This window comes from Syngnathus acus, chromosome 13, assembly GCF_901709675.1.
Source record: "Syngnathus acus chromosome 13, fSynAcu1.2, whole genome shotgun sequence".
Classification (NCBI taxonomy): domain Eukaryota; kingdom Metazoa; phylum Chordata; class Actinopteri; order Syngnathiformes; family Syngnathidae; genus Syngnathus; species Syngnathus acus.
In genome coordinates, this window is record NC_051098.1 from 15,458,014 (window position 1) to 15,581,821 (window position 123,808).

The 123,808-nt window shown below is 44.9% G+C and overlaps 10 protein-coding genes and 1 long non-coding RNA gene across 19 annotated transcripts; 5 read left to right on the forward strand and 6 right to left on the reverse strand.

The window, feature by feature from the left end:
* The first annotated feature begins 230 nt into the window (after nt 1–230).
* Nucleotides 231–1,839, forward strand: sptssb (serine palmitoyltransferase, small subunit B). Its single transcript, XM_037268336.1, has 2 exons — nt 231–403; nt 943–1,839. Exon 2 carries the CDS (start codon nt 944–946, stop codon nt 1,184–1,186), a length of 243 nt encoding a protein of 80 aa, XP_037124231.1. The 5' UTR covers nt 231–403; nt 943; the 3' UTR covers nt 1,187–1,839.
* A 2,549-nt stretch (nt 1,840–4,388) lies between these two features.
* On the forward strand, nt 4,389–6,896 carry otol1b (otolin 1b). The gene is made up of 5 exons (XM_037268306.1): nt 4,389–4,714; nt 4,853–5,193; nt 5,266–5,355; nt 5,778–5,849; nt 5,919–6,896. The coding sequence occupies exons 2-5, from the start codon at nt 4,866–4,868 to the stop codon at nt 6,803–6,805; spliced, it is 1,377 nt and encodes a 458-aa protein (XP_037124201.1). The 5' UTR covers nt 4,389–4,714; nt 4,853–4,865; the 3' UTR covers nt 6,806–6,896.
* Nucleotides 6,897–6,997: 101 nt separating this feature from the next.
* On the reverse strand, nt 6,998–9,339 carry LOC119132818 (high affinity immunoglobulin gamma Fc receptor I-like). The gene is made up of 5 exons (XM_037268309.1): nt 9,172–9,339; nt 8,344–8,379; nt 7,979–8,257; nt 7,618–7,890; nt 6,998–7,533 (listed from the first exon to the last, which is right to left on the reverse strand). The coding sequence occupies exons 1-5, from the start codon at nt 9,194–9,196 to the stop codon at nt 7,262–7,264; spliced, it is 885 nt and encodes a 294-aa protein (XP_037124204.1). The 5' UTR covers nt 9,197–9,339; the 3' UTR covers nt 6,998–7,261.
* A 355-nt stretch (nt 9,340–9,694) lies between these two features.
* rabgef1l (RAB guanine nucleotide exchange factor (GEF) 1, like) lies at nt 9,695–14,430 on the reverse strand. Of its 2 annotated transcripts, XM_037268304.1 has the most exons (9): nt 14,284–14,430; nt 13,745–13,937; nt 13,131–13,303; nt 12,495–12,676; nt 12,328–12,409; nt 12,119–12,251; nt 11,839–11,930; nt 11,515–11,771; nt 9,695–10,863 (listed from the first exon to the last, which is right to left on the reverse strand). In XM_037268304.1, exons 2-9 carry the CDS (start codon nt 13,924–13,926, stop codon nt 10,453–10,455), a joined length of 1,512 nt encoding a protein of 503 aa, XP_037124199.1. In that variant the 5' UTR covers nt 13,927–13,937; nt 14,284–14,430; the 3' UTR covers nt 9,695–10,452. The 2 variants fall into 2 exon arrangements, with proteins under 2 accessions (XP_037124199.1, XP_037124200.1); XM_037268305.1 differs by lacking the exons at nt 13,745–13,937; nt 14,284–14,430 and adding an exon at nt 12,896–13,027 and having other exon boundaries at nt 13,131–13,264.
* Nucleotides 14,431–14,841: 411 nt separating this feature from the next.
* On the forward strand, nt 14,842–17,926 carry LOC119132815 (caspase-1-A-like). Its single transcript, XM_037268307.1, has 8 exons — nt 14,842–15,000; nt 15,654–15,926; nt 16,040–16,125; nt 16,411–16,587; nt 16,661–16,907; nt 16,984–17,103; nt 17,294–17,403; nt 17,521–17,926. Exons 1-8 carry the CDS (start codon nt 14,994–14,996, stop codon nt 17,623–17,625), a joined length of 1,125 nt encoding a protein of 374 aa, XP_037124202.1. The 5' UTR covers nt 14,842–14,993; the 3' UTR covers nt 17,626–17,926.
* A 314-nt stretch (nt 17,927–18,240) lies between these two features.
* Nucleotides 18,241–46,944, reverse strand: stx1a (syntaxin 1A (brain)). Of its 4 annotated transcripts, XM_037268314.1 has the most exons (11): nt 46,380–46,944; nt 41,251–41,328; nt 33,159–33,258; nt 25,111–25,185; nt 24,930–25,003; nt 24,386–24,494; nt 21,833–21,906; nt 21,614–21,748; nt 20,933–21,043; nt 20,711–20,821; nt 18,241–19,505 (listed from the first exon to the last, which is right to left on the reverse strand). In XM_037268314.1, exons 1-11 carry the CDS (start codon nt 46,407–46,409, stop codon nt 19,428–19,430), a joined length of 975 nt encoding a protein of 324 aa, XP_037124209.1. In that variant the 5' UTR covers nt 46,410–46,944; the 3' UTR covers nt 18,241–19,427. The 4 variants fall into 4 exon arrangements, with proteins under 4 accessions (XP_037124209.1, XP_037124205.1, XP_037124207.1 ...); XM_037268310.1 differs by lacking the exon at nt 20,933–21,043; XM_037268312.1 differs by lacking the exon at nt 20,711–20,821 and having other exon boundaries at nt 18,241–20,219.
* On the forward strand, nt 46,757–47,488 carry LOC119132821. The gene is made up of 2 exons (XR_005099944.1): nt 46,757–46,817; nt 46,938–47,488. It is a non-coding gene; the product is annotated as an uncharacterized LOC119132821 (long non-coding RNA).
* bud23 (BUD23 rRNA methyltransferase and ribosome maturation factor) lies at nt 47,273–50,304 on the reverse strand. Its single transcript, XM_037268315.1, has 12 exons — nt 50,130–50,304; nt 49,965–50,002; nt 49,591–49,686; nt 49,439–49,521; nt 49,185–49,281; nt 48,991–49,087; nt 48,852–48,902; nt 48,677–48,762; nt 48,558–48,603; nt 48,377–48,438; nt 47,681–47,770; nt 47,273–47,601 (listed from the first exon to the last, which is right to left on the reverse strand). Exons 1-12 carry the CDS (start codon nt 50,172–50,174, stop codon nt 47,547–47,549), a joined length of 846 nt encoding a protein of 281 aa, XP_037124210.1. The 5' UTR covers nt 50,175–50,304; the 3' UTR covers nt 47,273–47,546.
* Nucleotides 50,305–50,592: 288 nt separating this feature from the next.
* Nucleotides 50,593–53,094, forward strand: dnajc30b (DnaJ (Hsp40) homolog, subfamily C, member 30b). Its single transcript, XM_037268308.1, has one exon. It carries the CDS (start codon nt 50,618–50,620, stop codon nt 51,647–51,649), a length of 1,032 nt encoding a protein of 343 aa, XP_037124203.1. The 5' UTR covers nt 50,593–50,617; the 3' UTR covers nt 51,650–53,094.
* A 975-nt stretch (nt 53,095–54,069) lies between these two features.
* On the reverse strand, nt 54,070–64,953 carry LOC119132812 (SH2B adapter protein 2). The gene is made up of 9 exons (XM_037268303.1): nt 64,737–64,953; nt 59,446–60,403; nt 57,491–57,592; nt 57,321–57,412; nt 56,957–57,060; nt 56,703–56,882; nt 55,745–55,956; nt 55,483–55,657; nt 54,070–54,942 (listed from the first exon to the last, which is right to left on the reverse strand). Exons 2-9 carry the CDS (start codon nt 60,370–60,372, stop codon nt 54,617–54,619), a joined length of 2,118 nt encoding a protein of 705 aa, XP_037124198.1. The 5' UTR covers nt 60,373–60,403; nt 64,737–64,953; the 3' UTR covers nt 54,070–54,616.
* Nucleotides 64,954–68,278: 3,325 nt separating this feature from the next.
* cux1b (cut-like homeobox 1b) lies at nt 68,279–123,311 on the reverse strand. Of its 5 annotated transcripts, none has more exons than XM_037266809.1 (23): nt 123,187–123,311; nt 105,077–105,187; nt 101,144–101,191; nt 96,368–96,446; nt 93,845–93,982; nt 91,926–92,049; nt 90,356–90,432; nt 90,213–90,279; nt 86,243–86,291; nt 84,933–85,040; nt 84,242–84,430; nt 84,103–84,161; nt 83,936–83,978; nt 83,680–83,776; nt 81,835–82,629; nt 81,062–81,145; nt 80,621–80,722; nt 79,997–80,529; nt 79,769–79,910; nt 78,883–79,170; nt 78,494–78,682; nt 77,115–77,382; nt 76,160–76,850 (listed from the first exon to the last, which is right to left on the reverse strand). In XM_037266809.1, the coding sequence occupies exons 1-23, from the start codon at nt 123,247–123,249 to the stop codon at nt 76,358–76,360; spliced, it is 4,146 nt and encodes a 1,381-aa protein (XP_037122704.1). In that variant the 5' UTR covers nt 123,250–123,311; the 3' UTR covers nt 76,160–76,357. The 5 variants fall into 5 exon arrangements, with proteins under 5 accessions (XP_037122706.1, XP_037122704.1, XP_037122703.1 ...); XM_037266808.1 differs by having other exon boundaries at nt 78,494–78,703; XM_037266811.1 differs by lacking the exons at nt 76,160–76,850; nt 77,115–77,382; nt 78,494–78,682; ... (4 more) ...; nt 81,062–81,145; nt 81,835–82,629 and adding exons at nt 68,279–68,966; nt 69,275–69,339; nt 69,419–69,499; ... (3 more) ...; nt 70,047–70,159; nt 70,413–70,607.
* Nucleotides 123,312–123,808: the final 497 nt, after the last annotated feature.

The window sequence follows — 123,808 nt, forward strand, 5'->3', positions numbered from 1 at the left end:
AAGTATTTCTACTTAGTTACTTCGCAGGACCGAGTTTTTAACAAGGAGAGGTTACAATAAACTGCAGAGTTCACCGCGTGCATCTTCATCCTCAGCACCGCTCATGGCGGAGGATGCGGTGCGTTCAAATACCTCTGTAAAACACACGACTGTAATTCTAAACTCTTTGTTTTTGCTTGTGATTCTGCTCACCTGTCAGCCAGGTGAGCAGCTGCCGCGGTAAAGTCACAGCCAGTGGGTGTGGTGTAACTTACTCCAAATAGGCCCGACACAAAGTGGTGAGGCAGCTTTTCCCCCCCCTTTCTGCCGCACCGCGCAAACGCAGCAAGCGGAGCAACAAACGGGCCGCGGATTAGCGCTTATAAATAAGACGTCATTACCCAGACACGTCACCGTTTTCAAGGTGAGTGCAGGTAGATTTGATCATTTGCGGCTTTTAGAGAGGTTGGCGCTTCCTATGATACATCATTATCGCATTTAATTGCGGGGATTTGTAATTTGGTACAATCCAAATTTGTGGTTTAAACTTATTTCAAAAAGTCAAATGTATTAAAACGGACATTTATTTGGCTACACAGTTAAGATTTTTGAAATAGGTTTCCCGAGTTGGTGGTAAATTCTAGAATACGCGCACCTGATGGCCACACCCCCTCGCAATTCATGAGCTGTCGACTCTATTCATGTTGCATGACAATAAAACTATGCGGCAATAAAATTGCAAAGTATTTTTCTGACGTGTGTAATTTATATTTGATTGTAGATCTGTATTGTACATAAAAGCTCAAGCTCACCCTGCAACCATAGCATAAGCAGTATGAATGTATCGATACAAAAAAAATAGTTCTAAGTGGTAAGTGATGATTTCCTTGCTTTTATTCGCTTGAGGATAATTCCATCAGCGTTTACACACACTCACATCCACAAACACACACCACCCTGCAGGATGAACTTCAAGAACCTGAGGGAGTACCTGGCCTGGCTCTACTACCAGTACCTTCTAATCACCGGCATCTACGTGCTGGAGCCTTGGGAGAAGTCCATTTTCAACTCGGTCCTGTTCTCGGCCGTCGCCATGGTGATCTACACCTCCTACGTTTTTGTGCCTATCCACGTGCGCCTGGCGCTGGAATTCTTCTCCGGCATCTGCGGTGGCCAGCCGGAGAGCGCCATGACCCTCATGAACTAAGATGGGCCGCATGATTAAGAATGGACTCGATTATGTGCAAACGATTAATCGACTGCTTGATTCACTTTAGTTTGTGTGTAAAGAGCGACATGACATCGGCAATGGGAAGCTGAACTAACGCGGGGAGCCCTCAGAACAAACTATTCATCGGATTTATCGAGCAAAGGTAATCAAAAACCCACCTCTACCTTAACCCAAATCAGTTCTCCGAGCCAATCAAGATGAATATCACAAGGTTTCATTTTAAACCCCCTCGTGTGGTATTTGATTCTCAACGGATGTTTTCACATTCTTGCTGCAAGTCTTCCTCCATCCCTCCGATGTTTTAACTGCCGGTATGCTAGGAAGGTGTGCTCGTCACTGAGCACCAGCAAATATTGATTTAGCGCGCCCTCGGACTGTACGCGTGGGGTTTGGTTTTTGCTTTGATCAGGCTTTGCATGATCTGCGGCTTACTCGGCCCAAAAGAAATGTTTTGTTGGAACATGCTGCAGATTTTAAAGGGCCTGCATGAAAAGCAAATTTCACGTCACGCTATAGTAAGTCTACCAGTGGTTCTCAATTTTTTTGGGTTCCACGGACCCCCTTATGAGCCGAATGCAAATGACTACCATGCCAGGTGCATCTCTAAATGAATTAAAACTCTTTTTGAGAAAAAAAAATCTATTTCATTAAAGCTATTTCATATTAAAGAAAATAATTAAGATGTGTTTTGTCAGGATAAAAAGTCAGGAATGAAAATCTATTTAAAATAACCACATAGCTTTGCCTTAAAATGTCAGCTTAGCTTAATGCTAACAAACAATACAAAACGCCATAGACGAGCTAATAAATAGCAGTATTGTAACCCTTCAAGCGACGGATATTTAAACATAAACGGTGGCGAAACACATGTAGATGAATTATGTAACAATAATTAACCTGACTTCATACAAGGAAGTGGTTCAGAAAATTAATAATTGAATGTCATATTTATGTGATTACACATAAATGACATCATATTTGAATTGGCCCAAAGCTAAGGTAGGTTCAGCGTAATTGGGTTTTGTATCACTTTTGTTGTTGTTTAGGGGGATGGAGGAAGGAGGCGAGGGGCACCGATCCATCACAAAATATTTTGTTGACCCCAATTTGCGAATCTCTGCTGTAGCCAGCTGACATAGCAGTCATGGCATTTTTCTGCTTTTTCATATGCGCTTGTTGATTACATGTTATTTATATAAAGTTCTATATTTATATTCTTATACCACTCTGGTAAATGCTTGGCTGGTTACAATGTCAATTACCACAATGTTTTATTTTTAAATATTTATTATGTTCTCCTGTGGCCATAAAACAACACCGTACAGTTTGCTACAACTTCACGTGCTTTTTTTTTTTTCACCCCAATCACCAAATCAAAAATAAAAACAATCAAAACTGCTATTGTATGTCTCACGCGTAGTTACTAGGCAGCTTTCACTATCGGTCTTCTTTCTTTGCTTTTTTTTTTTAACATGTGATTGCTGGCACAACAGTGTTGATTCACAAAATAACAGAGGAAGTCACTAAACCGGTTTTGGCTGCTGTTGGTGAATTTAAAGCCTCAAGGGATTCACTTTCTACTCCACTACGTGATGATGTCTGAATGATTTCAATTCTACCGACAAAGCTGTAATGGAAGACATAAATATCAGAAGCAATATAGATGGATGTAAATCCATGAGGTCTTCAAATCTTGGAGAAGGTACTTTTGTCTAAAAGTAACAGTTTGAATTAATTTATCTGGCCTCCCCTTAACGATTAAACGATGGGGGCAATTAATAGCTTCATTTTAAGATGATATGGAAGTATAAATAGCAGGAACCAACGTATTGTGTTCGCTTGTTGCCCGTGACCTTTGGTAACAACTGTGAGAATGGGTTGAACTCTTGGCAACTACACAGACATTGTGGACATGTGACAAGTCTCACTTTAACAGGAAAGCCCGGAAAGGCTATCAATATTAATATATTGTCACACCTTGGACACACATACACTCAGGGGTGCACAACAGTGTGTGTGTGTGTGTTGTGAGGCATAGTGTTTCGGTTTGAGGCATTTGAGCAAATACAGTTTTATCAAGGATCAAAAAGCTTTTGTTGGATTAATAATTTCCTCCCAGTAATGTAAACATGCATTTGTTCCTATGTGTTGTACATGTTGACCTTTGAGACGTGGAGGATTATGATTAACATGTCTGCCTCACTGTTAAGAGGTTCTCACTCTTCAGAACAATTTTTACCAATGTATTGGGTTTTGGTGAATGTGTGCACATCGATGGCCATTAAAAAAAAAACATACCTCAATCCAGCACTGATGAGTTTCTCCCGATGTGATGACGCTGGTATTCGGCTTTTCTTCAGTCTTCAGCAACCCCAAACGGTTTGCCCTCCACACACCTGGAATTTCCAATCGAATTTTCGCGAACAATAATCCAAAATGAATCCAAATGAAGCCGTTTTTGACCGATTGAATTGACTAAACCCTATACAGTCAATTCCTGGGGCTGATAAGGGAGTGTTAAAATGTGCGCCTTTGCACTTGAAATGACGAAAATAGGGAGACGGCGAGTTTAAAAACACTGGTAGTTTTGAGGCAATTAACATGATTCCGCCATGTTCAAGTTTACCGCGGGTTTTATATCCTTCCTACAACAATGCATGACAGTGCATGAGTCCCTCTAGTGGCGCGGAGGTAAATTACAACAATGCCAAAATAATGCAAAAAGGACAAAAATGCCCATACACAGGGTAGCAAGGAAGTTGTATTTGTTCGTCACACCCATGCTGGGTCTTGGAATGAGAGGAGCGCTATTAAAAAAAAAAAAAAAGTAAACCATCATCTCCTTTTTACACGCACTGTTGCCATCAGTCTTCTCTGTTTCCCCAAATTTCCATTTCCTTCCTTCCCATCTGTCATGGATCCCTCTGAGCTTGTGGGGTCTTTGCCAAGCCGAGCGTATCCGCAGTTCAAACATTCGCTGGCAACGAGTGGACCGTTCAGATCGGGCTGCTGGCAGAAAATGACTTGTCAACCATAACAACATGTTGTAATATATATACATTTTATAAATGATCACACACAACACAACATTGTGAGCTTTAGTGGCCTGGCCTCTGTCCCACAACCATCTTTGCTGTGCTTTGTCCCACCTTAAGAGCATGTTTGCTGCTCGGCGGTTGGAAGAATGCCCTTCCGTATCAGGTGACCCATCGACCGAGGCCCTTTGCTCCTCTCCGAGCTCGCGACGAGGGGAGTGCTCCTGGCGGCTGCTCGTATCCCGTGTCACAAAAGCACCTTTCTGCGCAAAGAATGAGGCCACAGCACAGTGGTTCAGCTCGGGTCCGATCCGGCCTCTACCCTCGTTGGATTTCAGACCTCCCCCTTTTTCTTCAAGCAGACAGCTTCATTGGTGGGCTTGTTCTCTTCTTGCTGAGATCAGATGGACCCGGAGCAGCAAGACACCGTCCAGAGAATAAATGACCATACCACTATAAGCATAACTTGGTGAGTCTTTCTTCTATTGCACTTATTTGTTGGTATCCTGGTTGATTTTCATTCTTATCGTTTTGGATGCTGGTTAAAAAAAAATAGTGATGGTTAATTGAATTGAGAGACCCTTCAATACTTCTAATCCATTCTCAGATCCAACTCAACCATGAAGCTCATCTCCAGTCAGTGGACTCTTCTCACCATCGTCATGGTGACACTCACTGCGATGTTCTACTGCGAAGCCAAGATCACACCCAAGCCCAAACAGCAGTATACCAAGAAGCCCCTCTCTCAGTTGCTCCCTGCCGAGCCCCAACCACTGCCCACCTACCCCAGTCAGGATTTTCCTCAGGACCACACGATGAACATGGAGCACCCCAGTGTAGGCCCTGATAACTACACCCTGGATTACAATGAGTGTTACTTCAACTTCTGTGAGTGCTGCCCTCCTGAGAGAGGACCCCAAGGGCCAAAGGGAGACAATGGCCTGACAGGTAATGAAATGTTTCTCTTACCTTTTATAGTTTTCTAGTTTCCTCTGCCTTTTAAACTTGAGTTCTATCTAGGGCCACCGGGGGAAAGAGGCTTTACCGGATCATCAGGCTCACCTGGGCCACCGGGAACGAGTGGTCTCAAGGGGTTTAAAGGAGAGAAAGGTATTTCATTCCAATTTCTAAAATCTTTTTAGCGTTTCATGCTGTGTCTAAAATTGTTTTTATTGTTTCTTTATATTCCCTAACAGCTTACTTTACTTGTTACTAGGCAGAGTTAATAGTGCTCAATGATAATTGCCCCACAGACCAATTAAAATTTTGAATGACAAAATTGGGTTAGTTGGTTAGAAAATTGAATAAGACAAAGTCCCGAAACAGTCCTGAAATGGTTCAGGTCCTATTCGGAAGAATGGACTTATGGAAGTTTTGAATCTGATTAATAGACTAATGACAAATGGAGTCCCTCAAGGGTCAATTCTTGGAACCTTATGTTCAGCATATATTTTCTCAGATTCGTCAGAAACGGCTATGAATACATTAGTACATTTTGCAATGTTTCTTCTTTCACAAATTCTGTTTACTAGGGGACAAAGGTGAAAGGGGAAACATTGGCCCAAGTGGATACCCAGGAGTTTCGGGAAAACCAGGGCAGAAAGGTACCAAAGTGTGACCGTCCCAAACAAGTGTCTGCTGCATACTTCTGAGCTGGATTTTTTACTCTGCAGGTGACGTTGGCCTAAAAGGAGTGAAAGGTGAGATAGGCATGCAAGGCATTAAAGGCTATGACGGGCAAAAAGGTGAACCTGGACAGAATGGGATTGCTGGTGAGAAAGGAGAACCGGGCAAAGAAGGGCCACCTGGAGCCCCTGGATTGATTCTTGGTCCAAAAGGAGATAAGGGTGATAAAGGGGAGTGTGGCACATTTGGAGAGAGGGGGCCAAAAGGTGATCGTGGAGACACCGGCTCGCCGGGAATTCCGGGTGCGATGGGAATTCCGGGGATCAACGGCAAGCACGGTGCTCCGGGTCCCGTCGGCGTAGGCGGGGATCCTGGACCTCCTGGAGCACAAGGAGAACCTGGGGTGAGAGGGGCACAGGGTCCGCAAGGTGTTCGAGGGGTGCAGGGGCCAAAAGGGGATAGAGGTTACCACGGAATGCGAGGGGAGCGGGGGATGCGGGGCTTCAAAGGGGCAAAGGGTTCAGGCGTTCCTCAGAAACGCTCGGCCTTTAGCGTCGGCATCTCCCCGAGAAGATCCTTCCCGCCATCCGGCTTCCCCATCCGCTTTGACAAAATCTTCTACAACGAAGAGAACCACTTCAACGTCACCAGTAATAGCTTCGTGTGCGTCCACGCCGGCGTGTACGTCTTCTCCTTCCACATCACCGTACGCAATCAACCCCTGCGCGCCACGCTGGTGGTGAACGGCTCGCGGCGGGTCAGGACGAGAGACTCGCTGTACGGACAGGACATCGACCAGGCGTCTACGCTGGTTGTGCTACGTTTGGCGGTGGGGGATCAGGTGTGGATGGAGACCCTCAGAGACTGGAACGGGGTGTACGCCAGCAGTGAGGACGACAGCATCTTCTCTGGATTCCTACTTTACTCGACATAATGATGAACTAGCGGCAAATTGTATATTCATGAGCGCTCTTCAAATGTGCCGTAGTGTTACAATTCATGGAGAATTGCCATTCTTATCTATGTACTATTTTGTATTGCTTTTCAATAAATTCCTTTTTTTTTTTATAAACTAAATATTGTGTAATTCCTGTTGCTGTTTAAATAATTTTAAGCCATACACAAATGTGTACATAGAGTGATTTATTTCATTGATTCATTTGTGATAAGTGATTCATTTGATTCACAAATATGGACGTTATTTATTTCATTGATTCATTTGTGATAAGTGATTCATTTGATTCACAAATGTGGACATGTTATTTCATTGATTCATTTGTGATAAGTGATTCATTTAATTCCCAAATGTGTACATGTGATTTAATTCATTGATTCATTTGTGATTCATTTGATTCATCTCAAAGCAACAGAACTCGTTTTTATGTCCTTATCACTCTTCAAACGCTTCGGCTTCACTCCACTTAGACAGGCCAAGCTGGCGTACCTTGACCTTGCATCTGTACAGACCCGGTTTCCGTTTGACCAAATCAAAGTTCTCGGACATAGCCGTCCCCAAACGGCTGTCATCCAGGTAGAAGAAGTAGTGAATGGGAGGCGCCGGAGGGCGGGCGTTGTACTGGACATGGCAAATGAGCTTCATCCTATCCGCCGAGAGCGGGACGTTTTCTGTGACCACTTCGAGCACAGGCTGTGTCAGAACCTCTGAGAGAGAGCAGAACATTGATGTATAATAAATACTGTGTCCGTTAAGACCCATGACTTAACAGAAGCAGCACATGAACTCACCTGAGACATTAACTTGAACATCATTTGAAATCACTGAATGAGTTCGTCTGTTGTCATCCCAAGACGCCCTGCAGGTATACAGTCCTTGATCCTCCGTGCTGAGAAGGGGCAAACTCAATTTTGGATTGAAGCCACTCTCCCTCAGGACTTCCACGCCATCTTTATACAAAACCACCTCTTGATCTCGGGGGTGGCCGCGGACGCGACAGGTTATATTTAAGGTCTCTCCGACCAAGGCCGGATGTTGCGGGACCTGGAGGATGGCCCAACCTCCTGAAAAGAAGAGCACAGAAAAAGATGGAGACAATTGAGACAACAAAGAATCACATTAAATGAAAATATACCTTCAGGTTAGTCTTACCGTCCACATTTATTTCCACAGGTGGGCTTTTTTGGGTATAAATGTTTCCCACAGCCGAGTCCCTGACTCCTTGGCACTGAAACGCGCCGCTGTCGCTACGGAAGCCTTGCAGAGTCAATATTTCCGCGTGGCGCTCAAGCTGCTCAGATCCCTTGAACCACAAATAATTCCATATCGACTTGCTGCCGTCAGGAATGCTGCATCTAAGCTGGACATGTTCACCAAAGAACACCCGAGAATGTCCTGACACCAACTCTGCTAGGGCTCCGTAGGATGTCTCTACACAGGAAGGAAGAAAAGAAAAAGAAAAAGTGAAACATTTGCGATGACCACGATTATGTTCAACGACAATTCAAGTGTCTTACCCACGGTGACTACAAATTGTGGTAGTGTGGAAAGAACTGAAATAGAAAATACATTTGAGCATGAGATCAAAAAAATACATATTAAAAAATGACCACGTATACTAAGGCTTTTTTTTTTTATTAAAAACTGGCCATGTATAGTTCGGCTTTTTTTGTAGAAAAAAAAAAAAAAAAAAAAGAGATGAATAGTGGAAAACAGACCAGTCATTTTTTTTTAAATCAAATATACATGGTCATTTTGTTTTATCAAAAAAAGCCTTAGTAAACACACACACACACACACACACACACACACACACACACACACACACACACACACACACACACACACACACACACACACACACACACACACACACACACACACACACACACACACACACACACACACACACACACACACACACACACACACACACACACACACACACACACACACACACACACACACACACACACACACACACACACACACACACACACACACACACACACACACACACACACACACACACACACACACACACACACACACACACACACACACACACACACACACACACACACACACACACACACACACACACACACACACACACACACACACACACACACACACACACACACACACACACACACACACACACACACACACACACACACACACACACACACACACACACACACACACACACACACACACACACACACACACACACACACACACACACACACACACACACACACACACACACACACACACACACACACACACACACACACACACACACACACACACACACACACACACACACGGTTGACACTTACCAAGGAAAGATATTGCTGCTATCATCGTGACTATTTTTTCAGTTCTTCATGGGCGCCAACCTTTATTCCCAAAAATAAGGAAGTGAAAATATTTTTCTTGTTTAAAAAAAAAAAAAAACTTAACATGTAACCCAGGAATCCTCCTATAATTTCACTTTCATTCTACAAGAACTGCGATTTAGGGAAGTGATTACTCCCCAAATACATTGGAAATTTGTGCCTGTACTTTACATAAATGGTATGTGTTGCGGTAAATAGAAAGTGTGTTGCGACCGGGACTCATTTGGAGCTTACATCATCAAAAAAACAAAACTGCAATAAACTAAAACACCTGAATTGAGAAATCACAATTCCAAAGTCCTAATAATAGCGTGAGATTTGAAACTAATGTTTCACAACATTTACCAATGACTTGCTTTAGATTTCCCAATACAATAGATAAATGTAGAAATAGTTTGTCCCCCTCTTCTATCTGACGTTGCACAATTGCAGCGACTCGTGTGAAAGTACAGCGTAAGCAGAGTTGACAGGCGTTCTGCTCTCAGCTTTTATTAGTCATCATCGCTTAACACACACACACACACACATGCTCACACACAATTTTTCCCAATAAGTTATTCTTAAATAAGGACAGTATTGACTCCTAACGGTAACAAACCTATGAGGATGTTTTAAACTTCTCCGTACACTCACTTGGCCACCCCATTAAATATAATTCACATTTACAAAAATATAATACTCCACTAAACGTAATACACAATAATGACTAAGATGATCAAAAGTGAGCATGATCATATTTGTAAAGGCCATCTTTAGATTCAGTTCTGATAATGAACCTCAAAAGATTGTGCGAGTGTGTGTACTTAATGTTGTGGCCAGTGTGTGAAAGCCTCTTCCAGCTTCTACAGTGCTTTAACCTACTCCAAGAAATTAAATTGTAAAGCCTCATGTCAAAACAAAACAAAAAAAACACCAGATCATACATGGCTAGAAAAGAGCTATAAGAAATTGATTAAAATCTAAATATTATACACGCAATGTCCAAACGGATGCCGCTGCTACAGGGCACACCTGACAACAGTGTCTGCACTATCCTTAATGAAATAATGTTTAAAATCATTAAAGTGCTTGGAAAAGAGCAACTCTTTTCTCAGAACGAATAATAGGTGTGACCTAATCATGATGGATTACTCATACCGTCCATTCGAAGGGGTTTCAGGCCTTTCAATTTGAATGAATGGAAGGAAGGATGGATGGATGAGTGGCGTAGTTCCTCGTGCATCAGCCGGCAAACACTTGCGGCGTCAGCGGCGGTGGCAGGTGCTCATTCTCAACGTTATCAGAGTCGATAGCCGAAGCGGCCGCCGGCGCGCCCGTCGCCGCGCTGCCGCCGGCGGCGGCGGGAGGGCTCCGCGCCTCAAAAGTCTCCAGGACGCTCTGCACGTTCTGCTCCACTTCGTCCGTCCAGTCGATGAGGTCGCTCTCCAGCTGCCGCGCCCGCTCCATGACGAGCTCCTGCCGCTCGCCGAGGCCAGTCAGTAGGTCCAGGCGCTTGTGCACCTGGATGAACGCGGCGGCGCCGCCCGCCTGGGGCCGGTTGGGGGACCCCCCAGACATGTAACGGTCAAACTCCTCAGCGGTCAGGTTGAGTGACTTGCCATCCAGTTTCTCAATGAAGGTCAAGGCGCAACACTGAGAAGAGAATGGGCACAAACTTGCTTAGAGAGCTTATTCGATTCCAAATTGTCCAAACCCTCCAAATTTCAAAGCTCGTTTTTCAAGATTTCTTGACTCTGCCAAACTGCTGCTTGTTGTGAAATGAGTTGACTTAATTGCCCTAATACAACGCTCGTGTCTTACATGTTGTTTGCAAGTCAAAGCAGAAAAAAAATCTCGTCACTGTTATGTATCAATCCGAATTAACAAGGTCTACACTGCCTCCAAGTGGACATGTTGCAGTAATGCAACATTTTGTGTATGATTGCGCTAATCACCAATGTTTTTTTTCCCCATCCTTAATTTTCCTTGTTGTTGCACTGTGGCGGGTAATTTGTAAGGATAGTGAAGCCTTCCATTTTGGAAAAATCATGAATTCTGACAAAAGCATGTCACGGACATAATATGAAAACAAGTGAGAACTGTTTTAAATTGTGACTGAAAATGCTGAATATCTCCTTTAGATACAACCGGTAAATTTGAGTCAGGGAAAAGAAAAAAAAAAGTTAACTTCCTCTATGGGGCAATTAGGAAATCCACTCAAAAGTCCACTCGTGTCAAAAAGTGTTATCATTTTTAAATGCAGTCGCTTTATGTTTGCGTGAATAAACAAATGGCGTTCCTCACCAGATTAGTGAAGTAGTAGCCATCCTCTCCGGTCATGAGCCTGCTGGGGTTGCAGAAGCGAGTGATGTACTGAATGTTGGACTGAAGGCGCGGTGGGTTGGCCTTCAGCACGATATAGATGAGCGTGGGCAGGAAGTCGTCCGCCGACGCCGCCTCCTTCTTGCTGATGCGGATGGCGTTGAAGATGTGCTTGCTGCAGCGCGTGATGCACGCCAGCTTGTCCTTGGGCACTCGCTTGGAATCGATTTCGACCACGTCTGGCGAGAGGCGGAGTCTTACATCAGTGCCGTCTGAAAGCCAAGATGCTGTATCGGTGAGGCTCACCCGTGATGGCTTTAACCACGCTGTCGGAAGCCTCGGGGATCTCCTCATCGACGGGAACACCCAGCATCTCAATGGTGACCCAGTGCAAGGCTCTGTGAATAACAAGTGGAAAACATGAGGATGGTGGCCCCAAGTGGACAAAAAGAATATCAGCGCCAAACATGCACAATTGTAAAAATGGGTCTTGTTAATTGAATACTTGACTCGCCAATGGGATAATCAGGAAAATACGTAATTTATCGAGGATGCCATTTTGGAATTACGACCGCGTCCTACAAACCTGATCCTATTCTGTACTGCCAGGTCTTTCTTCTCATCGTCGGACGTTTCCGGACAAAACACTTCCTTGTACAAACGCGTCGTGATATATCTCTCCACTTGGTCCATGATGCCCTCGATGTACTCGGACGAGCCTGAGAGCAAAAAAAAAAAAAAAAAGAAGAGCAACATGAGAAGAGCACAAAAAAGCAACACAAGCATTTTTCCTACCTTTGAATTGAGTATGAAGGCGCTCCGAGAGAGACTGGTAGAAGTCCTGAACGCATTCGGACATGTCCTCCGCACCCATGTCCTAATACAAGGGAGGACCAATATGGCAAATGACTCTTAGGATGTTCCGCCAAGCCTCGCAAACTTTACTGTTACAGGGGGCTCACCCGCTTGTAGGCCATGCTCTCCGTGAAGGCTCGACACTGTTTAAAGATCTGCTGGCCGTATTTCAGAGGCTTGAGGAAATCGATGAACTCCCTGGTCGCGCGGTCGGTGTCCGCGGAGGAGGGTCGGCTCGATGTGGGGAAGGAGCTCGGGCTGGACTGAGCATCCAAAGAGGTGGTGGCATCTAGCGGGGGAAGTGTTTTATGGATTTATCTCACCTTTGAGCTTCTTGTGTGAAAAAGCTAATATTTCCTTCCAGTCCATATTTTTTTTAATATCGTGCCAAATTGAAACTAAAGCTGTGGCAAAGCACTTTACTTAGGGAGCAGGTTTAGAACGGCTCTTCTCACACACATCAAGAGATCGACTGAATCTAGACTTGAGCGTATCGTTTACTGCTCACCACTCCCCTCTCTGCTCAGATGACAAGAAGCGGGGAAAAAAAGCCGCTGGCCTTCCATCATTAACTGCAAAGTGCTGGCCTATCACAGACTCTGAAAGCAGCCACTCATATTGTGCCCTGCTTGGCCGTCCCCTTAAAAAAGAAGTGTGTTACCAGTGACGGGCAGTTTGAGCGGTTAGTGACATCTTTGACTTTTCATAGCAGCGGTACGGGCTGATCCGTCAAAAGGCCTTACCTTTTTTGGGTGGTATTTTGATGGAGGGCGCGAAAAACTTGGCGACAGTGTTGACCTTGCTCGACTTTTCCTTGGTCTTCCGTTCCTCAAACTTGTTGAAAGGTGTGACAGCAGGCTGCGGCTGGGCCTTCTGAGATCTGCTCGCATAGGCTTCCTCTTCCTCTCTCTGCAACCTGCGGTGGATGAGACAAGACTAAAGCGCCCGGGGGATGTGGATGAGCAGGAACGACAACGAAAGAGTCTGTATTTCTGGGGGGGTCTCCACGGTAACAAATACAGCCCTATCAAAGTGACTTAATAGTTTATAAACTAACAACAAAGCCACTCTGGGCCTTTAGGTGCCTCTATTGCCATTAAAGGACTGAATGTTCTAGTAATAACAACGGTGATTCGACTCGAGAAGAATGTTATTGGCTTGCCGAAGCCTCTCTTTCGATTCAATGTAAGGACTGCCGCTATTCCATCTGTCCATTTAAGCCTACTCCAAGAAACATCTTCCGAAACAACCAAAACAGATCGGCTACAATCGATTACATTTCCTGAGAATGAACTAGCAGGTAGGATGAGAATATTACTAGCACCAATATTGTCTCAATAAGACATTGCCGACAAACCTCTCAGCGAGAGCCCAGTCTTCCTGGATCTGTTTTTGCTTATCCCGCTGGTTTTCCTCTCGCCAGCACTTGGAGCACAAGCCCTGCCAAGCTGCGTTGCCATAAAAATCACATCCTTTGGTACAAAGCAGCTGTGATTGGTCGAGATGGATCCGACGACGTTCAGGCCTCTGAGCCATCATCCTTCAAAGAAGACTGCCCGAGGAACAAAAAACGAAGAACACAATGTTAATTCAAACATAAACCGCGTAACTGAAATCACTTTCGAATCATCTCGCTGATGACTAACATCCGCGCTATGTCACGTTAAGATTGAAACCGACAAACCCTCATCGTGTACACCCGGCTAAGTATTCGGAGTCATTCGTTATTGTTGTGGAAATGTGTTTATCCAGACTTTAAAATGTTTGCTTCACCCGGAGGACGATCATGTAACTGACTAATGCCAGGCTAGCTACGGAAGCTAATTACGAAGCTAGCCCTTGACAACGAGCAACAATGTCATCATGAAGATGACGTGTGTTTTCTGTCGACGTACATTATCATTCGCAGGACGGGCAAAGCTGTCACGCTACGTCGCTCCTGCTCCGGGATGTTGTAATGTGGAGTGTCTGCATTACGAATAGCTCCGTCATACGGAAAGAGTCGGCCATTTTGTCTTCAGGACGATGCAATTCTTCTTCGCTCTTCTCATTACTCGTAATGATTAAATAAAATAGTGTAGCGTCACCTGGTGGACTGACAGTGCAACCGTTTTAGAACGCTTCGGCTGACTTCAGCATACTGTAATTCCTTATCAGAACATCTTTTGAGCTTCAAGTCATGTTAAAGTGGTGTTTTCCTCTACTAAACTCGTCTTGGAGCATTCCTGCGCAATCCTCTCTAAGCACCAACCGGAAAAGTGCTTATATAGTGAAAGACCATTTACCATTCACTGCTATTCCTTTTATACTATACTCCAAAAGGTCCTAACCTTAACTATTCCTGTCTAAATGTGTACGTATTTTTGAGTGTCCTCTGTATTGCTGTGTATACAATAAAAAAAAAAAAAAACTTTAGAATGTTTTGTAGTTTTCACCCCTCCCACACCGCCAACCCACGCAGTCTCTTATAAGAGTGTAATAACACTTTCACGCACATTGGAAGGTAAAGACTCGTTCAGCACAGCAGGGGCAAAGAACACAGAACAAACTCTTGCTAACTCTCACCTTTTCTTTCAAGCACTACTTCGCCTCGAGAGACACTACAGATGGCTGGTGAGCTTTTAATTTTTTTTTCATCTTTTCGTAATTCTTTCCAGAAGAACTATTTTTTTTAACTTTCACTTTTGAAAAACTTCCGTTCGGGCGTCGGGAAGACGGAAAAATAGAATAAACAAGAAAGTAGAGTAGCTCATCGATTTTGTCGAGGACAGTGAAGTCGATTAATTTTGATTCAACTTTAATTTGAGTAAAAGCAGAGCGCGCTTAACTTGTTGGCGTGGGCTTCCGGGATGAGGTTATTAATTATAAATCATTAATAAATGGCATTGAGGGTGCGAACTGTTGTTTATGATTAGTTAATATCGTTTTGCAACTATGCTGTCACTGAACATTTTTGTTCTAAAACCAACTTGACGTACTTGAAATATAGTTTGCATTTGATTTTTGCCACACTAACTTTTATGAGGCAGATTGGGGTCAAAGGTTTTGTCCTTGAAAAAACAAAACTCGTACTTGAAAAAATAAAACTTCAATCTAAAAATTAAAGGTGCTGATCACTTGTAAAATAAAACAATCTATTCAAAATAAAAGTATTTGAAAGTTTGTTTTCTGTAGCCTTGTAGCCACAAGTGGTTTCAATTTGATTTGTTCTTTCGTGCAAATAAAACTACATTGCCCTCTGTGATACTGTTTTGTGCTTCTTACAGAAGAACTAAAGCGCGTGAGAACGCTGTTTATTGAAAAAGTGACCTTGACAATAATCAATCAACTTCTGGACGACCTTTTGGAAGCTAAAGCCTTGAATGACGGAGAGCAGGAGAATATCTTGGATGTGAATGTCGGCAGAGCAGACAAAGCTCGTGCCCTCATCGACTCAGTGAGGAAAAAAGGTGATAAGGCAAGCTGGTTTATCATAACTTCCCTTAAAAAGAGGAACCCAATGCTCTTCGAAGAATTGGAACTCCCCGAGCCTCCCCATGGTGAGATGACAAGTTTCACAGCATGTCCTCAATAGAAAAAGACAAGTTGCATTTGACTTTTAATTTTTTTGCATCTTTTTTTTATCAAACGTTGCGTGTTTTGTTGTCTCCAGCTACCCCCGAGGCGGATCGTCAGTGGTCAACCAAACTCATCCCTTGCAAAAGGCCCTTTTGGAATTCCAAAAAGAATGACCCAGAGGTATTTTCTCACACTAATGTGATGTATACTTTCATAGAGAAATGTTGTCATTAAGAGTCTTGCTTTTTGAACTAAGAATTTAAGGATGGACGGTTTCCTTGGCAACATCATTTACTAGGATATTTTACAGATTTTTTTTAACATCCCACATAGCAAACCAGAATCTTTATCAGCGTTTTTGGAGGAAATTTCATTTTGTAAAATAAAAAAGAATGTTTTTGTTATGCAGACCATTTGTGGTATGCTTCCACATGCTAACTTGTTCAAATTTGCATATTATTTTAGATCTATCCTGTGACTGAAGAGTCCGTACGGAGCCGCGTGGCTCTGCTTATCACCAATATCAAATTTAAGGACCCGAGTCGTGACAGACAGGGAGCTGAGGTAGATGAGCGGAACATGCAAAGGCTGTTGGAGGCTTTAGGATACGAGGTGGTTAAACACACCAACCTCACAGGACAGGTAACAAACACTTTTTTTTGAAAGTTTCCAAAAAAATTCAGAGTTTCTTACCGACCAGCGTTGGTTCTGGCAGGAAATGGACAAGGCCGTCCTCGACTTCTCCAAACATTCCAAACTCAAAGACACAGACAGTGTGTTTGTGGTCATCATGTCTCACGGGAAATTGGGATCGATCCTCGGCGTCAACTGGAACAAGACCCAAAAGCCGGATGAAGCGGATGCGTTTGCCATCGATAACATTTACAAACATCTGAACTCAACCAACTGCAGGGCGCTGATCAACAAACCCAAGATCATCATCATCCAAGCCTGTCGAGGAGGTGAGTGAACGCAACGGCGCTCAGATTGAAGACACATTTTGTAATGTCGTCACCCGGACCATGTTGTCTGTTTCAGAGAAGACCGGGGCGGTGGCCTTGAGCGATGATGCGGGTCCGCTCTGGTCTGATGCTGCCGGTGGCTGTCAATTTGTCCACATAGAGAAAGATTTCGGCGCGCTTCTCTCTTGCACACCTGGTCAGTGCATCTCCACCTACCTTTTTTGTCCATGCGACTTGATTGAGGAAGGCCATTAAGTCACAAGGATAAAACATTTTGAATCGGAGCTGAACTGTATTGGAGGAAACGAGATTGTGACTTTTTGGCCCGCCTTTGCTCGAATCATTTGCTAGTCAACAAACGTTTTGGTTTTTTTCCACCTCCTCAGATACCAAGTCATACCGAGACCCAGTGACAGGCTCTTTGCTAATTCAGTATTTTGTTGAAGTTGTAAACACCTGCGCTTGTGAGAAAGACCTTGAGGAACTTATCAGGATGGTAAGTTTTACACAACGCTCGTCTAAATGTTTAGGATATGGAGTGGTGACGGATGTCTTTTTTTTTCTTTTTTGGGCTGTACCTTTAATCTCATGATGTTGTGTTTCAACCCCTTAGATCATGCGACGTTTTGAAAGATTGCCGTATGTGACAAAAAAACAGATGCCAACTAAAGAAAGATGGACGATGACAAAGCTCTTCTACCTCTTTCCTGGCATTTGACACCACATTTCAGAGGAACATATCACTGTCAGATTTCGGCAGTAATATTAACCATTTTATATGTAGCTAGGAAGTAAAGGGAAATGTGCTTTCGGCAGTTTGCAAACATATTTTATTAAAGGCTACGTTAGACTTATATATAATCACATCAATATAATCTTCAGTAGTGGCTGTATTATGCAAGCACATGATGAACCGGAAAGAAAGGAAATGTGCAAAGCAGCTGCACAAAGTGGTTTTCTCCGAAGTGTTGTGCAAACAGGAAATTGTAATAAAAAAGACTGACGAAGTCGAAAAATGATTTTTTTTGTCTGTGTGAAAGTTTCTGCGCATTGGGCTATAATTAGCTACATTAATAATAACTTACAGATAATGAGTTAGAATGTGAAAATGTGAGGTTTGGCTGGCGACGCTTGTGTGCCAACACCAATCTGCCTATGGAGTATCGCAAATGATGGGCAGACAAAAACACAAGCAGTCTGTTTCCTTTTCCAGACAAGCTTTACTTGAAAAACAAGAATTGGAAAAACAAAACCATGTCATCACGACACAACACAAAGGCAGCAGGTCGAGGAGGCAACATGGTAACACGGTTGATGACTTTTTTTTTTTTTTACTTCATGCTGACATCTTCGAGTGCGAACCTACATAATGGACGTTTAAAGCTTGAGGGTTATCAAAAGACACACTCACAAGAAATTGGGTCATCAAACAGCTTGACCAGGGCGGACATGTTTTTTTGTTTTTTGAACATACTGGCAGTGTTAAGACGCTTCCACAGCACAAAACAAGGTGGCAAGCAATCCTTTCATCCCTTGCATTCAACATGTCTTGACAAAACAACACGGTGCTATTTCCACATGCGCTCAGGTACTCACCACTTGAGCAAACAGTCTAAGATCGTCAAAACAAGGGGAAGTTGAAAATAAAGCGCAGGAGCATTTTTGCCTCTCAGATCTTTTTGCAAGACAGTTTGACACCAAACTTAACCATGCAGGATTTTTGCCGTCGTTGTTTTGCAAGGGAGGGAGAGGAAGTACAAAGGAGCGTTCGGGCCACCCAGAAAAGTAAAAAAAGAAAAACTTGAAGGTTAAAATTATGACCGTCAATTATGACCACATGAGAATAAAGTAATGTATCTATGAGAAAGTCAGACATTATCATAGAGTATTAATGTGAAGAGAATAAAGTTGTAGTTTGGAAAACAAAAAGATTCAAATACTTAGTGTCAAGTTATATTGTAGAGATTAAAGTTGTATATTTTCGATCTTTAAAGATTTTTTTCTAGACTAATATATTGGTGGGGAACTGATTAGCACGTCCGCTTCACAGTGTGCAGGGTTCGATCCGAAATTAGTGCCAATTTTTTTTTAAATCAAAATGGCGTTGTTTACATTTGGCACAGTGCATTGTGGGAAGCGTGACGTCACCGCTCGAAACGCTATACTCCTTTGGAGACATTGGATAAAAAGTAAAAGAAAAACTGTCAATAAATGTGGCTGGGGGGGGGGGGAAGTATTTTAGAAGACTGTCGCATTTGCCCACACACAAAACAGACAAGTTAGTATTATTGTCAAACTTGGAATGTATAGAGTGGTACATTTTGTAACTTTTTCCACAGCAAGAATTCGCTATCGTTGACAACACTCAAAACATTTGGAGCACCACATATTTTGAAATTTTACAAAATACAAAACTCATGCCAAAATATGTCGCCGTCGTGTGTCAACATTGCGTAATACGTTTGCATTCATGGCAAATGAGAACGTGTGTGTTTTTGCCGTGCGTGTGTTTGTAGATGTTTAGGCCAGCGTGCCTCCCACGGCAGACGCAATGATGATTCCCAGAATCACACAGCATATAATAATCATTATTTTCTTCTATTTGACCAAGAAAAGAAGACAAAAGGAGAGCATCAGTCATCCGGGGCAGCGAGTAGGGAGCAAATGACAACATGTTAGAAAATTTAATAAGCAAACACAAGTGCTAGTCTACTGCGCAGATGCAAAAGTATTGGGACTTCGATTCACTTCATATGTTGTCCATGACTATTATCCCACCAGCCTGTGTGTCTTAGGCTGCCACCTGGTGGCCAAGTGTGGAAAGGTTTTGCACAGATGTTGATCTTGATGAAGCAGCGTCCCGATACTTTTGCTCATACCATAAATTAAAAGTACAATAAGACAAAAAAAAATCTGCGATTATTTGCATGTATTGCTGGAGTGTTTACAGTATAAAATCCATGCAATGAATTTTCCACATAAAAAATGTGTTCTCTAGAAAGTTTGGTCATGCAACATGCAAAAGCTCTGCAGGAGTCATGCGTGTTACAGGTTTGTTGTAGGCGTGCGAATCACGCAGTGGGAATTGTGTTATCTTTTAAACGTTGTTTAACATCTAAGGGTAATTCATTGTGCCAGCAGCACAAAGTCCATTTAAAGCTTGGGTACAATAAAAAGGGCCCTCGTTACGTTGGTCACGTGGGCTGGAATGTTGCGCAAGTGTCTTCTCGTGTCCTAACTGAGGCCAACCGCCAGAGAAATTATGAGGACGCTCAAGCAAACAGCGATACAGCCTCCTATTAGGAGGATCTTCTGTGTTGGGGAAGAATGGGGCGGGGCAGACAGGGGGAAACGGCGTGTCAGCAATGTTTCAGAGCAAATATAGAAGGATAGCGTGACAGGTGAGGTCAAATGGTGGGCCACCTTGCAAATTAGCAGCTGGATAATTGTTTTTGGTTTTTTTGACCCAAGATGAGGGCAAATATCATTAAAAGTAAATTGCACCTGTAAAAGGGGGGAGTTTTTTGTTTTTTAAGAAACCACAGCACCCGAGGGAAAACAACCAATCAGAGCATTCTCAGGCACCTTCCTGTGTTGAGTTTGCATGTCCTCCCCCGCGTTTGTAATTCAGACAAGTCCACGTGGGTCCCTAATGACGTGTCCGTCGGGTGTAAAGCTGCCATAGCTCGACACACATGCTCAACATGCAGAGCGTGAACTACGGCGCATGCACACGTCACATCACACGACAACAACCACGCACGCCACATAATCCTCACGTCGGCCGGGCGCTCGCCACTCACCCTCCGGGCTTTACTCTGGTATTTAACCGCCTTCTTTGTGTCGGAAACGGCCCTTTCCACATAGTCTACCGAGTGCTCCACATTGTATTCAATGCGGTCTATCATCTCTCCCTGGCAGAGGGTCGGCGGGGGAGGAAAGAGGGGAGCGGATGTGTGCAGAATGGGGAAGGAGAGAGGGAAGAAAAGGGAAAGTTAGTTTCTGGATGTGGGGATTTCTCTCACCCGCCTGCTGGTCTTTTTAAACTTCTTGCATTTGGGGATGGTGTCTTTTGCTTGCTCCACGTAGTTGTGTGCCTCCCACACACTGCGCTCAATGTTGTTCACCAGCTCGCCCTGCGTGACAAAAACAGCCGTAAAAATGACTTAGAGACACTGTGAAGAAGAAAAAAAAAATTCCATTCTGAGAGCTTCCCTTATATTTTGTGTATCGAATGTGTATCGTGAACCATCACATAACGTTGTAACAAATATGCGTCATCAATACGTTCACAAAAACAAAGGGACAATACTGCATTTATATTTGAGTCACTATTCAATTATTCCAAGCAACAGGTTGAATGAACAAGTGTTTGCATTGACAGCGACAATGATTCCGCCCAGTGTAGAGAAGAAAAAGTAGTCAATTACCTTTGTGCGTTAGCTGGCTGCAGCGTTCTCTAGCGCTTTGTGCCAATGATGTGGAGACAAAGTGAAAGAAAAAAAAAAAGGGATAGAAACAGACAATGTTTACAGTAAAGGGAGGGAGAGAACTATTGTGAAGCATTTCATGACAGGAGGGTTAGTTCATAAGTTCAATAATTAAATTGAAAGCATCCATGCAAATTGGAGAAAACTAAAACTTTAGCGCCCCCGCACGTATTCGTGAGTTTGACACTGAGACGAGAACATGCGACACGTTCGCACCTGGCTCTCCACCAACATGGCCATGTCCATGAACATGTCGTGCAGTTCTCGGATGCTGTTTTCTAGTTTGATGATCTCGTTGTGCCGTGTCTCGATCTCGTTCATGGCCTGCTGGGTGATGTTGTCCATGATGATCTTAAAAAAAAAAAAAAAAACAATTTGGCCTTTGTTGAGGTCAGGACTCACTTGACCGCCTTTAATTTGGGTTGCATGACTTACCCCCGACGTGAAGATAGCAGGATTGTCACTTTCCAGCATGCTTTCCAGCTCCTCATTGGTCGTATTTCTTCCAGCTAGGAAACACAAAAAACACACAGTGAAAGAGGCGAACAAACCTGGAAAGTTATTTGTGCTCAAACTCCATTTGAATTTCACTTCTCTGTCTGAATAATGATGATTAATTCCTGCACATCATTCAATTCAATTAACAGGAAATGTGTGAGTCTCTCCATTTGCTCTCTAGCCATCTGTCTGGACTACTTTTTAATAGCCAATCCTGTGACTTAAAAATAATTGGTGTCGGAATTCAGGGCAGACATATCCGCAGGAGCCGCGCAAAAGAACAACTTGAAGCATGATAGCGACGCTTCTGTGTCAGCGTCCGGTCGTCACTGTGAAAGTGGAGTGGAATCTCTCAAGCCCTCTAAAGTCTTCCAATTTGGCCAAGGTCCTTGGGAAAATTGCTCAACTCAAATGGAAACACAGTGTGCATTGCAAGACCGCAGGGCAGTAAGATTTCAAGGACCAACAAAGTGTGTGCTTTGCTTTTATTTGAAACTTTAACAAGGAATTTGAAGAGAATATAGAGAAGTCTCAAAATTAAGGAAAAGTGAACTCATCTTTTCAAATGCCATCAATCTAATTCTCTTAAATTCCTTTGGGTGTGCACGTATTGGCCACTAGAGGGCAGTATAACGCAGATATTTACAGCACCGGACATTCGGAGCCAATCACAACTGCTTTGTAAACTGTAGTAATATTTGTCCGTTTTTTTTTTTTTTTTTCCAAATAAAGAATATACTGCTTTGTAAACTGTAGTAATATTTGTCCGGATCTTTTTCCAAATAAAGAATATATTCCTGTGAGTAATATTGATCCAAATAAGTAACATTAATTTCTCAACTACTCAAACATCAATGCTAGTTTTGTTAGCCAGTCTAGATTTGTTTACATTGAGTCTTAACATTAAGCTAGGGGAGATTTCATGTTTCATTTTACAGTAAACTCCAACTTGTAGTGTCAAGAAACAAATTGAAGCACTTTTTTTATTCTAACCTCACTTTAAAAAGTTGCTATACAAATGAAGTTATTTGTATTCTTGTTCATTCTACTCAACTGGTCAAGCTTGGAAGACATTTGACAATTACAGCGTGTCTTCAAACGCATCATCAGTGAGGTCGCTGCACCTCAAACACCTTGACGGCCCTCAGCAGACGTGTCCTCCTTTCTAAGTCAGGATAGCGCTTAGCTCAGCTCAGCTACATTTAGGTGTTCTCCTGGGCTCTATTGTGAGAAAGCAATTCGCAGCATCATCACCAGTGGCATTCTATTCTTAATAATAATTCTTTTTTGAGGCGGCAATAAATCTTGCATGTCATTGCCATTTCCACATCAGGCGAGTCACAGCTTGAGTTGAAGGACGGCGCAAGTGAGTCATGACCAATAGCAACAATGACAACACACACACACACACTTGCACACAACCTTTATAATGTGATCCCTCATCTCGTATCCATAACCTTCCGCCCGCTTCCTCACCTTTAATCTTTGTCACGTCACTCAGCGGGGTTAACCAAAAATAAAATTGCTCCCAACACACAAATGCACGCACACACACACACACTCACTCCCACCAGGCCATGTCCACTCTCCATTACTCTTATATCCCCGCAAAGGCTCTGAGGGAGGCGGTTATTTGTTACCATGGCGACTCAAAGCCTCTCCAGCCAAATGTCGAGCCTCGCAGGACTGGCTCCATCAGTTATCGTCAATATATTATTCATGCATTTCATACCTGTATTATCTACACGTGTCGATGCACTGCTTCTTTTCAAATATATGTTGGTAAAGCCTTGTGAAACTCTTACAAAGTACACGGATGCTATTTTGTAGCCAGTCTATGGCGATTTTCATTTTCATTTCGCATCAAGCTTATTCAACTTGCTCTGCTGAAACGACTATTACTGGAGTTTACAGGAGTTGGGGACCTTCTCTGCCTCTTTTTTTTTTTGCTTTTAATCACGCTGCATCATTCAGTCGACCTCATTGCCGAAAATCCGTGCTTCGAAATTTGTACTATAGCGGAGCGTGGTGGGTTTACCATCTTACCCTTTTATTCTGGAAAAATAAATGAGGTAATTCTTAAATCTCCCCTGACGTTTCTATTCTGCGTCCATGTCTAATCCCTTCCCTTGCGACAGGTGAGCTCAACCGAGATCCCTCGTGGCTCCACAAGCTGACAAATCAAATCAAAAGGATCCGTCGGTGCTTAAGGGGAGGAAAGGAGAATCGGATCAGCCTGCGTCTTACTCCACCGTTTAATCATTCCGTCTGCCTTGTTTGACAACGTGCCGTCTTTGCGAGATAACAGGTGGCGCTCACACATTTGAACCTGGCTGCTCCACATTGGCAGATGGCACGAGAGAAATGTTTACCTCTCTGTTAGGTGTGAGGGGTGGGCTTTTCAGCATGAACTATATATATCATAGAAAACCTTCATCACGGTGGAGCGAGGTGACAAATATTTGTCGGCCGCGGTCGGTCTCTACTCACTGATCTCCAGCTGCCTCTGAATGCGACCCTTGCAGCGCTCCCTGTAGTCCGACTGGGTGGCGTTGTACTCGGACATCACCTCCACAAACTTGCGTGACAATGTTGAGTGCTAGGACCACACAGAGGGACATATTATTGATGTTTTTTTAAAAATATTATAACAGACCATAACTATAAATTGTAAAGAAATGATCATCTAAATACTATTTTGGTTTGTTCTCTTGGAAATGAGGTTTTTAATATCAGTGACATTATTGTGAAAATTATGGTGATTATAGTTTGTCTTCTTTCAAAATGTCACACACACACGCACATGGACACACTTGCTCCATTTTTGCTCCCCTTATTTATTGTTATTATATGTTTGTGCCTTCTTGTTTTTATTTTTTGTGTTGTTTACTTGTATGTATATTGTGTACTATGTCTTGTCACCGTGGGATAGTGGGAACGTAATTTCGATTTCTTTGTGTGTCTTGGCATGTGAAGAAATTGACAATAAAGCAGACTTTGACTTTGACACACACACACAATATGTATATCTTACCTGTGTCTTGCGTATCCTCAAATCGGCCGACGACCTGTTCTGACTTTCTTCCTGCTCGATAGTGTGCAAAATGCCTGGAACACATAAAAACACCCATGAGAAACGTCTTAAGTCTTAAATTTCTTCAATTCAATTTCTTAAGGATCCTGAGAAAATGGATTGATTGCAGGATTGAACTCACTCTTTAATTTGGAGCGCACTTTGTTGGCCAGTTTCTTGATGTCCGCCATTAGATCTTCCAAGTCGGCCTTTGTTTCTGAGGAGAAATGGACAAACGTGACTCAGAGACAGTCGAAACACTTCCACAGAGATGAAAGCTATCCAAGTGTATCAACTTAACAAAGACAAACAACTGCTGTCTTCTTGCCGTCCATGCAATGCACACACTGCACAGATTTTGTCGTTTGCCGATCATCTTCAACGGATTTGGCGCCTTATTTTCAACAAGGCTGCTATACCTACTATCAAGTCCACTCGCGTTACATCACGGCACAATTTCCCAAATGCAAATGGCGTCTGTTTACTCGTGAAAGCCAAAATAAGTAACAGAAGCGCACAGATGACCACATCAATTTGAATCAATCCTTGTCGCTGACAGCTAATAAAACTCAACTCGCCATCTCCAGATATTGGATTACAAAAGACATCAAAGTTACTTTTAATTGGATAGAAAATGACTTTGCTTTGAATCTGAATAAATAACAATATTTAAATCGAAAACTGAAATGCACTGACTGCTCTAAGATATTTGAATTATTTGCAAAACTAATGCTGATGCTTACTTTCCAACTTGAACACTCGGCTTCCCTTTTAAAGTACTAATGGGATTTTCATTTAATAGCTCATAACTGCGATGGAGAAGAAAACAAAAAAAGGAACTCAGGCTCCGATGTGATGACTGATTTTGTCTCATCTTGGAATGGCTCACAAACAAACCTACCATCTCGTTTCCCCAGAGGATCGCTCCATCTCATTTACGACTTCTCTGTATTGTGCAAATTTAAACTCGCAAAAACATATTCCACCTGACTTCTGCTTTTAGGAGCGTGGCGTCCAGTTTAACTGAAGGCGGAGGAGTAATGGCAACCGACGCGGAGAAAAGTGGCCACAATTCCGAGGCCACTCGAGGGCAAAAATACTCGGCCACATTGGCGGAAATGGCTCCGCTGTAAATACGCTAAATGCTTGCATTGCGTCCTCATTTTGGAAAAGAGCTGCGTAAATGTTAACCATAAAAAGTTCTCAAATTATATACAAAGATAACTCATTTGGTTTTACAGGAAGGTGGGGGAAAAAAAATAATGGCTTTGACGCACTCAACAAACGACCCTGGGGCATTAATTGCCATTTGTAAGAAGGTAATTTATCATCTTGATGACAAAAAAAGCCACATCTCCATATGATAATGAGTCACAGGAGACTGGTAAACATGAAAAACGACCTTTACAAGTTTCTCAAGTGTCAATTTGCCGACACACTACTCTCACAGTCATTTGCATCTTCCAATTAATTGAAAGTTTACGTTTTACAAGCAGAGGCTGAATATACGCGACGGACGATGAGTCCTGACCTCTCGTCAAAATGTCTACCATGATTGGTTGGAGTTCACGCGAGATCCTAATGAGGAGAAGTGGGACAGTAGATGGATGGAATTGTCTGGCACCTTTCAAACGGTCCCCAAGACACTTGACAACACACGAAACAACATAAAGGATGATAGTCAAAAGGTTTAGAGGAAAAAAAAAAAAAATCAATCAAAAAGCTAAATGAAACCAAATATTGGAATTGCCAATACACTTGGCAATATTGGAGAACAATTATGGTGGACAAAATGAATGAGGAAAAAAAAAAATGCTGTGAAGAAAAGCGGTTCAGAAGATGAATAAATAAAAATAAAATAATAAATAAATTAAAACAAAAAAAAAATTATAATTCTATAATAACTTTACAAACACTCAAATATATTCACCAATTAAGGGAGTTGGGCTTGTGGCGACCAGCAGAGTATTTGTTGAAGAAGTTTTTCAACTTTTCAACAAACTCAGGGGTGTAAGGTTATGGATGAGTGTAACCATAGAAACCCTTCATGAGGTCAGCGGAGTCACAGTTAGAGTCGGAATAGAAAGCAGGCACGTTTGTGTTAGCGAGTCAGATTAGACCCTCTCCCGGTTGCCAAACAGGGGAGGCCAACCTGCTCCATCAAGTGTCCATCGAGCCTTGTAATTGGCCGTGGCAAAGAAAAGAAGAGCGCACTCGCTGATGAATCAGTTCAAGTGCGAGGAAGGCAAATTAGAGGGCAAAATTGAGGAATCAATTGAGCTGTGGCTTCACACTTCGTCCCTCTCCCTGACGCCCTCGAAGGGAATCTTCAGGTCACGCTTGTTGCCGCCATTAATACTGCGTTGCCATGGCGACGCGCACAGCCGGGCCTCTCACCAGCTTCAGATTGTTTCCAAAGTGGCAGAAGAGGAAGGAAGGGGAGGCGTGCGGCGTGAGCACGAGAGACAAATTGAAGTGAACTGGGGAAAAGTTTCCCGCTGGGCTATAAAATGATGGAGACAACACACAGCAGCGCGCAAGAAGGCTCACCAAACATTCGATTTATATATCCCGGATAAGCTAGCGCCCTAACAAGCAAGGCAGGCTTAGATGAATTTGGTGTGGAAGAACCGAAGGTTTAATATTAAGCAATGTGATTCATCTGCTTTATAAATTAAAAAAAAAATAGCTTGGGATGACTAGTTGTGTTTTGGCGCTCTGTAAACAACTAAACTGAAGACGGAGAGATGCAGTATTTACGTCATTAGTCTCCCCTTTCGGTCCCACTTGTGCAATTTACTAACATGACCTCCAGATGGCATAACAGTCAGGCACCACTTGTGAAAACACTTAGCAGGAACAATTGCACTGGTGCTCCACAATTCAGCAACTTGCTGGAATTCCACACTCATCTTTTTTCCACTGTGACTTCATGGTAAATGAGAGTCAAATAGATAAAGCAGATAAACATCAGCTCAATATCCTTCCTTCCGAGAAGAAACAGTCCATCAGCTCTCCTTCTTTGTGATTGTCAACCTTGAGTCAGAGCACCGTGACCTACATAGATTCCTTCGCTGTAACGCCGCTTAATTTGCTCCTTTTCCGATGCGGTGTTATCTCGGTCCTCCGTCTCTTCTCTGTCAATCTATGACTAGTCCTTTGTGTGTTTGCCCTGCTTATTGACTGCTGGAGACTCCAGGCGGGGCTTTTTTGAAGGCTGACCTCATCAGTTGGTGTTTGCTGTTTTTTTTGCTTTGCGACGGGGATCGGATCGGAGCAGAGAAATCGATTGGATGGGAAAACCAGTTTGATGACCCAAAGGGAAATGATTACTGAACACTCAAACGCCATTAGAGACAATTTTACTGGTGTAAAATATCAAACATAATGAGCACAGTTCATGTGAGTGAACTTCTCGGCGCTTTCCGCCAAATAGGCTCTCAGCCTGCCTGAAGGAATCTCGATTTTTAGCAGCCATTACCTTGACTGGGACTGAGGTTATAAATAGCATACATCAACTCAAGCTGCAAAGGAATAATAATATCTTGCCAGTGAAAAATGTTCATTTTTCAAATGATCACTTTGACGACTTTCCTAGTAAACATAATGAGCTATTTTTAGAATACTACATGTTGTACTTCATATTTATCACTTAATTTTTAGTTATCTTAGGCAGCATTTCAAAAGGTATTGATCAATTCAAAGTTGTTTTCGGGTCTTTATTTCCTCATACACAAACTTTCCCGTCTTCTACAATGGCCAAATGAAATCCAGTCTCACCTGGTTGGCAGCATATCAACTTTAATATTAAAAATTCAATCTAATACATTCCGATGCTTTTTAATCTCTGTCGGATCTCGCCAGACCGAGCAGAATTTTGTCGTGTTTGTGTCGGATCTAATTATATTCAGTTCCCTCGCATGCAGGTGGATCTGCGTGAAACCTGACCTTCCGCTAGCTATTAAGACGCTAGCTCGCTGCTTTCACAGACAAAATGTTCAGGCTTTGACCGAGAGTGCTCTGTTTACTCTATTAAAATCTTAATAGAAGGCGCAGGCTGCTATCACTTTGCCATTTCAGCACTTATAATCTCTCCTGCAGCAATTTATACACCCACAACTCACTTCAAAATAGCCATCACATTATTATTATTATTAGCTGTATTGACAAAATGCTAATTGGTGCGCCTGGCGAAAAGAAAAGAAAACTGTTGAAAGCTTCTCACGGTAGAAGCCAACTGGAAAAAGTAACACTGTGCCTGTACAGTTAAAAAATCCTTTACGGCGGCAACAGGATCAATTATTCAGCGCCGCTTCTTAATTCAGCGCAAGTCGTGCGCTCCATTTGCTTTATTTCCGCTCACTACACAATCAAGAAACATTTCATAAACCAACAGTACAAGGTCAACATTTCCAAGAGTCAATTATTTTTTAAACCACTAGTTTTGAGTCCTCAGGGGAAATTGATGCTACAAAAGGCGGCTACATAATTTAGCATGACGTGTCACTGTTAATTTAAAATCCTCCTGCTGTGCGTCACTTAACAAGTTGCCTGATGGAAGGCCGTTTTTAAGCGGCAGCAGAAACGATTGAGGGCCGCAAAAGTGTTAATGACTCAGCGTGTTCTCACTTCCATTTACAAGTCAGTGAGTTTGCGTGTCCTCCGCATGACCGCTTGAGGGGTAGTACTGCTTGTTGAACGTTTAGTTGTTGATTAGTTTCTTGAGCAAAAAACTTTCGTAAGACACAGATTGAGGATTTACTTTTTTTTTTTTGCCGGCTCTACTATTTTTATGCAATATAGGAAAATATTTCGACCAAAACGGGAAGGAGGAGGATGCTACACGTCATCAATGAAAGGACATTTATTGCAGTTTGTGTGTTTAGTTAGCTTAGTTAGCTTCTTAAGCAGAAATGATTTTTTTATAGAGTGAGGCTTAATCATTTTTTAAAATCGCTTACATCAGGGATGGGCAACTGGTATGCGGCAATAACACCCTAAGAGGTTAATTTGTAATATTCCTTCAATAAAGGTTGGTGAATATTAAATATACTTTCTTCACAAATCCACCACACAATCGCCACTTTGTTTCTGTGGAAGGTGTTGGGAGTGTTGGCATGCGGCCTTCAGGGGGTGGCAGTTGCTTTCAGCACCCCCAGCAAAAGACTGCAATTAAAATCGTGTATCTCCCGAGCTGTTGACTTGATGACTCAGGAGTGTTTAGAAAGTGGGGGCAGTTAAATAATCGTCATTGGGAAAACACACTGAAATGTTGCAGTGGTGGACCTAATTGTTATTTATTCGTACTTTATTTTGCTTACTTTACTTCATATATATATAAATGAACTACCACACTGCATACACTTAAGCATGAAAATAAAGGAAACAATAGAAGTCTAATTGTCCTCTTACATCACCCTGTGTGAAATCCCAAAGTGTGTGTTTATTTGTGGACTCATTTTCTGGAAGGCAGCACAAGAGACAATATAAAATAATGCAAGAGACTAAAAGTCCACATTTTCACATTTGAATGCAACACAAAAATGATTTGCATCGTAATTGCAATGGATTTTGAACAGCTGGAATCACAGACGGAGCTGTGGGGGGGCCGCAGGGGCACTGCCCCCTTCTGAAATATGCTTGGAAAAGGTGGCGGGCTAGATCATTGACTTTTGGGTATTTTAAAATTTTGGGGGTATTTTTTTCATATAAAGACTGTTTCACGGCATTTTTACTGTAGAATTTTGGGGTAGTCTCTATTTTTTGGGGGTTTATCCTTACTCCCCCCCAGCTTCATCAATGCCTGAAAGTAATTGACTTTTAATGTCAGTTAAGGCTAACTGCTAACACACAGCATGTTTTCCTTTTAACTTGATAAAAATTCAAAGCCTCCTCAGGCTTTTTCCTACACAGGCACGTCTGTCTTTTATTAAACTTCTCAACTCTCCCGGGGGAGTGAGAAGGCCTCTGACCCTTCTCTGGCAAACCCAATCATCAATAACTTCTGACCTTTCGTGAGAGAATCCATCGCCTGTCACATCATCAGTCATGGTAATGAGAAAGAAAGGTGGACAAGGCCAATAATCCCCAATATCAAAACAGTATATGATGCAATTAAGTGGCTGGAAATGAGACTTGGGTCATGTAGCTAAAAATATAACAAGTTAGCTTCTGCCAAGAAATGACACAAGTCCTTGTGTGTGTGTGTGCACACGCATTTATTCAGTATATGCAAATGCATTGTAATTAGCATTTTAGTCATAGAACACTGTGGGGGGGGCAGTGACGGAGAGTGAAGGATGAGGTCCTGAGGTCATGACGCTGGACTCGCAGTCCTGGGGGGGCGGGGCAGGTAATTACCCATAAGAGAAACCGAAACGTTCAACACCCTATCATGCCAATTATTATATAGTCACTTGACATATGCAAATGAGATTCTTATGAGATTCGATTCAAGATCCGTTTAAAAATGTACGTCGAGGTAAAAATGTCATGATTATAAATCAGCACAATGTAACCCATTGATCATCCTCTGGAATTTCCGACAAATAGCGACTTGCATAAAACAACATCAACATTCACTCTTATGGACAATTTCCAGCAGCGGTGTCCAAAATACGAAACGGCATGCCGGTGGTATCGACGTTTAGTATCGGTGCACTTATTACGAATAGTGGAACTCCATACAAGAAGGTCAGAGCAAAGATTCAATTTGGTTTGAATCTTCTTATATACATTGACTCAATGGATCTATAAAAAGGTGATTTACCGCTCGAGTGAAAGCCTCCATGTCACGATCCCTCTTTCATGCCGTGGCATGTCTTCTAATAATGAAAAGGACTCTCTCTCTCCTGACTGCTAAGACACCTGGCATTTAGAGCTGGATACATGTCATACTTGCTCCTTTTCTGCCTCGCTGGCCTTCTGACAGGCTGATGAGTGGGAAATATTACACGTCAGGAAGTTATTGGTGAAACACAATGGTAAGTTACATTAGAGGCGGTAAAATGGCCAAAGCGATTCAGGGCCGGGCGGACTATTAAGTGGACAGTAACGAACGATCCTGACATCAGCTACTGATTGATGTGCATATAGCACACGTATGTACGCACACAACATTGATCGGTATCTTCGATGAGACACGGTGCAGCTCTGTATGTCGAGGCGCACACGGACTCGTTAAAGAGGTCTCGTCTGACTCACACCTGTACCTAGGAAGCGAATCGATGTTTCCTCAGGCAGGTAGGCGGTGAGGGATCAAGAAGAAGGAAGGTCAATGAGGTTTTTGGGGAGCAGCTCTTTTTTTTTTTTTTTCAATGGAGAGTCTGAATCTATAGCTTGGTGAGAATGAGAAAGTGTGAGAAAAGACGAATGAGGTCGCAAGAAGGGTGATTACGACTGATAATGAACATGTGGGTAGGAACAGGACGAGCTGTTCTCCTTGGAGGCTCAACAGGAGCATTTTTTGGACAAATTGTTTCCCATTTACAAAAACGTCCACAGACTTTTGTAAATGGTGGCCGCAAACCGCTTGGATAGCGCCCAACTTTCTAGAGACATTCTAAAGCCGGCATATCTTTGTTCATTTTGCCAGCGAGGATGCGTGACAGCACAGTTGAATGCTCTTCTGCAAAATGGCCATGAAAATATTGAACTAAATGAGAGTAGATTTCACACCGAATATATCAATTCTGATGATTATAATTATTACACTGCATATTTTTTATGGTGTTGTGTTTTGTCAAATAAATGATGTCTTGACAAAAAGAAGAACTTAAGGCGTGGGAAATGTAATCAGCTCAATGCAACATGGATAAGGCTTAAAATGATACGGCATTAGGTTAGGAGCTCCAGTCTCGGGAGAGTGAATCCCTCGCAGGGAAATTCAGTGGCAAGGAGGCGATGTCAGACAGATGATATGGGATGACAGCTGATGTCAAGCTAATGCTAGCGGCGGTCAAACGCAGGCTGGTGTTCGCCATCACTTTCTAGCCGCCATATCGTAAATAATCTCAATAATGGTCACAAGAAAATCAAATATACCCCAATCAATTAAATAATAATAATAATAATAATAATAATAAGCAAATTAGCTAGAAATATGGACAACCACGCCCTAATTAAAAAAAATACAAAAACAAAAATAACACACTGCTGTGGTAGACAAGTTCATGAAAAAATTCGTCTTACTCTCATCAGGGTTTGGTGACGCAAGGATGGCACTGTGTTTCCTCTTCACCTCCTCGACTTTCTCCGCCAGTGTCTCGATGAAACCTCGGATTTCCTCCACCTGTTGGAAAAGAGCGAACTGAAATTATACTCGATACACATCGAAGCATGAGGAGCTGTTAATTACGAAACTCAAGTTTGTCTGTATCATATTAGGCTTAGATGAAAATGTGTTGATGGAAAAAAAAAAGTGTGCCAGGAATTAATGGAACCTTCGTTTGTGTGCAAACTGCATTTGCATTTCAATCCACAGTTAATTTGTTGAAAGCCCAATTAGAGCATGCAAAAAAAAAAAAAAAAAATCAAATTGACAAATTCCAATTAAAAAAAACACTCACATAGTCTGGTTTATTTTGTTTTAATTGGGGAAAAATAAAAACGAAATATATCCTACTGATGAATTGTATGAGCGCCAATAAAAATGCAGCAGTTGAAATAAACTGGAAAAATATGCCTTGTCAAAATCGAATATGAAAAGGAAACATTTTGAGATCCCAACACAAAATTAGCGATGACAGAGTTAACTAAAATGCCATGTTGACTGCGGCACGCCGAACGCGCTGCCTTCCCTTTTTGACTCATCTCACAAAGAGCATCAGATGAACATTATCAGCGGGGTCAGTGGATTCATCCGCAGCTCGGGAAATTCACTCTGCATTTTTTATTCCATCACACAGCTGCTTGCATAAATCACCAGTGCAATTTGAGATTTGCTTCATTCGACCTGTCTACCCTGTTCTTTGCCAAATCACTTCCGTTGTGCATTCTTTTCTCATTTCTGCTTCTTGTGCTTGGGCAAATCCACGCCACTAGAAGTGAGCAGCACTTTTTGTCATTCAGTAGATGAGAGAATAAACCTGCTTGCACTACAGGGATTTTGTGCATGACTGCGAATTTTTCATTCTATTCTTCTTTGAATTGCCAATTTTCACTGACCACTTTTCCATTAACAACCAATTTGGAACCTGCCATTTTCTTAGAATACAGCTTATTCTCCTTGCAGCTAGTAGTGTCGGTGAAAGTACAAATTGGACTTGCAGCGGCGAACTCAGTGACCCGGTGGCAGACAGACTGCGTAACGTTGCCGCTGAGACGAGACCCAGTCTGACCCAACTAAAACCGGTTTCAATTCAGGAATGCCTGCCACGTCATGCATTAAGGTCAAATCATGACACGATTGGCTCGTTTAGGTCACGCGTATTTCAATTTTTGAAAGGGTCTCCTGTCTATGAGTCAAACGAGATGTGGTGAACTTTAGATCGTATCAAGCTAACGTTAGCTGTTTACCAAAAGGCTAAGGATGTTATCAGGCAGAATTGGTCTTCAAATGACAAAACCTGAGGTTGTAGTCTTGCTGTACTTTTTATAGCGGAAAGTCTGCACCCCTCGTGAGCTTGTCGAATTGGCTTCCAAATGATTGACAGGCTAATCCTCCAATCGTGACAGTGCTATTTGCGGATTGACAGGTGACTCACCAATCATGACAGCGCCATTCCCGGCGTGCGCTAGCTAACCGTAACTAAATAATGTAGCATTTTATTTTTGAAGTCAAAATATGAAACTGACAACAATCAAGTGTGTTGAGTCATTGTGTCTCAAGTTCAAGTCAAGTTAAGTCAAGAGTCTAAGACAAAATGACTCGTGTCACTGAGGCAGGCTCGATTTCCTAATGACAGCCAATTAGCAAAAGAAGTGACGCTAGTCCTGCTGCCCATCACAAAATGGAGGAGCAACTGGCCCAGGTACCAAATGCACGGCCCGACACCGCCGAATATGTCGTTATCCCTTGAATTAGATGCTGATTAGATTTTTTTCCCTCCCTCAAATAACATAATTGGCTAGGAAAGGCCACCGGGGAGAAAGCGGGCTGTACGCTCGCCTCGTTGACGCAAGCGTTTAATACGCAGCAAAGGGCGAGCGTTTGACGGGATGGTGATGTGAGCAAGCCAGGATAAAAGCACTCCAAGCTGTCTCACTTTCCCGACCACGTGTCGGTGAGTCACGGCGCGGCTCTCATAAGACAACAAGAGCGAATTTCATTAGTGTGGGTGCAAAACAACATCAGACGTGGACGCAAAGTGCACACACGCAGAAATGCAACAAACACAGCGATTCACTTTAGAGTTTTCCGTCTCTGCGTGCGTTTGCGCTTTTGAGACCCGCCGCCGCCGCCTCGTTTCCCGCGCCGTCGTCCAACCCCAGCTAATAAAGTCACAGGAGCTAGCAATCATTATTTTTTTTTGTTTTAGTACGCTTAGTAATGAGTGATTGGACGGCTCGGGGCGGCAGCGAGTCTTGCATCTGTTCTCTTCACACTTGCATCATCAGTTAAGCGCGCCGCTTGTAGCGAGAACAGAAGCCAAATCGATACTAGACGACGGCGCTTAAGTGCTAATCACAATATGACGAGAATATGCAAATGAGGCTTGGTAAATTCCGCTGTGCAACTCAGAGTCTTACATTTACTGTCTTGGCTTAAATTGATAATAATTTGTCAGTGAGAGAAATAAAATCAAGCACGAATAAAGGCCGTTAGCATGAGGTGTTACATGTTAGCATGTTAGCACTGTTGATGTGAACAGTGGATTGAGATCACCCCAAAAAAAAAAAAAAAAGAAATAGAAATGTTTCAAAGAGGCTTCGTAGGCGCACTGTAGGATATTGCCGCCTTCAGATGACGCCAGCGGCACGGTCAAAATCGTGGCGTCAACACCCCACATGCTTTCATCGCGGCCCGTGTCGGATGCCTCGTCTGCTACTGAATGATAGCGGGGAGCGGAAAGAATTAATTACAGCCAACATCTGCGGCCCCTGTCAGCTTTGCTACAAGTCACGGCGCCCAGGTCCAACTTGCCTTCCTCAAAGTGGCGAGGGGGAGGAGCAGCTTAATACAGTCAAAGCAAAATGCTAACAGTGTTGTACGTGGATGCTAACATGTAACACGAACCCCAATTAGGTGGATGTTGTGAAAAGGGTGTATCCAAGAAAAATGACATTGTTTATTAACACAAATAGCTGTCAAATGAAAAGATGGCTTAACGGAAAAAAAACATTCCGTATTACCGTAGCTGGGTCAGCGGTAATAAAGCTAGCACATGTAAAATGGATGCTAATGCTCGCGCGGAGGACGTTGTTCCAGGTGTGAGGTGAAGGACAGAGGGCTGCGGTAATCTGCTTTGGCCCTTCACTTAAAAAGCTTAATTAACACACACAGTCAGGGTGAGAAGCTTGATGACGCTCTCTCCGCCACCGTGACCTTCATCCCGTCTCCATCACTGCCTGCCGTTATTTCCTCTACCAAACGTTTCGCAGCGGCGCGCCAGGCCCTCGTTTTTCTACATCACCGTCATTATTAGAAAAAAAGTCTCCCGCTTGGAGGCAACCTGCCGTCTCACGTGAAGGCGGCTTTACATCGAAAGTGAAATTCCGGACAAATAGCGAGACGAATGTTTCATTTTCCGGCAGAAAAATGTGCAAAGGAAATGTGAGGGGACTAAATAATGGCACCAATCTCATTTTGATTGCAGCCTTCATCGCAGTTATTCCAAAGGGGGTTGGAAAAGGAAAGGCAGAATTTTGTTTCATTTTTAAACTCAAGTCGTGCTGTTGAGAGAGCGATGAATTGCCGATGTCTTCATGCACTCATCTTTGTTTGCGGCATTATTCATGTACTTCACTTTGTTATTTATACAGTGGTAGCTTGAGATACAATTGCAGAATTTCTTCTTTCACGATGCGTATTCAAATCATCTTTCTCCATTGAAAATAATACATATGCCATTAATCCGTTCCAGCCTTTCAAAACTAAATTAAAAAGCGATTTTTAAATGAGAAAATAGCATCAGGAGTGACACCCTTAAATAGAATTACATACTTGAGACTCAGCTCCTCTCTTGGCTTCTCAGTACGGCCGTAATATTAGTCATTCGTCGCAGAGGATAAAGAATATACACCTTCTGCCAAAGAGCTTGGAAAATTGTCTTTGTCAATAAGTGCTCAATACAGATGATAGAGCTGCTTTTGAGATGTGTGTTCTGGTGTGTTGTCTCTCTTGCTTGGCATGCATCACCCCTCCCACATACTGAATGCATGAGTTGGAAAAATAGCAATTTGGCGTTAAATGCTTCCACAGGCGGGCAGATTGCTTGCCTTGTTGTCCCCCCGTTCGTACGCTCACATGCTGTGTTTTGAGTCACACGCTGCAATGAAACACGTTTCAAGTCTGCTGCGTGCAACGCCGACATTGAAAATATGTTTTGTCCAAAGGCGATGTTCCTTTAGCGACGTGAAAGGGGACTGAATATTAGAAACACCTCTCACACAACAAACCACAACCCCAATGATAGATTTTCTGAAATGTCCAGCAAGGTGTGCTCGCATGTGAGCACTTGAAGCACAAAGGTCAGACCATGCCTCTGGTGACTCTGTTCACGTGACACACACACACACACGCGCACAGACACACATGTTTTTTTTTAATGGAGGCACCTGCAGATGATGGTGTATCTTTGAAAATAAGTATTAATGGTCTCATACGCTTTCATGCTTCCCAGCCAGGCACGGACCTTTGTAGCTGCCTTTGCAATGCTGATTTTATAACTTCAAAGTTAAACAACCATTATAGACACAATGCTCTTAAAGCAGAAGGTCGGTCCCCAACCAGTGGTCTGCGGCCTGGTACTGGTTCGTGGGCTGTTTTGTGGGCCGCACAGAGAAATAGAATTTTCCATTTTATTTATTTATTTATTTATTTATTTACTTTCGTAACGTAAATAATGTAGCGTCGCTAGCTTACTGCGCAACCAACACGGTGCATTCAGGGTACTTTCACACTGTTGGGAACTCGGCACTACATTTGTTTTTCTTCAATGATTGCATTTTACTAAGATTGTGAAAAGCAAATTCTCGACTAAATTTTAATCAAGTGCCTTCTTGAACGCATTTTTTTGGGTCCGTTGTACGGCAATATATGAAAAATAGTTACAATTATGATTGTTTAATTTCTTACTGGATGCGTGTGCGGGACTTCCAGAGGCCCAACTTATTCTTTATAAGCAATTCAATTCGATTTCAGTTCCCCTCATAGGCTACAGAAAGATGACAGAGTGTACCGTTTTTTTCCGTGTATAATGCGCCCCCATGTATAATACGCACCCTAAAAATGGCATGTTGATGCTGGAAAAAAGCCTGTACCCATGTATAATACGCACCCAATTTTTTTTTTTTTTTTTTTTTGAAGTCCCAATGATCGTCACACACGCAGGGAGGCAATGGGTCCCATTTTTATAGTCTTTGGTATGGTCTTAACTAGGCTGGATGTATTTTTTTTTGTTGGCGTTGATTTCTCCGACTGCCCATAAAGGCACCACCGCGATCAGATGAAAAGAGAGGAAAGTGACGTGCGGACATGTGAAAAAGGCGGCTCTGTATGGGAGAGACGTTGAAGAGGAATAAAAACACCCTTGGAAACCAAAACTTGCCCCTCGTCGTGACTCGGAGCCGCAACAAATGTTTCGGATTTGTGTAGGGTACATTGTGACAGCAAACGAGCAGGTGATCGAGCAAGCGTCTGATACGAGAGCATTGCGTTCGTATGGAGCGTGTTTGAAGTGAACAGCAGAGACGAAAGGAACAAGGCAAAGTGTTGTCAAATAAAATATTACCTGTAATACGCATTTTGTTATTTGCTGATTGTATTAAACTATCACATTCATTGTCAGTCAAGAAGAGAAGAGGACTATTATCCCTTCTTTGACGAAATGACCAGAGCACAGTACAAACACACTATTGTTCTTGTAACGCGTTTTGTATTTAAGTCCTGTCTGCCCCTCGCTCACCGTCGGATCATTGCATGTGTTACTGTCATGATGTCTGTTTGGTTTCTGTTCCTGTCTTTGGTAATGTCACCCTGTCTTTTTGTTCCACGTCTTTGTCGGTCAGTCCTGTTGTTGGTTTTGTTGTACCATGATTTCCTTAAAAAAACAAAACAATTTTTTAAATTTGTACCCATGTATAATGCGCACCCCAGATTTTAGGACAATAAATTAGTTAAATTTTGCGTATTATACACGGAAAAAAACGGTACTAATAACGCAGTAAAAGCTTCTCAAGCTGTCTTGTTTGGGTTGAATTTGCGCCGCAAGATGGCGCGCAATGAAATCATCCAGCATGCCACTGATGAGTCGCGGCAGGTCTTCATGCCTCTCCGGGGAGGCGACGCGAGCTCGGAACCGGAATGAGCCGCTTCCCTAACCGGCATTACGACGTTCGATTCATGTTCATGACACACATGCAGGAGGTGTACAAGAAAAAACACTCGCAGATGCCAACGTACTTTACATGCAGTTGGGCCTGATTGCCAATCAATAATCATTTAGAACTCAAATCCAAAAAGCCACCGCCAACAAGGGAAATAACAATAAATCATAACAAGTGTCGTTGTGAAAGGAAAAGAAAAAAGGCACAAGAATGATGAGGGGCGTGCAGGCTATTTGCAGAGACGTTGCTACCGTGAAAGCGCCAAAGTCAAATATTCCTCACAGCATGGAAGAGTCTGGTTGACACAATAAGCAAAACAATTTGCCACTGTAATTTATTTCACTTGATTTGTATTATTTATTGTACTGCCTGTAAAAAGGTGCGATGTGTATTTTGTAAAAATGTGAAGCCATTCTCTGTGAAACGTGCTAGACTCTGTTCGACCACTAGGGGGCACTATGTAAAATAAATACTGAATCGCTTCTAGTGGAGATACACAATTGGCAAAGTTAAATATTTATATGACTTTAAAAAATAAAGTGAGTCAAAAATAACTACAAGACTTGAGAATAACAAGTTCTAAAATGAAGTGTGACAGGACAACTGATACACGTGATATGTTTGGCGCCACAGGGCTCGAAACAGCGTGCTTGCCAGATGGCTCCAGGGGGAAGGGGGGGGGTAATTTGCATAGTTCGCAGGTGGATAAAAATGTTATATTACCTTAAAGCAGTGGTTCCCAAAGTGGGCGGTACCGCCCCCCTGGGGGCGGTGGAAAGATCTGGGGGGGCGGTGAGGAAGAAAGGGGCGGTAGGGGGGCGGTAGGGGGGCGGCAGTCGATTTGTACACAACACGCCGCTCTGGCCCAGTCAGATCCGACAGCATAGACTACAAAAGCAAAAGCTCAGGTTTGTAATTTCAAGCTTGTAATGTTCAGAATTTTATCTTATAATAAAAACCGCATTCTGGCGGTCAACATCATCTTGAGTTCAAGTCAACATGAAATTGGGGACTCGCCAGAACGCGCCGTGTTGTGTTGTGTTGAGCTGGTTAGGGCAGTGGTCCCCAACCACCGGGCCGCGGACCGGTACCGGTCCGTGGGTCACTTGGTACCGGGCCGCCAAGTCGCACAGAATTTTTTTTTTTTATCGACGATCAATTAATTCAGGTCAAGACACTCGTCCCGGTCACGTGACATGTTTCCCCAGTCGAGCCCGCAAAGCTAATATGTGGCGACAGGCTAACTAACCAGGCAGTGAAGCATTCAAAACTGCTTCAACACATGGAGACCAAGCATCCTGCAATAAAAGACAAACCTTAAATCACTTCGGGTGTCATTGTCTCCGATTACGTCTAGATGGGACCGGCTCGTTTCTGAGAAACAAACTCAGTGCTCCCACTAATTCAACGTAATGGTAATGATATTATAAATGTATTATTTATTTATTTATATAAATGTATTATTTATTTATATAAATGCCGGTCCTTGGGGGGGGGGGGGGGCGCTAGGAATTCACTGGGGAGCCAAAGGGGGCGCCAGCCTGCAAAAGTTTGGGAACCACTGCCTTAAAGTATCACCACACAGCTGCTATGGAAGGCTGGTGAAGTAGTATCGGTGTGTAGTATCGGAATCATCAGTGCAATACACAGAAAACATTCAGAAAATATTGTCGTGATTGCAAAAGATGCCCAAATCCAAGTTTACTATTGGAGGATCAACATAGTTTATGAAAGTTACGATTAAAATGAAAGAACACAAAAGACAAAACTGTATCAAGGGGAAATCAAAATTCACCTGCTCAAAGAATTCATCCATAAATCCTTTGTCCATCCCCACGGCCACTTCATCCTCCTCTTCCGTCGTCTCCTTCCCCTGAAAACCACAACAAATTGAAATTTATTTAACTTGAATTAAATTGCAATTTACAAGTAAAGCAACTAATCCATTCATTGATTTTTCTCATTAATCCTAGACAGGAGTAGTGAGCATTCAGATTCCGAGCGCATCTGGAGCCCATCCATCCATTTTTATTAGCGTTAATTGAGTCTTCATTAAACTCAACATGCGTCTTTTTGAAATATGGGACGAGTCAATTCATATAACAAAATTCAAGTGGAAAATATTATGTAATCATAGGAAACTGTCACATCAGTTGAAAACATATTTGGCCCTTTAAAAAAAAAAAAAAAAAAACTAGCTCCAATAAATATTTATGAACCATGCATGTCATTTCTTTCAGTATGTCCATTAAGTACTTCATTTAAATGCAAGCAAGAATTAGAGTCATAGCATTCGCCGCTCTCCCCAGTAAATGAAAACAAAAGTCTAATACATTTGATGCACCGCAAATTTGCTTCCAAATTTGATCAATAAATAAATAATCTATACATGTTGAGACTAGCATGCTGCATTTAAAAGAAGTAAAAGGAACCACTTTAATTGGCCATGACTAACGTCTGCTGTGATCACTCCCACGTCGGCGCAGCCCACCCACTGGCACACAAACAGAACCCTGGAAAAATGTTGATTTTCAAAAAACGTCCATATGTCTTATTTTGGAACCGAGACAACTTGCTTTAGAAGCAGAAGAGAAAATGCAAGGTGGGACTGAACAGACGTTCCCACGAGGAAGGCACCAGCAGTTGTGTGTTCTTCCTCCACACCGAGAGAAAAGACACCTTTGCTCTGCCTCTGCTTTGAGTGGTGAGGAGGAGGAGGAGGAGAAGAGCAAGCAGGGACCCCCCGAAAAACCCTCACCAACAACCCCCCCGAGCCTCCTCATCAACTCCAGCGCTCCTGCTGAGCCTCAAAGAAGCTGGAGGAGGACATCAGCTCTGCACTCTTGACTCCGCCTCGGGGATTTGGCTTTAGTGACCACACGCTTGCTACATGCTCCGAGCTAAACTTGCGCAAGGTCACCGACACACGGCGCGACATGTTCACGGGCGGTCGATGAGGCCTGCGTGATCGCAATAACTTTTTCCCGAGGCAGGTGAATGGATGGGCAGATGTTTTTGTATGCGCAGGGCCAAACAGATATTTTCTCATCCTCCTTTTGCACGTTCAAGTTCGAGCCAGAGCGAAACGACGTCTCCTGCATTAGACATGACTCAAATCTATGTCAGCCGCGCTGAGAGCGCAGGCAGATTTACGATCATAAGGCAAAAGCAACATTCATTATGTATGTTTGCTCATGAAAGTCTCATAATGAATTGTTTCCCGAGGAAGGCAAAATAAAAGAATACATTATTAGTAAAGCATGCTCGCAGTGGAAGCACTGATACTTGTGCAAGTTGCAATTCCACAACGACTCGTCTTTTGAAAACCATTGTTTCTCAAGAAAGAAGAGAGCAAATCTGACAAGTCAAATAAGATGCGAGACAAGGCCTGCCTGCAGCGAGGAGGCAACAAGCAAGATGAGGAAGAATCATGTGGGTGGCACAAGAGATGAAGCACAGCAACACCAAGCCAGTGTGTGTGTGCGTGTATGTCTCCTCTCCCTGACAATCGCCCTCAACGTCCTCCCGTCCTAATCATCTTTTCGCTCCAGATTTGTTCTCCTCTGAAGAAGCATTATAGCAGCAGTCCCACACAGCCACCTTCTCCTTTTTTTTTTTTGCTGCTCCTCACCACCATCTAAAAAATCCCTCACTCCTTAGAAATGTTATAACGTTCCTCATCAGCGGTTGGAGCACAATTGTAAAGTATATGCCAACATCCCACGAAGACGTCTCAAGGTTGTGGCGAGTCCCTGTGAAGATCCAATTTCATTGTCCTTGCCCCTCTCACATCTCATCCTGACCTTCAACGGCCTCATCAGCAAAGTAGCAGAGAATAAAAAGGAGCATGAATACAATCTGCAGCCGATGTAAGGTTAGATTATGACTTAGAAAACGACTGGCGGTCTCAAAGAAAATCAATTCGGGGCGCAGACTCAAAATATCAACATCAGCTGCCAATTCTCGCTCAGATAACTCCATCCTCCCACCGCGGAGAGCTAGCCTGTCATCGGAGCGCACGGTTATTCTCATTTCGGCTCGTTAAAGCGCAATTAGCCGACGGGTATGGATATTAAAACAATTAGGGTGGTGTTCGTCTGAGGCGAAGGAGGCCGCTGCTGATAAATTCTTAGTTTGCAAGTCACGCTTTGGATCTTATTCGTGTCATTTTAGGAAATCTCTTCATCAGCAGTAAAAAGTCGTCAACCCGAGTCAAGTGCGAGCTATAATCGCAAAGAAACAGACGCGACACAGCCACTTGAAGAAAACACGTTCACGAGCGCGCCTTTTTTCACACCTCGGCTAAGTCAGGTGTGTCGTGCCCGAGGCTCAGCGGACCGTGCGCTCGCTGAGCAGTCAGTAAATACGAGCTATCTGTGCAAATGTCATTTGCAAATGCAGACCTTTGGGTGGGCTGCCGCGTCGCTCTCATTTCACGTTATTTCATGGCTCATTGATGTAATTATATGCAACCTATCGCGGTTGATGAATAATGGATTGAAGGTTTAAGGAGATAATATAAGATAGGGATCCCCCCCCCCATTGTTGAGGCTTTCTAGTTAACTACTTGCTGGTGTTGCTCAATGGCCTGGTCTTACCATGGCAACCCAATTGGGGTTACAGGAGGTCAGATATTTTCGTCATTTAAGTTTAAATGGCAACACTCGCGATGTAACTCCACAGGTAGCTTAGCGATAGTTGCTACAACACAATGTGGATGGGTTTAAAATGGGACCAAAAGCGAAAAAAAAAACATTCTGGGGTCTAACATTGGTCTTGGGATCCTTATGGCTAACGTAATTAAAAAAGAAAAACTTTCTGCGGGTCGTCATGTCAGTGTACGCATCGATGGAAATTTTCAGGTAGCTAGTTTAAGACTCCTATTGAAAATATAGATCTAGTTTCCAAAAATACACGTTTGTTTGGGTAAGGCCAAAGCCACACACAGACAGGTTCAAGAGTATGCGCGTCACGTCCACGCTATTAGTTAATGTGTCACTCCGACTCCAAACAAGCTGTGACAGTGAGTATACAAGACGAGCTGCCTGAGCTAACAGTGACAACAAGGCCGCACACAGCAGGCAGGAAACAAAAAGTCCACTCGACAGCCTTCCGATAAATCACCTACTGCTAGAAAAAAAACGCGCAATAACGGAGGAAGTCTTCAAGCCTTGAGGAAAATGTGCAGGAGAAATGATTTGTGGCGTAAATATAAACGGGAAAATAATTCGATATTTTTAAAAGTGATAACCGCATGACTGAGGGCATCTGTCACTGAACCACCGACGGGCCAAGCGGGAACGAATCCAGCATCGTGGACTCGGTGAACGAGACTGGCAGGTGTGTCGTAAAGTCCAGAAGGACGACGGTGGCAAAGAGGCCGCGTCCTCCGGCAAAAAAGCTAATTGTCCTGCCATAGTGGTATACCCGCATGGATTAGCAAATGAGGAAAACACCACCAAGCTGTCAGTAAGTTGTCTACTATAGGTGTAAAAAAAAAAAAAAATTCAACTTCAGCTTTGGACTCCAGCTGTGACAGTACAGTGTACAGTAGATCAGCAAAACCAAGGCTTGGGCTATTTTTGTCTCTCTCTGTGGTACTGTTAGTGCATCTTTTCAACAATGTGAAGAGGCAGCAATACACGCCTCTTTAAAGCAGACGCACGCACACACACAAGCAGGGTTGGCAGAGCAGCGTTGTCTCCCTGGAGGCCAATTCATAGCAAAGATCCTCTGAAAACTGCACAGCCGTAAATTGGTTCCCTCTCCCTTGCCAGCGTAACTGCCAATTACGCAGATCTGACAATGGCCACTTTACCACACACATGAGCGCAAACATACGCGCACACGACTTCTATCAAACACAAAGATTCCAGTGAGTGGATGCTGGGAGTTATTATTTGTTATTATTATGATTATTATGTTTAGGCTAGAGCAAGCATGGTCATAGCGCAGCCGGTTTTTTAGAAGTTGAACACAGTCTATAGCGTCTTTCTAGGTTAAATTTTTTTTTTTTCGTCAATTTGATACAACTTCACAGGGACTTTTCAGGGGGTTTTCAATATATACAAATCAGACGTTTGGCCAATTCTTTTTCTTTTTAATCTTGAGTTGTGACGAAACGCATATGAAAATGGTCTCAACCCTGCAAAATACAAGCAATAAAACTGTAGCTTTTGAGGGAAACGACACATTTACAGTTCTGGCACGTTCATTCAGTCATAAAAATAACAAGAAAATCTTTTGCATCGCCATCTCGAACTGAGAAATCGTTCAACTTTGAAATGAACCGTATCGCCGGCCCACTGCCCCGCCCCTCCCTGTTTATCTCGACACTAATCGAATCGTCTTTTCTTGGAGAGATGCTCACTCTTGCTAATTACACCTTATTTGAATGGAAATTGGCTACATCGTGACGTTTTACTAAGGTAACGACTTCCTGTGTGCCTTTAAACGCCCTAAATTTCAATAGTATTGAATTTAAAAAAAACAAAAAAGAAAAACTCTTGGTCATACAGTATGTTGTAATTGCCTTCGAGAGGGCGCTAGTGAGGCTTAGCGAGGGCATTTAACAGGTGAAATGGGCGGCGTGGGACCAATTCTCCGGCGTAATTGCGCGGATCGATGAGACCGCGAACTAGCGCGCAGACGGAGTGATTAAATCATAGGTGGTACACTTTCACCGAGGGTGGAGCGAGAAACGGAAGTGCCATTTCAACTCTCGAGCGATGGCCCAAATGGTATCAAGCAAAGATAACCAAACAAGTGGAAATGTTGACAGTTGTGCGCCTGCTGCTCGTGTGGGGAATAAAAAGAGCGCAACTGTTGCACCGCAAGCGCACCTTCGTTGAGCTCTCGTTACTTTTTACGCGCGGTCAAACCCTTCTCAAACAAAAACGTTTCAAAACAACAGGAAAAACTTACATGTCGAAGTTCTTGCATGCGGTCCTTCATTGTGGATTTTTGGGACTGGTGGTGATGATGGAGCCGATGTGGACACGCCAACAAAAAGCTGGCTGATGGTGCGCGTCAAGCGGCTTCACGAGGAAGCGATGCTCTCCCCTTTTCCTCACAAACCCTCCCTTTCTTTTTTTTTGCCTCCACTCTCGCGGTTCCGATGACGGGCTGATTGGATCGACGCCGTTAACCCATTCCACGCTCGCCAACTTCCTCCTCAATGGCGTCTAAGCGACTGGGATTTGGGGAGAACCTGTTGCCTTGAAGTGGGAAAAATTCACGACGGAGAGGATAGGGAGGAAGAGACACAGAAGAGAGAGCGGGTGGGAGTGGGGGACTCTGGTGGGGTCTTGGAATTGGGTTCAGATTGAATATCGATCGAAGGCTCTATGAGATAACCCCCAGGTGGGTTTGTTTTGCATTGTTTGCCGGTGCACAGCGCCCCCTGTGAGGCCACTGCAGGCATAGCAACTCTTCATCCAATCATTTCTTCATCCATTTCGTAATTTGTACACCGGGTTGCAGGCGAGTTGGAGTCTTTCCTAGCTGGGCGAGACAAGTGGGGAGGACACCCTGGACGGGTTGCCAGCCAGTCACAGAGCACAAAGACGCAACGAAGCACAGGTGTCAATGACGTGCTGATCGCGGGCGGGTCTGCCCTAAAAATAGCTCACCGGTGACGTATGTGATTGAAAAAAACGCTCCACTTAACAAGTAAACTTGATCAAACCTACTTTCTTATTGTTGCTCCTTATCTTTTTAAATCACAATTGAATTAGTGTAAATTTGATCAATAATGCTCAAAGGTCAGCGTTGTTGCACCAATCGTAGGATGACAAAAATAAAGGTTGAGTTTCATCATCAGTATGTCTTTTCTTTATTCTTAACATATACTTTGAGTCACAAAATTAGGAACACCTCTGCAATCTGTGCTTTCAGCTTGATAGTCTGATGGATTTCTTGTTTAAATAGCAGAATTGCTCATGCATAGCTTACTGTTTGTTCTGTCTCTTGTTTGCCTTTCCTAGGCCACATATTAAAAATGAATGACCAAAAGTATTGCGTCCAATATAAAAGACTGTAGATGTGACTGCATGTGTGTGTGTTAGTGAAGGCCCAGTTGTACAATCGCAGCTAGAAATGAGGTCTCCTCTGACGTCCTGTGTATTTGGTGTCAGCCCGCACCTCCCTGTAGGACGACATCACACGCGTGAGCCGAGCGACACCGATTGTAAAATAACGAATACACACGGGACGAGAAGCCGTACCGTCCTTGTCTGCGTCTCCTCTCCTTTTTTTCCAGAATCCAATCTCGGCTCTTCTTTGCCGATTTCCCCTTCATGTTTTTGAAACGGCATCTTTGCATGGAGAGAGTGACGTGATTACTTGATTGTTTTGTGTGATTTACTATCCTGTGTAAGAGGCAGGAAAACCCGCCTGACGGTTTCGCGTCAGCCAGGACGACAACCTTTTTATTTTTTCTAGGCCCCGCTGGCGTCACAAGTTCAGGTACGATTGAACCTGACCCGCATCCAAGGCCCACACCCGATGCTCCACCTTTGTGGTGACCTTTTATAGATCAACATGAAGTCATATGTGCTTTAAGTGTTTTCCATGTTATTGTACTCTATTCATCTCGCCAGTCCAGCGACGGACTCGCCGGACTGGATGTTAAAGCAAACCATCAGACAGGCTCATATTTCAACACGCACACATACGCACACCATGAGCTCATTATCCGCTCAATTGCATTTACACAGGATTGCGCTATGAAAGGAAAAAAAAAAAGAGAGACAAATTAAACAATCTTCCAGCGGTGCACATTTGGCCTGAGGCGACTTCTTAACATCATAAAAAGCGATAAGACGATTGGAGCCTTTCAGAGTTTCATCAAACAGACACACTAACATGATTATCATAAGCAGGTTATTGCAGACATGTAAACAACACTTGCATCTTTTTACCTTTGTCCTGAATACTGGATCTGGTTGGGGATGTTCTTGTCGGAGGTTTCGGAGCCCAAACCCTGAAATTTATAAAGTAGTCCTGTTATACACATCATGTTTTATTATAGGGCTGGGCGATAAGGACCTAAATACATGTCAGATTTTTTTTTTTAAGTGACTTCATTGTTAAGCAACTTACCTTGGGCAGGACACCCGTCACGCCGGCAAACAGACACAAGAAGAACCTGGAGAGAAGCACATTGAGCAAATATGGCAAATACTATGAGGGGGGTCACTAGTAGGAAGTCATTCACTGACTTCTTGGCCTTGGTGCTGTTGGGGTAGTCCACCACCATGCCACCGCTGAAGCCCGCCCTCATGGCCTGCGACGTGATCAGTTCCAACTGCCGGGAGGGCAAAAAAGAAAAAAGAAGTGAGGAGGATGAGTGGCAGGAATAAACTTCCCAAATGGACATTTTGCACTCCTGTTTACCTGCTCTGAGTTCTCAGGATAGATTTGAAAAACGGCACGGGCGCCTCTTGACTGAAAGGTGGAGAACAAGTCAGGTCCTGATAACATCTTATTACGTAATTGAAGTAATATCCATTTTTTTAACAAATATAAAACTTACCAAAGACGAATAGAGAGTACTAAAGAAAGAGTAGAGTCTCTTGGGAGGACTGTGTGTACGCTTGTCTGCGTTGCAGAGCCACTGAAGAGCTGAAATACTGACAGAGGGCAAAAACAACAACAAGGTTTAATAGTTAAGTCAAATATTCCTTTTTCATCCGAAGAAAATGACAGGACGTTTGCTACATTTGGTACCTAACGCAGCCGTCAAAGGTCCCCGCCCGGAAAGGCATCCCTTGGCCCATGTCTCCCAGTAGAAGATCTCCTTCCACCTCTCTGTCCAGTGCCACATCTAACACATTTGCATTCATGAGCAGATGCTCACAACTTCTCAGTAAGTGACTTTTTTTTTCTAGGTGGGGGATAAAGAATCTAATCCCATAAATATTATTATATTGTCTGCATGCCACAATCACCCCATGGAGCAGACAAATAATGCTTAAACTAACCCAGCATTGCTGTGCTGATGTCAACTCCCACCCAGTAGTGTCCTTCCTCTGTCAGATAGTCACCACTGAGTCCTGAACCACACCTAATGCAAAAAATAGAGAAAAGCCTTGAATGATCTGCAGCTCAAACACAAACAGTTTCATTGGCTCACCCCACATCCAGCAGGAAGCTTGGCTGGTCCTCTGGAAGGTTCAACAGTTCCACGGCTCTCTCCGACATCTGAGTCTGAATCTCGATCATACGAGAGCTGACAAACAGCAAAATACCAGATATCTTGTTGAACACCCTCTCACCAGACTTTTGACAAATAGAAAGCCTTTCTTAGAGAAACCAATGAAATATTTAGATATTTAAATTTAAAAACATAACGCTACTTGTTAATAAGCATTCATGTTGTACGTACAGTACATATTGCCATAAATCAAGAACAAATATTTCAAATGAGTATACATTCAAATTTCGTCAGCAAAAAAACAACAATAATAACATTAACTAGATGTGATGTTATGAAGGATTTAGACTTACTTCTGAGAGTATTTCCTGGCCTCCTCCGCATTGTAAAACTGTCGTGAAAAATACACAGTGATAAAAGTTCAAACAACTAACTTGAAAACAAGCTAGCATAGCGTATAGTTTACATTTAGACCAGCTACGAAAGATGCTGTAAAAACATTTCAAACAAGCACTGACCACATCTGGAGGAGCCCTGTGCTCCGGTCGTCGACAGGAGCTCATGTTATTCCTTAGTATCTGAAGACAACACAGTTGAATACAGTTTACTCCTCAAAAACAACGTAAATGTACGACACATGTGGAAACCTGGTAGAATAGACAGCGGAGGTCTTTTTCGGCATTAAACAAGGTGAGATAATAGGGACAGAATTACTATGTCGCCGTCTAGTGGCTACCTTCTTCAAACACTCCGGAAAGCGCTTCACTGACAAAACGTTTAGGTGTAAAAACAATTTAAAAATGAAGCTATTCAACAGTTAAATTGTCTTTGATACGTTTTTGTTTTCCTTTTTAACGTCTTTTCACGTTATTAAAATCGTTAAAAGGGTGTAGCTGTTTCTGTTGTGTGATTGGTCAGAAATTATAATGACTTCCTGTTCTTATCGATTCCTATTGGTCTCCTGTGGTGTGACGTAACGGAACTTGACTTTGTCTTTCCTGGGGAAATGGCGGAGGTCGCCCACAAGCTGAGCAATGGAGTTTACCGGTTGTCCAGCTTCAGGTATGGACAAAGTCGACCGGTTTGCTATGGCGAACCTTCCAAAACCCGGCGAGAAATGTACACTTTTACCGCAAGTCGGAATAAAGAGGTTTTAACGGGGAATGAAGACAACGTTCGTTTAAAAAGCACAGTGACAGAACCCAAAATAGAAGTCAGGGGAATGGAAAGAAGGCATCAGATGACTGAAATCTGTTTGAACCTGCACTCACTTGGCTTTGCTGGATTTGTTCACAGTAGAGAGGATTTCAACAATTATTTAGTTGCACCCAGGAGGTATTCTGGGAGTCGAGGACCTGCTTTCTGTCACCTGAACCCCATCTTCACGTCAACTCAGCAGCTACGAGCTTTCTGCATCTTCATCCATAAACCAGAGAGACGACATTGTTTCTCCAGAAGCTACAGTTGGACAAAAGACTCAAAAGACGACCCTTTGTACAGAAACAGGACAGCCTATTATGACATCCTCAAAGTGTCCCCCAATGCCACGCAGTCCCAAATCAAGACTGCCTACTACAAGCAGTCGTTCATCTTTCATCCAGACAAAAACCCAGAGAACGCAGAGTCCGCTTTGCGCTTCTCTGAGATCAGCGAGGCCTACACAGTGCTGGGCAACAAAAGTCTGAGGAGGAAGTACGACCGGGGCATCCTGACCATAACAGATGTCCACGGTGTGGAAAGACCCCCCTCCAAAGAGCCCCCAAGCAGATCCTCAGGATCGGCACAGCAGCAGCAGCAAACCACCTCAAGACGCTTCTCCCAAACAGGCGGGAGGCCCATATATGACTTTGACGCCTTCTTCCAGGCCCACTATGGCGAGCAGCTGCAAAGGGAGCGAGAAATGCGAGCCAGAAGGCAGCGCGACGCAGAGGCCCGCCAGAAGATGAAGCACAGGTGGATCCAGACTAAGAAGATTGAGGCCACGGTGGCCTTGTTGCTGCTGACCGCGAGCATCATTTTGATGAGCGTCAAGTCCTGAAAGACGAATGGCATCGGGCGGGATCACCTGCCTCATTGGGTGGCAATGGCATGTTCGGACACGACAAGAACGTTTTTTCCTCAATGCTGATACTTGATCATGTCTTTGTCTCGCAATTATATTGAAGATGTCAAATATAAATGCAAGAATTTTAACTAGAGTTAATTCTAAATTATTGATCAAATATATTAACATCAAATCTGAATTACATTTTGAGGAATGTGTTTTTCTTTCATTGCATTGCTTTGACATTTTAGGCTAATTTAAGGATTATTGTATTGTTAAAATGTGAATTAATCCCAAAAATTATTGTAGTGTCACGTTTGGCCTGGAGAGGGCAGCAGACCACATAGAATGACGTCACCTGTTCAGAAGGAGGACGGTACTCCACTTTACCAGTCCAACGTTTTATTCACAGAAATATAAAGTAGTATGTCAAGTACATCACTTTGTACAAAATAGCACAGACTCTTCAAAACTCAGTCAGATAACAGAAACAAACCACCTTTGAATTTTTACCAAGTGTTACTCAAAGAAAGGGGGGCAAAGACTACACAGACGCTTGAAAACTCAACCAGAAAACATTCAAACAAAACCTAAAAAACCCCAAATCTGCTTGTTTTGTCAAATAAATGGAGCGTTTAGGGCATGAGGAGTCTGTGATATGTGTGACGGGGCCCTTGCACAAACATAAGACTCAATCGGGGAGGAAAAGCCATTTATACAACAGCTTAGGAATAATAAATAAGTTCCCAAAATAGGACTCAAATTGGCACATTAATTTCCTCGGCTGTTCTGGAAAACGTTGCGTGATGGCCACGCTTGACACGTGTAGCCTATTGATATGTTTCTTTCCCTATATTGCAAAACCGTGTCTACTTTGGCGTATGTTAAGAATTTGGCTTAAATGCTTCTCTCTTATCTCGTCAGTGATAATGCTTGTTTAGATACATGTTTTGATGCTTGATTATTTAGCTAAAGCAAAGCAGTGAAGCAGTCAAGCGTGGCCATCCTTTCCCACAAGTCTGTGTTCCCTCCTCCTCTCCACTTACCACTGGATTTCCAACTCGTGAAATGTTGAAGGCATGACTTTGAATGTGACATACACTGAACAAAAATATAAACGCTTTCTCTCCCACTTTACATGAGCTGAACTCAAAATATCTTAAGACCTTTTCTATGGACAGTGGTGTCAAAATGAATACCATTACTAGTCGAGGTGTTAACCCTTAACGCATCGGCCATTTGAACACAAATGGTGCAGCAAAAGATGTAGACAGACAATATAACAATTATCCCGGGCATATCCATCTTTGAGTTCAGGTCATAAAAACTGGTAGCAAGTCCAAAAGTGTTGCATTTATGCTTTTGTTCAGTAGATCAAAACAGCATATCTAATCTACATCTTACCCATATAACGAGCTTGCATAAAAAAAACAAAACAACAACCCTGTTTTAGAAACACTACTTAAGCACGGCGATCATCCAAAAATACTCTAATACATCACCACACACACACTCATAGAAATAAGCCTGTGACAGCAAATCGAAGCCACCTTGTACATCTGTTTTGTGAGCATTTCCGTTTTATGCTTTTGCATGTATTTTTAAAAACCAGGAAGTTGGACATTTTGCCCCCTCTGACTAAGTCAAACGAAACTTCATTTGACGTCAAGTTTCTCTTTGATTTCACCAAAATTCACGTGCACGGAGAGACACTCGGACAAATAAACCATTCCTCTTTTTTCGCCTTGAGCAGATAAAAAATACTTGATGTCGTTGAGAAGCTGTAATTACCTTTATTCATGAATTGGCGCGCGAATTCAAAGAGATGTTTTCTGCAAAAAAAAAAAATGAACGAGAACAACCGGTTCGCCTTACAATACAATATAGAAGAATATATATTATAATATAGATATTACATTATGTTTCTTATAATACAAATATTTTTAAAATATATGTATTAAATATCTATTTAAGGGGGAATGTAAAAAATATATCTCCATATAATCTATATAATTATAAAAACACTTTTATACAAATAACGGCCTCCTGTCTGATAGTTACTAACGCTCCTCTTCAAAACAGCAAGGAAATCACATGACGGCATGCAAAGTCCCCTCTGGCCCGCTCACATGACAGTTTTCAAAGTGACTCATTTTGATAGAAACAGCGGCGTGCAAATTTCTACGTTGACCTCAGATTGCAAAAAAGAACTACGTCATGGTTCGGTCTAATCAATGATGCTTGTTTATAAGATCAAGTTCAAAATGTCCAATTTCCCAGTTTTCTTATGCTCTAAAAAATAGTTGGGTCAAAAACAACCCAATTATGGGTCAAATAGGGACCAACTGCAATCCAATATTTCCCCCCCCCCCACACACAAAATAACCGCAAAAACGATTCTGTACAAAACAAAATGTTGGGGTTCTTTTTGACCCAACGGTTTTCAAAGAGTAAATGCAGCATAAAACCTCCATGACATCGCTTTTGTGTTGGAACGCAACTAAATGTGCGCGGCAGACTTCAAGCCCGAGACTCCTCGGGGGTAACATGGAGGATACCCCCGATGGACTCCAAGCAGCTTTCCAAACATAAAGCAGAGCCTCGCATTTCAAACTCGGCTGTCAACGAGGAAGTGGTCAGATGAGCTGAATCAAAGCCATATGAGTCTCGCGGGATGACTTCCTGTTGCTCTTTCTGCCTACACACATCCTCGCCGCTTTGATTTCCTTCATCCAGGCCCCTCTGTGAGTGTCGTCTACGCGTAGCCCTTTGTCACGCCTCATTACGCTCTGACGGTGCGAAGCGCAGCTGCAGGGCCCGGCGGAGTCGCCACCCCTTCTCGAATCAAGAGAAACAGGAAATTGCCGTTGAAACACAAACAAACAAGGCGACGGGTTTGAAGCCTTTTCGTGGTCGTTGCCCTCGGGGGGGAGAGACAGAGAGGGGGCGGGGGGGGGTCACTCAGTAGAAAGAGTACTGGTTCTCCACAGCCCGGGCCCGTCGGGTCCCGTCGGCGTCCTGATAGTCCTCGGACGTGCCGCTCGAGGCCTCCAGCAGGCGCTCTGAGCTGTTGCTACGACTCTGTAAGCCGCCGCCGGTGCCCGGGTCGCTGCGGGAGAGGGAGGGCAGGGCGGTGGGTGAGGAGGAGCTACTCGAGGAAAGCGGGGCGTCGGCCGGGGGGCCGGAAGAGGGTGAGATCCCGGGAGGGTGAGGAGTCGGCTGGGCGGAGTCCGGGCGGCAGCTGGCGTCTGTTCTGGGCGGCGTGACCAGCGAAGGCACACTCACGTCTGTGGGTCGGGAGAGTAGACATTAAAAAATTGGAACGTATCCCTAAATGGATTCCAAAAATGTCTGATATCAATGACTTGCACTCTACAGGGCTTCTCTTCAACGCTGGCAATGTGGGCCTTCCTTTTATTCTCTTTTCTCAGTGATTCCAGCAACACGCCCGAGCGAGCAGTGTATCAATAACGCCTTTTTACGGCAGAATCAAACGCTCGCTCTATGCACGACGACACAGAGGCCCCCTTTATGACCCACCCAAAGTAGGGCTGGGACGGCGAGTCTGGGCAAAGCTGCTGAGGTAGAATCGCCCCGCCCCTCACTCTCCGGTACAGGAGGGTATTCATGCCATGCCAGTATGGTGCAGGTTCACTGAGTTTCAGCTGAGCTTGCTTCTTTAAGTAGAATACATTCAATACTAGAGGCAAACCTCAATGATGCTACACTGAAGAATTTGTATTTTTACTCAACTAAACCAAATGCCAGAACTTGATACCTTCAGCTCTCCCAACTGAGCTAGCAAAGTCAAAAAGGTTAGCATGTACCTGCGTTAGCGCTCCTCTGCACTTGAACGTAAGAGCGTAGCGTGATGTCCGCCGAGCCGCCGGACTCCAGCGGGATGGGGTGAGCGTGGAAGTGTCTCAGCATGTCCGACACGGTGTGGAACCATAAATGGTGGACGTGGCACTGCCCGTTTTCGTTGACTGACAGACGCAGATGCTGGGCGGGGGAAGAGCAAACACAATAAGACTCGATAAAAGAAGAAATAATAATGATGATATGAGGTTTCGGTCGTCATTTGCTCACCTTGGCTTTGCCCTGGAAGTTGAAGGTGAGGACGTACTCGCCGGGCCGCGTCTCACTTTGGCGGATCACAAAGAGGCCGTGGCTCCTGGCCCCGCCCGCTAGTACCAACTGAGCCGCACGGACCCGCGACAGCGTGCCGTGGAACCACGGGTAACCGGCGAGGCTGGCGTCACCCTCAGAGTCCTTGGATCCCTCGCCTCCACCTGCGCACCCTACAAACAAGGAGATTTTTGATATTCAATATCCTGCTTTGATTTTGACTCGTGAGATGGAAGATGAAGCTAACAATTGTGTGAATCATCATTCTTTTCATTTTCAGCTGGCAATCGGAAAAAAAAAAAAAGAAACTATTAAAGCCTTCATTTGTTGTTTGTTATTTTTTAAATATACATTTCCACCAGACTAGACAGACTTTCTGCCAGTAATTTAATCAATGAATCGACAATGAATCGTTAAATTAATCAAGAATTTTTTTTAATAATCGTTTGTGTATCATTTTTTTTACCTTTTGTAAAATAAAAAAATTAAATAAAAAAAGTTTTCAGCTCATCCGATCGCTGTCATCCTCTATGAAAGTTGACTTTTTAAATCTTTATGGTGAATCAAAATAAAACATTTGGGAAAAAACATTTTTGCCTTCTTCCAACATGTTATGGATCAAATTATGAACTAAATCATAGTTAGTGTGTTTTTGGAAATAATGCCTTATTTTGAATAAAGCCAATGAAATTAAAATTATTTTCCAAGATTCATCGATTAATCGCTAAAACAATCGACATGATTCGATGACAATGTATTAGTTGCAGCCTTAAACCAAAAGTGATTTGTCCGAAGACTACTAGTCTACATATGGTGTAGCCTTATTTTGGATTTCTTTTTCCAAAACCTCTGACTTTTGGAGTACCAGTTGAAAATGTAAATAATAAACGATGCGCGGAAAAAGTGCAGAAGTGCTTGCCTGCTGCTGCGGGGTTGGAGCCCTGGGCCTCTGGGGACTGGAGGAAGCGCTCTAAAGGCATGTGGGATGGATGCTGGGTGAAGGGGGGTTCCCTGCAACGCACTGAGGGGGCACTGTAATGCTCCGCCGCCGCCGCCACCACCGCCGCTGCGCATAACCTCTCCGGAGCTGGGTACGCACCTAAACAAGTCAGTTTGCGTCCGTTACCGGATATGTATTTGCGCGGGTGTAAAGCCGCCGCGGGCGGGGCTCACCCTCAGAGAGCAGCTCGCAGCTGCAGGAGGCCACCATGGAGCAGTCTTTGGATGAGGCTTGACCGTGAGGACAGGACGCCAGCTCGATGTCATCGCCGCTGTCCCTGCGCGCGAGTTGAGCGCCAGAGTATGTAAACAAACAGCGGCGTGTCCAAACACACATCCTACAAATGAAGTCCTTGTTGATGTCCGGACCAACAAGGAGGAATGTCAGTCATTGCTGTGCGTGTGTGAGTTTGTCCATGTTTGTGTAAAGGAAGCCTGTCAAAACCGCCGCTAATTGGATGATTAATGGCTGTGTGTGTGTTTCTGCCCTCCTTCTACCTCCCCCTTCACGGCAAATATTTACGTGATGGAGCTTTACCCGGGGTCTATGCAGTCCTGGATGTCAGCGACCCAAGAGTTTTTCTGCAGTGAGTCGATGGTTTCCAGGATGTATTCGCCCCCGTTCTCCACCTACAGAGTCACCACACCAAAAAAATAAAAATGCTGAATATTTTTTTTTTCCCCCCCAATAAAGTGGTCAGTTCTTACCTTTAAGACAAACGTATTGTCTTTGTCAGGCATCTCCAGGGGCATGGTGGTCCGTACCTCCACAATGGCCGTCAAAGGGATGCTCACCTTGGCTTTCGAAGACTGAACGTGAAAAAGAGAGAAGACTTTAAATGATGAGGTTCAAAATGGAGTCGTTTCAGTGTTACACAAAAACACTTTCTAATTAGCTGTTTAATTTTGTCTCACCGTACGAATACCCAAAAAAAGACAACTCTTCATGCAATTACCAAGGGTCCAAGGCTAAAATAACTCTTTTACAAAAAGAACACCATACTTAACGTTAAAATAGTTTTTCAAACATAACTATTAGATAACCTGTGTCTGGCTAGCAAGTCTCAAAATGGTTGCTCCTCCATGATAATTAAGGGCCCAAATGAGTCATGCAGCATCTCGCCACAAGCCCCGCCCCCAGTCTGCCAAGCGCTCAAACGCAGCACGGAGAAGGCCAATTTTTCACGCCATCGGCCGACTGTAACTGACGCAAAACAGGAAGCGTTTACGCCATGTGATCAAAAGCAAAGCCCCTGGCCTCCATTCGCCCTCTGCCAAAGATGATCGGAACACATCCAAAGGGTGTGTGAGGAGACCCATGGTCTGGTTGAGGCTTATCAGCTGATCTGTCTGGAGTAACCACATTCTCATCTTGATCCTGGCCGCCGTCCACGCCCATAATTCCGGTCAAAGGATCACATGTCAAAAGAACACTTCCAGTAAGCTAGCTAGCCACACAAGCTTAGTGAAAAACAAAGACAAGGGGGGAAAAAAATCATTTCTCCACCACTGATCCTGTTCAGGAAGCCGGAACTGATCCCAACTGAGTTGAATAAAAAAAAAACAACAACGCTGGAGTGGTCTCAGTCAATCAAAGGCGAATAAGCAGTCAAGAGAGAGACTACAATTCACACTCTCATTCACGCCGTCACTGAGTGGGAGCTGACGGCACCATGAATGACTGCAGCCTAGCTAACAAAACACAAACAGCATTTATGAGCTTCGGCGAACATCCGCACGCTACTGAATGATATTCTTCGCCAGCATTACTAAACTTAGCAATAAATGAACTGGGTTCATTTCCACATGAATTATTTCTCCATTTATTTGGGTCAATATTTCAAAGTTATCCTCTCCTCTGAAGGGTGTGTGCGGTCAAAGGGCCTCTGCTGCGTCATCATGCAGCAGCAGCAGCCAGGAAGGAGACGGCGCTGATCACTTGAATCATCCGACACCGCTGAGTGCGCACTCCCATGATGCCAACGAGGCCGCCATGATGAAGCGTCCCCTCTTTTGTCAAAGTGCTTCTTTTACATGTCGACGTTAATAGAACGCAGCATGTGAGAGTGCTGAGGAACAACAAGCATGTTTCCTCTACGAGTGACTCATGCGAGTATTTTGGTCCCCTCCGTGTTGTCACCGCGTGCCCAAGATGAGGAAGCGATTCTGCAACAGCAGTTGGAAACTTTGCAATGTGCTAAGAGAGGTCAATGTGACGGCTTTGCTCTTTCCACACATCAGCTCCTCTTTCCCACGGCCTTCTTCCAACCAACCACCTGTGCCACCTGAACCCCAGCCGTGGAGGATTTACACACACTCAGCTGCACCGCCGCACGACCTGACCTTCCTAAGGTCACGGGCAACGATGTGGAAATCCCACATGGACAAATGTGAAGAGCATTTTTTTTTCAGTGCTAATCTTACATGGAGGGGGAAAAAAACAAGGCATCCAATTACCTTTTCTATTCTTTCCTCACCCTGCTGGGAGAACTATGTTTGGTATTATAAATTAAGGGCATACGCTGTAAAAAAATGCAACACTGGATCAACTTAAAAAAAATATGAGTAATCTGTCCTACTTCATATTTCAGCTTTGTACCATGTAAATAATGAAATAGTTATAAATAGTAGATGGACAATGATGGCAGCGTGTGACGGCATACCTTGGGCGGGACGTAGAACTCCAGCAGGAACCTCTCGGCCCCTTCGTCCCTCTTGCTCTTCCTCAAAAGCAGGCGGCACTTCTGCCACTGCGCGGCGCCCATGCAGTTGGTGTCGTCGGCCACCATGTACCTGAGCGCCCCCTCCCTCTGGATCTCCAACATCTCCGCCTTGTGGCCCTGGCAGCTTCTCGGCAGTCGCAGTTTTTGAGACCACTTCTCTCCCCCCGCCGTGGTGGTTTCGGCCCCGGCGGTTCCGGCCCCTCCGGTCCCGTTGGACTTCCTGGGAGGCCCGTCGGGCTCGGGGGAAGCGCGGCGATGCCACATCTCCTTGACCCCGTCCACCACGCACAGGCTCATGTTCCTCAGCGAGAAGCCCTTCTTGAAGCGAGCTTTGGGGTGGCTCACCGACACGTCCTCGGAACTGCGGGACTGACCCAGGGCGGACACCTTGTGCGTGGGTTGAGGTCCGCGGGTACCGGGCGCGGCGCCGCCTCCTCCTCTGCCTTCTATCCCGCCCCCTCCGCTGTCCATGCTGTCCAAGGATTCGCTGGAAGCCCCGGCGTCCTTGCGTCTGTGGTAGAGCTCGTGGCTGTAGGACAAGGGACAACCCTGGATCCCCAGAAAAGGAACGATGCTGTACTTCGGTGCGATGCTGAAGCCGTCCTCCCCCGGCGAGGACGCCCGGTTCTGCCGGGCCTGGCTCAGAGCCGCAGAGAAACACTCCAAGAAGTGTTGGGCAAAGTGTTGAGAGAAGCTGGCGTCGGCGCCCGGCGAATCGTAGCACGGGTTCTCCGACAGGAAGCGCTGGAACTTGTCGGCGAAGTCCGCGGCCGAGGCTCGGGCGTGGAGTTCGCAGAACTCTCGCCAGTCAGGCAGCGGGCATGAGGAGGAGAGCTCCGGGCTACCGGGCGCTGCCGCTCCGTTCATCACTGGGCCATGCCAACCCACTGAGGAGAGGCTGGAGAGGACGAGAGAACGATAGCGTTAGCTTCTACTCTGTGTAAACACAACATACAGCATGTGGCTAACTCACATTAGCATTAAAATGAACCATAGCGCCTCGTTCAGTATTTGTATCTCTTCCACTATCTTGAATCTCCAAGCAAAGTTCAATTTCATACTGGCTCTAATTCAAAACAGTGCTGCTTTGAATCCTTTGCTGCATGTCATCCCATCCTCCCTTCGTTTCCTGTTATTGTTCTGTTATTGCCGTTTAATGAGATCAAACGGGGCGACGGAAACACGAGGAAACGGCGTGATCAAAAGGGGAAATCTCCCGTGCCTGGTGCGACGGCGCCCTTGAGCTTGCCCAGCTCGATTTTGGTGACGAGCCATCGGATTATGGCCACGATCTGCGTCTCTCTCGGTGGCCCATCTGGCTCACTCACTGTTTGGTTAACTAATGAGGGTGTTGGCAAAAGCGGGTCACCGCATTCTGGCTCGACATCAGAAGATATTTTTGACACCCTCCGGTTGGCGCATTTGGGGATCGTGATAAACGATAGTTCACGGTCACCAAAATAACGCGGGCTCCGAAATTGCCGCGTAAATCGGGAACAGACTCGGCAGTGTAGTTTCAAAGGACGCATGCTGTGTCCCAACACACGACTGATAAGGACACATCTGCAGAGAAGCGTTGCGCTCCAACACACGTTGCTCCCATTATTTATTTCTGTGAAGCAGGAACATAAAAGGACGTCAAGACGGAAGTGGGTAGGCCTGGCGACACACACACATACAAAGAGATAGCAAACATTCCAAAAGGCTTTTCATGCAACATACGACACACACGTGCGGAATTTCCTGGGAAAGCAGCTTGTTTGTTAATCTGTTTTTTTTGGTCAACAATTAGCATGAACTAATTGCCTCTGCTGGAATTCAAACATCTTTACAATGTGTGAAGGCAAAAAAACAAGTCATCTAAAAAAAATGACATACAAATAGGAATAAAATAAATAAAATGAGTTGTAGTGATTTAATATTGAGGATTCTGTGGAACTGATCGTTGAAAGCGGCGCAATACTTGGCTGCAACCAGCAGAGGCGCTCTCAACTCAGTCCCAAGTTTGTTATCGAAAAAGGACAATACATTTTGTCACAAAAATAGAACGAGTACTTGAAACAAAGTGCTGGCAATCAAAACTCTAAACAAACAAAATTACAAAAGAAAATAAACACCTGCCTGGCTCAGGACGAAGACATTGCCCAACTTGGCAGCGGTTCTGATTGCGAATTCATTTAGCCATTAGTTACATATCAGGGAAGACTTTGCATGAAAGTGGTGATAAACAAATCAATCCACTTTAAGGTACTACGTCGTCCATTCAGTGTGTGTGTGTGAGCGAGTCAATAGCTATTTAAAACCCTGGACAGGGCCAACTTTCCACTCGTTCAGCAAAACAACAACAACAACAACTTGAGGTACATTTGTCAAAGCGCACACCCGGATGTGGACGTCATCCCGGATTGACTGCACACACTCCCGGAGTCAGCATGAAACTCAAGCCGTGGGACAGGAGGAAGTGGACAGTTCTGTCTCGGCACACTTGGAAATGATTGACGGGCGAGTGGAATGATCTATGAATGAACGAAGGAGCCGGAGAAGGAGGGCTACATGTTTTGGCCGCAGCTGCTAAAACAATCGAGTGAGCGGGATATGCGTGTGGAGGTGGGCTCCAACGCCGAGGAGCCAGGGGAACCGAGGGGAACCGAGGGGAACCGAGGGGAACCGAGGCATCCCCCCCTTCAGCTTTCAACCTCAGGGCCACTGGAGCCTTTCCGCCTTCCGCTATCTCCTCCCTATCTGTTGTTAAGATCTACCACTACTGTGCCGCCTCCGCCTCCCCCCTCCCCTCCTCCCCCTGGGGGTGAGGAGGGCCTGATATCTCCATCAGATGCTGGGAATACTGTGTGTAACGGTCAACTGAGCAAGGAGGAAAGTAAAATGCGGCCTGGAAAATCCTTCTCCTTCGTGTATCTGAGGCGGGCCTCCGGGAGCTACATATGCGTCACGACCACTGTGGTGTCAGACAAAAAAAAAAAAAAACATAATTCTTCAGTTCAGTGAGTAACTGGAGCGCCTTTCCACTTTAGTGCCCTCACTCACTCAACTTGTTTTTCTCTTCCAAGTCACTCAAATTCAGGAACACAGAATATCAAATCAAGAGCCAGCTAATTCTACACTCTCATTCGCTGACACCCACGTCACTCACCAGACCAGGCTCCGCCTCTTCAAGCCATTCACACTCAAAGTCAAAGTAACTACAGCTTTGAGAAAAACGTGAGACATCATCTCACATGCTCAATATTACGTTGAATCATTTTATCCGATTAATCGATGGGACAAACTCGATTCTAAAAATATTTAAGGAAATTTCCCCAAATTCCAAATTTGAACAGATCAGTTTCATAATTTTCACCAATATTTTCAGTCTGATCATTTTCACAAATATTTTTTTCTAAAGTTCAGTTTCACATGTTTTTCATTAAAAAAACACAATCACAAACACACACACACACACGCATCTCCCCTGCAAGCTGCTTCATGCCAGCAGCACGCCCGCCGTGATCGGCTAATGAGCATGATTGGTCATGTCGTGCGCTCACCCCTGGGGGGTTTGGGTCCGGCCATGTTTTCTAAGATTAGCCTACACCGCGCATACACACACACAACCACACACAAAGCTCGCAGCACACACAGTACAGTACACGGCGGCACGCACCCTCATTCTGAATTCATTAAGGATGTTTTCTTATATAAGATGTAAATAGGACTGAGGACGTTTGAGGACAAAAAAGGCCGACATGTCACACACACACACGCACGCTCCAACAGTCGCACACAAACAGCGAAACAATGAATTGATCGTAACATGACGACTAGTATTGATTAGATTAGTAAGGATTGTTGTAGTATGCAAGCATGCAGCTTGGATACTGCCAGGAGACAAAAACCATGACTGATGGGAATGTCGAAGATGTCGAATAGAAAATTCAGCCCCACAAGGTGCACAGATTCCAAATGAGCTCGCTCGTTATCGCATCACGTAAATAGCAAACGTGCCGAAGCATTCAAATGGCAGCCGGCGTTAAGAGCAGAAAGAACACAAAGTGTGGGAGACGCACATTCCACCGCTGACTTCCATTTCCTCTCACTCACCCACCAGGTCTAACTAATTTCACAGATGACCGCAGACCTCCAAATACAGGACAAGCGTGACACCACCACTCCATTCATTTGAGTTGCGCAGGTGAAGCCTACCAAACATGACGTGAGGCCATCGTGCCTAAAAAATGTTCGGATGTAATCGAAACTATCAGACAGGTATCCATTTATTTTCTTGTACCATTATTCCGTTTCAAACATTCAAGAAACTCCCACAATTTGGTTTTAACCATTTTTAATAACACAAACTCTACAGACTTGTACCTGATAAAACATCACTATTGTTAATGTTCTTTAATTGTGTCTTTTAAATGAAAAACTACCATAAGGTGTTTTAGTTGGCGAATGTAAGGGGCAGTTCTGGTTGAGCCCTATGAACTCTGCCTAGTAACAAGTGGTCAGAACAAAAATCATGGCCTTTCAGCTTACTGAACAAAATGTTATTTTAGTCTCATGGTGAATTATGATTTTACGTAGTTTGTCTGTCACTTGAAAGAAATATACAAGAAAATGAGCTGAAACTGGAGCAATTTTGGTTGATTTACGGGCAGCTATGCTCGAGCCCCATGGACAGACCTCACAATCAGAATTATGATAATAAACGACCTATTAAAAGACACCTAATAGGAATTCAATAGCAAGCCCAGCAGCAGCAGCAGCAGCAGCAGCAGCAGCAGCCGCCGCAGAGGCCCGGCTGGTGCAGGCCTGCTCCGGTGCCAACAGTGGACTTCATGAATGGAGCCTGCTGCGGCTGCTTGAATGGCTCACACATGCAAGCAGCAGATGAATGGCAGTCTTAGGAGACAACGCCGCCGTGCGAGCTAGACGGACGCCCAATCGGAGACCACCGCCACCACTTGTGCAGACTTTCAGCCCCTATTTAAATACTGATAAACGGATTCTTGGAAGACCCCCCACCCCAAACACACACCCACTCCCTCGATGCTTCATTTACCCCTACTGGCCCCCCATGTGGTTCATCATCACCCCTAAAAGTGATATAGAGATGTGGTTCACACCAAAACAAACCACTCTCCTCCTCCTCCTCCTCAACATGGAAGCCTTTTTCTGCCGCACATCACACATGACACCACGAAAGGATGCTGACACATTTAAGCGGAGCTCACCTCAGTGCGGGACTGGTGTCATGACGACGACGGCTGGCAGACACAATTCGGTTTCAAGAGGTCCTCTTACTCGAACGTCTCGTCTACAATTGCTCGCCCGACGTCCTTGCACTTCGCCTGGATAAGGTTTCTTCACGGCCCCACTCGCTGATCCTCCATCCCTGCGAGCGTCGCACTGTGAGGCAGCCTGGCTGTGAGTGGCTGATCCTGAATGTGGTTGCCTGCCTGACAAGCTTGCGGAAAGAAGATAAAGCGTTTCCGGTTTGTTTCTTCCAGCGTAAAACGTGTACACGTAACTTCGGTCGAATCGTTTCGAAAGTATTGTGATCAAAAGATGCTACTTTAGAAAGAACATTCAATACGTCAGTTTTGGGTTGGTTAATATATTATTTCGTTTTTCAAATCCTTCGCATGTTCAACTCGCGAGTTTCGATGTTCTTTTATTTTGAAGGTTAGAGCATGATCAGTGTTTTAGCTAACTTACCTTTCAATTTTCTTTCACGAGCAAGCGTGCATGTGTCTCAGTCGTTTAACAACCAATGAGTGCCCTAAAAAGGGAGCCACGCCTTTCCAATGTGTCATTAATATATTGACATATTTATTATACATACAGAGAGAGAGCGAGAGAAAGAGGAGAGAAGAGGGAAAGAGACACTAGCTCTACTGTTGAGTGGAGATATTAGGTTCTTATGTTCTCAGCAATTATCTTGAAGAAATGTGTGTTTAGTAATAAAACTCTGACTGCCCACATGACTTGATGTTTACCTCTGAGAAGTTGGCCCGGAGCTTCCAGCATACGTGCTTCTTTATGGCTAATCCCCTCTGAGAGGATTGACTGCAGGGCTTTTACCACAGGGGACCCTGGGCCACACCACAATGGACAGGTGGTGCTGCTGGAGAACCAGCTACTCACTAATCCCAGGGCCCTATTTTGCGCACATGCGCTCAGTGTAAAAACACATCTTCACTTTTATGTCCCTGGTGCACCGGAAAATTCAGTGACCGAAAGTAAACTAGACTTTAGAATAAGTGAAACCAGGTCTAAGTTGCGGCGCAGGTGGTGTAACGCGAGTCAAGTCGGTACCTCCGGCTTGATTAAAAAACTTCAGAGTCAAAAACGAGAATCTGAAGCGTGAGTGAAGCGGGGCTCAAACTGGATTCCCGAATGACTGCCAGCCAATCAGCAACAAAATACTGCATATACATAAAAATATACAGTAGACTGCTGAACAGAGATGATTAGAGTGTGGTGGCAAACGCTGCTTATTGAAAAACACAAAGAGATAAGTGGGCAGGGCAGTGGGACTCGCTCTGTGCCTCTCTCTCCCGAGACCCTGGCCTCTTATTGATCCTCACGCACTTCCTGCCAGTGAGGATAAAACAATGCGAGTCAACCGCTAGCTCAGAGACTCTCCCAGAATAACGGGCTAAGTACAGTTCAATTGTATTTAACTTTGAAGTTCAAAATATTTCAATTGAATCTTTCAAAATAGTTGCGCTCGCATTTATTTCGCATTATTTGTTATTAAATGTTTTTCATATATTTGAATGGAATAATGGTTAATTAATTAAAAAATTATTATTAGTCCCAAAATGAGGACATTTGCTGTCTCATACATGACAGAATATATTGCACGCTCACTCTCTGATGATGCCCAATGCATGCAGTGATGTCACATGAACTTGACTGAGCTCGGCCCAAAATAGCAAGCAACATCGGTAACATTGTACACAACAAGGGAGGAGGGACAGCGCAAGACAAATATTACACGTGAAGAACGTGCGGTGAATTGGAAGCGAATAATAATTCAAAGTGAAACTTCATGAGAATGAATGAAGGATGATTTTTGCCCTCCAGGAGACTAATATGATGTCTGGCATGGACATAAATCTCCATCGGGCTCGGACGTTGACAATATGTCAAGAGTGAGGATTTGGCAATAAAAAGGCATTTCTGAAAGGGGGGGGGGGTGTCTGGGACTGCGTAACCCGCTCTGTATTCCCAATCCGGGTTGGGGTGGGGGCTGGGGGCGGTGGCTGATCCCAGAAGCACGTGACCGAGTGATTCAGCGAGACGCCATGTCAGAGCAAATCACAGAGCAACAACACAGAGCCACCTGACAGAGGAGCTCTGTTTCCATGGCAACACCCATGGAGGGGAGGGGGCGGGCGTAGGAGGGGGTGTTTGCTGTGGGAGGAAAGAAAGAGAAAGAAGAAAGAAGAGGAGGAATAGTTTGGAAGCTGAAATGCTACTGAGGGAACTGGCTGGAATCAAATGAATGAACACGCACGCATGCACGTGCATCCGTGCAACAGTTCTCAGCTCGTACTGGGCTGGGCTGAGCTTCTCAGTCAAACAAAGAAGGGAAAAAAAACGGACGAATGAATGAATGAATGAATAAATGAATGGGGATTTTATAGCTACTTAGCACAATGGAGCCTTTGGGTGGAATGGGGGGTTGCCTGCCAAATGAAAGCGCAAATTACGAGGAGAAAATGACATCATTTGGCCAAAACCATTGAAAACAAGATGACAAAATATCTCAGAAAAAATAAATAAATTGAAATAAAAAAAATAAATACTAAACAGAAAATAAAAAAAATAAAAACAAAAAATGCAATGAAAAATCTTTTTTTTTTTTTTTTAAGTCATTCTGCGGTCTAATAAGAGTGAGTAAGTAAATAAATAAATAGAAATGGATCAAAACAGCACAACAATCACAATGAGCTATGCATGGAACCATTGTCGATTAAATTGTACAAACTGTGCTGGGTAGTGAAAAATTATTTTGAGCACAAGTTTTTGAAAAGAGTGAAATAGAACAGCAATATTGAAACAAGTTATCTTAAAACCCAAACTTTCTTGGATATTAGGATGAATAGAAAACCAATTTTTTTGGACAGCAGTGAGAAGCACACACACGTGCAGAAGAGCCCAAGCGAGAGAATCCGTGAGCCAACAGAGAAGCGTGCACGTCTAATCTACTAAATAATTCATATTCATAATAAAAACAGAACTTTGCTGTCTTCTGCATGACGAATGAAATTTGAGGCCGGGAGACTAAAGAGTGAAAAAAGCCCTTGTTCCTCATCTCCTTCCTCACTGCAGGATGACATAAGCACTTCCGTAAAGGATCTGCGACGAAACGTGACACACCGGCCGAGCCCGTACGGCATTTCACCGTTAAGAAGCGGTGACCCCTACACTGCTGCGCAAAATAACGTGAAGCCCATTAGGCCGTAAATATTTTAGAGAGGGGGATACAAGAGGGAGTGCAATACTGGAAGAACATTTGGGTTAAAAGGTGAACGTCTCTCCGGGGGATCGAACCAAACAATAAAAAAATAGAGAGAGAAAATAAACAACTGAGATAATGTGGTTGCCTAAGTGTGCACACCCTCATCTATTTAGGGGTGTGGCTGTGTTCAGAAGTAAATTCCCACTGTAAATTGCCATTCCTGGCACCATTTAGAATGTCTCTGAGCAACCCACAATATAGTTCAGCTGTTCTAGCACGACAACAGAAGCATAAAAAACAATATTAACTATTCTGCAAAGCCTTTATTAGAGTCAATATGCAATACAGAGAAGCTTCAGTCACTATCATGCAAACATGAATCTAAAGATAATTAGGCTCAATAAATTCCGTCTTCTTGTTTGTCAACCTTGAGGGAGATAATCATTGATTTTTAAATTCTGCTAGCAATAAGCAGTTACAAGTTGATTTGTGCACTGAAAAATCTATGACAAGCCATTGGGTGACACAAATAACATCAAGTGTTCCACTTGTATGTCAGTCAATCCAATAAGGTTTGTTACTACCATAAGCTAATTAATTCTGTGATGCTATAACATATATATCATTTATGATTAGTAAACTGTTCCTTCATTGATTTATTTGTAGATTAAATCCCGACAAGGATTCGACTTTGGTAGATTAAATCTTCATTAATGACCACAAAAAGCACAAATGACATAAGCTATTAGACCTATGCTCATCATTGTCTGATTTTATCGCTAGCTATTGACTGCAACTTAATAAGCTGGAAAGATAAGAGGAAAGGGAAATGCAATGATATACTGCCCTCTAGCGGAGGCTTTAGCTAGCTGCAACAACAAAAGCAAATCTTGCTTCACCGGGAGCCCGAATGAGGGTGAGTGGGGCAATGACGTCACCACCTTACAGGTTTGCGTCGTTCTCATGGAAACGATGCAGGTGGTCAGAGTACCTGAGGGATAGACAAATAAGTCGACAATTAATCTATGCGAAAACAATGTGAGAAATACATTTTAGAAGTTTGCCAAAATAAAATTTAAAAATTCGATATAAAAATAAAATTAGATAATTAGGATATTGGTAAAAAAAAAAATCTAAAACACACTAAAAATATTAAAAACTAAAAGAATATTATAACCCAAAATGGACATCAGTGAAAAAAATCTAAAACGTTTTCAATATGCAAAATATATCATATATATGCATACATACACACACACAAAAATTCTGTATATACTACATCGATACATTCCGTCTTACTTTTTAGCACAGAAAGCCGAGCAGTCTCTGCCAATGCTCTCGCTCCAAGCAGTCTTGTACAACACCTGTCACAAATTGGACCACAGCTATGTGAATTATTATGTTCAGAATACAGTGAAGAAGATTCAAATCCTTCTGACGTACCAAGAAGACCAGACAATGCAGGAACAGGGTGTAGAAGAAGGCCACAGTGCGTGCCATCTTATTGGAGAGGATCACACGGCCCTGCGGGACACGAGACAGCCACGTTGGCATTGTGTGTGTGTGTGTGTGTGTGCACGTGTGTACAATTTGTACCAGGCTCAGGGTTGCTTTATCCCAAGGGCTGAGGCTCAAGTAGCGACGCTGACGCTCCTGTTGACAGAAATCACAGCAGAAACATGAACGCAAGTTAGAGTGATACCAATCGGTGAAGATTGAGAAAAAGATGTTGTACCTTCTTACTGAAGGAAGCAAATGGGTCCAACCTCTCCTCATACTGGGAGGAGTAGCGCATCACTGTGTCATCACTGCCTCCAGCCTGCAGCACGCGCAAGTTGGTGTGAAATAAATCGTGACCCACGCACACTAAACAGAAAGAAGCCATACTCTGCCGGCATAGCCCTGCAGGAACTTGATCTTCTCGTAGAGTTTGATGTTGTCGGCGCGCAGGCTGTCCAGCTCGCTCTGTAGTGCCTGCATGGTCTGCTGCATGGAACGACTCTCCTGCAATGACGTGACGGAGGTCACAAATAATGTGTGAGATGGGTGTGCGAGTATGACGGTGACTCACGGCTTCCAGCTCCTGGTTGCGGGAGCGGAACCTCTCCCTTTGGCTGGAAATGATGGAGAGGAGAGAGTCCATCTGACCTTGAGGCACCTCAGTGTGGACACTCAGGCCCGAATCTGACAAAATGGGGAAAAAAGGTAGTACAATCAAGGTCAAGAGCTGAATTAAAAAAAAATATATATATATAAATCATTAAATGATGTGAATATCTATAGAGGGGTACCACAAGGCTCTGTTTTAGAACCCCTGTTATTTCCAGATAATGCTAATTTACTAATATACATTTTCATTCAACTTTCCGTGGATGATGCTGACACCAACTACTTTTTGTTTTCTTTTTTTTTTAAGGAACCAAGCATACAAGCATACCAGCAAACATGGCGGTGGCCTCTTTGATGGGGTCAGGGATGTTGATGACTTCGGCGCCGTCAGCCCCGGGTCGGGACAGGGAGGACATGGCCTGGATGGTGCTCAAATCGTGCTCCAGTCTCAGGATGAGCTCCTTCTGCTCGGCGCTGATCCGCACCGCCGACGCAAACTCCCCCTGCAGCTCCGCATAGCGACCTGGGGAGGAGAATAAAAAAAGTTTATTTTTTTTCCACATCAACCATTTGGATTTGTCATTTGTCTTATTCTGAAGGCACTCACCTGTGGGTCAATGACACAAACAGTCCAACATCTTTCAAAGTACACTTTTTTTTCTTTTTCTCTGAGAATAACTGAACAACAAACTCCCACAGCACACTTTTAGTATTTGTATAAAAGAGATTTACTTCAATTATCACACCTAGGGTGCATGTGAATAATAATAATGATGATGAATGAATCAAATGTCAATCATAACAAATACATTGTGAACGTTTCATACAGTGATATTGCTTTTCAATGTTGTAGAAGGGGGAGACTGTCTTACAGTGCTGAGAACAAACAACATGATACGTTTAGTAAATAGAAAGATATAAAGAAAACAATGATACATGAGGAAACAAAAAAAAAAAATGGAGAAGAAGAGCATCTCAGGAGTGACGGAGGTGCTGAGAGATGGGAATAGAGAAAGAGGAGGGAAAGGAGGCGGGAACCGTCCCTTTTACAGTCATGCACAGCGCACACACTCCAAGCGGTGGGGAAAGCGTTATTACTTCCACGTTGTTGATGAGAGGGTGTGATAAAAAAAAAAAAAAAACATAACATAAAGCCTCAACAAGCATTTTAAAGCTTTCCAAAGTTGGAGGGGAGCGCTGAAGATCTCTCCCCGGGTCATTTGGTTGTCAGTCTACACTGTGGAGGAAGCTAGAGGAGGGGAGATGGGAAACAAAGGTGGACCACTACATCACTATTTGGCTTTTTGCTTCCTCTTGTTTTTTTTACATTGAAATGTTGAGCTTGGAAACAGAGTGAGAGAAAAAAAAAAAAAGACTGACCGAAAACAAAAAGGAAACACACGAGCAAAGTGAAGAAGATGAGTGTATTGTGCTGTATTTAGGTGTGTCGCGACGACAGAGTGCGTGCGTGCTATGCGTACAGCACCGCTGCGTCGGGGGAAAACAAAAGTGATTCCTTACAAAAAAACCACTTCATAAGATATATTCTAAAAGTATTAATATTATTACAAAAAACATCTTGAGGTTTCTCTCTCTGTCTCTCTTTTTCTTTTTTTAAGTTTTTCCTGAATAGGGTGACCAGTGCTGCTGTCCAGGCTTCCATCACAATAATATTTAAAAAAAAAAAAAAAAAAAAGCACTACTTCAAAACAGATCATACAGTAAAGCTTTACGACGTCAGAAAACATGATATGATATACAGCATCTGTTACACCTTTACAATGTTATTCAACAGTGTATAGAATCATCTGGATCTTTAAATTTGTAGAAAAATATCTGTGGATCATGGAAAAAAAGTCCTGAATCGTCCCTTCTCTCGTCCTGCCTTCCAAACAAAAACAAAAAAAAAGCACACTGTGACACTAAGTGACTCCGTAGCTACTTGACCCCGACTCGTATTTACAATTTCTTATCCTCCCTCTCCGAATAGTTGGCACACGTCATCTCAATACCTGCAGTGACGTCACAGCGAACCTGACACGGAACAGAAGGAGAAGACAAACCCAAGTTTATAAAAAAAAAAAAAAAATGCCCTATGAGTAAATTCAGTGTTATTACAGTGTCTGCTGTTTTTCGGCCTACTTCCTCCTTCATTCTGTTTGTTAGGTATGTACAACGTCGGGGTGGGGGGGCGGAGTAAGTGTCTGATAAAAACCCAAATGGGTCAGTCGTTAAGAACAACACAAGCTCATTAATTCCGTATTCCCGCAACCCTCTCCAGAAGAGAAGTACAGGTCAAGGAGGGGAAGGAGGAGAAAAAATATCAAAGCGGATCAGAGACGACACGGTCCACACACACACACACACACGTCTGACGACATCACAACGTTTTGGTGCCCTGCTTGGCAGTTAAAGGCACAAATCTGATGATCTGATGTGGTTTTCGGAAGGGGCGGGGCGGAGAGATGGCTAAAATGGGTTAAGTGCTTCGTATTAAGGTTGCAGTAGAGATACAAGACGTGCTCTGTGTGGTCGCGGGCCCGAAAGGCGCTCTGAAGGGACACGGATGTTTGACACCTGGCGTCCATGGGAAGAGAGTTTGAGGGAGATTATATCTTGATATAAATGCAGCACATTGGATCAGGATCGTCTATATGGACAGAAGTAGTGAGACGTGATTAATTGAGAAATCAATCATACAGTATTTTCCAAACATGCTCTTTCTCAGTGTTTTGTGTTCCAATCGTGCTATGCAGGCCCTGCTTGAGGGCTCCCTCTAGTGGGAAGCTAAAGAATCACTGAATTACATGTTACAGTGAACTTTTTTTTTTTTTAAACAATACTGTAGTTTTCAGTTCGATTTAAATTGACATTTTAGGTTTCTTTACAGACATCTCGGTAATTTTGTTTGGTAATGTTAAAATCAAACATTTTAATCCGAATATAACCTACATAACCTATATTTGGTTGCAGGGTTAGCAATAATTAGCATTTTGGACAAATGAATTGTCTATTTGATGCCCATTAATTGGTTCTGACAGTGTTCAAAATAGCTTGACTCCATGTTTTCGTCCATTTTCACCGCCTAATACTTTGTCCATATAGAATCCGTGAATAAAATAGTTGGTACCCTTCTATTAGGGAAAACTAACAAAAACTCCCGCAATGGTAACTGAAATAATACTGGTGGCTAAAATGGACCTTTCTGTCACTCGGGCAGCACCAATACGAATTTTGCCAAACTTGACTTTTTTTTAAAATGGCCTTTTCTTTAACAGAAGGGTACCAACAATTGTGTTCATTAAGGGAACAGGAAGCTTAAGGGAGAGTATTCCATCTTCAAACCAAATCAGGTACTTACTAATTATATCTACACTGTTCCCGTTGTGTCGCACGAATTTCTGTGTAAATTCATCAGCCGACCGACGTTTGTTTCCATTTTAGTGTTGGAGTGTGTGCTTGGTTCTCAACCACTTCCGCAAATGAAAGGCCTCCGTTTCCCAGGAGCCCGCCCGCGATGGTAACTCCGGTGTAGTGTTTGACAGACCCTGTCCTAATAAGTGCTTTTCTGTACGGACTGCTATAGATAACAATTCTGCATAATCGTAGGCTTGCTCTTCCGCGCTAGCTGGTACAACTCGTCTAATCTCAATTTGGCAGATATGACCTCTTTTCAACATGTATTCTCATTTTCGGATGATTTCGTTTGACCTATATGACAACGAGCATACACTTGGACCTGATCGAGTAAATGGCGATGAATGACTTCTAGCTAAAGACAAGTTTGTCCGAGATATACGTCCGTAAAGATGACAGTCGAGTCAAAACAAGGAGATATGCAATCCAATCATCTTGATATGTTTTTTGTCAGATTCTCGAGCTAGCCATTTAAGAGCATAACTGTTGAGAAAGAAAAAAAAAAAGATAGGAAGGGGGGGCGGGGCGCAAAGTGTGACAAACGCATTTTTTCCCCCCAAAAAAAGTTTTGAAATGACACTAAACGTTTCGGATTCATGAATATACAAACAAATGAGAACTAGTACGTCTGTCAATATTAAACCAATACTGCCGGCAGTCTATCACGTCTAGTAAAAATATTACTTGCCCTCAGGAACAGTATAATCCCTTACATAATAAACAACTCAAATGATAAGACATTAAATGAAAAATTACAGCACCTATAAATAAGCAGAATAAAAACCAAAACTATAAATGAAAATAAAAGAGCAATCAAACCGAGCTACAGTAAATCATCGTATTAAACTACATGGTGAGATTAATGTAATGGTAACGCGTCAAACAGCTTCAAAAGAAGGGTGTCAGTTGTGCACTAGTAGTGTGTGCGAGTAGATACGAAATATGAACCCCCTCCCCACACTCGTTGCAAACACACAAAGACACACACGCACGCACGCACAAAGGGGAGGCAGTGGGCTGACAGGCACTGAGGGCTTGTGTGGGACAAGGAGGAGGAGGTGATATGCCTTCAAATTTGTAGTGTATACAGTAGAATCGAACGTGACGACAACAAAAATTCCTGGAAATCAGGAAAGACTGGAGGAGAGTGTAACTGCTCACACCAGAGTTGGAGTGAACTCAAAAGTACTGTACATTGCCCCCAAAAAATCTGATTTATGATTGCTAACCCAAGGTTTGGAAATTGAACTCGACCCTGACTGACATGCAGGCAAATATACAAATACACACACAGACAAACACACACACACACACTTCCTGATTTGGCCTATAAAAAGATGTTTGTGAACAGGAAATTAGCTGGTGGTGAGCGCACACACACACGCCCACACACACACACACGTACTGTACACCCGAGCAGATCCAGTGCTGGGTCGAACTGTGATGTGCGCAACCTAAAAAAAAAAAGGGGGGAAACAACAACCGGGAGACACGGAAAATATCAGCTACAGTACTACGTGAAGTCATCGTATCGTATGTTTAACAATGCAATATGATACCATCCTAATTTGCTTCTTTTTTTTTTTTTAAAGAACAAAAAAAACAACAGTAACATGTTATCCTCTTATTGTCTGCTTATTTTGTACTAATGCTTCCTAAAATTCCCTATTTTGTTATCTTTAGAGTCAGAAGACTGTGCAATCTCTTATTGGCAACCAAATTGCAATATGAATTTAAAAAAAAAAAAAAAAAAAGAGAGAGAACGAGATGGTCCTTCATCCTTGGCGAAGGACCTAAGGGGTTCCTTCTCTCCTTTCCTTTCCTTTCCAGACGACTGTGTGTTTGCGAGGAATTATTACGTCATCCTTCTGGCCATCACATGGCTGTCAGCAGGATAGAGATAGGAGTACGGGGTACACAACAGGTCAAAGTTCGTACATCAGTAACCATGGCAGCTCAGGCGCGTTACCCTCTTAAGAGTGTAGGAGATACAAAAGCAAAAGGCGCCGCCATCCAGATGTGGCGACGCACACACGCGCGCTGACACAACCCCTAAACATACAAAAAAAACACACACACACGCGCGCACACACATGCAAGTGAGTGAAAAAAGGCAAAGGGTTTTTTTTTTTTTTTTTTGTAACAGTCACTCTACAGTGTGAAAAAAATGAGGCGTCTCACTGAGTGAGGGGAGGTTTGTGGACACTTGGGAGGTGAGAAGAAGAGCGGAAAAAAGATCTCCTTTAAGAAAAGTGAAAGTTCTTGCCAGAGAGTTCCTGTCTCTTATCTATCATCGAGCAGTGTGTGTGTGTGTCACTGGGACAGCTGCTGCGACAGGCCTCGCCTGTCTTGACCCAGTCCGGGTTTCGCAGCCCGGCCGCGGGTCAGACCCCGGCTCGGGTCAGACCCCGGCTCGGGACTGACCCCGGCTCGGGACTGACCCCGGCTCGGGACTGACCCCGGCTCGGGACTGACCGGTCGGTCTGGTGCACCAGTGGCTGGTGATAAGGGGGGAGGTACAGCAGGGCCAGAGGCCAGCAGGACGGCTAAGTGCTTTTCTCAGTACAAAAACAAAACTCAGTTTTAAAAAAAAAAAAAAGAAAAGAAGAAGAGACACTTAAGCTCTCTTATTTTGTTCTTCTAGGTATTCAGTAAATCTTTTGTTTGTTTTTAAGGGTTTTGCCAACCTCGCTTTCCTCTTTTGGGAAAAGCTTTGTAGTAAAAATGGCTGCTGAGCTTGACTTTGGCTGTGTCCACTCTCCAACTGGAACAGAGCAGGAGGGGTCCAAGGTTAGAGGTGGTGAGGTTATGAGACAAGAGGGGCGAAGGGCGCTCAGGCTGGAGGAGGGGGCGGGGCTAGAACTCCCACTCGGAGGGATCCTCTTTGCTGGCGGCCTTTTCCAGCCGGTGGATGATGTTATTGAGGTTGGCCGCTTTCTTCTTGCGCAAATTATTGTCCCTGGGGTTTCTGGCCGGGCCGGAGGCCGGGAGATTAGTACTCGAGGCGGAGCTTCCGGGGGATGCCTCCGTTAGGCTGAAGAGCCCAAGTCCGCCCGAGCCGCAACTAGAGCCCGGCGGGACGCAGTCTAGCTGGGAAGGAGAATTATTCGAGCCCCCCGCCTCAGACTCGGCCTCCATGTCGTGGTCTTTGCACGCTCCCCTGTGCTCCTCCAGGCCCGCACCGAATCCCTGGCGCGCCTCCACTGTGCCCTCCGACTCGGTCCCGTCGCAGCTGTCCCCTTCGCCTGATTTCGACCCGCGGAGGGAAGGGGAGCCCCCCTCGCTGCCGGGCCCGACCCCTCCGGCTGCCTGGATTTCCTCAATGAAGAGCTCTCGCCGGATACGTGACCTGGAAGAGACGCTGGACGTCAATCGCTGTTTGTTAAAAGTCAATTCAAACACATTTTAAATTTGTGCTAATGTCCAGTAGCCTACCAATGGTATTTCACATTATATGTTAGCGGTTGAGCTAGCAGACATTCATTATATTGTTTGGTTAAAGACTTTCGGTGTATGTATTTTGTAAATCATGGAGGTGTTAAACTACAAATAAAAACATTTCATATGATCCTAAATTCCGTTCTACGCTCACGACCCTCCTCAAAACGCTGACCTGTAATTATGAAACCAGTTGATAACGGTGCTGGTCTTCAGGTTGAGCTGCGAGGCCAGCTCCTCAATGGTCTTGGGTGAGGGATACGGTTTTTGTTGGTAAGCCCTTTTCAGGGCCTCCTTTTCTTCGGGGCCTAGCACCACTCTGGGCTTCTTCAGGTGCTGCTGTGGCCCCGGACTCTGAGAGCCCTGCACGTAGTCTGGCCCCACTAGGCCACCGTCCACAGAATGGCCGTCACTCAAGGAGCTCAGCCTCCTCTTCATGTAGGCTGTGTAGACACAAAAACATTGAGGCATTTAGTGAAAATGCAAGTACGGAAAATATCTCTGTCATTAATGGAGAAATTTGATTTAAAAATAATCAAACTGTGTTGTCATGGGCGCTTTACTACTGCCAGGTATGCTCAACTGACACTAGGTGGTGCTATTGTACTTCCCGCAAAATGTAACAATGAAGCCCTGTTCGACACAAACAGCAAATGTAAGCTCGCTTTACTTCAGGCACCAGCGGCAGAAAATGAACAGTTCACGGCGGCTTCACATTAGTTTGACATTTTGTCCACCCTGATACACATATTAGTAGTGCAGCAACAGCGGTGAGGCCCTCAGAGCAAGGTTAGAGCGCTCTTAAAAAAAAATAAAAAAAAATAAAAGCAAGCTTGCGGGCTGCTAGCGCAAAGGTGAGGGGCCAAACACAGTTGCTGTAGAGGAGATTCGTGTCTTTCCTCGTGGCTTTGCTCTGGGTCAGGTCGATTGCCTGTTGCTACTGGGATGCTTTACTTTGGGGTCGGTAAACCCAAATGAAGTTGAAAGGAGAGTGACCCCCAAAAATGCACTGTACAAACACAATATTGAACTGTAGCTTATTTTTCTTCAGTTTAGTGATACTAAAGTCGACGCATTCCTCCAATAAAAGCGCATCAATTGTGTGGTGAGGGGGGGTCACTGAGGCCGGCCGGCCGGCCTTTGGTTTCACCGCTGATCACGCTCACGTCACATCGGCAAAAAAGCAACGCTGCGTGATAAAGGCTCCCGACAAAGATTAAAAATACAACTTTATAGACTGATGATTATTACGATGATGACAATGATGAAGAGGAGTGCTGATGACTGTGAGTAAGCAGGCCCGCGGCGGTCCCCTAGCTGTCACATCTAATACAGTACGTGATGCCTGGCGTCCTGATTGCTACTGACATCACACCAAGACGACTGTGATACGCACAACATGCTCGGCCGTCCTACACAAAAGATATCGTCTGTGCAAAAAAAGGGGCTTTCATCTGCATGTTTTTATCAAATCAACGCATGTTTGAGCACGTGGTTCTGAAATCAGAAGGGGGTTACCCCTCCCAGCCTTGAGGTTTTGTTTTTCATACACACCTTTCTTCTCCAGTCGCTTCATGTCCATGAGTTTCTCCACACTGTGCGGGTCCTGGAGCCAAAGCTGCATCCGGACAAAGGGCTCCCTGCCCTTCAGGCTGAGCTTGTGCCACGGTTTGGGCCTGGCCAGCAGGTCTGAGACGGAACCCTGTGTCAGACCCAGGATCGTCTCCCCAAACAGACGCTGGCCTGGTTGGGATAGATGATGGCCTTTGTTAGAGAGGGGCATTGATTTAAAAGATGAATTTGGGACAAAAAAGCTCTACTATGAAAAATTGTGACCATTTAAGAATAATCTGGAGCCAGGAAATAGCAATAATAATAATAGCAATAATAATAAATTAATAATAAATAATGAAGAAATAATTCGTGCTTTCTGGAAGTCTCACCGAGGTTGTTGTCTGTCAGCACCTCCTTCACCTTCTTGGTAATAGCGTACGTATCGAGCTCGGGAGACATTGCAACCATCTCCTGAATGCTCAGACCCGAGTGGCCGGGTACAGGCAGCGGGGTTCCAGGCTGGGAGTCTCCGCACGAAGGCTCGTCGCAGGCGGTCTTGAGCCCGGACGACTGCGACGTGAGCAGATCGCCGGCGAGGCCGTTGACGGATTCTTCGGCCGAGCTGAGCGGCGACTCCGGCGCGGGGCTGCAGCTCGCTGATGTTTTGGGAGTACCTTCTGTTTGTGGAGGGAGACACAAAGATCGTGTGGGTTAGGAGACCCATGTACGCTTTTTTTTTTTCTCCCCCCCCACACACGGACGGGATTCCTATTTAAGGAACGGCAAAGGTGTTTTAAGTTTTTGAGTTTGACGCTTTTTTGGCTTGCTGCTCTTTCTTTCATCCCCCCCCCCCTCCTGTCTCTGCCTGTGTAGTGTTGCTGTGCAGCTCAGCAGGCTGGAAGAGAGCAGTCATGAGGAGCTGTCAGTGTACATTAGCTGCTGTTTACACCCCCAGAGAGAAACAGAGACACGCACACGCATGCACACGCAGAGCTGCCATCTGGCGCCGCAACACTAACTTGTCTATGACATGACGAACCAGCAGCTTGCTGGCTGACACTGCCACTGCATAGTGGATGGGGGGAGTCAACGGGGGGAGGGGATGGGAGAACGCGAGGTCAGATCGGGCGAGAGAGAGCCAGGGATGGAAGATTGACTGATTGACAGATGGACAGTAGCAACTTGCCGAGAGCTCTAATCAGGGCTTTCTGAGTAAAGCGCTTGTGTGAATCATAGATGTGTGCTGCTGCTGCTGCTGCGGCGGGATTTGTGTACCTTGGTTGTGAGCTTGCTGGATATGTGCGTTTTGCCCCTGGTCTCCATTGAGCCACGGCTGCATGCGCAGGTAGGGCTCCCGGTTCCTCTGGTTCAACTTGTTCCACGGCTTGTTTCGAGACAGACTGTCACTCAGTATTCCCTAAAGCACGGCGCGAGGGGAACACGTCAGACGTGCGACTGCTGCGGTGGGCAAGAGGGAAAGCGTACACGCGAGACCCTCCGTACCTCTTTGGAGTCTTCCTGGTTGTGGTTCTCATCTCCAGCTGAAGTCCTGCGGGGGTCCGTGTGCATGCTGCTCCACCACTGCTCTCTCCAGTAACCCACCCCTCCCGCCGCAGTCCCGGAGCGTACCGAGCCCTCGGAGCTCCGACCTTGCCTGAAAGCGCCGTCCGATGACATGTCGATGCCCGAAGAGGGCCTGCTCTCCCTCTTGATGCCAGAACTGAAGTCCAGCACTGGCGACGGGGAGGAGGGGGAGGACAAGAGCGAGCTGGGAGGCTTCTTGAGGGAGAGAGCCAGGGGATTGTAAGGGGGGAGGGGAGCGGTGAGCGGCGAGCTCATGAGGTCCCTCTGAGACATCAGGGAGGATGAGGACGATGAGGCTTTGAGGATGGGTTCCAGCGCAGCCTGCTGGGCCTCCATCTCCCGGCGGGCTTGCTCCAGGATGGAGCGGATGGCCTCGTCTGACCCGCCGCCCCCCAGCCCGCTTCCGCCCCCTCCTTTCAGGCCTACGTAGGAGGGCTGCGCATGCGACAAATCTGGATGGAGGGAAAAAATAAATGTCAAGGGGATACGGAAACATCCCCAGACTTGACAGGAAAAAAAAAAAAGAATAAGATTTACACTCACCGGCTTTCTGCACCTGCAGCTCTCTTTTGGCCTGCTCCAGAATGGACTTGATGGCCTCGTCTGAACCGGCATCTTGAGAGCGGACGCGAGCTGTGATGTTCCCTGAAAGCAAGGAAAGACAAAGCGAGACATGAACACAAGAAGGGAAACCAACTATTTGGAGGCAAACAAAAGAATGGATCATTTCTTTCTTTCTAATAATAAACCTTTCCGCAGAACATTCCGGCTCTAAGGCAACTACACCGTTGGTTCCTTTGGAGCCCGCCACACATGCAAACGCACTACGGGGGCTTCTGCACATGCTGGCTTTTTTTTTGCGTGGCGACCGCGGCGGCGCATTTATGCCCGCCAACGATCGACAAAGCACATCCACGTTCACCCTTGACACAAACATGCCACACGGACAGAACGTGCTGGAATCTGCGTGTGAAGGGGACAGACCTGTGTGTGAAGCTGTATTGGAGAGGGCTCTCCGCTTCGGAACATCCTGAAACATTCGGCTAAGCTGGGGCTGGCCTGAGCCCTCTGTTAAAAACAATATACCACACACTATGTTAAAGCACTTGTGGGTTTATTTTTCTAACAGCTACGCTATTGTATGAACTTCCCTAATAAGTAAATGCTATGCGGAGAGGGGGGGGGGGGGGGGGGAACTTTTTTATCCAGCGCACATTAGAGTGCCAGGAAATGTATTGATCCACATCATGTGGAGCCCCGGCAGGAATCCAAGCTCTGCTTCTCGCAGCGATATTAAACTACGAGAGTGAGATGTAATGACAAAGTGTCGGAGGCCCAAACTCTCTTCGAGACTAGGTGGTCAACTCCACCGCATTTTGCGGACCGCCGAGAACATCTTCCATCAGAAATGTCCCGATGCGTGAACAAAAGCAGGCCCGGGCTAATCGAATCTACCCGCATTTAGCAGTACCCTCAGCCTTCTTGCCAGTTCCCACCGATCGATGCTATTGATGTGTGAAAGGTTTCTGTATTGAGCGAAACGGCGAGGAGAGGCTCTTGGGATGTCTGTGTGTGTCTTGAGAACTCGTTCAGGACACACAGATGTGGCGCAGAATGGGAGTTAGGAAGGAGGAAGAAATATATGACGGCTAGGTCTTATTGACAAGCTGATCAATAGCCGTGTGCAGGGCCGCTCCACGGAAGGCGCACACGCATGCTTGACACACACATAGCGCACTCCAGGCGCAGACGCTCACCTCGCTGCCGTCCCTGGATGCTGCGAAGCGCCAGGATGTTCTGCTCGTCGGCCAGGAACTGCCTCATCTTGTGGAAGGGCTCCTTGCCGCGGATGGTGAGTTTGTTCCACGGTTTGGGCCGGGCCAGGATCTCGCTGACGGAGCCCTGGGAGAGGCCCAGCACGTAGTGGCCGAAGACGCGCTGGCCGATGTTGTGCTTGATCAGCTGCTCTTTCACCTGCCGGGCGATCTCGGCCGTGTCCATGTCCTCGCCGTCCAAAACGCTCCCCGTGGTGGCGTCCGAGTGGCTCGGGGACGGCGACGGGGCGCTGCCGGCCGTGCTGCTCCCGTTAACGGGGGCCATGTCCGGGCTGGCCGGGGGCGGCTGGGGGCTGCTGGCCGCCAGGGGGACGGCGGCCGACGCGCAGCCCGGGCTGGAGGTAGGGATGGAGCTGAGGGTCGGAGTGAAAGGGGTGAACAGAAGAGCCCCGCCGGGGATCCCGGACGACTCTTGCAAGGCTTTGGAGTAGAAGGTCTGCAGCAGCTGCCGCTGGATCAACGAGTTCAAAGCCATCTTGCCACCCACCAGCGGGAAGACCGGGGAGTAGAAGTCCTGGCCAATGCCCGTGGGAGTGAAGGGGTGCGCGTCCCCGCTGCTGCTGCTGCTGGTCGTGGTGGCCGTGTTGAGGGCATCCGTGAGAGTGCGAGACATGGAAGGCTGCGAGGAGGAAGGGAAAGGAGGAGGGGGCGAAGAAGAGGGCTCGCCGCTTTCCTCCTTAGGTGTCGACTCTTCTGTCCCTTTCCGCCCGGCTGGCCCTACAAGAAAGGTCAAACACACCGTGCATTATGGGGGGAGTCAACAAAAAAGGGGTTCCAAAAAAACAGAGACCAAACACAAAATTAACTGAAGTCGTTTCCGAATTTGCCTTTTTTGCCAACCCCCCCAAGACAAAATGCCCATGCATTTGTGATTTCAACCTTTCTTGTAAGTCACAGCCTGGAAGAGGGGGAAAAAAAAAAAAATCAGGACAACCAAAACAATTGACAGTGTGCCGTCGAGGCGGACTCGCTCGGCCCGACTTCGCAGTTCCTCGTGTGGACACAAGCGGTCAAAAGACGTCGTCCTCCGTGCCGAGCGGTGATCCTTAACGCTCCATTGTCCCAGATGCGGCGGCAAGTCCTTATTTTATTAAATATATCCAGGTCGGAGGGGGGAGTCTGAAAACAATATTTATGGCTGAACAGAATACAAATAGTGTGGGCAGGTCTTCACACTCACGGTGAAGGTCGAAGTTTTCCAACAGACTCCATTTTCACATTCATCAAAACAAATATATGAAAGCAACTCGTGAACCCCTGATCTTTTTAACTATAAGAATCCATCTGGATGATCGGCGCGGCGAGTAATATTATTCAAATGCATAACCATTGAGACTTAACATGATTGAGCGAGACAGTAGGCTCCCCTTACTGTGAATGTTAATCAATTCAGAGCTGCTCAGCTATTCAAGCCTAAAGCTATGACATTTCAAACCCATAAACACTGTTGCGCTCGTCCTGATGCAAGGCGGGGGCCATAGTATGCTGTCCTCATTTTTGGTGTTGTGCAACTTTTATTTGCTCTTTAGGTTGACCTACTGGTTTGAATAAACGCGCTCGAGTTGTCTTTGTGCGTGGGCTCGATAAAACCTCATTTGGTTGACATGTTTGAAAACAAAAACCTTGTGTTCAGTATTCTCAGAGAAAAACAAAAAGCAGGGAGTTTTTTTTTTTGAGCATATCTGTGAACGTGCACAGCCTTACCCGGAGACTTCAAGTCGCATCCGCCGTTACCGTAATGGCGGGCCGAGACCTTCCTAAACTTACCGCTGAGCTCGGCGTTGGCTATGCGCAGCGCGGCGCTCTCCGATTGAAGACTACGATTCCTCTCCAGCAACAGCACCTCCAGAGGTTTGGATGAATCCTGATGACGGGAGAGCGCAAAGTAAAAATACATTTGTTCCCAACTGAAAAGCTCATAATTACTATACTTGTTCAATTATCAAATCATTCTATGTCCTAATTATGGAACAAAGACCAAGGGAGTAATGTCATTACGAGACATTTTTCTTTTTTTTTTTACCTGCACGGAATCTGATGTTCCAAACTCGACTGACTTCAGAATACTGAGGACAGAGACAAAACGTATTGTACTAAAAACCATAACACAAAAAAATGGTCTTGAAACAAGGTCATGCTTTTGTACCGCCGCATCGAGCGCTGGCGATAAACGCTGCTCAAGCTCCTTACCCCAACTCCTTCTTCACCTCCTCATAGTCTGCTTGCTTCTCGAGTTTCTCTTCCAGTTCCTGTGGATGGCAAAAGATTTCACGAATGCTGACACCAACACAGCACACACACACAATCCCAAAGACTTCTTCTCTTCTACCTTGAGAACGGCCGTCTTGCTGCTGAGCTGCTGCTCCAGCTGTGTGATCTGGCTGCTGGTGGTCTCTCGTAGTTTGGTCAGGCTGGCCTGCAGTCTCTGGACGTCTTCCACCAGCTGTGCGCTCTCCCTTTCTTTGGCCCTGAGCTCCGCCTCCAGACTTGTGTGGGATGCCACCTCCACAGTTTGCTCCTGCGAGCCGTGAACCGCAACCACATCATTAGGTGACGGCAAGCCGACCGACTTCAACTGAATTTGACGATTGAGATCATGTGCGTGTTTATACATAAACACAATATTGTAAAAATAAATAAAATTACAGCCTATTCAGTTAAATTAATCTATTTATTGATTTTTTTAATTTCAATTAAAGGCCAGTTTTAAGTATTACTTTTAATTAATTGATTAAATGATTAAAATTGACACTTCACGTCCTTCACTGTCGGGTGTTTACTTTTTGGGATTATTTGACATCTACCAATGTTACCCGATAGAATCAATAATGATTCCTCAAACAGTCCTCTTGTTCATTTAGTCGACGACCTTGGAGGTCCCGCGACAACGGTAATCAATAAACGGCCGCTGCGATCAGACGACCCTCTGAAGTAAAAGGCCGAGCTGATCTTTAGTTCTTCGACGTATACGTCTCTGTCAGCCGCGTGGGTAAATCAGCGCGGAGACGAAAGGGTGTTACCGCGTCGGGGTCGGCCTTGCCGGTCGGGCTGGCGGCCTGCTGGGATTGGTTATTCAAGGACAGCTGCTCCCGCAGTGACTCAGCCTCTCTTTGCGCCACCTCAGCTCGCTGCAAGGAGAAAGAGAAAAGTCGCAGTTCTTACGGTCAAACACGATTAATCTCATGTTTATGCAGCTCAAATCTGAATTAATGTGTTGCCTTTGTGTGTACATTTCCTCAAACCAGTCTCGGTTTTCTCGCTAGCCTTCAGGAAGACTGAAAAACTTCAACGTGCGTGGGGCTACAATTTCATGGAGGCGGAGCTAATGTCAATGGAACCATTTTTGGTCAAAAAACTGGACCTCAACTCCATTGAAAATCGCCACATTTCAATATGTTGTCTTGCAGTCTATGTGGAGACAAAGTCCCATTCCTCCCAGCGTGAACATATTCACGCCACAGGGAGGAAGGCTTTTTCCTTCGGTTCAATAAAGTGAAATATTACATCGTCTCGGAAAATTGAGATGACACCCGCTGCCTGTTTTAACGGCCAAACTGCCATGCTCCAGTCGGAAATCATCAGTAACACGGGGTAAACACGCCATCATTAGGCGTTACAGGCAGCCGATTCCACGGCGTTCCTAATTGCAACCACATTGGGAGACGCTATTGACAGGGCGGGGAGCCGGACGGCCTCGTCGCCACAGCAAAATGCTGTTTGCCATTTTCTCCTTATAAAAGCGTATAAAAAGTCTGTGGCTGAGCTGGAGGCCATGCTGTCATCCTCAGTAAACCTCAAATCAGAAGTGTGAATGGTGCACGTTTGTGTGTGTGAGCGCGCGCACACGTGGCATTATCGTCGAGAGTGCTAACCTTTAGGCTAATATTAACATTACATGCCCATGCTAACCCTTTAGCCACAAATCATACTGGCGGGCTAATAATGAAAGTTAACAACAATGACATTAACAGATACCACGGGAATATTTACAGCACAAGGGCAGAGGGCGTGCTAAGGGGCCCGTTTCAGATGGACGGGGTTAGTGGCGCTGTAATAAATTAAAAACAAACAAGAAGCTTCGCAAAAGCAATGCAAGTAAATATAGCCTACAGTACCAGCACTATGGAGCTAAAATGAAATTTACGTACACCTGCTCATAATAATGTTATAGTTGGATGCCGATAAGAAATATATTTAAAAAAAAAATCATATATAACTTATTTTTTTACGAGTAGTGTTTGTATTTTGGCTTATTCCTTATATAGAAGACAATTATTAGGTTCAAATTAAAATACTGCATTCTGATTGGTTAGAGGGTCAGTGTTTTTACCTGATTGGCTCTTTCAAGGTCTGTCATCACCATCTCGATCTCGTCAGCCCTGAGGAAGACATTTGGTTACTGCGCACGGCAAAAACCACCACGGCGGATGTGACGCGTTTGATGACAACACGCATGCGCAAAAAAAAAAAAAAAACACAAAGCCAGATAAAAAGTCATAGCGTGCCAATAAACTCACAGTGAGGAGTCCATTAAGCTAGCGTCTAAATTTCACCTTAATCCACCGATTGTGAACTCCATAACCCGAGCAGCTTGTATGTGTGCGTGCAGTTAAGCGTGTGTTTCTATGCGCACATGTAAGCCCCCCCCCAAAACCCCCGGCCACACTAAAACAGAGGGATAACATTAATAGAGCTCTAAGTCCTAATACAGCAGACTAATCTGCTATGAAGCTGTGAGATTGTGTCTGACTAATGGTCTGCATGGAGGCCACGGTTCAAATAACGGCAGACAGCGGGAAGTCCCCGAAGCTGCTTCTTTATTATCAATCTGAACCAAAAAGTGTTTGATGAGCTTTGGTTGGGCTCCAATGATAATTACTGTAACATCCTTCATTCATAAAAATCGATTTACTCAAAATACAGGCTTAATATATGTCCGAGTGTGCGTCCGTTGCGTAAGCGGCGTTGAGCGCAAGCAAACAACCAGCCACCATTAAGCGCTGAGGTCTTCAAAAACCCATGCAAGCTTTTTTTATATTTGTGTGCCGCACTATGAGAAACGTCCCGTAAGGCTTTCGAATCACTCATTTGAATGTGTTAAACAAAACAGACAAAGTTGATATTAGGTCAACAATGTGCCAAAGGCATCGCACTTCAAAAAAAAAAAAGTCAGATGAGGGTAGGAGAGCTTTTCACTCCGCTTTTATTCTTTCCCGAAGAGTTAAAAGGATCCAGCGCGCATTTGGGCAACATAATAGTGCCACTACCTCACCAGCTTTTATCCTGTCTTAAGCTATAGTGTGCGCGCCCGAGCGTTGTCACGCGCACAAATGTGAGGTCAGAGAGCCAACAAGCCAGAAAAGCTCGTAATGGAGAGCGTTTATGGATATCGTAATGCAACCCAAATACAGCCAAGCGCCCCCGCTCCAAATGTGATCATTTAATCAAAGTACAGATGCACAAAGTCTTCTTAAATAACCTTTGGATTTGGCTTTATTTGGGAATTATAAAGGCAAAGCTAGAGGCTGAGGGCCAAAAGCAGATCACAGGGAAAGGATTTTCGCCGTATTCTGACAGTCGGACGGCCGGCCGGGCGGGCGGGCGAGCGAGCGAGGGAAGGGAAAAGCTAGCTAGGAGGTGACGCATGCTTGCACCCAAAACGTTGGAAATGGGGGGGGGGGGGGGGGAGTGGTTGGCTTTATAAGGCCAAGATTTATGAAGGGTACACTTTAGACGGAGTAGCCACATGGAGGCGCTAGAGAGCACGTTGAAAAGGGACATGAAAGCATTTGGGATGCACCCGGTGACATCAGTGAGCACTTTTGAAAAAGGCCCAGAGCCTTTAAGCTGTTACTGTACTTCCGCCTTTCCATCCCCCCCCCCCCCTCTCTCTCTTCCATCCTACTGTATGTCTGCCGCTCAACCTTTTTCTCCATCTCTTTCACTTTCCTGCTCTCTTGGCCCCCCCCAGCCCTTGTCCTCGGTGCCAGCAGGATATTCCCCGATTTAGATTTTCATTTCCCTCCTCTATCACACTCTGATCCCTCCTTCCTCGCAGCAGACCCCCGGCTTGCTTTTCCTTTTTTTTTTCGCCCTCTCTTTTTTTTTTTAATTACCTCACAAATTTCATCACTCCATTCCCTTTTCTTTCTCCACACTGTGTTTTCACAGTGCATTTGTTACCTTGGGGATTTCAAGGAGGCTTAAAAGGAAAGCTAGCTTCTTGTGAGAGTGTGACAGTGTGTGTGTGTACCTTTTGGCCCACTTCAGAGTTGTGTGTGTGTATTGGATATGCAAACAGGAAATATGTCCAAAGTGCTCCCTAATCACCAACAATTTAGTTTTTCCTCAAATGGACCCTCAAGCCTTTACACAGATTAAACTTCACACGCACACACACACAGCAGCGCCCTGCAGGGTCGTGGATCAATACATCATTAATCTTTTATAGTGACTAAACGGGTAAAATGCGGCCAGGCAGACCGTCAAAGTGAACACAGAAAGGCTGCTGGAGTTCACACAGTCCCCAGCACCGCAACATCCAACAAATTCGAAGAACGTGTGTGTGTGTTTTAAAGGCAGATTACCCAAATGCACCAAGAGGATGGGAGATTTGTCACGCAATGGCCTCCTTAGCGGCAAGTTCAGAGTAAGCGTGCGTGCGCGTGTGAAAACGTGCACGTAAGTACGTTTTTTTTTTTTCGTGAAGCAGTCAAAGGGTTAAAAGTTGTGTTCAGCCAAACCCTGGCGATTTGCTCAGCCAAGCAGTAAACGGAGAGGGGGGGAGGGGGGGGACTCCAAGGACTGGGAGGGTGCAGGGTTAGAGAAGGTTTGTGTGTGCTTTAAAGCGTTGCATTAAAATTTCAGATCACAGCACGCCACATAGTCAAGGACCCTGACTGCCTCGGGCTCACGAGTGAGCGCGTGTGCGTGCGTGCGTGTGTTTAAATGCGTACATGAGTGTGCGTAGGGATGTGGGCAGGCATGTGTTTATTAGCCTATGCAAGCAAATGGGGGCCTTCTACATAAAAATGTGTTTTCTTGCCACATAAAAGGGGCAAAAAAAAAAAAAAAAAACGGCACGAAATAAGAGAGTGCAATCTGGCCGCAGGGCGAGAGAAAATGCAAAAAGGGGGGGGGGGGCGAGTGCGGATAGTCTATAGACGCTATTGATTGGCACCGTTGCACTGTGCAATCTTCCTGTTGACTTTGCTCTCATAAACAGATAAAAGATAGTGTTGGAGTGAGGGAGAAGTAGGAGGAAAAAAGTAGTGCGAGGTTGAGGGAAGTCGGATCGATCGGTTTGTAACAGCCAGTCAATTTAACAACTCTCTTAATGGACAGACTCAGTGAATTTGGGCCAAGGCGGTACGGGGAGAGATAGATAGATAGAAAGAAAAAAGATGAGTTTATAATCTGTTGTGTTTTATGCATTGAGCAGAATCAGAAAGTACATTTGACGGGCGGGGGGCAATTTGGAACGTTTGCTAGTACGAGTTGGATGGAACGTGGCGGCGAATGTCAAAGTGGCGCTTGACAAAAGTGGAGTGCTGACAAGCAAAAGCTTCTGTTTTCATCTTTGCCACGGCGAGAAAGATCGATATTGATGGATTGTCGCTTCTCCGCGACTGGAGTTACCTGAACTCGCAAGTCCCTCGTCAGTCACAACCTCCATGAATCATGAGGCCTTTATGTTGTTGTTTTTTTAAATAGATGAACATTGGGCGCTTGGGAGGGAGAGTTCTTGAGATGTGTTGTGCAAATCTACGCTGATCAGATTTTTTTTAATTATGCGGGGGGAATCCTGAGCAATTTCCCCGTCGATGAAGAAGAAAAAAAAAAGGGAAAATCAAAAACGTTGCCCGGGTCCGCTGTCAAAAATGTTTTTTCGTGGATGCTGCTGAAATAGCGTAACAAGAACGGCATGGCTGTTACGTATTGTAATGTGATTACGCTTCAACCTCACCCCCTCCCATTCTGTGTTTTTTCAAAATCATCTAAAAAGACAGGATTGGGGACATGACATGATCAAATTAAAATCACACTCTTTCAATAAATCCACTTTTTGATCACCATGCCAAATTCTAACCGATTTAGATATTTGTGTTCACATCTGTGCTCGCAGCCCCCCCCCTACTCGCCCCCTCCCTCTCCAGATACCGTTTGGGAGAAGGCATTTCAGCCACCGTCAGTATTTACAACGCCGGGATTTTGAGCCTTGTGGGAGACAATCCAACTCTTTCCGGGCAAAGAGGTTCACTCAACAGGATGATTATATGGAGGATGGCGGGGACACGTACTTTGCTGAGGATTCCTCGTCGTACTTCGTCTTCAAATCAAAGAGCTCGGCCTGAGTTGTTTCAAGTGCTGCGAGAAAAAAAAAAACATTGAAGGGACAGTCGGTGAAAACTCTTCCAACTAAGATTTTCGCATTCCTTATTACCTGTCTGGAGGGACTGGGCCTTGTGCTCGGCCTCTTCCAACCGTGATGACATGGAGTCTTGGCTCTCCTGGAGTTTCCTACCGAGGCAGACGAGAGTCGCGTTAGAGTCACGGTGACGTGGCGTCAAAAAATCCCACAGTTCATTCACACTTTAACTATTCTCCATTTTCCCACCATTTCTCAAACCCCCCCCCCCCCTTGACTAAAATCCCTCCACGCAACCCACTCCTCATTAGGCCGCCCTATTAGGCAGGAATGTCTAGCCACCGGGGCACTCGGCACCCCGGGGGCGGGGCCGAGGAAGCGGGGCGGGGAGGCGCGGGCCTACAAAAACCACAAGGATAAAATAGATTCATTCTTAGCATATAAAAAGTTAGTCTCTGCTGAGAAATTGCCGCCGCGTGTAAAAACATCAATAATCTAGCACAAAGAGTGTCTTTATGGCACTCTTTGATGCCCCCACCCTCCCTTCTCCGCCGAGCCGTCTCTCCTGTCATCTCCATTTTTTTCCCCCCTTGCCCTCAATTTCATCCTTTCATCTCTCCACTTCGCTCATTCCTTGAAGAAAGCTACGTATCGGAGGTGCCATCCATTTTCTGCCCAACACCCCCCACCCTCTGGCGGGCAGGAAGTGGGCCCTCAGACAGGAAGGGGGCTATAAAACACTGACGTACAGGAAATGCAAACGGGACAGCTCATCGTTGTCTTAAAAATCGGGCTCATAATAAACAAGGGCAGTCTGTCGTGATCAGAGCGAAGAGGAAAAAGTAAGACGACGGCAATGGCAGCTCACCTGTGAGACGAAAGAAACTTCCATCGCTTAAAAAGATCCGAGATTACAATTCCAAAACAAAACACTGTCGTATTTGTTAAATATTTCCTCGGGCGCTTTAGTTGTTTTTTTTGTGTATCAAATTAGAGACTTTTCAAAGTGTTTCAAAAGAACACAATTGTGTCCCTTTGAACTTTGAAATAGCACAAACCAAGATAACCTCATTTAACACACGCTTTTGACATATTTGACTTAATTTCATCACAAGGTAACATTTTACATTGAGAAAACATCTGGCGGCAATGTGGTTTTTTTTTTTTTTTTTAAATCATTCATTACTGCCAGCCTGTGTTTCGGACATACATATTATATAATAACTAAAAAATAAAAATCCAAATGGGTTTTTATTAAACGAGGAAGTGGCCCATTACAATTAATTATGAATGCTAATCTCAAGCATATCAAATCAAGTTATTTCGAGGGTTTCATTCCACTCCCGGAGCCAATAAAAGGACCCGTGTGTAACATTAAATCCAGACGGGATGGTTGGAGTAGTTCGCGGTGAAGACAGAAAATAGCAGTCTGAGGTGGCTGATTCCAATCAAGGTAAGTGGCACAGCCATGGGAGAAATCAGCCATTGTTTTACTTTCCAATCCCACATTCATCTAAAAGGACCCAACGCAACACCAAAATGGGTTGATTAAACTGATGACGAGTGAAAAATGAAATGAGCCGCAGTGCAAAATCGAATCAAAATATCACATGGTCTTCCGGGATTCAAATCTCAACACACACACCTCTCCTTCTCTGCATAGTCGTTGTGCAACTGGAGCTGCGTTTCTTGTGCCAGGTTCTCTGCTTGGTTCTTCAGCGACTGCTCGTATTCGCGGATTTTTTCCTTCAAGGCCTTGATGGTCACCTCTGCAGGGGGGGGACGAGAAGCACGGGTCAGCTGATGCAGTTGGATAGGCAATGTAGAAAATTGGGTTGGGGGGGGGGGGGGGGGGGGGGGGGGGGGGGGGGGTAACTAATAAAATATATTTTTTAAATTCCAGACAAAATTTAAACAGATCTGGTCACACTGCATCATCACTTGAACAGCAACTGCGTGACTCCCTTTTGGTGTGCCTGCCTTGGCCACCTGGGGGCAGTGTGATGAATAAAGCCAGCGATACCTCATCTCCTAATAGTAATTTGCTGAGGATAAAGAATCTATGTCCGAGTATTGCAAATCTGCTGACGGCTAACTTTCGAAAATATCAACACAACAAACCAAAAGACACAAGTATATGAATATGTAGTACTTGCGTCCTATTATTCACCAACGTCACATTTCCAGCGTGAGCCACTGCACATTTCTACATGCGTTTGTCCTCCCGCCCATCCAAAACAAACGGAGGGCACACGCGTGTTCTCCGAGAGCAGACACGCCGTATTCATTGGGACTGCATTAGTGCCGCAACCCCGCTGACGGCTGAGCTCGGCACGGGGCGGCCCGGAAATAAATCTAACACATAACTGGAGTAATAAATAGGCCTCTTGTGTATGTGTGTGGATTTCTCCGAGAAAGATATAAATGCCCGAGACGGTGATAAAGAGCATTGCAGCCTTTGACTGAGGGCTCTTAGCACGCATGTGTGTGTGTGTGTGTTGGTGCGCGCGTGCCTGTGATTTAAACTCCGGTCTCACTACTCTGACACATAATCAATAGAGGAGAGTCCCCTCAGAGCCCTCTTAGCCCTTAACTGCTTAACTGAACTTTAAACATTTAGGTTGCAAGGATCAATGGCCCCTGCGCCATTTGTATGTGTGTGTGTGTCTAACAGGAGTGGGAGTTCCACGGCCCGTTTTGGGGTTTAAATATCCCCCCATCTATTGAGGCGGGAAGGAGGGATAAAGGATGAGGGAACAGAAAAATCAATGGCAGAATGGAACCCTGCCGCTATCGAGCTGCTCCAATTAACCCTCGCTGTGAAAAAGGGAGATTCCAAAACATTCCCTGCGCCCTCCAGCCCCTCCCTCCCTCCTCCTCCCCCAGACTTGAAATTAAACCACTTTTACAAGTCCTCCTCGCTCATCTCCGCCTTTGTCACTTTTTCCATCTTTCTTTACCCCGAGGTAGCCTGTCGTTTTTTATTCATGAAAATGTGCCACATGTTCTTTCCCCCTGAAAACCTAATTGGAAGAGTAAAACCTTGTACATTTTGTGCTTTCAATAATGCACGAGGCGTTCAAATATTTCCAAATGTGGATTAAAAATGTCTGCCGTGCAGATTTCTCTCCGCTGTGAAACGATCATCAACGTAAGTTGCGAGCGCTAATGCAAAAGGAACACTTGATTCTATTCACATTAGCGCCGCGTAGACTCGTCGGGCCATCTATTTTTAATTATGATTGCAACCATTTCCAATTCACACTCAAGATTTATAAAGACGCAATTCAAAGTGGCACATGGCTCTTGAGTTGCTTGTGATGTCAGGATAGATTATTTATTTCAAAATCTGATTAACAGGCTCCCTGGTGATACTTTTGCCTTTCATCATCTTCATGTGTTGTGAAAGGCAATATCGCCCCGCCCCTTCCCTTACTGTCTTTAATGCTTGCAGGTTAACAGTCGATAGCAGCAATAGGGCGCAAGCCTCGATAAAATAAAAGTTGGGACACGTGAACATGAGAATATCCATAAGAAGACACTTTACACTGTAGCAATTCTAACCTTGATTTTTGACCTCTGCAAACTCTTTGTTGTAGTCCTCCAGTGTCTCCCGAAGTTTGGTGTTCTCCGTCTCAATGTCGTGCATCCTCTGGAGCTTCAGCTGCAGCTGCTGAGCCAGCTCCAGCACAGGTACGGGATCTGCCACAGGAGTAGGCGCACACCATTTAACACCCGGCGCAAAACAGATTACAACAACGGCAAAAAAGCGCATTCAGCGGGCCCCGGGAGAACTAACGTTTGCCCCCCTCTGAAGTGTCCTTGAGCAAGGCGATGAATCTCTAACGGCTGCGGGAACATTATTTTGGCGCTGACCGTGACCTCTGCCCGTCCTCCGGAGAACCGCCGGTGCCATCAAGGACAAAATAATACCGCGAGTGCTAGCGTTATAATGGTGGTGGCGGGCTAACAAGTGACTGCAACAGTAAACGTGTGCGGCTACTTCCTGACGTTCGACAAAAGACGCACTGCGGAGTGTAAATTGAGGGGTGGTAATAAGTGCAATAAGGGAAATGTGATTAAAATCTAAATAAATGTCAATTTAATTACATTGAATTACACTGTACATTAAAACAATTACCAATCAGTCTCAAGCTGGCCTGTTGACTGGCGTGGGTGTCAGCTAATGAGAGTGTAGCGCTAGCTAGCTGTTAGCGTGTTTGAGTTAGTCGGGTGAGTTGTGGCCACCGGCGGCTCGTGAATTAACGCGCTTATTACGTGTTGTTTTATTACCGTTGCTCAATGAAGGGACTGACAGTAGAACCGGCGGCTGTGTCTATTTTCGGGTCATTAGAATGCGTTTGAAATGCCCATGCTAGCTATTTTAAATTAGCCAACATCGTTATCATCCGTGTTGATGATTGTGTACCCGCTGTTTGTCTCTGCGAAGCTCCGAGGCACCGCTTTCGCTTGAGCCTTTTATTTTGTAATCATATTATTCAAATAATCAGCGTACGTAGCTCTAGTTCCATCTCATTTTCTCTTGTTGGGACTTTTAGCTTATTGTTGCGCGCAAAGTATAACTGTCAAAATGTAAATGAAATTTGGAACAAACCTACATTAACACATAATCCTGACTGAATGACACAGCAGCAAATTTATTATCAAGTGTGACTGTGCTCATGTCGCAATCAAGTGGCTAGCCGCTAGCGATGCCCACAAACATCAGGCGCGGGATATATAACGCAAAAGCAAGCAAACGGGAGGAAAGGAAGAAAGGCAACTTTCTGCAGGCATCTTCCCCAACATGTCTGAATAATACACAGTCAGTGTGATGAAGAGAGCCCTGTCAGTCAGGCCAATCACTTCTGATTGGTGCTCATGGGTGGCAGACTGGTGACAGGCAGCCAAGAGACGCGGGCGACGCTCATCAGCATGCCAGCGAAAAGAGCACTTTGTGTGTGTGCGTGTGCATGCGTGCGTGTGTGTGCGCTGCAGATAAGAGGAACTGACAGCTTACAGCTGGGGGTAAGGGCTGTGTGTGTGTGTGTGTGCGTGCGCCTCGTGTCTGACACAGTTAGATATCTTAACTATGCTAATGAGAGATCAGCGGAGAACGATTGGAGAATTTCATGCTGATTCCGTGCCGTCAAGGTGACACGCCGTGCAGGGCGACGCTACGTGTGATCACGTGAGCTGCTCGCACAAACAAAACATTAAGAAGCATAACCAGACACCCCGAATGGAGACTCATATCTGCCTCCGAGTCGGCGCCCTTGAAATGTAACTTTCTCTGTCTTATCAAACTGTTGTCCTTCACATACCCCCCTTCAAATCTACTGTACAGCCAGTTGGAAGCAGTTTGACTTGTGGGCCACTGGTGCTAAACGTTCTCGCCAGACACCTTTAATCTACAGCAGAGCGCACTGGGCTTGACTAACCAGGCCTTGAGCTGATAGAAGACAGAACAAAACACGCTGTTTCCACTTTCAAGACTGCCGCATTAGTCAGGCTGCCGCTGCTGCTGCTGCTGCTGTGCACGCGTGTGCGTGTGCATTACATCATTGTCTCGCTGCAAGTTAAGAATAGCCCCCGTCAGTGCCGCCGCTGACTTATTGGGAGCAGTACAATCCAAAGATATTACTGTAGGTCTAACCGTGTGGGAATACCATGACCTCCTTACGCTATAGATGAACTTGACGCCTCGCGTTGCGACATACGTGGCCCCCTTCGGGGAAGCCGAAGCTCTGCTACCGGCGCCGCGTGTCCCTCTTCGACCTCGACCGCGCCGACTGCTCATATACGTCGCGGCAGCTCCACAAGCACATGAGGACTTTTTTTTTTTTTTTTAAGAGCTCTTCAAAGTCAACACCAGTGATGAGATCTCATGTGGACATATTAGGGCGCTGCGGCACGCCTGGATGCACCGCCGAGGAGCACCGGAGGGATGGTGTTGTGCTTTTTTTTTTCCCTTCCTCATCTGTTGGTGCCGCATGCATGCATGCATGAAATGGTCGTGACGACATTTTTATAGCTGCCTCACGTGTCCGGATCCACTTAATATAATAACACGAGGAGACGTCTTACCTGGGACATCGATTATTTTCTTGTACACGTTTAAGAAGGCGGCCTCTGCTTCTTTACTCCTCTTACTCAAGGCGTCGATCTGTATTGGAGAAAGAGAAATGAAGGGTTAGCAGGTTCGCGACACCTCAGATGTTCGTGTGGTGTGAGATCGAGAAAAAAAAAGGTTTCCCTCCAAGGTGTAGAGGTTGAGTTCTGTTTTCATAAATGTAGGAGTACACTACTTTCCAATAAAAATGCAACAATGCCAACTCAGTATTGGTTAGTTGATAACTGCAACGTCTGTACTTGTACTTTGGCTAAAAAAAAAAGTGTGCCGATACTACAAAACCGACACCAGTATCTGTGGAGATTATTTTAAGGTAAACAGAGATGACAACACTTGTTAGATAACGGCAAGCTCTGCAAATGGAGATGAATTCCAACTGGACAGCGACAGAGGGGTACTAATGTTTTTAAAGCCCCGTCATAACTCTCAAAGACTAACAACAGGGGTGAGTGCGTTTACATGTAATCTATTTTTTTTTCCTTTTCTAACCCGAACTAAACAGCAGCACAACTTTGATTTAAAATAGGTTACGGTGAATGTCTTGGATCCAGATGTAATTTAACGAACCGTTCTTTGCGTAATTAGACTTGCCCGGCTTGTTATTAGAGAAACAATTTTATTTTTAGATCACCTCCAAAAACATAACCGCAGATGTAACAAGGCGCTGTAGACAAAAACTGACAATAAACAGAAAAAAAAAACAGAACGTCTTTGTCATTGCATGGCACAATAAAATTGAACAATATCGAATATTACACGAGTAAAACATTACAAATGATAAGTATGCACTACTGGCAGCATTCATGTGACCACACCTCAAGTTTCCTCAAGGGAAAAACTCAAAAAGGTCACTTAAGCGACCATTTTGGTCGCCATCTCAAGCCCGGACGTCACAAAATGGAAGTTGACCACAAAATAATTAAAGTAGGGTTGTGTCTAGGTTGCGGTTATGGACTTTGTCACGTAGCTCTTGTAGCCTTGTCTCCCAGGCCTACAAAGCTCGCCAGATTCCGGTTTCCAGTCCCTAATGGCAGCTTAGCAAGCGAAACAAACCTGTATCGCTGGGTGGTTTCGTCGCCGTCTGCCCTGACTGCGTGTTGGTATGTTGCGTGTAACCACAGTTGTTGTGTTTCCTTCCCGTGCAGTCGGCTCAGCTGTTCAGGCGGCGATGGACGCGTTCCGTTTGCCGCGTATTTGTGTCTGTCTGTCTATCTGCCTGTCTGTCGGTCCCGAGCGAGTGCAAGTGTGGTCGTATCCCCTCCAGCACGCTGACATCATTAAACAGCTGGCTCAGTCTTTCCAGCCACAGCGGGGGCAGATTATTCAGTCGGCTCTTAGCGGCAATACAACGGCGGATCCATTACCGACGCGGCCATTAGCACGAGAGGACGCCGCATGCCTTTCCATCCCCGATATTAATCGAAATGGACAGCAGGAGAATGGATCCGGGAGGGATTAATTCCAAAATCATACAAGAGACGCTTAATACGCTTGTCAATGGCGATAGAGCGTCACGCTTCGATAAGAGAAAGCGAGCCGGCAACACATCTGAAGTCGAGTAGAAATGGAGGGAAACAGATGCCAAGTAAAGACTTTCAGATGTTGCTACTGTACTGGGCAGCGCTACAGCTAACTTGTGTGCCTCACGCACTCAGACTAAACAGGCATGTGTTTCTCTTCCAGCTCCGCAAGAGGGAAGAAAGAAAGAAAAAAATAGAATGGAGACAAAAGCCTCTAGAAGTCCAAATATTAAGTCTTCACATTCCCGGCCAAACCAGTAGCGTTGTCGATGGGTGGTTAAGAAGTTCTCGCCATTGTAAACAAAGTGGGATACATGTAATTCTGCCTGCGCTCCGATGGGAACCTAATAAATCTCCTCACATGGCTTTGATTCATCTCGAGATTTTTTTTAGCCGCAAAACATCTGGCCCTGGGTCGGTTGATGCCAGCAGCCCTCCCTCCCTCCCTCCCTCCATTATTTCGCTCTTTCCAATTCTCCCTCTTGTCACTTCCATGTTCTCATCCATTCTTTTTTTTAAAGCATCAATCTTTGTCACATGCTTCTCATGTTTCACGCGTAAGCTCCGGATAGACAGGTCTGACGTGTCTCACACACACAGACACACACACACTGGCACAAACACAGTGTCCTGCTGTTATTATAGAGTACAGTATGTAATTGTCACATGACGCTGTCCCGTGCGTGTACTTTGCCCTCACGGTGCGAGTGATTGGGATCGTCAGTTGCGCGACCGCTAATGGGAGATTACGGATGCTGCCGGCTAATACTGCTAACACGGCATGATCAAACCTCTTCAACACTGTGCACTCACTGGCCTCAATATTAGCACCAAAAAAAAAGAAAAGACACAGCAACTACTGTATGAAATGATAAAGCTCACTTTGATTGACCCCAAGGTAAGTAGTAAGTAAGTCATTTAATCCCCGACGCTTGTACGAGTTTGTTATTGTGGCGTTGGCTCGTCTGTGAATCAAATGCTCAAACTATCTTTTCTGCCAAAGTGTCAATCAAAACGCAGAGTCCTTCTTTTTCTCTGCTCTCGTAACAGCTCGTGGACAACCGCACAAATATCTACTAAAAAAATTTAATGGGATGTATGGGGGGGGGGTGCACACTCAGAAAGTGATACACATTATCTTCCAGAGGCGGTGAAGGAAGACAGCTGCATGACTGTACAATGACGGGGCCAAGGTCAGTGGTACGGCAGCTTTATATAGCCCGACATGGGAGGCAGGAAATAGACGTTTAATGTAGGACACACCCTACAGTTAGAGGCAGGTTAACTGCAGGACCAGAGCCATTAGAAGACCACCCAGGATTTGCAAATACAACCCTTGCGGTTCCCAAACTGCCGCGTGCTCCGCCAATCCCGATCACATCTGCTCTTGCATACCCGCCCGCTTGCTTGCTCGCTCGCACGCACGTACACTCAAAACAAATGAAGTGACACAAATGACAGAGAAAAAAGCTGGCAACTGCAAAAAAAAAAAAAAAAAAAAAAGGGGGGGGGGGGTGCCGAGCGTACATCCGCACGTACTGTACGTCGGCACCCTTGGGCCACCGTCACTCAGCAGCACCTCACTCCACTATCACTGTGTGAAGGGCATCGGGCCCACCTGAGTGGTTTGTGCGTCTGTGTGTGTGTGGGGGGGGGGGGTTGTGTGTGTGTGTGTGGCCCCACTGGAGTCTGATAAGGGGAGGCTATGGGAAGCAGAGACTGAAGCCTTGGATAATGGAAAAGCTTATCTGATCGATGGACCAACAAGGAACACTGAACACACACACACACACACAATCGCCAAAGTGAGGCCTTGTGGAAACGGCACAGTTTATTGGTAATAATTACGACCCGCAGGCATCCACCTTTCCGAGCGCCACACTTCAAAGTTGTGTCTGGAACCGACGACATCCAGACGCTTGCCGGAGGACGAGTAAAGGAAGACGTGGCGCTGTCTTGTGCTCCATCAAAAAAAAAAAAAACGCTCGAGGAGGGGTAAGCAAACAAAGCCCGGGCTAAAAATTACACACTCCCGGCGCGTCTCATGTCGTGGCACGCCGGCAGAGCAGAATAGTCGACTGATTGATGGGCTTGCTCCCAGACCGGTGCGGGTGTACAGTATTATCTCAATAATCGCACGATAATGTCTCCCCGGCTGGCCGACCACCCAGCGAGCGAGCGAGCGAGCGAGCGGTTTCGTCAGGCCGTGCACGTCGAGGTGTGTCGAAACAGCTGACAAAACCCCAATTACATCGCTGCACTTTCTTTGCTCTAAATAGACTGCGGATTCATCAGCAGAAGGCGCTGGAGTCGCTTTGAATTATGGCCGCCTTTTTTTTTGTTGTTTTTTCAGCACAACCGCTGGCTGTGGTGGCTGCCCCGACCAAGGCAAGAATATGGAAAGTAACCCGGTGTTAAACTGTAATATTCGATAGCCGGTAGCACAACAGCCCTGCCACTATCTATTGCCGTGATTTGGATCATGTGTGTGTGTGTGTTTGCTAGGAGGAGAGCTAGCCGCAGCAAATGTCCACCCACTCCATCCCCAAATAATGCCTGAGTCCAAAACAGCCGCTTCCACTCTTACCCTCGCTCATATATGGGAGTGAACTGGGAATGCTAAGAGGAGGATGGGGGGGAGGAGTCAGCATGGAAATAGGGCAAAATGATGGAGGAGGAGTGCAAGTGTGGGAGTGTGATATAAGCGCGCACACACACACACACGTCATCTCTTATAGGTCAAGGTACATGCAAATGTAAGGGGGGGGGTTGAAACGTAACATTGAAATAAAAGAAACGTGTCGCAACGAAGAGCGATGGCCTGCCATCGACCCCTTCGACAAAAACAAAAACAAGCCGGTCAGACATGCGGAAAAATAAACAAAATCGGAGGAAATGGCGTCGGGTGAGTTGCGACGGGGCTAAAGCCGGGGTTTTATGATGCCTCTTTTTTTTCCTCCGTTGCAGGATGCAATTTAAACACACCCCCGGGCGACGGGACTTCATGAATAGGACAGGAAAATCAAGGGGAGAAGAAAAAAGTGGGAGGGGAAATGAGATCGTGGTGAGAGAAAGAAGAGAAGGTGTGTGGGGGGGTGGGGGGGATAACGGGGAAGACTACAAGCAAGTGAAGTCAGCGCGGCTGTTAAAATGGCGTCTTGTGAGCGTTTAATGAGCATGTTTATCACAAGAGTAATGGCAAGCACTCACCTCTCCTTGGAAGCTCTTGAGCAAAGGGGCGACTTGTTTTCTAAAGTCCTGGGAGAGAAAAAACAAACAAAAAAAAATGCAGGAAGGAAGGTCAGTCAGCCTCCTTGAAATTTAAATCACGTACGCAAACAATTACAATGGAGTCATAAGACGTAAAAATTGGTTTCCATGTCCACTCTCACCACAGCCAATCAGGAAAGAGCGCTACACACGTGTGAGAGTGATGAGCATGAGACCAGGTTGGCACCCTGGGGTGCCCTGATGGACCAGGCTTCTCATAAGAGCAGGTGCAGCACCACCTGGGCCACCCAGAGGCGCTACGAGTGCGTGCGAGGCGCTACCATAAGTAGCTAAGTAGGCCTTTCACTTCATGCAAATTGTCTCCATTTGGATTTTTCTTTTTTTTATTTCACTGTACAGCGACTGCTTTTCATAGCGCACGAGTCCCATTGCATGACTTTCCGGTGCGAGTCAGCGGTTTCTGATTAGATAGCCAGTGGAGTGGCCATGTATCAGGGGAACATGCAAATCACCATGCTGTTAGCCTCCGTGCTAGACGGACTGAACTGGAGCGTACGGTAAAAAAGTGCAGCAGAGGAGGACATTTTGTACAGGAACATTTGATTTGCACACACGCTCAATATATATATATATTAAAAAAAAGTGACTAATGAAGATGTGAAGTGGGGCGACAGGGAAACCACGTATCCCAAACTGACCCGGGGAACAGCGTCTGGCCAAATCCTGGGTCGGACCAGACAGGCTGAGGACGGGTCGCGACCTTGCTGACCCGCCTCTATTGTGACCTCATCAGGGGTCGCCGTGGCTGTTTGTCTGGACCAATTCAATATTCCCCTGCCAGGGATAATGACCTTCACGACCTCAGCCCGCCCCCTCGCCCCCTCCCTCCTTTTCAAACACACGCAAGATAAGCAGACACAAAACAAACACCCGCGCGTAGCAGACGAGAGCGTCTCCTCTCATTTGCGATGGATTCTGATTAGATCCTAATTTCCCTTTTAGAAATCCGCCGCTCATTGGGTTTGTTTTCAATGACTTTCAACTTTCCGCATACATTATTGACGTACAATAAACCTAGAAAACGTCTGTGTAACGTAATCCGCTCGAGTCGCCAACTTTGTTCAAATAAACTTCTGATGAACCCCCCCGCCATATTCTTTGAATAAAAGCGCCAGCTGAACAATGGCAGAATAATTGAAACAATAATAGCAAATGAACATTTCATATCAAGAAAACAAGCACGTTATTGCTTTTGCCCAACCTTTTCCGGTCCCCTAAACCCCGTTTGGTCATTTCTCCAGCGCGTCGCCCCATTGGCCCCCTCCACTTTCAAAGATTTATGACCATATAACATAACAATGCGCACACACACACACTGGTCAATCTATGTGTGTGTGCAGGCAGCAAGAGGAGGAGGAGGCGAAGGAGATGGATGGCTGGTGTGTGAGCTGCCGGCAGACAGCAGACAGGCCAGCCCAAGGAAGCCTCTGGGGAATATGGAACTCCCATTCGCTGTCTGTCTGCCCCGCAGCCAAACACAAAAACGTGTGCGCATGTGCACCCGCAAACACACACACACACGCACGAGTACGCACAAGAGTTTGCTTTACTACCGACGCCTCTGGCTAGCAATCTTTGGGGCATTTTTACAACCATCACCAACCTTTATAAAAGGTTGGTAGAGGAGCCTTGACTAACTAAAAGGGGAATTAAGAACAGAATGAATCATTTAGACCACACGCACGCACAAAAATCAGCATGTCAGTCCAAATGAATAATGAAAACTTTGTTGTTTTTTTTTACGCCGCATTTCTTTGCACTACTTTAAAAATGTTACAAAAGCCGCGTGTGTGCGTTGCTGCGCAGTTCACAGCGAGTACGGCTCAGCAGACGAGAGACAGTCGACGTGGGCCTCGCTCTCCTGCTCGCTAAATTATGGATCAGAGACGGACTCCCGCTCAGCTTAATGCAGTCTGATCTGATGTGACTGTGATCTGCGCTGACTGGTGTGGACCGTAAAGAGCTGACGGGCTGGCTCCAGAACGGGCCACACAGATGTGAGGGACACAATCGGGGCATTTTTTTTTTTTTTTTTTTTAATCGGGCGGTGTCATCAAACTTTACGAAGCAGCCTTTTTTTTGCCACGTGAGGCTCCTTTGCAAGTGTTGTGCCTTTTAGTGGCGTTACAGGCTTGTAATGAATCCTGTGGCTCGACTGGGTCGGTCGGCTCAGATTCCTCCTCCGCATACCGGGGAGATGCCAGGGGCCACGCAGACGCCAGAGGAGCCTTCCTAAATCATGGCCTTGTTACACTGATGAATGTCTTTGCCCAGATATCTGCCTCCATGTGTGAGTGTGTTGTGTGTTTATTGTGCATGTGTGCCTTTCCTTCTGCAACGGTTACATTTGAAAATGATATTGGAGATGAGTGCGGAGCCTGGAGTTGAATTGGCGGAAACAAAGGAAGCTACAAAATCCAACATCTTGCATCTGGTCTAATTTGGAGACTGAAATTGGGGGCTCAACCAATAAAAAAAAAAAATTGAGGCCAATGCAGATTCCAATGTTTGGCAGAACAAAATTATTCCTCGGACGATTCATATAAAAATGATATAATGAATAAAATATTGATTTTTTTGGGGGTCTCTTAACGCTTAAAAAATAAATAAATGTTCTGCCTGTAATTCATCCAACTGCTGTAGAATTATTTGTATTTGTTTAACAGGAGGGCATCATTAACCGTCTTATTTTTGTATGGGTTAAAAAAAAAAGAAAAAATCATCCGATCTCTGCCAATTTTAGAGTAGCTAATATTGGACGATTAAATCGGCCGGCAGATGAATCGGTCGCACTATATTTGAAACACTTGATGATGAATTAAAAAAAAAAAAGACGTCAGCATTTTACCAGAAGCATCACTTGACCTAATTTTATCGCGCATCAAAGGAAATTGTGTTTTTTTTTTTGCAGCAATGGCAATTAGAAAAAAACCAAGGCCGTTGAATGAGAACTCGTATCTCAAAAAATTCTATTCTGGGCGACCTCATGAATGAAAGCCTGTGTATTTTCGGGGGGCAAAAATGAGTTACACACATTTAAGCGGGAACAAGCATTGAAAAATCACTTTCACACAATATGAATAAAGCCACAAAGATCATCCACACATGACGCCTCAAACATGCTAACCAGTACGGCTAATCCATTCCAATCTAACATCCCGGCGTCACAGAACAGGTTGTATACAACTTTTGGAGGCTCCACTCCAGTTTCCTCTGGAGGCTCATCTACCAAAGCGAGTTGCGCTCCGAGCTAAAGTCAATAGCGGCAATCTTCACCCCGTGTTAACCATAATAGGCCTGCGATCAACTCCGCCGAGAGTTGACAATTTTCTATCCGCCGTCTACTGCCTTCATCCATAATTCATTGGCCCATCAATAATTCACTGTGGTGACATTAGCAATAATAACACAACAATACTTTTGTTTTCGCGTGTGCGCTTTAAAAATGTGTTGCCCGGGTAACAGAGATGAAACAAATATTCCCAGGAGGGCAGATGGGAACACAGGAAAGGGACAGAATTCCCCCTTGATCCCGCTTAGTCGCGTTGTCACACTCTCCGCCTCGCTCCCTCCCTCGCTCGCTCTTGCGGTCATACACACACACACTCACGGACCGCACTTTCTGCACGCATAAAAAACTAGGTCAGATAATACAAACCCCTGAGGGGTTTTCTGTTTTGTCTCTTTAGGATTTCAGGGAAACTAATGGAGAGACTATTTTTGGGAGCCAAGCCCACATCTCGGCGTTTCTTCTCCTCTTCCTCTGCTGCGCTTTCTCTTTAAATCATCACTTGTGCATTTAGGAAGAAGAGGCAAGAAACGATGGCCGGCCAACAGTACACGCACGCTCACCTCTGGTGTGTTCTTTTTGAACTCGCGGCTAAGGTCGATGAGCTTCTTCCGGGACTGTTCGCTCTCATCCTGTCTGTTGGCGAGCTGTGTGGCGGTGGCGTCGAGTTCTTTCTGCAACACAAAGGCGACAGCTTAGAATAAAATTTTAAAAAGCAGCTTTTAAGAGGCAGAAGAGGTGAGAACTTGAATAAAAATGATAAGAGCATTTGTGCGCTTTTTGTTCATTTTAAATGGCCGGTACGACTAAATGTGGTTGGTTTGGACAATGGCACCAAAAATAGGTCATGGGAGTTTATTTTTAAGTCAGCATTTTTCAGCCTTGTCAATTTGAAAATCATTTCCTGGTCAAATTGGTGAACGGCATTGGTGAGAGCAGAACGCCGCCGTGCGTGTCCCGCCAGGGGAGAAAGGAAAAAAAAACGACACAAGTGTCATCACTTGCCACTGTGCGAGCTTTTGGCAAAACACTTTTCTCGGCAATTATCGACCCCACCCGACAACGGCGCAAATCCGCACGCGTGTTGCCGCCGTCTTCATCACGTCCATCCCGCATTGTTATTAAGAGTTATTTACGGGCGCTCGTTCCGGATGATGATTCGCTGAGAGCTGACATTAACAAGACGTTGAAGGCCTTATAAAGATCCGATCTTGCCGTGCTCAGATTGTGTTGCTGTTGGATTCTTGCCCTCTGTCACGCTCCCCCCCTCCTCCCTCTCTCCACTCATCATCCAAACGGCAGTACTCCTCCGTTAAAATTCTTCTCCCCCCCCCCCCCTCCTCCTCCACGTCCTGTGAGGCCGCCCACCCCTGAGAGTGATTAAACGCTGCTGAAGGGCCGTTATGCTAACTAACACACTAATCATTTAATACACACATTACCACAGGGGCCCTTGTGGCTCCGTCTGCTGACAAGGTCCCAAAACACACTCACGCACACATTGCCCACCTCCCACGATAACACTCAAGAAATAGTGTGATCGAGTACTAATGAGAAGCTTTTCCCTCCCTCCATCAACATTAAGTCAAATTCCCCAAGTGGATGTGATCGTGTTTTATCTACAAACCACGGAGAGAGAGAGAAGAAGAAAAAAAGCCCAATAACGGAACTTGGTCAAGCGTTGCTGTAGCGGTTAATGCAGCAGCAGCACGGGACAAAAAAAGAAGAGAGGAGGGGGAGAAAAAAAAAAAAAAGCTCAATTCGTGCTCTCGTTGCCCGTGGAGCGGTTGATGTAGCAGCCTGTCTGCCCGTGGCCATGGAGCAGCTGCTCTGTGTGTTAGTCAATTCGAGCGTGTGCAGGGGCTTGTATGCCTGATTTTAAAAAAAAATAAAAAAATTGAGGACTATGATAAATTTTAATCACATTACATTTGATGTCAAAAAAGATGGATGTCGTAGTACTGGTAAAGTCGTGCAAAATCGGCGGAAAGATTTATTTTTAGGGGCGGTATTTAACAACCATTTTCAAAACGCAATTGCCGATTAATCGATGCATCGATTAGTCAGTTCACCCTCCTAAATATGACACACACAGGTCACTTCAAATTGGTAGTGTAGTGGTTTTCGGTTTAGCGTCAGTTCCCACAGGGTCTTTGACTGACCCTGAAATATAAAAAAAAAAAAAAAAACATGGCTACGTTTCAGTTGAAGTCCTAAAAGGATGACATAAATAGCAACAAGTATTTTGCGCGCAGCACAAGGAGAGCATTTTGAAAATATCGAATCCCTCTGCGAATAGGTTGTGTAAATATTGAACATCCCCGCGACAAAACAAGAAGGCTCGAACGAGAGCGAGACGCTATGAATTGTCAGCAGTGTTGGAATTTGTTATGCTCAGGTTTTTTTTTATTTTTTTTAAACCACAACCACTAAAGATGCAGTTTTACAGAGTATACGGGGGGGGGGGGGGAAATGTGTTGCGACTCAAGCATCGATCAAGCCGACAATGAATGCATACAACTGGCGTGGCAAGCAGCGGGGCGTATTTCAGTCAAAGTGAAGTTGGCGGTTTAAAGAAGAACAAATGACGTCAACTGTGGGAAGTTGAGCTAAAGCAGGGCACACGCAGCCCAACACGACAAATTTGGCCCGATCGTTGCTATGCTAAAGACTTCCAATATGGCACTTACTATGCTCAATACAACATTGGCATGTGAACAGGAATCCATGAAACAGCCTTTTCAAAAAACAAAAACAGCTGTTGCCGTGACAACGTGCTTTTCAAAACGGCAAATATTTGTCCATTTGACGAGAGCAAACAAATAACTCATTCACTACCATTGACGGATATAAACGTCAAGGTTTTATTTTAACTGGGCTGTCAGTGAATGAGTTAATTAATTATTCTGTTACATTTTCCTGGTGACTAAATGATTCTGCCGATGATTATGACCCAAAAAGTAGACTTTGCAACAAATATCTTGAACACAGCCACCAAACTCAAACAGAATAGTCAGTTGACTTCAAAAGAAGTCAAGAGTCAAAGCAAGCACGCACGGAGAAATTGGTGGAATCAAACTGGTAGTCCGTACAAAATCATTTACAAGGATCAGTTTCTAGGAACAACTGAAAATATGCCACTTCTGACGCTTCGGTTGTGCTTTGAGGGGGGGGGGGGTCACGTGCGACGCATGACAACCTCCGTTCTCCGATAGCCTGCAAACATCTCAGTTGTTACCAAAAATATTCTGGCCGTTAAGCTAAATAAACACATTGCACATGAGAAGAGGATTGATCGGATTCCAAGTGGGCGAGTAATTATGATCTGGGTTGAAAATGTGTGTGGAGAGGAGGGGGAAAAAAAAACAAAAAAACAGACCCTCATACATGGTCGGGTTTTGTCTATGCAGCAAACTCTTTGCCCACATCAGCACACACGGGCAGACTTTACACTCATCTTGCTGATAGAGCGTAACATCCCAAAGTGCACAATTCCCGCTGTTCTTCCACATCACATCTTGGTGACCACGAGGGAGTACGCACGATACATTGACACACAGAAAAGAAATCGTTTTATTCCATCATCTGTACAGAATCGGTCCCGGGGTGAGTCAATGACCAAAAATGTTTTTTTTTTTGGTAGCCGGCAAAATACTGACAAAACGTATGCGACGGTGGTAGACAAGCAACATAAATAGTTCAATGCGAGCAAGTGATGGTAAACATTTTGAAATTCTAAGAGTGATGGCGGGCCAGTCGATAAAGCAACCCGATCTGCGATCACAATAATAATGTTACGGCCTAAAAAGATGTAAAGCGCAGAATCGATACAAATGCCAACGTCTTGTATGTTTATGCTGACCTGACAAATAGACTTTGCAAAATCCACATAGTCTCGATACACAAACTCTCATTTTGAAAACAGGGTTTCACTGACACAAGTGTGGTGAAGATAAATCAGACCGTAGACGAAGAGCAGTGACAATTATATAATCGTCCAACAATCAAAATTCTAAAACAAGCTCGAGTCTGCATTTAATTATAGCCACGAGCGCTACGTCCAAAATACAATGCAACCGCAACGCCCTAAAAGCCATACAGTTTGAAAAAGGGTTTTTCCTGGGGAACAATACGGCTCAGGAAGTTGAACCGCTGTCCTGCGTGAAGTCACGAGACTTTTGCGAGAACCAAAACAAAGAAATGACAGACTGAGGTTGCAACTTAATTGATTTCAAATTTGGACAGAAGTTCACATCGGGCTACGGCGGTTCCTGTCCTGGTTCGTTTGGCCGTCTGCTCAGCTGTAAAGACCATTGGAACAGCTTGCCGACATTCCCTAGAGAGACTTCTAACGCCGACTTGGCCGAGTAGCCTCCCCGCCCGCTGCTCGACACGCGTGTGCTCGCACATGAATGCACAGACGAGCCGCCGCGCTAAGTTGGGGCGCCCGGTCCTTTCACTTTCTTTGGACCCTGGCTAGCATGTTTCTGCTAGCATTGACGCTCGAGCCAAAGAGATAGGAGCATCCCTGATCACCATCACGGGAAAATAAATCTTATGACCGCTAACCGTCAGAACAAGGAAGAACATTTAAGCGCTCAAAATCACTCCAATTGCCCCAATGAGCCACAAGTGACGATACAGCGAGCCCGATTAATTAAACGGGAGGCGGCCCAATCAGGCGTTTCCGATTACGCCAATCATATTGACGACCGAGATAAGCGGAGGCAGACGGCTGGCGATCCTTACTTTGTGGAATTTCTTGTGCCCTCATGCTCCAGCGATGCAGAGACAAGATAGGCCTTGGGAATGACAACAAAGTTATTGTTGTGTATACAGTATAAAGTCGATCCGGAGCCTTCTATGGAAACCCAGGAGGGGGGGGGGGGGGGGGCACGAGCGAGAGAGTACAGCAGCCTTCAGATCTCATTCTCCAAAGAGTAATTGGGATTGTAACTGCTCGAAATACTTTGTTTACACCATTTGGCTAGCGAGACGTGCCAAGTCGTCTGCCATGCCAGCTCCGCTCCAAACACAACGTAGGTGCAGCTCGACATTCACCGCACACTCTACGCATTCATCTAATAAAGTACTGCCTTTGAATTGGAGCCAGCTCTAAAAAAAAAAAAAAAAAAAGAAAAAAAAAAAAAGAGACAGACAACACATTCAGTACTTCTCGGTAACACAAACAACATATTAGTCACACTACAAAGGCGCTTCATATTTGAAGATAAAACATTTGTGTATGCGCTGCAACGTGGGAAGCCCTTGTAGAAGCTCGCGACAGATGTTTCAGAGATGAAGTTCTCCGCGCTTGCCTGTGCACTCGCTAATCTGTCTTTTTTATCGCCGCCGAGTCTGAGGCGGTTATATGGTTATGATAGTAAACAGAAACGACGTCGGCAAAGATTCCTTATCTGGAATCTATAAGGCCTACCTTTCAAAAACAGCCCCCCCCCCCCTCCATCCGCCACCTGGCAACATTGCGGCTGACTGTTCTGTATGCCGTACCGACTGTGCGGGGGCGGAGTCGCAAGGTTGGCGGCTCAGTCAGGAACATCAGCCGCGCTCGCTTTGGCGACACGCTACATGAGCACAGATCACAGGCGACGCCCCCTCAAAACACAACACAACGGCGGCGCAGATAAGGGGCCGCCATCCTCGCCGCTCGTCTGCCTGCCTACTTTCCAGGCGGGAGGGCTTTAAACGCCACGCCGCTTCCACCATAGATCTTTGTCACGTCTGCAAATTTCCAAGTTTAGGCCGGCAGATAATAAATGTTTCGCTAATCAATCGGCGTGTAAACAAGCTAGCTCCGGGGGGGGGAAGCTCGGTTGATTCGAAGCACCTGTGGCTAACGTCGCTTTCTGGACCTGCTTTTGACACCTCAGGACAGTCGTGAAACGGAAGCCCGGGCGATTATTCGATTGGTTCCAAAACCTCCTCCATATATTTGACCTCCCCCTTCAATTTAGTAGAACTCTGAAACAACCGTGGACTCATCCCTGAAGTCAACAGTGGTTGGAGTCTAACAAGAAGCTTGTAGTCTCAGAGCGTTTAGCTATTTTTTTTTCTTTTTTCAAAACACATCCATATCTGGCAGCAGCGCGTAAGCTGTCAAGACTCACCTCGCCAACGCTGACGGAGGCCTGGATCAAAAGTGGCCTTTTTACACGGCAGCCTCATTTATATTGATCCGTGTTTTTTTTTGTTGTTTTTTTCTGCTGAGAGACCGCTTGTTGTTTTATCTCCCCCAGCATCCCGGCCTTAACTCTCCCGAAGCTCGCCGAGCGCGAGTCATTATTTTGCCTGACCTATTGTCTCGACAAGAGGGGAGCGAGGAGGTTGTGCCTAAATACAAATATAATGAGACTAAGATGCTTTGTGGCATGGAGGAAGCGCAGTTCACTTGCTCTCATGTTTTTTTTTGCAGAGTTTGGATTCGGCCCGGAGGGCCGTGTCACAAAGGGTGAGTGGAGGAGAAGGGGGTCCGGTGATATGCCGGGGTGTAAAAGGGCAAGATTTTTCATCCTTGCGTTTACAGGGTGGAACGGCTAGGATATTGAGATCCCAGATAGGATCAGAGGGTAGTGAGCTGTTTCAGCCATGATAAAGGCCACGCATTACAAACACGCCGCGGATACGGACGGGGAGGGAGAACGGGAGAGCGAGTACATCACACCTCTCATCCCTGAATTAATGCCTCCATTCTACCAGGAAGCCATTCCGTGCCAGGGAGAGGAGATTGGGGCGGGGATGAGTGCACAGATACGAGCTGCAAAAAAAAAAAAAAAGAATGGAAACGGCGATCTTGAGAGGGATTAATCAAGTCGGGCCGAAGAGCGTAGCTCAATGGAGACGCCGGGGTCCCAAGGACTGGACCGCACATTTGACACCGATGCTATCCGTTACATGACATCAGATGCACATACAAGTAATCACTGCTGGATAATGATGGGAGTCGGGCCACAAGAAATAATTCGCCCCCTGCGGCGGGCAATAAAGTCAACGAGGGAATAAAAATCAATCAAAGTCTGGATGCTGGATATCCACTCGGGTTGGTTCTTTTAAAGTCTACCAGGCTGGAAAATAGAGTACCGTTTTTTTCCGTGTATAATACGCCCCCATGTATAATACGCACCCTAACAATGGCATGTTGATGCTGGAAAAAAGCCTGTACCCATGTATAATACGCACCAATTTTTTTTTTTTTTTTTTTTTTTTTTTTTTTTTTTTAAAGTCCCAATGATCGTCACACACGCAGGGAGGCAATGGGTCCCATTTTTATAGTCTTTGGTATGGTCTTAACTAGGCTGGATGTATTTTTTTTGTTGGCGTTGATTTCTCCGACTGCCCGTAAAGGCACCACCGCGATCAGATGAAAAGAGAGGAAAGTGACGTGCGGACATGTGAAAAAAGGCGGCTCTGTATGGGAGAGACGTTGAAGAGGAATAAAAACACCCTTGGAACCAAAACTTGCCCCTCGTCGTGACTCGGAGCCGCAACAAATGTTTCGGATTTGTGTAGGGTACATTGTGACAGCAAACGAGCAGGTGATCGAGCAAGCGTCTGATACGAGAGCATTGCGTTCGTATGGAGCGTGTTTGAAGTGAACAGCAGAGACGAAAGGAACAAGGCAAAGTGTTGTGAAATAAAATATTACCTGTAATACGCATTTTGTTATTTGCTGATTGTATTAAGCTATCACATTCATTGTCAGTCAAGAAGAGAAGAGGACTATTATCCCTTCTTGACGAAATGACCAGAGCACAGTACAAACACACTATTGTTCTTTCGGTATTTATTCAACCCACATTCTTTCACACATGACAAGAAGAGAACAATACATAAATCAATACTCGTACCAGTACCATGATTTTCTTAAAAAAAAAAAAAAAAAAAAAAAAAAAAAATTAAATTAAAAAAAAAAAAATTAAAAAAAAATTGTACCCATGTATAATGCGCACCCCAGATTTTAGGACAATAAATTAGTTAAATTTTGCGTATTATACACGGAAAAAAACGGTAGTTGTCAAAAAAGTGGCGAGAACTTGGTGAAGATTAGATCAGTTCGCTGGTTGTTCGACATTTTGGAATTGTTGTTAAGTTCCATTTAAGGAGGGAGGCGTCGCAGGTTTATGTTATTTGTTCAGTTGCGAGAGACTCGAATCACAAACACTCGCACTCTTTCACCTGGGGGGGGGGGGGGGGGAGAAGTTAAATCCTGGCTCTGCATAGACGTTAAAAATAGCTTTGTTGAAGGCGAAGCTTTTTAAGGATATTAACATTGTCATATTTGCTAGCAAGCACTAAAATTTTAAAAATGATTCTTCCCTACTGTTTGTTTACATTCTCACTCAATGAGGTCACAGCAATCACAATCAAACGGTCCACTTCTTTGCTTTTTCTTATTTTCCAAAAGCTTTTTTATTTAGATTTCTTTTTTAAATAATTAAAATAATTTTAATGATATAAAATATTATTATATAATTGTCAAAAATTATATAAATATAATGAAATAATTTAAATATTTTTATAACAGGGCTGGACTAGCATACTAGCGGGTAAATGCCTGCTGGACCGGTCGCTCTGGAGGTGCTACTTCCCCCTCACAATGAGCCAAAACCACCATGGCCAATTTTTTGTGCCAGTTCAGTTACTGTTTAGCAACACAGACCATATTGTATGTGTGTAAAACAAACAAACAAACAACATCCATGTTGCAAGAGGTGAGTTCAAGAGTAAGCCAAAAGAACAACAAAAACTCACCAGTGTGTTTTTTTTATTTCCCAACACCAATTCGGGCTAGGACAACACATCTAACCAGCTCTTCAAGATAACGACGGTACAGGCTGTTGATATGGTGAAGCCACTTAACCGAAAACCGAGTTATTATTTTGCTAGCTACAAAGATTGCCGGTGAATAGAAGGGTTAGTGTTCCTATCCATGTCCGTGCCAAAGGCTGCGCAGTCAAAACCAGGTAAAATGGCACCCGGTAGTGCGTCATTTAATTGACCAGGGTTGGGCTTTTAACGACATTTCCTTGGGGACATTTGACAATCGCTTAAACGTTTTGTTTGTTTCTTTTGACTTTCGGCCGAGTCCGTTTCAGTCAGGGGTCGCCTTGCATTTGAATTATTATTTTTAATAACATGGAAGAATCTTGTTGTGGATTTCCAAAGATGTTTTTATTCAATTCTGATTTCATTTTAGAAAATCTATTCATATGTACATGTGGTTTTTCTCCTCTGCTTCTCCCAATTGAACCTCATCCAAGCCAAACGTCACTTGAACCATGTTGTGTGAATGCAGCCTTAGCTTGCCATTGACAACCCATGATCATGTTAGCATAAATTAAACCCAGCAGTCCCCAAACCTTCATCCAAAGAGCATTTACACTAACGCTGTCGCTGTTTTTTGTTAGCAGGGCCTGGACCTCTGACGAAGTTTGACATTCGTGGTCTACATGATCAGCATCAACAGAGCGTGTCTGCAGGCTAACTCTTACTCAGCTTTTATGACTTTTCTGCTCCACTCGCATGACTTTGGGCTGAGCAAAAAAAAAAAAGGCAAAGAAACATTGAGCGAGCGAGTCAACCAGCGCAGCAATGATAGAATAATTAGCTTAGTAATAGCTTGTAATTATAATCGGCCTATGTTGAGAGAATGTTGATATTGAAGCGGGAAGGATAAAGGAAGTGGAATGGCGTTTAGTGGGAAGTAGACGGACGGGGGGGCATGTTTAAGAGCTCCGGTTTTCTATTGATTGGTCCAAAGATCAAACAAACCGCTAAAGTAATGGGGGGGGGGGGGGGGGGGGGTGGGGGGGGGGGGGGGGACGTGAAGGACAGCTAAAAGCTATTTGGTGCCTGGACTGCATAAAAGACTCGACCTGTTCAACACAGCCTACATATCAAACCCATCAAATGGCAATCAATAGACCAAAGCGGTCAAGTCGACAAACCATCGCCAGACTAAAAACATGAAACCTGGGGCCCGAGCGTCAGATGATAGGCTACACTCAGCTTATCCATTACCATCAGATAAAGAGCAGATAAAACACAGAGCCTAATCCTTTCATGTGTCGTGACAGCCACAGCACCCTCCGAGGCATTCCTTCAGTCTGGCTCTCAAATAGTTTTATGGCGGAAGGCAGCCATTCAGCCAGCCAGCCAGTCACTCACTCAGGGCTGTTCTGCTCTGTTTGTCTTATTTCACCGTTTACACGCTGTTTTATAGGCAGTTATTACGGTCGCCATGGTGATGCCATACGTTTTTATGGTCTTTCGGTCTCGGGGCAGAGAGTGTAATAAGTAAAGCACACACATAGCCTCACACACACAAAAAAGAGCCTCGGAAAACACGCTCCTGCTGTGGAAAGGTCTCCCGTCCCTCCCTTTCCTCCCTCGCTCTTTATCAGTCTTCGCAAAATCTGTGCTCCATGTGAAACACGGATTGGCCGACTTGGACTTGTTCTCTCTCTCTGGCGCATCTGGAGTTGATCAGAAGGGCCTCCTGGAAGCGGAGGCCTCTGGGCCTATTAATAACCATACTGCTGAACTCGGGGTCAGACGGCAGTCAGCGGATGAGCCTGTGTCTACTAAGCACACGGTCCCCCTTCCCCCCCCCCCTCTTTATTCCTGGCCACTGGGTCCCACTTTCACTTTCAGGAACAAGGCCTCAGATTGACCAAAGTCTTGGACAATACAAAATGATACAAATCCCGTTCAAACAGATTGTTTGTCCTCGGTCAGATCTCAAGTTCAAGTTCAAGAAGGTTGGAGCTCATCGATGGCAACAGCAGATGGCAAAGCGGTCGTCTGTTTGCTACGACGATTGGGCCAGTCAGACGGTCTGGGTCACGGAGAGGCCGGTGGGGTCAACCCACCCCTGAACCCTGGCTCCGGTCTGACAGCTGCTCGGGTCAAAGGTTCGGCAGGGGTCAAGGCACCGTCTGAGGGCGAGTCTGACAGACGTTTGCGCGTTGGGAGAAGATTTAGCACTTTGGACTGTGGACTGGTGGAAATTCTGGTTGATTATTAGCTATGGGTTCTATTGATCCAACAAAAAAGTGTGTAAAAATTAGTTTAATGGCAAAAGCTGAAACTTAAATTATTGCCTCAACACCATAAACTGCAAGCTCTTTAAAAGGTTCCCTAACGTTTACATTTTGGGCCAACCATTGTGAAACAATCAAAACAATCGCTTATCTTGTGCTTGGCAAAGGTCAATCATTTTGCCCACCCTCAGCTGATTCGACAACAATCAATACACACAGAAAAAAATACGTTTCACAGCATGAGCCTCTGCAACACTTCAAATAATCCATCAGGCGAACCTACTGTACGGTTAAGCAGAAATTATGCCGTGCCCAACACACACACACACACACACCTGCGCACACAGGGTAGTTGAATCATCATGATCGGCGCTAGTTTTGTGCTGAGCCCAGCCAGCAGTCTGTGTTATTTTTAGAAGGCTGACACAGAAGCAGGCCCGTCCATTTACTCTGCAAGCTGGCGGGCGGGCGGGCGAAAGGGGGGGACCATCAGCACTCTGGCTTCTTTTAAACTGACCAAAATGGGCATGAGCTCAACATAAACACAGAGAAGGTGTGTACACGCGCAAAATTGAATTAGCTCACAATGGCAGCCATTACGCTCGCATTAGTTTACAGCTGAGCTCGGGCGTTACAGCGTAACGCAGTCGCTTAATAAGACTAATTCCCAGCGACCCGATTTTCAATTCATTTTAATCAGTGCGATAGGAAGTGTTTATCCCAAATCACAAAAGGAGATTTACATGTCATTTCGCATTCATCTGCTTCTTTCGGCATTATTTCAAGAAAGCGTTTAGACAACGTTAAGCTAACCGCGCGTGGGTGAACTGCCATAAAAAAAAAAAGTGCGACACAAATGGCCGACGAAGACGCCAGGCTAAAGGTTGAAGGCTGCCCGTCCGTGTCCGACGTGAATGATTGCTCGAGCCCGAAGGCCGGCGATGGATCTACCCGTGATTGACATTGAAAACGACACCGCGCGAGCTTTTAGCAGATAGCAAGTCGGATCATAATTCAATCCCGGTCCCATCAAAGTGCGCCAATATCATAATTCAATACTGAGAACCATTAGTCCGCAGCCCACCAATATCATAATTCAATCCCGAGGCCATCAGCCTTTGCCAATATCATAATTCAATATGAGGAGCATTAAGACGCACCAATAGGCCTATTAGAATTCAATACTGACCGTCAATGATCTAACGGGACAGCGATACCGAGGCTACGGATTGGGATCGGTACCGCATAAGAGGGAATTTGCCGCCTTATTTAGCTCAGACGGAATGATAAGTGCGTGATAAACAAGGCTAAAATAAGGAAGGAGTTCAATCATTGAAGGCCACCGAGGCTTTTGCCGCAAAACACGTCACGCTAGGTTTACGCGCAAGGACACACGAGCGGCGTTTTACATCCAGCCCAGCGCTCAACTTTAGCATTGGCCGCTCAAGTGTGACCGCCCGGAGTTGGTCTAAATGATCACAATGTGGTACTTTGTGGAAATGGGACTCCATTTCGTTTTCTGCTCCATTGCTTCTGTTTATATTTCCATGTTAACGTCTTTATTTTGGGGCTTGGTAATTTAAAAAAAAAAAAAAAGAGGTCACGTGGGTTTTGCCAGAAATCTCCCGACTTTGCAACTAATCGCAGGGGTTAAAGCTTAAATTTTCCACCGCTGCTTTCAGACAGCGAAGCAAAGCTGACATTTCTTCGAGGTTATTTTCACCTCGTATTCCTAAACATACGCCGAGGCGACACGTGGAGAGCAAAATAAGTCGAGCCAATGAGGGAAACAATGGAGCATTGTTTTGTTACATTTCCTTGAAAAACAAGATGTAGCTTTTATGACATTACTTTGCCACTTATCACTTTGGGCCTCCCCCCCCCGCCCCAAAAAACAAAAACACCACACAGTTGGTCTGTTTTGTTTCTTGTGCTCTAAAAAAAAATTGTTACATTGGATTGGATTTAGGACTGGTTGTAAAAAATAATTAATCATCAGGATCATTTTCACTCTTCCTAATCATAAAAGTTAATTACTCTAGCGTTAATTTTAAACATTCATTTTCCAAAAGATGACAAAAACATGTTATTTATAGCATTGCTAAATGGCGGAAATCGATGAGACAACCCAGCAAAATAAACAACTGACATGCATAAACAATTTAAACCTCCTTTCTTCAAAAACGTCCCGAGACATGCTAGCGTATTGCGAAAGGCCTTACTCCAAAAAAAGAACAGATGTAAAATAAAAAGTCAGACATTTCAGAAAAATAGGCCTCTAAAGGCACAAAACTAAAACCACATCATTAAGATTTTTTGCATTAAAATTCTGTCTATTGAACATTTTAAGCACCATCGAGTCCGTCTGTTTCCGCACTTCTGCTCCGAGCCGATTTAGTTTTTTTAAAAATCTACACTCAAAAGGCGCTGGTCAAAATTTCCACAGCGCAGTGTGTAAAATGTGCTCAACGGCATTATTAGATTACGACTCGAGTTATTTTGTGTTGGTTAAATTGGCTTAAACCGGGCGTAGCCGACACTCCCCTGGTCGGCGGAAGCGTCAATCTAACCGGCGAGGTAAGCGAAGAGTCTAAGGTGAGAACGACTTTCGCCGAGGTCTGTCGGTCTTCTATCGTATAAACGCTCTCGAGAACAAAGTCAGCCAAGTGGCAGACCTGCCGTACACTCGCCCGACCGACTCTCTGACTCATGCTTAAGTCGCCAACACCCACCGACCGAGCACACAGTGCAAGCTCAGTCCCGATGCCAGATTTTGTCACTGGGCAAGAGGGCTGCTTGGCTACAGCAAAAAAGCATGACGTGATTGACCCCTCCCCCAAGCGCCATCCTCAACGCTCCCCAGGCCTGTGCAGCAACAGTCGGGGTAAAAATATCCTGGCCGGTGCCTTCAGACAACCAGCTCATAAATTAACACTAAAACTTGTGCAGACAACGACAACAGCGGGCCGGTCGCTGGGAGATTTAAACCACCGGCGAGTGATCAGCTTACCTTGACTAAATTTACCCGGCCGGCCACAAGCTGGAGAAGAAGAATGAACGACAGATGAGTTTTCAGGCAAGTTACTACAGAGGTGCCCCCACAAATAGGGACAACGGATGAGAACTCCAAGGCCAGACAATTGATTGTACGCCTTCAATCAAAGCCAAAGTGGAGTTTTTACAAGGGGTGGGTACGGATACTACTAAATTACCTTGACGGTCTGACATCAATCAACAAAAAGGGGGATGAAGAAAACGAACTCGGAATGTTCTGAACAGGGCTATTACAGGAAGAGGAATATTTGTCCATTAATCGGGTAAAAATAAATTTGCATGATCCCCCCCCACTAAGGACTGCCATCTTCGTTCTCTAGCGTCATACCTGTGACATCGGCCTTTTTCAAAAATACGACAGCCGATAAGAGATCAATTTAAAAGTGTGTTAACTTCGGGAACTTTTTATTGAAAGTTTCTGTCAACTTTATAAGCAATAGCGACTGCCATGATAAAAAGCATTCCCGCAAATCTTCAAATTTGTTTTTTAATGAACTCCTGACTCAACTTGCTGGAGGAAGCTAGCTAGCTTAGCTTAAGGACAAACAAGATTCATCGACCAACGAGAATCCATCCGTTCCACACAACTATAAAAATCATTAAAAATCATTTCATTATCACGGCCACTCTTCAATTTTAGATTGAGCGCGGGAAATGTTATCGCTAAATGTTACCCTTTACTCAAACTTCCCCCCAAAACAATGAAATGAACACAAACAGTAGTAACAAAGTTTCAAACTGGCAGAAGAGAAATGACAGCCAGTAGGCTAAATAAATGGCACACAGCTCAACTTCTGTCTCCAATTTTCCAAGGTTACGCAGAAAAATCCCACGTCTCATATCTTATTCGGGCTTTGCCAATAATGAAGCGCAATCTCCCCGAGTAAAGACACAATGTTCCCAGCAAACTGCTTGACTGGGTCAAATGAAAAAGAAGGCGAGAGAGGGGGGGGAGGGAAACAACAACAATAGGAGAGAAGACTGATGAGCTCTTCTAAAGAAACTCCACTCGGTAATGGACAGACACGGATTAGTCGCTAAAACCTCCTCCATCTGTAATTCACAGTCATCCTGCAGTCATCTCTGAATCACTGATCCATTTTGCAAGTTTGCAAGACCTCACTAAAAGCATCACTGTTGCGCCCATTTGTGTTTCAAGTGGAGCCGAACGAGCGAGGGAGCATAAAGGGAAGGGTAAAATAAAAGCAGGGAGGTGGGAGGGGGTAAAAAAAAAAAAGAAAGAAGACAAGTTAACAGCTCGCGACGCTGTTTCAAAGCACTCTGTGTCCTGTAACAAGCACCTAGCCGGTTCTTTGCGTTGATCAAATAAGATTTTAATGAACATCAGCAGCTGGAGCCTGAGGAATCGACTGCGATGGCTTCAAGCGAATGACGTGGAGGTTGGCGTGGATTTTCATCATCGCCAAAAGAAGAACGCACACCAAAATTGAGACAAAAACATGGACGAGATTGTGAGAAGGGAAAATTACCACCAGCATGACATGTCAAAAATAAGTGTTATAAGGGGAGAACCAAAACATTTACAATGTCTCTGTCTGAGCCTCTACAAATATTTTTTTTGTCATAAAGAGACGTGATTAAAGAGCTCCAAATGAAATGAGCAGAATTCATCGATAGATATTCACCTTGATGTATCAAAGAGATTTTTTGTTTTGTTTCGTAAAAATACACATTTGTTAGTCATCCACTCACAACCAAGGTTGTCCTCATTTTGTTTATTATCACAAAATAATGGCGAATCTTCTAACAAAGTCCAGCCGGGCCTTGAAGGACAATTTGGACCCGCAAAAACAAAGTGCTGTTATAGAACATGTTTTGATGAGTTGTTCGACTAAACACAATCTCGCTGTTTTTTTTTTTTTTAAAAGTCCGAATCAGCTAAAGTGGGACAAAAGAGGGTTTTAATAGGACAGCGGTGATATACGTCGCATTCCAGAGAGCTGGGAAGTTGCAAACGTCCCACTTGGAAGTTCCGAGGTTGAAAGTCGACAACAAATGTGTGGTTAGTCTTTACAGGCAAATCCTTTAGTGCTACTTTGCAGTCGATTATGCTGAAAACCACAAAATATGCCGGCAACAATCTTTGTTTCATCCACCAAAATATTTCACAAAGGCCGAAGATGTGAAATCCATTTTAAGGACTGTAAAAATTTGATAAATTGTGAATCGGGTGATTTTTTCTATTTTTTGTTTTTTTTTAGAAACGTCACAGCTATAAATTACAACACATTGCACAAGTTTTATAGGTCAAACTTGAAAACAAAACATTTCAAATCTCCAGAACCTGATCTGCGCGAAATCTTTTAAATCCGTGCCAAAATACATTTAGGGACACATAAAGCCGTCTGATTAAAATTTGCTCTTTACCAGCGTAATTGTTTCTCCTGCTTTATTCCCGCGGTGAGTGACATGATTTTTTTTGTCTTGTTGACGGTAGAGAAAGTATCAAACGGAAATGACGTCGTAGCTCTGCCTGTTGAGGCGTGTAAACGGGTTCTCCCGATCATTTCAGAAACTCCAATTGTGACCTTAACCCGAATAATAACTCCACGCAAACTCAGTCAGTAATACAAGTTTGCAGGAACAACTTCTAGGAACATTCCAATGCATTTTCCCCGAGTCATAGGTGGAAAAATTCTCACTTCTCCACACGGCATAATCTACAACAAAGTGCAGGAAAATAGATCGGAATAAAGACTTTCTCCGAGGGCCCCTCTTGGTGGGAGTTAGAGTAAATAAGATGTCATCAATAATAGACAGTGAATGTTCTGAGGAGTTGCGCACACACACACGCACACACACACACCAGCTCTGACTGATTCCTATCCCGCAGACAGGCCTGCCAAGCGCCAGCCTTTTTGCACACGCTCAGATTCACTGTCCTGACTAATCGCTTGTGATAGGGGCCTTTGCCATAATTACCCAGGGCCTTATCACAAACTTATGCGATGCATTTTTCATGTCCTGGCTGCTGGCGCTGCCTTCACCGTCCATGCTGGCAGTCCATGTACTAGGGGAGGCAAGAGGGGGGGGGGACTGATCCCGCACAAATTCACACAGCAGTTCAAACAGGGAGAAATGGGTGAGAGCGGGGTGAAGGGCCAGTGAGGAGAGAGGGGAGGAAAAAATAAAAATGGAGGAGGAGGGGAGGCTGGCAGTGAGAGATTGGATGGCGAACAGGAAGGGGGAGGGAGACAGATAGCGAGGCACATTTTTTTACATAATGCATGAACAAGGGGGCAGGGGTAGGATCAAATAAATAGGAGAAGTGGAGCCTTGATGATGTGGCAGAAGTGCAACACAAAGGCCACCGGGAAGACTTGTTCGCTATCCTTTTGTCTCTCGCTCGCCGTGACCCAAATTAAAGTTTCCATCCCGTGCAAATTTGGGGGGGGAAAGAGTGTTTAGCCTAGATAACGCCATCTTATGTTAATGACCGGAGTGAGCTGCTTCGAACAGGCATCAAGTTGAAGTCGCCCAGCGAGGGCACGTTCACGATAAATGCCACCAGGAGGGGGAAGAAGGAGGGGGGGCACACACACACACACACACTCATATCCACGCACACAACAGTGCCATTGTCTTGGTGTCTTGTGATAGGTCAAACCGGCTCGCATGTACATACAGGCCGCCGTTCACACGCACTCACTGGGCCCAATATTCAGACTAGGTTCCGCAGGCGCGCGCACGTCGAGATTAGTGGCGCGCGCGCGCACGCACTTTTCATATTTCACGAGTTGATCGTAGAAAGCAAAAAATCCAATAAAACCGCAACAAGGTCACGCTCCTTTCGTGTATGATAAAGCATTTTACGACTTACATTAAAGTAGCACTATTTAAGTGTTGTTTAGTCTGTCCAAAAACAGATCGGCAGTGTGTTAATAGTGGTTAAAAAAAAAAAAAAAAAACAGCCAACCAAACCGCCACTTGGCGTCAAACTGCCTCCAAACCGCTAGCCCAAGCGCTCGCTAACATGTCAAGTAAACTTGCTCATTTGCTTGTAAATACCACAAAAGAGTGTTGTCGTGTGTAATGTCCACGTCGGGTGTCCCCACAGCGCCGCCGTCTAACGAAAGCCACTTGGTGTACCCCCCCTCCCTCCCCAGCCGAGGTAGCCACCTCGCGGCTAAAGCGACGGGCTAACTACGGCTACTAAAAGTTGAACAACACGCGATAAAAAAGGTGGCCAAGGCGAAAAAGCTTCCCCGCACTGGCCGACACCGTTCGGCGGTGGTGGCTCGGAGGGATTGGAAGGGGGGCTTTGTTATTTTACCGCATCCCGGCGGCGTCGCCCCCGCCGGTAGCCGGTCGCAGTGGTCCGATCGATGTGGAATTGAACAAAGAGGATCAATTTCTGATCAGCGAGAGGAGCCACTTTCATCAATGCGAGGGGGAGCTCTCCGGGCTCTCTTCCCCCTCCGTGAACGGGCGAACGAGGCGGCGGCGGAACAAAAACACACACTAAAGCTACCCCGGGGAGAAGCGCGAGACCCCCGCGGAATGGCGGCCGAGATAGCCCAAAGAGAGCGTCCACTGACCTGTAGTTGTTGTAAGTCAAAGCGCTTCCAATATTGAAACATCGATCCTGCATTGGCCGCCATCTTGAGACATATTGAGACAGGAATGAGATGCTGATAGAGCGCGCGGGGGTTGGAGTTCAGTGGAGGGGAGCGGGCGCTGAGAAAACCCGGACTGGAGTATCTCCGCGCCTCGCCTGGACTACGGTTGCCGGTGGAACGGAGTCACCCGGCTGGATTGTCGCTTTAATAACGCCATTATAATTGCTTAAATAGCATTTTATCAATACGCGGAATTCACAGGTAAATACCAAATGGAGGTTATATTACCTTTTTTTTTTTTACGAGATCAAAATAGTTCCTATCATAGGGAATGTATTGTGTGTTTTATTAGATTGTCGTCTTATCATGACAAGGAAAAATCACAAAAACTCAAATATTTCTGGAGGAATTGCCGAATAAAATGTGTTGGATCCGATTAAATCGTGTGGGATTATATTCATTAAAAAAATGCAATGTTGGTGGAAAATGTTGAACGGTTTTGAATGATATTGAAAGAAATTGAACGATGTAGAATGGTATTGTGAACAATGTGCAATTCTGTGTGCAAAATGAAAAGGAATTATATTGAAAGATATGTAAC

Bases quoted from the DNA above. Each gene is read 5' to 3' on its own strand.
- sptssb (XM_037268336.1), top strand. From the start codon at position 944: ATGAACTTCAAGAACCTGAGGGAGTACCTGGCCTGGCTCTACTACCAG.
- rabgef1l (XM_037268304.1), bottom strand. From the start codon at position 13,926: ATGATGGCTCAGAGGCCTGAACGTCGTCGGATCCATCTCGACCAATCA. The intron at 13,304-13,744 runs GTTTGTCGGCAA...CATCCACCGCAG, and splicing joins GACTGGGCTCTCGCTGAGAG to GTTGCAGAGAGAGGAAGAGG. The intron at 12,677-13,130 runs GTAAGGCCTTTT...TTCCCCCGCTAG, and splicing joins CAAAATACCACCCAAAAAAG to ATGCCACCACCTCTTTGGAT.
- LOC119132818 (XM_037268309.1), bottom strand. From the start codon at position 9,196: ATGATAGCAGCAATATCTTTCCTTG. The intron at 7,891-7,978 runs GTAAGACTAACC...TCTTCTTTTCAG, and splicing joins TGTGGAAATAAATGTGGACG to GAGGTTGGGCCATCCTCCAG. The intron at 7,534-7,617 runs GTGAGTTCATGT...GCTCTCTCTCAG, and splicing joins TGTTCAAGTTAATGTCTCAG to AGGTTCTGACACAGCCTGTG.
- LOC119132812 (XM_037268303.1), bottom strand. From the start codon at position 60,372: ATGAACGGAGCGGCAGCGCCCGGTAGCCCGGAGCTCTCCTCCTCATGC. The intron at 57,413-57,490 runs GTAAGAACTGAC...GTGACTCTGTAG, and splicing joins ACAATACGTTTGTCTTAAAG to GTGGAGAACGGGGGCGAATA. The intron at 55,658-55,744 runs GTGAGCAAATGA...TCCCCCGCCCAG, and splicing joins ACTTCCAGGGCAAAGCCAAG to CATCTGCGTCTGTCAGTCAA.
- stx1a (XM_037268314.1), bottom strand. From the start codon at position 46,409: ATGAAGGACCGCATGCAAGAACTTCGACAT. The intron at 25,186-33,158 runs GTAAGACGAATT...ATTTCTCCTCAG, and splicing joins GTCACCAAACCCTGATGAGA to AAACAAAGGCCGACTTGGAA. The intron at 24,495-24,929 runs GTAAGATATACA...GTGTGGTCCTAG, and splicing joins TGAGGATACGCAAGACACAG to CACTCAACATTGTCACGCAA.
- dnajc30b (XM_037268308.1), top strand. From the start codon at position 50,618: ATGGCGGAGGTCGCCCACAAGCTGAGCAATGGAGTTTACCGGTTGTCC.
- bud23 (XM_037268315.1), bottom strand. From the start codon at position 50,174: ATGAGCTCCTGTCGACGACCGGAGCACAGGGCTCCTCCAGATGTG. The intron at 48,604-48,676 runs GTCAGTGAATGA...GCTTCTCTCCAG, and splicing joins AACAGCACCAAGGCCAAGAA to GTTCTTCTTGTGTCTGTTTG. The intron at 47,602-47,680 runs GTACGGCTTCTC...GTCGTCCTACAG, and splicing joins AGGAGACGCAGACAAGGACG to GGAGGTGCGGGCTGACACCA.
- LOC119132815 (XM_037268307.1), top strand. The intron at 16,126-16,410 runs GTATTTTCTCAC...ATATTATTTTAG, and splicing joins CCAAAAAGAATGACCCAGAG to ATCTATCCTGTGACTGAAGA. The intron at 16,908-16,983 runs GTGAGTGAACGC...TGTCTGTTTCAG, and splicing joins CATCCAAGCCTGTCGAGGAG to AGAAGACCGGGGCGGTGGCC.
- cux1b (XM_037266808.1), bottom strand. From the start codon at position 123,249: ATGGCGGCCAATGCAGGATCGATGTTTCAATATTGGAAGCGCTTTGAC. The intron at 83,777-83,935 runs GTAAAAAAAAAA...TCCCGTCATCAG, and splicing joins GAACATCAGATTCCGTGCAG to GATTCATCCAAACCTCTGGA. The intron at 82,630-83,679 runs GTAAGTTTAGGA...CCTTTCTTGTAG, and splicing joins AGCCAACGCCGAGCTCAGCG to GGCCAGCCGGGCGGAAAGGG.
- otol1b (XM_037268306.1), top strand. From the start codon at position 4,866: ATGAAGCTCATCTCCAGTCAGTGGACTCTTCTCACCATCGTCATGGTG. The intron at 5,194-5,265 runs GTAATGAAATGT...AGTTCTATCTAG, and splicing joins GGGAGACAATGGCCTGACAG to GGCCACCGGGGGAAAGAGGC. The intron at 5,356-5,777 runs GTATTTCATTCC...TCTGTTTACTAG, and splicing joins GGGGTTTAAAGGAGAGAAAG to GGGACAAAGGTGAAAGGGGA.